The sequence below is a fragment of the Arvicanthis niloticus genome, chromosome 23 (genome assembly GCF_011762505.2).
Source record: "Arvicanthis niloticus isolate mArvNil1 chromosome 23, mArvNil1.pat.X, whole genome shotgun sequence".
In the NCBI taxonomy this organism is placed as follows: Eukaryota; Metazoa; Chordata; class Mammalia; order Rodentia; family Muridae; genus Arvicanthis; species Arvicanthis niloticus.
The window spans coordinates 408,366-552,544 of NC_133430.1; the positions used below are offsets into that span (position 1 = coordinate 408,366).

At 36.7% G+C, this 144,179-nt stretch overlaps 1 protein-coding gene across 3 annotated transcripts; it reads right to left on the reverse strand.

The window, feature by feature from the left end:
- Positions 1-25,668: 25,668 nt before the first annotated feature.
- On the reverse strand, positions 25,669-103,986 carry Macc1 (MET transcriptional regulator MACC1). 3 transcript variants are annotated; one of them, XM_076920910.1, is made up of 5 exons: positions 103,901-103,986; positions 54,132-54,254; positions 50,571-52,612; positions 47,370-47,558; positions 25,669-28,455 (listed from the first exon to the last, which is right to left on the reverse strand). In XM_076920910.1, the coding sequence occupies exons 2-5, from the start codon at positions 54,244-54,246 to the stop codon at positions 28,243-28,245; spliced, it is 2,559 nt and encodes an 852-aa protein (XP_076777025.1). In that variant the 5' UTR covers positions 54,247-54,254; positions 103,901-103,986; the 3' UTR covers positions 25,669-28,242. The 3 variants fall into 3 exon arrangements, with proteins under 3 accessions (XP_076777025.1, XP_076777027.1, XP_076777026.1); XM_076920912.1 differs by lacking the exon at positions 103,901-103,986 and adding an exon at positions 92,852-93,042; XM_076920911.1 differs by lacking the exon at positions 103,901-103,986 and adding an exon at positions 60,124-60,421.
- Between the last annotated feature and the right edge of the window lie 40,193 nt (positions 103,987-144,179).

Here is a 144,179-nt window from a genome sequence, read left to right on the forward strand (position 1 = left end):
AAGTAGGTTTTGAAAAGTTAAGCCTACAGTTTGACTTTTTACTTTAATGAGGCTGAATTGTCTTTTAAGCCTGAGTTGTTCTTCCTAAAAAGCAGACCAGTCTCACTACTGCACTGAGCATTTTTAGAGGTTCCTAGCACAAGGAAATAAAAAATAAATAGCTTGTTTGGAAAGAATATTGAGCTTCAGAAATAAATGGAATAGATACTTTTAAATGGAGGAATGCAAATTTTAGCATCTAATTTTCTTGTCTTGGGTGGTAAATAAGCCAATTCCTCTCATATCCCAGAACCCACTTTTTTAGTAATGAAACTGCTCATGCCTTTGTTATTTCATCCCGTTAATTAATACTGACAATGTCTGAGAAGAGCCTAAGATAATAGTGGCCCCTGAGATTTATATAGATTACCACATAGTTCACAGAATCATTTTGATGCAACTGCAGGCCCAGCATGGTCATGCCTCACCTTTGAATAAAAAGAGCTAAGAATTCTCATGTTGTCTGATCATACAAACATCATATAAGATTATAACTACTACTTCTCTCATACCTTAGCCTAACTTTATAATCAAACTTTTTAATACTTTATTGTTTTTCATTGACAAAGTGGACTCATGTGTGAAGTCTTCCTTTGATATTAAAGAGTTACACACCCAAAAAGATAATCTGCTTCACCAATAGTTAGAGTGTTACAAGCCAGTTTTCCAATCCTTACTCCAGAATACTTTGGTTGAATGTACCTTCTTGTATGAGAGATAATTCCTCTTAAAAATTTAGTACAATTTTTAATATGTTACAGGAAAACTGTAAGTGATTTCAATTTTCATTGCATACTATACTCTTGGCATAAAGTTATCCTTTATAAAATATTTTACATGTAGCATTGTTTAAAATGTTGTATCTTTGTACCTTAATGTTACATAAAAAACATAGTTTCAACTACTAAATGGTGAGATTAGCTAGAAATTAGTGAATGATTTGACTTTTTCTTTTTGTTTTTCATGAGGGTGATCTTTCCTAGCAGGAACAGAGAGTTTAAACTCTATGATATAACATATTTACCCTTTTAAAACTAAAGCATACTAAATATACAGGATGTATTGTTCATCCTAAGACTCACTTGCAAAAATATCACTAACCAAATAATAATATCTGGTGCAAATGTCTCTATAGTCAGTTTAGAAAAGAAACATATAAATGTTATAAAGCTAGTAGTGCAGCACTACTTCCTCTCTGGATATGAAGTTACAGTGTATTTGTGGAACACATGTCTTTCGTTCCTTTACCACATATGTATGCTTTGATCATTGGTAATAGATAATTATTTTGAGTGCTTAAATGGATTCATGAAAGGCTATCACATGACCATGTCCACCTGACATTCTTACTCTACATTATGCTTTTGATGTAATTTTTAGTTATGTATTTCTGTCTTTGGGTACACTATTAGTTATATCTGTAGGCTGTTGGTGCCTGTGAAAGTATGAATATAACATACAATAACAAAGGAAAATACCTAGATAACAGACTTTTTAAGGCAGTTTTTTGTATATATTAAGACATCTATTTTATTATCTTTAATGTAGATAACATATTTCTTAAATATTGATGAAAAACTGACAAAATGAGCTACAAACAATGTCATGTATTAGAAACCGAGTACCAGGCTGTAAAATACTGGGAATCTGGGGCAAGAGACAAGACAAAGCTTTTTGCTCATGCCCTTACCAGAGAAATAAAAAACCCCAAAAATCCTTAGCTCTGTGTGGGACTGTGGTTTGCCTGTGGGCATGGGTCCTGTTGGGCTGAGTTGTGGGTCCCACATGTCTGCCATGGCTCAAGGAGGCAGAAGCATGGGAATTTGACTGAGTTTACTCCACATGGCACTGGGGCAGATGCTGGGCTATGAGAAGCCACCAAGCTCCATTCTGGGCATGAGGAGATCTCAGTCTGAGACCCTGTGGGGGCAGAGCTCTTGGGTCGGAGGTCTCCTGTGACTGGGAGACTGGTGGTCTCAGCCCTTGGACACCCAAATGCTGCTGGGAGACCACAGAAGGACTGAGACAAAGGGGGCATATAGGCTGGACTGGCCCATAGTCAAAAGGGAGGAGGGGGAGAAGCTCCGGTGACACCCTATGGGGTGGAGACTCTTGGATTGGGGGTCTCTGGACAGATTTGGCTGGCCAGAGACTGGCTGGTCTCAGCTCTTGGGCACCCAGGTACCACTGGGAGGCTGCAGAGGGATTGAGATGAGGGGCATATGGGCTGGGTCATGGCTGGCTTGGCTAGCTTGCTTAAGTTGGTGGCCTCTGTGGCTAGAATGCAGAGAGGTCCTCCACGGGAGATTAGGCAGCAGCTAGGTAGTTGAAGGTCCCCTCCATGGTTCTCCACAATGGGCCCCAAAGACAAGAGGAAGTCCATGGTTTTAAAAGATTTATTGTCATGGTGGAAAGTAGATGTAGCTGTACCCCGTGTCCTAAGGGTGGGCCTGAAGTTAAATATATTTTGAGTAGGAGGAGGGTCTGGGAAGGAATGCTTAATTGGCTACACCCTCTGGCCTTTAGGTATCTTATTAATATTTAGATTTTTTGAGGCTCTGTGGCCTGTCGTCATGCCCTCTACCTGTGCTAGCTATGCTACGTGACATAAGGCCACAAACCTTTCTTTCGGAGGGATTGTGGATAAGTGAAAAGAACCAGGGCCCAGAAGCAAGGCCAAACACCTACTGTCTCATTAGGGTATTATCTGAGGTTTGAGGTCTGTGCTTGATGAGGTACCCAGCTACCTCTCACAGCCCAACGCCTCACAGCTCTGATCTTTCTCAGCAAATGTAACTGCACATTCCCTGCTTCATGTTAATGCTTATAAAACCTCATCTAAGATTCATAGCTTAGTCTGGCAGAAGAGACTGCCATTGTTCCCCTTGAAATGTTGCAGCCCCAAAAGTTTCCTTGAAAGTCTGTACCTACTTCAGAAACTTTCTTGTGGAGCATCCTGCCTTTAAAGACAAATCCCTCTGCAATTGTGATTTGCTGAATTATACATGCTGTTAGTCTGAGAAACTAGCTCCCAAGGCATCCATGTTATTCTTTTTGACACAAAATTTCTTATTTCCTATACCTATTTTGTGGGTATGTGTGACTAGAACATAAGCAATCATAAGTAATTTCAATAGCTCCTTAGCTTCTCTTGTGTTGTTTCTTCAGGTCTCTACTGCCACTTCATATAAAAATGTCCCCTATTTGAATCTTTCAAATAGAAAGATTAAATCAAAGTCTAAGGTGGACCAGTAATGATCCTGATCCCTAATTAAATTTCAGATGTTCCAATGGCATCTCTAGAGCTAATAGCACTACAAAGAAATGGTTTGCTTGTGTGTGTCACATAATGGTTTTACAAATAACTTTTATTTACATTATGTTAACTCTTTTGATGTTCCTGGGAATGTTAAAATATCACCACATTTAAAATTGCAGACTACTGTTCCTAATTTTGCTTCCATATTAACTAGCAGTATCTATATAGAATACTGAGATAAAAACCTAAACAGAAGCTAGCCTTTCATAGTACCAAGTAAAAGAATAAAACATCTGAAACACTCTGAGAGACATAAGACCCATAAATATAACCTTCTCTCCAGGGAAATGTTCACCATGTAATGTGATCTACTATAAAGTGGCTACTGATATTTTTATGAAGTATTGAAATTAGGCTAAACCAATGCAGATATTTATAATATTATCTAGAAAACCTTATAATTTAGAAGCATGTGAAATAAAAGAGGAGGTAAGTTTGTCATAAGCCATGCTTGGGGTAGGTAGTGCTGTGTGTTCTTTTGTTTGGCATCACAGTCAGACTTTCAGAAACATCATTCTTTGTCAATCATGCTTTATACCATGGTAGATAAGAGTCTGGTAGCTTTAAATCCTAAACAGTGAAAAAAATATCTGCACAGTTGTGATAGTTAATATTGATGGTCAACTTGACAGGATCTAGAATCTTCTTAGAGACAAGCCTCCAGGAACACCTACAAGACATTATCTAAATTAGGTTAGCTTTGGGCACTCCAGTGGGTGATTAACAAGATTAGATTAATTGAGGTAGGAAGACCCACTTTAATGGTGGGCAGCAGCATATCATGGAAGTGAAGTCCTATTTTTGTGCTAACTCTATTCCTCTCTAACAATATTGACCAAAACCAGAGGCTATTATTTTGGAAGTAGGGGCACATGAAAGGGATTTAAGGCACACTATCTGGGAGGAGTGGGAGAGACAAAAAGGGAAAGGGAAAAGTGATATAATTCTTTTGCTTTGTTTTTCTTTAGGAAGGGGTTTGCAAGTCAGAAGGAGATCAGGAGATGGGATTAGGGTACATGATGAGAAATTCACAAACAATCAATAAAAATTAAGATATGCATATATTATATATACATACACACATATGTAGGAGGAGCTAAGGTGGGAGGAGTAAAAAGAAGAAGAGGAGGAGAAAGGAAAGGAAGAGGAAAAGGAAGAGGAGGAGCTAAAGGAGAGAGATGGAGAACGAAAGAGGGGAGATGGAGGCTGATGTTGGCTTGTTTGTAGCAGTCAAAGGTAGTTGGTATATCTAGGTTGGGTATTGGGTTACACCTCTGATTGTAAAGGTATATTGTTATTGATCATTACTAAATATATAAGCCTTTGGATAATCTAAGCATTAGAATCTCATCTGTATTGAGCCCATGTGGTTGGCAGGATGGTCCAAGCACTGCCCAGCCTTGCAGAGACAGCATGGAAGATTGGCAGAGCCATCTCCCACGCTGGTGTCTTGTGGGTGGCAAGGCTGGTGTCTATAGCTGGCCATTTCTAGCTGTGGCATGCACGTGGCCTCTGGCCACACAACATGGCAGCTGAGCTCAGCAGAGCTGCTGCAGCTTAGACAGTCGGCTCTACCAGCAGCCTTTTTAAAATAAGTACTACTACTGCTACTACTGCTACTACTACTACTACACACACACACACACACACACATATCCCATACATATATATATGATATATAGAGAGAAAGGAAGCTGACCATTAGTATTAGCATCTATCACTCTCTGCCTTCTGACTATGGAGTCAATGTCTATTCCTTGTCATCTGCCTACTCAAGCTCCTGCTACTGTGCCTTCCTCACATTGATGAACTATACCCTGGAACTGTGAGCCAAAATAAACCCTTCCTTACATTGCTTTTGTCAGAATATTTTATCCGAAGAACAGGAAAACAACTCATGAGCATAATATCTAAAGGGTATTCAGCCATTCAACATAAAAGTTTAGCTTCTCTCATAAGATCTTCAATGTTTCATTGTGTATTGTGCTTAGTATAAAGTACTGATTTATATGATAGAACAGCTTCATCCAGTTATTTGAACTTTGATCCACAAGACAGTTAAGTTGCAGTTTCTTCAAGAAAGTTGAAGCTCTTTTCTCTATCACTCTAACAGGACCATGAAATTCAATTTGTCCAAGAAATATATGCTTACATCAAGTTTCTGAAATGATTCTGCCTTCAGTTCCACCTCATCAAGATACAGTAGAGAAGCATTTGAGTCCTCTCTGTATTGTCTTCCTTTGGTTTCTGTTTTCCACATCACATTTCCTCTGGGGACTGGTCACTTTCCTATCTGGACCTTCTCAACTTTTACTTATGGAAGTCTCACAGTTCAAGAACACTTAGTAATAAATATCTATGCATACTTTTAATCTTACAAAGCAGGCAACCTACTTATTAATATCCTGGAAATGAGCCTCCCTATTTTATCAGCCTGACAACACTGTTCACAAACCTGCACACTTTTCCTCTATCATGTTAAGACTGCTGGATCTGAATAAACTTCTAGCAGGAAGAGACATTCTGAAATGATAGATGAGGTTAAGTAAGATCTCAGGGAAATAGGGTTTACATTTAAAATATTTGATAACAAATAAAATGTCATGGTAATGAAACACCCTCAAAATAACCATGAAGTAGAATCAAAAGAACACTGCCATTTACCAAATATCCTTCTGAGGCTCTGGCTTTCTTAGCATAACATCACGGACTTGCTAACCACTTTAGGCCAGAATCACAACAGGGACAGTGGACAGATAAAGTACTGAACATCAATCCTCTTACACTGTTGAAATTATCACTCCATTAGATACTAGTGTTTCATCTAGATACCATTACCCCAATCATCTTCCTGCCTATGAAGCAATGAATAATCTATTCATGGAGAAGTGAGATTAGTTGATTAGGCCCTGACCTATTTATTCATTCAACCTGCAAAAGTTAATTCCAAGGGCAATCTAAGCACTAAATTTATTTTTGAAGCTTAATGAGTAAATGAAATGAGTAGATATATGAGTAAGCAAATGACTGAAACTATTTTGATCATTAATTCCCTTTTGTATTAGTCACTGTTTTGTTGTTGTGATAACCTTGATCAAAAGCAGCTTCAGAAAGGAAGGGTTTACTTTGGCTTAAGGTTCCAGCAAGATAAAGTCCATTACCACAATGGAGAGATGCATGGTGGCAGAAACCAGAAGCCGGTGATAACATATTCATTCCAACACAGGAACCAGAGGGAGAGAAGACAGCAAGTTGGGGGCTAGGCTATAAACCCCTAAAACTCTCCTTCAGTAATGCACTTTCACCAGCAAATCTCTACCTCCTAAAGGCTCCATAAACATCCCAAGCAGTGTCACCAACTGGGGACAAAGTGTTGAAATACATGAGCATATGGGGGAACTTTTCCTATTTGAATTACACCTTTGTAGCAGAAATATGAGATATTCTCAGAATAAAATGCTATAGCACAGAGCACAGGAGGGGACAGAGACATTTCAGGTTGAGATTAAAATGACAGAGAAGTGATGTTTGTATTTAAGATGTTTTTCAGAAGACTGTCATAGTCACAGAAGCTGACATTTCTGGGAGGAGAAGGAGAAAACAAAACACTATTATTTCATAAAGCTAACAGCATGTAAATCACTTGCTTATACCACAAATATTTTCATCTTTTCAAACTGATACTTATTAGAAACATGACAGTGTGTTCTAGCTCACCTCTGCCCTATAAAGGTTTGTGTTGCAAGCATCCTATAGCTCCTGTTTGTTGCTTTTGTTGTTGTTTGTTTGGGTTTTGAGACAGACCCACTGCATAGATCTAGTTCTGGCTGTCCTGGAACTGCTATGTAGTCCAGGCTGGCCTCACATTTACAGAAATCAACCTGCCTTTGCTTCCCATATGCTGGATTTAAAGGTGTGTGCCACCATGCCCAGTGCCCAGTGTCCATTTCATATGTCTGAATACTGATCTTGCTGCCTCTTGTACTGCATCCATTACAGACTACTTGCTAACCTCAATAAACTTGCTATATTTGGCCTGTGTCTGGAGCTACAAAACTGCTAAAATACAAAGTCACAAACCTATGATGATCCATTTCCTTATTTGCAGAGCAAAGTCTAAAAATGGAAGTATTTTACCACAATTAGGGAAGCAATTGTCATTCTGAAACTTCTCATGGATCATGAGCATCTCCATTCAGGTATGATCATGTTTGGGTTTGTATCAGATGCCCCAAAGACTTGTGTATTAAAACTTTGGTTGCCAAGTGATAGGCTTTTTTGGAGTTGACTAGGTCATATGAATATGACTCCATCCAATAATTTGATGGGAAGGTGATAGTGAAGCACCATGACGTTTAGCCTTACCATAGGCAGAGAGACAGTAGACTCTGCTGACCATTGTCAATAAACTCTGACATTATGAAACACATCTTTCCTCTCTCTAAACTATTTTTCTCAAGTATTTGTCACAGAAAAAATTCTCTAAAACATGCCTGGATTAATGTAATAAAGTCTAAATAAGCTTTCTAAGTAAATGCCTGGATACCTGTGCTTCAGGTAATGTGTCATATACCCAAGTTCTGGGCATATACCCAAGGAATATGAACAAGCCACAGGAAAGTCATGTAGGCAGTGGAGAATCAGAGAACTATTTGAAATAAAGAGAAATTTAGAGCACAGCTTAATGAGGAGGAAATGTTTAAACATTTGAAAGAATAATTATCTCCAAATGTCTGAAGGAAGCACATGCAAAAGCAGCTTCTTTAGCTGCTTCAGTCCTTTCTCTTTGCAACTCCATAAGAAGAACAATAATATCAACCAACCAGACCCTCCAGTGCTCCCATGGATTAAACCATCAACCAAAGAGTACACATGGAGGGACCCATGGCTCCAGCTGCATATGTAGCAGAGGATGGCCTTGTTGGGCATCAATGGGAGGAGAGGCCCTTGGTCCTGTGAAGGTTTGCTGCCCCAGTGTAGGTGAATTCAAGGGTGGGGAGGCAGAAGTAGGTGGGTGGGGGAACACCCTTGTAGAAGCAGAAGAGGGGGTAAGGCAACAGGGTGTTTCAGGGAGGAATGGGAAAGGGGATAACATATGAAATATAAATAAAGAAATATCCAATAAAAAATTTAAAAAAATTTTAAAAGCATCTTTTTACCAACTAAAAAAAACCCCATGAAATTAGGGAAGCAATCTTACTATATCATTTCACCTTATGGCACAGATTATACATTTTATCAATATATATTAAATGATGAGTTCCTGAATGAATGGGTAAAAAAGGCAGATTAAAGGAGAAATGTTCAAAACCTGAGTGACCTGAATTTTTAAATAATGGGTTCTATGATAAGTAAATTGCTTTTGTTTGTCTGAATTCATGTTTGTTTATTGAGACAAGGCTTCTCTGTATAATTCTGTTTATCCTGGAATTTACTCTGTAGATCAGGCTGGCCTCAAACTCAGAGATCTGCCTGCCTCTGCCTACTCAGTGTTGGGATTAAAGGCATGGACTACCACCATTGTCTGTTAATATGTAAGTTATTGAAATAAGATCTAGGTAACTATCAAATGGGTTTATTTTGGGGGATGTTTTTTTTTTTTTGTTTTTTTGTTTGTTTTTAATTGGTTATTTTATTTATTTATATTTCAAATGTTATTCCCCTTCCTAGTCTCCCACCTGCAAGGCCCCCACCCCCTTCCCCTGCTTCTACGAGTGTGCTTTCTCATCCACCCACTCTCATCTCACCACGCTAGAATTCTATGCTGGGCATTGAGCCTCCACAGGAACAAGGGCCTCCCTCCCATTGATGCTATATATGCAGGTGGCGCCATGGGTCCACTCTTTGATTGGTAGTTTAGTCCCTGGGAGCTCTGGGGGTTGAGTTTGTTGTTCTTCCTATAGGCTTGCAAACCCCTTCAGCTCCTTCAGTCCTTGCCCTAACTCCTCCACTGGAGACCCCAGTGGAGCAGTCTCTGGATGGCCTTTCCTTTAGTCTCTGCTCTACTCTTTGTCCCTACATTTCCTTTAGACAGGAGTAATTCTGGGTTAATATTTTTGAGATGGGTGGGTGGCCCCATCCCTTAACTGGGGGCCATGCCTAACCACTGGATATGGTCTCTACAGGTTTTATCTCCCCTTTGTTTAGTATTTGGGCTAATGTCATAACCATTGGATCCTGGGAACCTCTTGCTTCCATGGCATCAGGAAGTTTCTAGTGGCTACCCCTAGTTCCCCATCCCCCACTGATACATGCCTTCATTCAATTTCCTGAATCTCTGTATTTCTCCCCCTAATCTCCTTCCACACCTGATTCTTCTCCTCTTTTCCTTTCCACTCCTCTCTCACTCAAAAGTCCCTCCCTTCCTCTACCTCCCATAACTATTTTGTTCCCCCTTCTAAGTAGGACTGAAGCATCCACACTTTGGTCTTCCTTCTTGTTGAGCTTCATATGGTCTGTGAGTTGCATCCTGGGTATTCTGAGCTTTTTGCCTAATATCCACTTATCAGTGAGTACATACCATATTTGTTCTTTTGTAACTGGGTTACCTCACTCAGGATGATATTTTCTATTCCATCCATTTGCCTGTGAGTTTCATAAAGTCATTGTTTTTAATAACTGTGTAGTACTCCATGGTATAAATGTACCACATTTTTTGTATCCATTCCTCTGTTGAAAGACATCTGGGTTCTTTCCAGCTTCTGGCTATTATAAATAATGCTGCTATGAATATAGTGGAGCATGTAGAATAGAATTGAAGATCCAGAATTAAACCCACATACCTATGGTCACCTGATTTTGACAAAGAAGACAAAACCATACAGTGGGAAAAAAAACCAGCATACTCAACAAATAGTGTTGTTTCGAGTGGTAGTCAACATGTAGAAGAATGCAAATTGATTCATTCGTATTTCCTTGTACAAAGCTTAAATCCAAGTGGATCAAGGAAGGACCTCCACATAAAACCAGATACACTGAATCTAACAGAAGAGAAAGTGAGAAGGAGCCTGAACACATCTGCACAGAGGAAAATTTTCTGAACAGAACACCAGTGGCTCATGCTCTAAGATCAACTACAGACAAATGGGACCTCATATAATTGAAAAGCTTCTGTAAGGCAAAGGACACTGTCAACAGGACAAAATGGCAACCAACAGATTGAGAAAAGATCTTTACCAACCCTACATCTGATAGAGGGCTAATATCCAATATATACAAAAAAAAAAAAAAAAAAAAAAAAAAAAACTCAAGAAGTTATACTCCAGAGAATCAAATAACCCTATTAAAAATGGGGTACAAAGCTAAACAAAGAATTTTCAACTGAGGAATCTCAAATGGTTGATAAGCACTTAAAGAAATGTTCAACATCCTTAAGTCATCAGGGAAATGCAAATCAAAACAACTGTAAGATTCCACCCCACACCAGTCAGAATGGCTAAGATCAAAAACCCAGGTATCAGCAGATGCTGGTGAGGATGTGGAGAAAGAGGAACACTTCTCCATTGCTGGTGGGATTGCAAGCTGGTACAACCACTCTGGAAATCAATCTTGTTGTTCCTCAGAAAATTGGAAATAGTTCTATTGAGAATTCAGCCATACCACTCCTGGGCATATACCCAATAGATGCTCCAACATATAACATATAACAGATGAGTTTATTAGTTGTAAGATATTATGGTTACAGAATAGAATTATGAGGATACATTCTAAAAATGTATCCAACATGAATGTGACAAATTTTTTTCACCAGAAAAATAATCTAACCATCTTGGTAATAGTTGTATTAATATAAAACCACCAGAAAAGAAACAAAAATAGGATATGTCTGTCATTACTATCAAAAAAAGTCACAATGATCACAACAAGACTCATAATAGGCATTCTATTACAAGTTAAATAAAGTGCCTTTAACAATATTTTCTTTGTTTCAAACAAGACCTTGCTGGGTAGTAGTGGTGCACACCTTTAATCCCAGCACTTGGGAGGCAGAGGCAGGTGGATTTCTGAGTTCGAGGCCAGCCTGGTCTACAGAGTGAGTTCCAGGACAGCCAGAGCTACACAGAGAAACCCTGTCTCGAAAAACCAAAAAAACAAACAAACAAAAACAAGACCTTTATAAAAAATAAACAAAAACATTAAAAGTTCTTATATTTTAAATTTCTCTTTAAAAATCTTTTAGTGGATTGATTAAAAATGGCTTTCTTGTGTAGAGTCCCTTAGAGATCTAATTTTAGGTAACATTTTTCATAGATTTGCCTTGATACTCTACAGATTTATGGGTTGGTATGTTTTGGGGAGCAAAATTCTGCTAAAATCTTTAGCGCTCCAATATTTTTCCCCATCATCTTATCTAATACCTAGATTTTTCTATCTCCGGTCATTGAAACATTTATTATTTTAATAACACAAAAGCAACCTTGTCAAAGTCATATCTGCACAATTAGTCCTAATTTGGCCTCTTTCAATACCATTTCTAGCTTCAAGTACTTAGTGGTAGAATTATTTCTTCTTAGTATTGTTTACTCAAGATTAGAGTATCCTAAGGACTCCCTCAAACACAGGAATGCTGTGGAAATGCAATCTCTTTTATTAATATAAAAGTCCTGCCTATAAACAAGCTAGTTCTGTTGAGTCAGGGCTTACTAATAGATTCTTGAATTCATACAGAGCTTAAATGCTGTGTTCCAAGTGCCCTTTGATCTCAGGAAAATCAAGGAGTGAGCTAATGTAGTTCTCACTGTAATATTTAATAAGGAAACTTGTATAGGATTTCAGAAACTTTCCATTTGAAGGTGTGTCCTGATCCTAAATAATACAGAAGATATCAATAAACAAATAGGGGTGAGAAGGCAGTAAAGCTTATAAATTGTGCTTATGCTGCATTCCCAAGACATAGGAAAATAGAATTTGAGACATCTAGAGAGGAGAAATATCAAGTTTACTCTGTACTGACTGCAACAGTTGAAACTGTGCTTTTAATCTACCTAAATGCAAATATATGGATATTTGTATACACACACACACACAGAGAGAGAGAGAGAGAGAGAGAGAGAGACAGAGACAGAGACAGAGACAGACAGAGACAGAGAGAGACAGAGAGAGACAGAGAGAGATACACCTCCTGATTGCCTTTGGAACAAGATGTAGAACTTATGGCTCCTTCAGCCCCACATCTACCTGGATGCTACCATACCATGCTTCTCACCTTGATGATAATGGACTGAACCTCTGAACCTGTAAACCAGCCCTTTTATAAAAGTTGCCTTGGTCATGGTAGCTTAACATTGGAAACCCTAACTAAGACATAACCCAACTTATCTGTAACCTGAACATATTCACTGTTTTACCACAAGACCACAGGACAGAAACAGAATTGATCCACAATTATGGTAACAGATCGCATTGTGCTTCAAATAGGTATAAAGAAAGTTTTCGCTCATGAAAAGTAACTTCAAATGATAATAACTTCTAATAGGTCTACCCTAGGTTTTCTCACTACCAAGAAACAAATAAAGGAAGGAGAAGAAATGGAAGGAGAAAGAGGAAGAAAACAAAAGGTGAGGTACACAGCACTCCGGAGACCAATATAGTCAAGAGGGTCAGGAGATCAGGGCCAGTATAAGCAATCTCACAAAGGCTATCCTGTGCCAAATGAAACTTTGTACCATCTACCTATCTCTTTGTCTCTCTGTCTCTCTGTCTCTCTGTCTCTCTGTCTCTCTGTCTCTCTCTGTATATATATATATATATATATATACACACACACATATATCATCTATATCTCATATATGCATATGCACATGTAATACCTTACAATACTTGACATTTCAGTTTATTAGCTTCACTACTTGCACATATGGTGTCTAACTTGGCACAATAATGTTCCATAAGTGGTAGCTAAAGTATTTGTCATCTTAGTTTACTTTTCTTGCCTCAGTGATAAAATTCTCTGACAGAAGCAACATATTTTAGCTCACAGCTCCAGGTACAGACCATGGTAGAGAAGCCAAGGCATCAGGAGGCTAAAGTAGCTGTTCACATCATATCCACAACCAGGAAACAAGAAAGGAATGAATGCAAGCTAAACTACCTTTATTTTATTTAGCCCAAGATCCCTACCAGGGAGTGTCACCACTTACATTGGGTGTATCTTCTCACCTCAATGAGGAGAATCAAGTTAATAACTCACAAGCTGTTCAGAGGCCCATCTCTCAGGTGATTCTAGATTCTGCCAATTGACCTAACTAACCACCAGTTAGTGAATGAAAAATGCCTGTTAAGACACTATCAAATTTGCATAATCCTGAAAATAATTTCTTAATACCATTTATAAATCTCTCTCTTTCTCTCCTCTCCCTCTCTCCCTCTTTTCCTCTCTCCTTCTCTTCCTCTCAGGTGCCACATCCCTTCATCACCTCTCTTCCCCCACCATGAGCTATATCAATTCAAGTGAGAAAAAAATAATACATACATTTTCTAATCTTTAAAATTTTCGTGTGCTAAAGAGTATTTCTAATACTGTTTTTACAAATCAAAATAACATACTAATAATGTCCTTCCTCACTAGTAACAATTCCTTACATTACTGTTAGGTGTATATGAAGTCATGAACTGTCTTCACAGCTATGTTTGCTTGTTATTTTACTTAGTTAATAATTCTGTGTTGTATAGTCAGATAAATGAGTAATTGAGCGACAGAGTTATGATCTTCTCCTAAGCCAGCCCCCAATTAAATGTTGTCCTTTATAAAAATTTCCTTGGTCATGGAATCTTTTCACAATAATGGAAACTAAAACATAACCCAACTTATCTATAACCTGAACATATCTACTGTTATACCACAAGACCACAGAGCAGAAACAGAACTGAGCCACAATTATGGTAACAGATCTCAGAGGCTCCCTCAGATCATAGCATCAGACAGAATTCCAGCATTCTTAGTTGTTTCCCTAGCAAATGTTGTACTTTGTGTTTGCTTTAAGTCTTTTCTATCTAGGGTTTTGTTAATTTTCTTTACCTACAAAGATATCTCAAGCTCTTTATTCTACCAGAGGTTACTATGGTGATTATTTAGAAGTGCTCTTTGATTTTTATAATTTTGTCAGTTTGTTTTTTTTTAATTTGGGACTTTGGTGGTTTTCCCACTGAAAACCCCATGTTTCAAGAAACATTCTGTCTTAATTAGAATTTTTTTGCTATTATAAAAACTCATGACTAAAAGCAACATGGGGAGGAAAGGGTTTTATTTGATTTACATACCTTGTACAACAGTCCATTGAGGAAAGTCAAGGCAGAAACTCCAAGAAGGAAATTGGAGAAAAAAACTGAAGCAGAGGCCATGGAGGAACACTCTTTGCTAGCTTGCTCCTAATGGTTTTCTTACCTTGATTTGTTACATATGTAGGAACATGTACCCAAGAGTGGCACTATCCCCAGTGAACTAGGTTCCTCCTATATCAAGAAAATGCCCAACAGTTTTGCCTATAGGTCAATTTTATGGAGGCAGTTTCTCAGTTACAATTCCCTCTTCCCGGATATGTCTAGCTTTGTGTCAAGTTGACAGGCAACACTCCTCAAACTTCTAGTTTTTTAACCCCAGTTCTATTATTAGGAGTCTACAGTAAAGGGATTCAATCTGTCTCTCATATCAAAGTCTTCATTTTGGACCTTTGTCACACCCTCTAACAAATACCTGTTCAGTATGATCTACTAACTTCTTCTATGACCAGGATGTCCTTTCATTGTTCATTGTGCTTTCTAAGAGATTTAAGCATCCTTCCCCTAGGGGTTCATTTTGCTCTAGAGACATTTTCCTCCAATCTCAGTGTTCACCAATTAAAATATATATTCAAAAGGGTCCATATTCAAGTCTTAGTTTCTACCCATGACACCCAGTCTCTTTTCTAACTGTCTTCTTTCTGTACTTGCCAAAACAACACTCTACATTGAAGTCTGGGGATTGAGTACAGCCTGGGCAGCATAGCAATACCATCTTAAAACAAAGCGAAAAATCCAATAAGCCAGTGATTACTATAGTACTTAGATTTTACTAGAACAATAAAGAAAGCCATTAGACATCGCCTACAAACATACATTGTCTACATACATGTCTGTGGCTTGCCATTAGCTCTAATAAGCAAAGTCTGACTTGACAGGATGCAAGGGGATTAAAAAGTGATGTAGAAACAGTTTTAGCTGTTAATATCAGCAAGCTCTGTCATTCTGGGGTTCTGAGTAACTCTTTATTCTTCAGCCATTGTTGACTTTCTGCTGATAAAAGCATCATCATCATCATGATGCTTACTTGCATTAAAATTCATTTGACCAAAGTAGTTAATTGCAGTAATTAAAACAAACAAATGAACAAAAGTGTTGCCAAGTCATTTTTGTTGTGGCCTAATTGTGCTCTGCATTACTCATGTGGTAATGTGACTTGATCCTAGGAATGTGATAGCCTTAGAGAGAGAGGGCAGACTTTGATTAGATAATCAAATCAGGATAAACACAGAGCCTACCCTAATCCAGCACAATGGTGTCCTTTTAAAAAGAGGTCATGGCACATGCAAGGAGCAAAGGTCAGAAAGGCTTCTGAAAAAGGCCCTGAGCAAATTTTTTTCTGGAACCATCACAAAGAACACATCTTTACAAAACCTTCAATTTTTTTTCTCACTTCTGGAATATGGAGGACATACATTTCTGTTGTTTGATGACCTAGTTTATGGTACTTTGATATGGTAGCCTTATCAAACTAACTCAATATTTTCATAAATAAACATAGAATTTACTAATTGGTGGAAAGAATAGATTTAAAACCTAGCTTGAGGCAGAAGAGTGAGAAGATTTGCTATTTTCAATGACACTTATATAGCACTGGGCTCAGAACTTGATTTTAGCTCACAGTAATTTCTCTGAAATCCAAATGAAAAGGAATACTAAGGTATCCTAGAGTGTAAGTTACTTGAAAATATCTTTCAAAATACCATAGGAGTGGCTACTTCTCTTCCTCTCTTGAATGACCTTGTTCACCTATTCTATTATTTCATAGCATTCTACTCAACTTTGGAAAGTATATTGTTTCCTTCCTGAACAGCACTGATCGATGCACATATTATTAAACATGCACTGTAATTAAACACTCAATGGGTACTAAATGCAAGGAAAAATGACCGTGGCCTTTAAAAAAATGAATAGATGGGTGGATTAAATGATACGTGAATTACATCTTAATAAAGCTGGCATGCATTTAAAAATAAACAGCACCTTTGCTTGTGATATTCCTTTCATTTTACTCTATTTTTCAATGATATCTTAAATCCATCTAATTCATTTCAGTCTTTATTCCTATTGCTACTTGGGTGGTATTTAAGGTTACTATGTATTCATAAGAGGTAACAAACTGTCCAGTTAAACCTCAGAGGGTTGAGAATGGTGGAAAAAACAATTGGCCTTGAACCTGCTTCCCAATTTCGTTCCGTGGGAATCTATGAGGTATCCTAACTGCTGTCAAGACACTCAATCCTAATTTGCACTTTTCTGAAATGATCTTCCAGAAGTACATCCCACCCCTGTGTGCTCAGCAGTTTCTTTTTAACAGCAGGTGAAGTGTATCTACATGGTTGGTGATACGAATTACGAAGTAATAGATCTACTTCTGGTCTCCTAACCCAAAGACACCTGTAGCCTCCAGGAGGTATCAGGTGACTCTGTCCTATAATGGGCAGTTTTTAAATTTGCATACAAAGGGCAGAAATAGTCTGTGGAATTCTTTTTAGTTATCATTGATTTAGTGCAGGAGTTGACAGACACAGGTCTATTGCCCAGTCTCAGGTACAGAACTCAGAGGATGAGCTTCAAATTTAAGAACTAAAGATTTGAAGGAGAAAGGTTGCCAAGGTTAATTTTAGATCACATTTTTAAAATAAGACATAGTAGAAAAACTGACTGCTTTACCGTCTACATCTTTGAGTTTCTATGAAATGATCCTGTTTCCATCTTGTGAGACCAATGATTTCGACTCTCTGAACTGGTGCTGTAAATAGGGTACCAATGAATTAGCAGGTGATTGAGGACAGGCCTATCATAAAACAAAACAAAAACCTCTACTAATTACAACCCCAGAGACTGGCTGAGGGATGGGTGCTAAGCCTTAAACATCCACTGGCTCTTTGTTTCAGCTTCAGCCATAGGACAGATTGAATAAAAGAATGTTCTGAAACTCCTTGGTCACTGGCGCCTAAGTTAGTCTCCCCTTAACAATAGCTTTGCTGTTGTGAAGAGTTCTCAGACAAACTCACTCCTGACTGGGGTTTGAGAAATGAGAATATGGAACCCTGGGAAACTGTTGCTGCAGGTCATTCAGCTGCCTCTAGTCAGGAAGCTAAAGCAAATACTGGATATGGCTTGACCTATTTCTACTCCCTAGGATAAAATCCTTGGGGCACTACTATTACCTATTAAATCTAAACCTGATTTCTTTTTTGGCCAGACCAATCAGAGTAAGTGATTCTGGTAAACACTTTACAGTGTAGCCAAACTGGCACACTTCAAGGACAGAGCACCTTGAAACTGAAATTTAAGTATGACAATTCTGTTCACACGGAAGCAATATAGAGTGAGTATAGCATTGGGCAGGTTTGGGGCGCCTAAGAGTGAAACCTGTATAATAAAAACAGAGAATGAGAAAAAAACTAACAAAGAAACAAAACAAAACAAAAAAAGACCAAACATTAGAAGACTGAAAGTTCCCCTAGGGATTTCAGTTGATAAAATACTTTATGCTTACACAAATTAGAATAGACATTTAAAGAACAGAATTTCAAAGTGCCAAAAGGTAACTTTAACCTGGGGCCACTGCTACTAGAGTAATTCAGTTACTATTTTGTTGCTGTAAAGAAATACCATGACCTAGGCAGCTTTTATAAGAGAAAGCATTTAGTTAGGGGCTGGCTTACAGTTTCTGAGGTTTGGTCCATTATAATCATGGTGGGGAGCATGGAGGCTTACAGGCAGGTGTTAGAGCAATAGCTGGTTGGCAGGCAAAGAGAGACTCTGGGCTTGACATGGGCTTTTAAAAACTTAAAACCCAACTTCAGTGACATACTTCATCCAACTAAGCCACATCACCTAATTCTAATTCTTTTAATGGTGTCACTCCCAGGTGACTGAGCATTTTTAATATATAAGTCTTTGGGGTCCATTTATATTCAAACCATCACATACAATTACTTTACAATTTAGAAAAGCAGTCTTATGTGGTATCAACTTCATCCTTGAGAAATCCAAACACTAAGTTTCTATCTTTCTAAAACTGAAATTTAAGTGTGAGGATGTATTGGGATTTATAGGAAATGACTTACATGTTGCAGTCTAGCTAATCCAACAATGGCTAGAGGTGAAAGGTAAGTCCAGAAATCCAGTAGTTGCTCAGTCCACTAAGCTGGATGTCACTGCTGGTCTTCAGTATATGCTGGAATCCCAAACAAGTAGGCTCTAATGCCAGTAAGGGATGGATGTGCTAGCAAGTTGAGGGCAAGCAGGCAAAGAGCAAGTTTCCTTCTTTCATACCTTTAAAAGGCTTCCAGCAGAAGGTGTGGCCCAGATTAAAGGTGTTTCTTCCCACCTCAAGATCCAGATAAAAAGTATGTATCCTTCTAACTCACCCACTTCAAACTGATCACAAATCATTTCCCACACATGTTCCATCCATTTTTGGATTGCAGGTCATTCCAGATGGTATCAAATTGACAACCAAGAATAGTCATCACACAAGTACAAAGACAACAGGCCAAATTTACCTACTATGCATTAGATGACACACAATTTTTAATTATATTAAATAGTTTAATAATTAAAATTGATTTTCATGTTTTTATTCATTCAAACTATAGTTCATTTTCTTTAAATACCTGGGACTACTCCATAAAATGATTTTTAGTTTTCTTCTAAAACTCTGCAAAAAATTGAGACCCCCACGTACATATACACCCAAACTCCAAATCCATCTGATTTTTGTCAAATAAGCTAACAATGTGTATTATAGAAAAGACAGCATCTTTAACAAATGGTTCTTGGTGATACATATAGAAGAGTTAACTAGATCTTTATCTCTTACTCTTCTCAAAATTCAACTCCAAATTGATTAATGACCTCAACATAAAACCTGATACCTTATGTCTTAGTTACTTGTCTATTACTATGAAGGGATACCATGACCAAAACAGCTTATAGGATAAATCATTAGATTTGGGACTTGCTTACAATTTCAGAGAGTAAGTCCATGACCATTGTGGTAAGAAGCATGGTATCAGATGGGCATGCTGTAGCATGGCACTAGAGCAGTAGCTGATAGCCACTGATCCTCAAGTCAGTGGGAGGGGGAGGGGGAGGGGGAGGGGGAGGGGGAGGGGGAGGGGGAGGGGGGAGGGGGAGGGGGAGGGGAGGGGGAGGGGGAGGGGGAGGGGGAGGGGGAGGGGAGGGGGAGGGGGAGGGGGAGGGAGAGGGAGAGGGAGAGGGAGAGGGAGAGGGAGAGGGAGAGGGAGAGGGAGAGGGAGAGGGAGAGGGAGAGGGAGAGGGAGAGGGAGAGGGAGAGGGAGAGGGAGAGGGAGAGGGAGAGGGAGAGGGAGAGGGAGAGGGAGAGGGAGAGGGAGAGGGAGAGGGAGAGGGAGAGGGAGACTGGGGCTGGTGAAGAATTTTGAAACCACAAAGCCCACCTGAAATGGTACACTTTCTCCAACATGGTCACTCCTTCTATTCCTTCTCAAACTGTCCCAACAACTAGGGTCTAGGCATTCAATTGTAGGAACCTCTGGAAGCCATTCTCATTCAAGCCAGCATACCCTGATTCTAATAGAGGAGAAGTTAGGAAACATTCTTAAATTTACTGACACAGAAAAGGACTTTGGAATAGGACCCTAATAATGCAAGCATTAAGACCAACAATTAGTAAATGAGACTTCATGAAACTAAAGTTTTTGTACAGAAAAGGACACCTTCATTTCCAGTGAAGAAGAATGGGGGAAAACAATCTTTATTAGCTATACATCTGATAAATAGAGAGAATGAGTATCTAGAATATACGAATAACTAAAACAACTAACCATAAAAATAATTGTAAAATATGCAGAAATAGAACTAAACAGAGTCCTCAAAAGATGAAATACAAATGACTGAAATAAATTTCAAAAGCATTCAACATCCTTAACCATTAGGGAAATGTAAAGACTTAATGCCTGAACTATCAGGGTTCTGTTTAGAAAAGCATTTCCCTTGCCGGTCAGTTCCAGTATAGTCCATTTTACCTTGACAGTCCATCTTACCTCAGTCAGAATAACAAAGATTAGGAAAAAATGCTGGCATAAATGTGGAGGAAAGAGGAACACTATTTGCTTGAGGGAGTACAAACTGGTATAGGCCACTATGGAAATCAGTCTGGAGGTTACTCATAAAGCTAGAAATATATCTACCAGCTGATCCAGCTACAACACTGTTTGGCACATAATCAAAGGGCTCTGTTTGCTACTACAGAAATATTGAAAAGTATAGAAAATTCTTTAAAATTCTTTAAAAGATAAAGAAAGTTTTCTCTATGCCCCCTAGAGCTAAGCCAAGAATGTAGGCTGGCTGGTTCCAGCTAACCACAAAGGAAAATGAAAGTCATCTGGGTGGTTCCAGGAACTAGCTGACTACAAGATAAATGGTTGAACAAGATTACATTCTTGAGAAAAATGTGTGTATAAGGTGTTTCCCTCATGACCGACTGAATAATGGGTTGAGACTTTCCACTATTTTTATGATGTTCTTCCTAGGTTTCCTCCTTTCCCCCAGTTTGTGGGTTTTTTTTGTTTGTTTGTTTTTTTTTTTTTTTTTTTTTTTTTTTTTTTTTTTTTTTTGCTTTAAATACCCCTCACATTCTACACTCGGGGGCGACACTCCTCTGCCCCTGTGTGGGTTACGAGTCTCGACCTCAGCCGACTGATCCTGAAATAAACCTCTTGCTGTTTGCATCAAGATCAGTGTCTTCTGAGTTATTGGGTGGCCATGATATCCCAAGACTTGAGTGAAGGTTTCCCCTCTCAGGGGGTCTTTCATTATCTACTCATTCATGTTCACTATTTTAGTCACAAGAGCTAAAATATGAAAACAATATAGTTATCTACCAGCTTCTGTATAAATAATGAAAATGTAGTAAATTTACACAATGAAATATTGCTCATCTGTTAAGAAAAATAAAATTTACAGGTAAGTGGATAGACTTGGAGAAAATCATTCTGAGTGAGGTAGCACAGATCCAGAAACACAAACACAGACATACTCACACACACAGACATACTCACACACGTGTGTGTGTGTGTGTGTGTGTGTGTGTGTGTGTGTGTATGGATGGATGTTAGCTTTAAATCTTCAAATTTGTGTATTTCACTTGAGATACAAAGGAGCTGTGCTGATTTAGATAAAAATGGCCCTCATAAACTCATATATTTGAATGTTTTGGTCCCACTTGGTGGAAACTATTAAGGATTGGAGAATGAGGCTTTGTTGGAGGAGGTGTGTCATTGAGAGATACAGGCTTTGAAGTTTCAAAAGCCCAAAACAGGTCCATTCTTGCTCTAACTTTGCTTGCTTCCTATTCTTCAGTTTGGGGAGAAGCTGAGAAAATTCACTTCTACGACAGAAGCTTAAAATGAAAGCTTTATTTTCTGCATGGGCAGGGAGGTGGTCATTTTGGGATCTGAACTGAGTCCCAGAAGGTAGATTGAATAGCATTTTTAAAGGATGGGTCCACAAAGTAAGGAGGAGCAGGGCAGGCTGTAGTATTGTCCAATCATATTTTAACACAAAGATTTAAGCAAGGAAATAAACATTGGTGACTGTGCTTTCTCCAGGTTTCAGGATCCTTGTCTCAGCTTCTACAGTTAGGTCCCCTCCTGAACTTCTGGCCCAGAATTCAAAATGATACTGGAACAAAGGAATGAGTAAACCACATATACTTACCTGTGTGCGTAGTTTAGATAACACCAACTTCCCTTTTTATATTTTTTACTGGTTAACAGACAAACAAGAAACACAAGGAGAAACAGGATAGAGGTTGGTTCTTGGGTGTGGAGACAAGACCTCAGTTTTGACCCTGTCAGCAAGGTAGAGGTTATTTCTGAGATGACAGATCTCAAGCAACTGTCTCTTAACTCAAGAAAGATCAGAATGTGAGCTCTTAGCTAGCTACTGTTTTGGTGCCATGCCTGCCTGACAGCCTCCACACGCCACACCATGAAAATCAGACTAACACTCTGAAACTATAAGCAAGTCCCCCAATTAAGTGCTTTCTTTTATAAATTCCTTTAGTCGTGGTGTCTCTTCACAGCATCAGAACATTAACTAAGACACAGGTTGGTACCAGGTACTGGAGTATTGTTGTGACAGGCCTAACCATGCTGTTGTTTGGAGAAGCATGAAAGTCTTTGGGACTTTTGATTAGAAAACTGGTTGAATGCTGTAAGCAGGGCTTAATGGCCATCAATAGGAACATAGAAGACAGTGGTGCTAAGAGCAATGTGACTATGAAGGTCCAGCTCAAGTGGTTTCCTAGAGGGAAAAATATTAGAGACCAGTCTTATGATATTTTGGCAAAGAATATGGTTGCTTTCTGTCTTTGACTTTTGTACTAATATCATTGGCAGTGGAAATTCCAAGACAGCCTAGTATTGACTATGTCATGCAGTTGTTAGTGATCACTCACATGCAGATCCACAGTGAAAAGAAAAAGTAGGGCAAAAACAAATGGGAAATGTACAGCAAAATGGATAACCAGTAATGTTGGAGCCAAGTTCTGTGCACAAGGAGAGGGGAAGCTTAAAGAAAAGTCAGATGCTAGATGGAATAAAGGGAGTGGTATCCTCAGGGCAAGACCCTACCCATCAACAAAAGGAACCATTAATAAGTCAAAACTCATGCAAATGTAAATCATGCAGGGGGGCAACAAGCAGCATAATTTGGCAGTTTTAGCCACAGGGGTTCTGGTTTTATCAAGAAAGGTGTAAAGGTGCTGTGAAATCTTCCTCCAGGATTAAGAAAAGCTGGTAAAGCCAAGTGTGTGGCAGAGTCATCCCTCATGGCCACTGAGTGAAGCTGTGACAGTGAGAGTTCTACATCTCTATCCCCAGGCAGCAAACGGACAGACTAAATTCAACACTAGGTGGAGCTTGAGCATAAGAAACCTTGAGGCTCAGCCCTACAGTGATACATTTCCTCCAACAAGGCCACACCTCCTAATAGTCCTGTTCCCTGTTGACCAAGCATCCAAAGATTGCTTCAATAGGTATGGGGGCCAAACCTATTGAAACCACAAGAGCCAATGAGGTCCCATAGACCACAAATGTTACAAGCTATTTTGCCAATGTTCTAGGTTACTCTCTAGAGCTTGAGGTTAAGATCCTATTACTGAAGACACCACATACTGCTGTAATAGAGTCATAGATTTCAAGACTCATATTGACCTGGAGGTTTCATCCCTACTAGGTAGCTATCATAATGCTGATAGGTACCCATGCACACTAACAGGGGAGAAAATTAATCATGAATCTTAACCAGATGTTAACCCTGAAAATCCATGTCAAACTAGTATAATAGTGGCATAAGCATCATGCAAGTAAACAATCACTTTCTGGTTGTATTTAAGTCCCATTTCATAAGAGAATACCCATATGTAGAGCACTATTGGGCCAGGAACCTGTGGATAAACAAATCCTGAGTGTAAAACTTTTATTATTACTGTACTAAATGAACCTAATATTAGATTGACTTCTACTGGCTTATTATTATTCTCATAGATCAGTATATCTCTTAAACCCCATGAGAGAAGCTTCTTTTTAAAGAAAATGGTAATTTACACAGAAACCTAAACTCAGCCAAGGTGCAGAGAATAAGAGACTGTAGAATATTCAGCTCAAAAAAACCCCAACAAAACAAAAAACTAATAAGACAGGGTGGATATACAAAATAAGTAATTCTGAGAAATTCATTTTTGTGGTTCTGGGGATTAATCCCAGAAACTTATTTGTAGAGAAAGTGAGCTACTGGCAGTGTATCTTTGAAGGCTACCTGGTCTCCAGCCTCTGCTTCTCTCTCATCTATCATTTAGTGAAGGGCTTTCCTATGCCACATTGAGCCACCATGATGCTCTGCCTCAACACAGGCGTAATAACACAAAGCCATGAAATGCTGGTTTGAAACTTATGACCTGTGAATCAAAACATAATTTTCCTTTCTCAGGGTTTCCTTATTAATTATTTACTTCAGTGATATAAAGTTCAATACAGCATGTTATATATGTGCTATACATCATCCATACTGGCTTTCATTTTGATATGGATATTTTATATTCAAATTATTATTTTTAACATTCTCTTTACTAACAAAACAAATAAAACCACAATGTGTTCAGCCTATTATATACTTTTAAAAACTTAACTGTAAGGAGAGCTTTCACAGTTACCTGGTTTTAGGTTCTTTTACTACTGAGAAACCTAAGTCCAGAAGGCTGACTGCTCTAAAGGCTTGTTTAGATTATTAGGTAAAGATTAGAAGCCACAACCCTCTACTTCTGGAGTGTCGACTTGAAGAGGAAGCTTTCCATGCCAAAGTTTTCTCTTTGATTTTACTAATTATTATTCAGTTCTGATCTTTTCACCCTATTCCCCTCTCTATTAAACTGACACTAGTATTAATAGTTGAAAAACTACTCATTAAATGTAAAATTTATGCATACATATAAAAATCAATGTAAAATGTATTGTGTGTTCTGCAGCAATATCCAGTGAATGAAATTGATATTAACATACATTGGATGTCAGATGTGTATAACCTGTGCAAACCTGTGCTAAACCTGTGCAAACTCAAGGTTTTATGTATAAATAGTCACTTCATATTCTGTAAAGCAGTTAAGCATGCATGCAAGAAACCAGACTTTGGGGTTATTTTATTCTAAACACTGTCTATGTATTTTTCCTACTCAGCATGATAGTGTTGTGCAGACTTTGTCTTATGGCTATATATCCCTTCCCAATGTTCTATACAGAACCACATGGGTACATGGTTCATATAGGAAGAGGTTCTAATTGTGTTTGTATAAACAGTAGGAAATCCATTTTAATTTCAAAAACCTACACTGATGTAAGTTTTGACTTTTATATTACCTCAAATATTCCTTAGGCATTAAAAAATACTGATATATATATATATATATATATATATATATATATATATATATCCTAAAATTCAAATTTAGAAACTCATGTCACATATATAAAGCTGTTTACATCAGTCCTTTTTCAGTTCAACAGCATGTATTTATTCATTATTCTGCAAACTTAGCTATATACAAGTTCACAACTTATGCAGTGTTATCTATATCACATATGTGCTGTGTCTGTGATTGCTATAAACAGTTAGTGATACACTTGAAGGAATTCTCTGGTGGACTCATGTGAAGCCCTCTGAAGAAAGAAGGCAAGAATTTGGGAATTTCAATGAACAATTGCCACATTCCAAGCTAAGGACTAAATTAATTTGTGCATCATCAAATGAAAAGCCTGAGGAACTAAAAGGATCATCTAATCTCTTTCCATTTTTGTAATGCTTGGAGAAGTTTTAGATTAATAGTTTTTGATGCTTTAATGATGTCAAAGAGAGACTGTAAGTGCCTTATTAATTCCATTGACTTCCTGCCAAGTAGGAGAGTCAGTTTGTGATTACTGAATTAATCTATTTTGATTAGGAAAATGCATCACAGCAAGGATATTATAAAATGCAGAAAAGAGGGAACAATTTATAAAAATTCATAAAAACAAATTTGAAAGGACAGAGTGAAAGTGTTTTTAAAATTCCCCTTAAAAAATAGAATAAGAGATCATGAGATTTTCCTTTTTCCCACTTATTTTTGTATTCACCTAACATCCTGATCATAGCCCTCCCCACCCCATGTGAGAGGTAGGGAGGGGAGATCATGAGGTTTACCTGTGTGCTGATATTTAAACCACTGTTCCATCCTTGAATTACCCAAGTGGTTTTTATTTTTTAAAACTGCTTAAAATTCCCAACCACAACCTTCAGATGTCACAATGTACACATCTAAATTGTTTTGTTGGTGGTGGGTTTTTTGTTTGTTTGTTTGTTTGTTTGATCTTACTACACTGATCAGCTAACAAGGTCTCTGTGTTCTTAGATCTTGCAGCCTGGAAAAATCCAGATACTAAATCCTTGCTATCCCTTCGTAAACTTCTCAAGTTTGCAGATACATTAATAAGATTCCAACAATATTCTAAAGGAAGCAAAGTCACCATTTCAAGTCACTGTGCCCTACGCTAACAAATTGGCTGATTTTTTTTTCTTTTCTCTCTGAATTTATTTTCAACTAAAATAAATTTTGTCCTTGAACTACAAGCCCTTGGTCAAACTGTGTCATCATCAAATAGATAGTGAATGTCATTAAGATTGTTCTAAACACTAGCTCAAAATACTTTTCCAGCATACCAAATACCTTACAGTGTGAATATTAAAAGCTGTAAAAGGATTGTGCTTTTAGTTTTTACAAAAAAGAAACATGTTTTATTCAAAAAGCCACAAACAATACTTTATTCAGCCTATCAAGTTACCTTTAAGGCATATTATTCCTTTCTAAGTGCTAAAGGTCTTAGTGGCCTGAATATGGCCTCCTCTCCAACTACCTTTAGTCTTGTCCTTTTACATTTACCCCCGTCCCTCTATCCCCTTCAACCTTGAGCTCTCTGTCCACTGCCTGAAGGACCCAATGATTTCTAGCTTGCACCTCTCCTACTCTGCCATCAACAGGTGCAATGCTTAAGCCTCCACAGGGTTACTATTTGCTTCTCAGAAAACCCTGCTGAATCCACTCTCTTCCCCATTCATATGATATCTTCAGTCTCATAGTTTCTCCGTTGCAGCTGTCATTGTAGATGTCATTTTACATTTAATGTTATAATTTTTTAATTGCCCATCCCTATCATTAATAGCGCTGAAGCCAGAAATCATACATTCTTCCTCATTATATCTAATATCTCAAGTATCTGTATTCCTATCATTAATTATATTCATTCTCTTTTAAGAGAACTACAATAAGTAAAGGAAGGCCAAAATACAAAGACAGTGGCAGCCATGCAATGACTGGACAGAGATGATTTTGTGTCAATTCTGCCAATCATTAATATCTATACTGACTCCAGGTCTCACGTTAGCCTTGTTTTCCACAAGTTTTGTAATGCACTTTGGGATAAGTTCACACACACACACACACACACACACACACACACACACACACACACAGAGAGAGAGAGAGCATGTCTTCATGTGAGTACACACAGAAAGATGTCAGTATCTTAGGATTGAAAGTGTTTTGGTGATAGTAATTGTTTGTAATAATAGTATTAAATATCCTGATGGCTAAAGGATTATTTTGCATTCTGATGATGGGAGAAAACTTCAAATTAGATATAGTCCCAAGATGCAGAAAATAGCTGACAAGAATTCTTAATGCATGTTTGAAGGCAATTTTTATAATGGTGTCATAGTTCCTTCTGGTAATTACTTAAAAGATGTTCAAAAAGAGGAACATATTTTTTAGTATGCATTTTTATTATTTGTCCTTTTCACTATTCTGCTATGTGGTATGGTTTTTCAAAAATTTGAACCATTTTTTTAAAGACAGAAAATCTACTTTATGCTAGCCTCATGGGTAGTCTTCCACCTTTGATTTGTGCACTTAATTTTCCAAATATAAGACATTTTTATGAGTTCATTCTCCTCTGTCACCCCCCCCCACACACACACACACACGTCCCCTTACCATTCTCCTTGCTCCCCAAGTTTGCTTCATTCTATATTTCCTGCGATGTAGAGAAAGCAGTTACTCTCAAAATCTCTAAAGAATTTACAAGTATTAAAGTTCCAGTTAAATCTCTCCACCGTTTAGTGACTGGATTTTTCATTCTGTCTAAAGCTGATTGAAGGTCTTGCAACACATCTCTGTAGCTATTTCCATAGTGAGAACTCCATGCATAGAGAAAATCATAGGCAGGTTTCCACATCGTCTATAAAGAAAAGAAAATAGATATAAGTGAATAACAGACAAGTAGCAGAGAGAGAGAGAAAGAGCACAGAGACAGATATTTTTAAGACTTAAAATGAAATGCCTTCTATGTGAAATTTTGATATTGTAAAAAATAACCATTTTCTATGTCCTGTGGGGTTTTTTTTTTTAATATAATGGCAGCTTAAGTGTGAATTTTTCTCTTGATCTATTATCTAGTGTACATGTCAATATAAAATTCTTTGCATGATTAAAATTTTATTATGTATGTATTCATTGTCTGTGGCGGTGGTGGTGGTGGTGAATACATGCCACAGATGCATATGGAAGTCAGAAGATAATTTTCTGGAGTCAGTTCCCTCCCACCATGTGAGTCCCAGGGATCAAACTCAGTTGTCAAGCTTCATGGCAAACCTTTATCTACCAAGCCATCATATCAACACCATATTTTTTTTATAATAAATACAATTGAAATAAACCTTTAACTCTCTGACTTTTAAGGTTAAAGTTTGTTACAAATATGTATTTGTGTTGAGTTTAATGGTATTACATAACATGACAATGTGCTATCAAATATGCTTTGCATTTTTAATTCATTCTATTTCAGCAAATCTATATACAAGCAAAACTGTAGCTTGATGATCAATTCAAAATAAAGGCAAAATTACAGTTCATTACCTTGAAAACTTACTTTTATGGTACATTTATGACCCAAAGAAAGGCCAACATTCTATGTTTCTTTACTTTGCTTCCCCTGAGCACCTGCCGACACCAATGACATCACTGTTTCCATAGAAATAAATGTACGTCAAAGGAAAGCTTCACATACAAGCGCACAGTGATGGTTACCAAGGCAACAGGCTCAGAGAGAATGAAGACAAAGGCAAACCAAATAAGACAAATGGAAGAATACAGACACATACACAGGTCAACATGAATTTAAGAATATAACAAACCATACACATATAATTAGAATATTTGGAATGTAAACTTTAGTACTCACTACTTATTGGGGCTCATCAAATTGACTTATTTGTAATTCTACCACTTGTAAAATGTTAAGAGTACCAACTTTGAGCTAAATATTGCATAGGATTGCTTTCCTAAACTATTACCTCCATTAACATTAATATTCCATGTAATTGAATATAATTTTTCACTTGTCTTCACTATCATTTATATAGTCTATAATTAAAGTGGAAAGAATTAAATCTCTACAAGATACCATTATATTTTGTTCCAGTCTATATAAAAAAAGCTCAAGGGGAAAATATGTTATTTGTTCAAGTTGGCATTTCTGAGGAGACATGAACACCCATTCTCTTACTTCTCTTGCAAAGGACAATTCTGAAAAATAGAGAATGAAGTGCAATTATCAAAGACATGATATGGTAAGGTATAAGATAAACAAACAGAAGTCATCTTAGAGCAGTGGTTCTCAACATGTGGGTCACTACCTCCCAAAAGACCACCAGAAAACACTAATATTTACATTATAATTCTTAGTAGAAACAAAATTACAGTTATGAAGTAGTGATGAAATAATTTTATGCCTTAATGTCACCACAACATGAGGAACTGTATTAAAGGGCTACAGCCTTAGAAAAGTTGAGAACCACTTCCTCAGAGCTTTGTATAAAAGCTTTACCCTCACCAATCCTGCTTATGAATATTTATATCTTTTGCCACTTAAATAAGGACAATGCAGTATCTTCTTTTCTGAAAGTTTTTGTTGAACACAAACTACCTACACTTACTGTTACTAGTATTAGTTCATCAAGAAAGACAAATTAAGCCATATTAATAAAAGCTTATGTCAGGCTCTATCTCAATTGTCACTGCTTAGATGAGAGATGTGCTAAACGGGAGACTAATCTCTATGGATTTATCTGGTCTATACATGCTCTGAACTTATATTCTACATTAAATCCACTCAGTCACTAATACTCAACTAGCTGAGATAATACTTTTCAATTTTTCATGTGCTGTTTAACATTATGGTATGCATATTTAATGGCCCCTCAGACTGTTCTAAGTTCCTTTATGACTGAGTTAAAGAAATATATTTGGAAATATTTTCAACAGGCAGTAGTTGGCAGTGGTAACATGTGATATAGCACAGAGTAACATAGAACACTATAGAAAGCAGGTATCTGTTGGGGATTTCAAATGTGTAATTTTGACATTCCTTACTAAGATGCACAAACCAGTGACTTCATGCTAATGGGCAGTTAAACTGTCTGCCACTGACTTTCTGAGGCAGACAAGCTCTGCATGCCTCGTCTTTCTCTAACACAGTATATTAGTATATACAGAAAAGCCCTGAGGTACATATGACTTGACACATAAATTAGATGACATATAAATTAGAACCTACATCTCTCCATATATTTGTACAGAGTACTACATAACCCACTCACATTTGCCAGTTTGTACAGAGCACAAAACATGGCAGCCAGCCCTAGAAATTCAGAGAAACATGGATTGATTATTAAGGTCTGATCTTTATGTAAGTCTTTTGAAAATACAAAGAAAGCTCCCAAGAGTACCGAAATTAATCAGAAATGTAAGGGAGGATATTGCCTTAAACTCATCCGAGAGCCCCTGAAGTGTAAATCATACTCAGACAGAAATGGGCATAATAGTCTTAGGATGGAAACAACAGGACATAGATAACCTTCCTGATTTGAACTAAAATATGAATGGGATTTTCCATGCAGGAAACTAAGCCTGCATCTGTCTTCAGTATAAAATCCAATTTGCTACACACAAAATCACTAGTGGCTTTCAACCCAGATGGTAAAAAAAATACAATCATACACAGTGTAAATATGGTAAATACATCTTTGTCCCTTAATTGTTTACTTACTAAGTCAAGATTCACCAAGTATATATCCCTTCAAGAATTTTGTTATAACAAGGCATAAAATGAAGAATAAGCATGTTTCTTGCTTTTTTTTTTTTAGAAGCTTACAGATAGGAACAAGGCTGCCAGTTGGACAACATCAGCACAAAATAGGCGAACAGACATGACTTGGTAATTAATAATTTAAAAAAGTGTCTATCAATTGACTTGCAATAATCAATGTGAGAAAGACATGACTTTCTATTCAAAAGGTTTTATTTTGCTTTTTTGTATATGAGAGTTCTTCCTGTATGTATGTATATGGACTATGTGTGACTGGTACCCTCAGAGGACATTAAAGGAGTTTGAATCTTCTGGAACTGGAGTTGCAAATTGTTGGGAGCCACAATGTAGGTTCTGGGAAACAAATACAGTACTCTGCAAGAACAGCCAACACTTTTATCTGATGAGCCACCTCTTCTGTCTTGAGGCCTTGCCATTAGATAGGGAGTGACACACTATAAGGAAAGTGAGCTTGGCTGCCAGAATCTTATGCTCGCATAAAAGTTCCATTGCTTATTTTATAGTTACAGTTTGAGCTTTAAATTTTTAAAGCTAAAAAATATGTACAATAATTTCCAAGTCTTGTTTCTTCACTAAGCATCTCAAAAAGTACCCATATTATAATTTACATTTAATGCTTTTTATTATATATGGAGGAGAATAGGTAAACTTTTAATAGGGACAAGATAAAGAACCTCCTTTTAGCCCTATGTAATGTGAGCTAACAGACAGGGGCTATATGATAAGAACTTAGAATGGACAGATGACCAGAAAGAAGTCAATGGTTGGACATCATCTACTTCATGGTGATAAAAAAAGCAAAACAACAACAAAAAAAAAAACAAGTGAGTAGAAGAAAATGTCAAAGAAGAGAAGGCAGTGTGTGGAAATTTATACTTTAAAGTATACTAAAGTAGATACCAGTAAAATAAAAAAGCAAAGGATAGACAGAGTAGAGTCAGAGTGCAGAACAGTAATAATGTTTCAAAAACAGGTTCACAGCTGACTCAAAAGTATATCTAGTAGCTTGTCTGGAGTCAGTTCCACAGCCCCACATAGCAGGCTGTGTGTGTACACATGTGTGTGTGTGTGTGTGTGTGTGTGTTTGTACTTAGTATTAAATTGGTAAATTAAAATTATCCAATCTTGGAGTATTTATATTATGGAAACTAGCAAAAGCAGTGATTGACAGGTTTCCCCTCTTACAAAGCTGGCTGTTAAATTTCACCACCATGACACAGAGGGCAAACTTGTCTGTCTCCTCCCTCACATCTTATAACATCAAGTAATGTAATGAAACATGTAGCACAGGCAAGCAGGGATTTGTATATTTGGCCTATCTGTGGTAACCCTGAGATATCAGTGTGAGGTGCATAAAGGGGAATATGCTTTGGCTATAACAAAGTACAAAGAAACAGAGACTACCAAGCAAATGGATCACATGTGGAATATGAGTGTGGGAAGAAGAGAAATGTAACCAGAGCAATAGTCAGCAGAAAGTGAGTGAAATTTTTTGAAGAAAAAAATTAAAATAAGCATTCTATAAAGAAAAAGAATTTGTAGTTTAAATCCTACCTTTTCCAGATAATTTAAGATTATTGAGGACTGAGGAGATAGCATATAAAAAAAATTAAGAAGAAAGGTTAACATTCATTAGCCAGAAACATAAAGCAAAAGGATGCTTGAATCATTTTGAAAAGAAGATTAGTAATTGTACTAGTTACTTTTTTTGTTCATGTGATAAAATGCATGGCCAAAAACATTTAAGAAAATTTAAGAAAAAATAGTTTATTTTACATAAGATTCCAGAGGGCTAGATATCCATAATAGTTGTGGAGGTATGACAGCAGGCAGCTGGAACAAGAAGCTAAGAGATCACAGCTCAATTTTACATGGGAAGAAGAGAAAAGCAAACTTGGAATGCAACAAGGCTATACATTCTCAAACCCTGCCCTGGATGATGAAGTTCTTCCAGCAAAGCTCCATGTCCTAAAAGTTCTATACCCCTCTCCCTGCTCCACAGACACGATAGCACCAGCAACTGGGAACCATAGTGAATGAATATATGAGCCTATGGGGGAAAGTCCCCATCTAAACCACTACCATAATTAAAGGGACAATTAATCATGAAGGTGAGAAAGCACAGTTCTGCCAACAGCTATAAACTGTATATAGTGAGAGAAATACTGGAATTTAAGAAATATGTTATTCTTTAGTAAATGAATAACAGCAGCGTCTAACTTTTCGGTATTAAGCTTTTCTTCCACAAAGCCACCTCAGAATGGTGCATTCAGATTTGTCTCTTATGGAAAAGATGTATGAGACTTGGATCCAAATCTTTGATATTAATTTAAATGTCCACATTTAAATTTCAGAATTTATACTTTATTTATGCTTGCCTCCAGAAAATGAAGAAATATAAAGTCAAAAATACAGATGATGCCGGGCAGTGGTGGTGCATGCCTTTAATCCCAGCACTTGGGAGGCAGAGGCAGGTGGATTTCTGAGTTCGAGCCCAGCCTGGACTACAGAGTGAGTTCCAGGACAGCCAGGTCTACACAGAGAAACCCTGTCTCAAAAAACAAAAATGCAGATGACTTACATGCATCAATTGTGTGAAATTCTATATTAAAATATAGTACAGCCCCAGGAAGTTCATAAAAGGTTCACATTTTCTGAGAAATTACAGGGAAAATAAGGTTTCATCCCAGGAAGTGATAGAAGAAATGACATGTGTTGAATCAATAATTTTTGTTTTATATCAACCTAAGTTAAACACCAAAGATGGGTTGTAGATTAACATGACCTCAACATTTCTCTTGCCATATATCTTATCCAAATTTTAAAAATAATTTTCCAAATTTAATGTTATGACTAAGTGAAGATATCAAACACTGTTCTTGTGCTCTAGAAATCAAAAGGAAGACTGAGGCTTTGGTTTTGCTGAGTCAGTCTTAACCACAGAGCAAATTCCGTCTGCCTTTTCATCTCTGTCACAAACATTGGATACACAGCTCCACCCATGCTCCTCTGCTCTCAGATTTCCTTTTTTGTGTGCATGTATATATGGTGTGCATTTGTATATATGTGTCCATATGTGTGTGAGTATGCAATACAGGTATAGTTGTGTGTGAAACCCAGAAGTTGAGATCAATAGACAATATTCAACATTGTATATTAAGACAGAGTTCTCTCATACACTCCCCTAGTTTAGTTAATCAGCTTGCTTCAGTGATTCTCTTTTTCTACATTGTAGCTGCTAAAGTTGTAGGCAGCTGCCATGCCCACCTGGCATTTGTATGGAAGCTGGGGTTCAGTTAAGAATTCTGGTTCTCAGGCTTATTATCAAAGTCTTTACCCACTGAGTCATCTCCCCAGCCCTTTAGATTTCTTAATGTTAATTTCCTGCAGTATGGGCTCATCCTGGAGTAGGAAACATGAGGTTAATAGAAGTATAACATTCTTCATTTTTCATCCATGTTCTCCCTTCTCTTTACACACAGAGCAGCATCAAAGGATTTAGTTTATTAAATTAAGTGGTTTTCCAAAGCAGTAGTATATGTATGGGAGAAATGATGTCTTTCCCTTGGTTTATCTTCTCAGTATTAGTGGATACAGTAAAAGTAAGGGACCAATGATTACATAATATGTGGGATGCCAGATGAAATGAAACAAAAATAGAGATGAGAACAATAAAGTTACTTATTCCTTGAACCCAATACGACTCATTAGATAATGTATCAGATGACAAAATACAGCAAGAATAGGAGCAATTCAGAACTGAGCATTCCAGTCTGTCTTTTTAGCTCATAAAATAGAAATAACATAAAGAATGTAATGGATTTTAATTACATTTGGATAATTGCATTTTGCCACACTAGAGGATTAATAATCCACCTACTCATACCTCATAAAATTATAGGAGCAGCATTTCATTTTAAGTACCATTAGCTGCTAGAGCATTGAGGTGTTTGCCTTCCTAATAATTATTATATGTCTTCTCTGTTCAGAACATTATTTTCAATATCCAGGTAGGCCTTATGCCATCTCTGATTATTATTATTATTATTATTATTATTATTATTATTATTATTAATTATTATTATTGAGACAGGGTTTCTCTGTGTAGCCCTGGCTAACCTGGAACTCACTCTGTAGACCAGGCTGGCCTCCAACTCAGAAATCTACCTGCCTCTGCCTTTTGCCTCCCAAGTGCTGGGATTAAAGGCGTGCGCCACCACTGCCCGGCACCATCTCTGATTATTAAATACGTAAATACTGTTAAAAAGAGGTGACTGTTTTCTTTGAAAGAGAAAGAAAGCTAGATTCCTGCCTGAAATTACTTCTTTGTTCTAGTCTAATGTCAGATTCCTGCCTGAAACCCACTTCCTTGTCCTTGGCCAATGTCATATTTCTGCCAAGAGCCCCAAAAGCTCTGTGCCTCATCCCCCTTTTTATTTCATAAACAAGACTGAGCCTGTCTTAGGTCATTCTAATAAGAATGCCTTCCTTACCCATCAAGGAATATGCATTATCCAAAGCAATGCACTTATGTCTTAGGTTGGTAAGGCTCTGTGCAGAATCTTACCCTTCCTTGGCTTGCCAGCCTGTTCATTTAATAACTCTGTCTGGGGATCCATTTTCAGTTTCAAGCCATGTACTTTGGCTGCCAACATGTTGATGTTGTTAAAGACAAGCTTTAACATGATGGTCAGGAATAAGAGTATTTCCAGGACAAAAAGAACTAGCATGATCAAGATATATATTCCATTCTTGAAGTTTGACCAAAATAGAAATACTGACCACAGGCCATGGGTAATTTTATAAGAAGTATCTACCACATCAATGCTCAGCAGAGTAGCATTCTTTAAATTCATAAGTTCACTATGCAAAGTTAAAACATCCAAAGAGGAGTTAGAATTATGGCAAATACACTGCAAGTGTCTTTAAACTTTTTCCTAATTATAATGACTACCACTGTAAATTTTAGAACTAACATGAATCCAATAGTATTTGGCATGACACACGAGATGGCTCCTTACTCCTAAACTCTGAACCTCCCTCCACCCTCCAATAATTTGAATAGGATAAAGAGCATCAATCTGTTGTTCCCAATGCCTATCTAAATCCTCTTGTATATTCAACACATTAGTAACATTTTTTTTTTTTTTTTGGCTAAATGATTAACTAAAGTAGCTGTCTTAACTTCTTGTGTCAAAGTGATTGTAGAAGCAGTGGTGCCAGCAATTACTGTAATTAAAGCTGTTATACCAGCAATAAGCAAACCCACTACCCTCTTGCTTCTGATTAAAGCCTGACTCACTTCTTCCAGTACTTGCAAGCTTTTTTTTTTTTTTTTTTTTTTTTTTTTTTTTTTTTTTCAGAAGACCATAGTTCTGTGATACTCAGGGCAATAAAACAAAATCTGGTTGATAGACCTCTGTAACTTACATGCCAGATTTCAACACATTAACACAATTAGAAACTGCACAATCAATGCAACTTACATTAAATATTGTAGAAGAAACAGAAGTAATTTTAACTTGACAATTAAAAGAGCCTTAACACATGTACTAACACTTGTTTGAAATCCAGATCCTGCCCCCAACTTTATCTTTTGCTAACATAACATCATCTTAGGCTAGAACAAAGAAGTAATCTCAGGCAGGAATCTAAATATTAGGCTAGAACAAAAAAATAATCTATATTTTAGGCTAAAACAATGAAGTAGGCTTCAGACATGAAAACGACTTTGGGCTAGGACAGGGAAGTTGGCTCAGATATTTTGGTCATTCTGTAAGCCCTTAGAAACAGTGATCATGGGAGTGATCACGGAACTTGGTTCATTGCCTTGCTTGTTCTTTGACTATTTGTGTTTATTGTCTTGCTTGTTCCTTGACTATTTGCATCTATTGTATTGCTAGTTCCTCAACCTAGAACTGACCTTAATACTTGCGTTTAATTAAAATGGAATAAAGGAAAAAAGAAGGGGGGATGGGGTTCTCTAAGGAGAGGAAATGGGGAAAGGGGATGATATCTGAAATGTAAATGAATATCCAATAAAATATAAAAAAGAAAGAAAGAGAAAGAGAGGAAGGAAGGGAGGAAGGAAGGAAGGAAGGAAGGAAGGAAGGAAGGAAGGAAGGAAGGAAGGAAGGAAAAAGAAAGAAAGAAAGAAAGAAAGAAAGAAAGAAAGAAAGAAAGAAAGAAAGGAAGGAAGGAAGGAAGGAAGAAAGAACGAGAGAGAAAGAAAGAAAGCAAGCTAACTCCTCTGGGGCATCTTACTTTTTCCAGACAGATAATGATGTTTGGTTAAAATCTGAACTAAGATTCTCTTGGAAAGCAGAAAAATATTGGTCTGGGGGTAGCCAGCTATGTTTGCAATAAAGAATACCCTTTGGGGACTTGTTGGATTAATAGTGAGCTAGATAATGATGGAGGACCCATTTCTTGCAAGTCATTTGCTCAAATTAGTCTATCATAAGATAGAAATCTGCTAGGTAAACCATTCTCATGAAATTCCTAGTTAGGGGAACTCTTTACTGCCTTTTTAAAAGTAAAGTACCCTCACTCCTTGAAGACATATCTGAGTGTCAAAATTTAGAAAAATTAAGTTTCTCTAATCCACTCTTTCCTATGTAAATAGTAAAGCAGGTCCTGGGAAATAAGATACCAAGGGTTTAAAAGTGCACATGCTGTGTTGGAAGTTAGCCTCTTGGCTGTGTAGCTGTAGTATATTTGATAAGCTATAAATTTTTTTCTGGATAAAATTTTTACTTTTTCCTGCTGTCAAAGAAACTGTACCTTAAAAGATGCCATGAGAGCATCATTAGGCACATAAAGCAAAAGAAGTAAAAATTTCTCACATACATTAGGTACTTGATCACAGGAAATTACTGTTGAGTTTGAGGCTTAGTAACAAAATTACAGTCGCATATCCAGGCAAGAATCCAGGTCCCTGAGTTATAAATCATAAATCCACCTTCATTTCACTAAAGGATCACTACAAATTTATTTTATTATCGAGTGGCTTTTAAAAACATTTCTGTTGAATCTTACACTTAGCTGGATTTGGTTTTTAAAACCACAGAACCCTTTCACTCTAATAACATATTTGATAAAGAAAACTTGACATCAGGTCTGGGAAATGTATCTTAATTGAGAGAAGCTTGGCTATCGACCTTTGAGTTCAGGCTCTACTATCACATAAACATGTATAAGGCCCATGGCTACAGTGAAAAGCTGGGAAAAAATAAGTTCAAAGTCACTTTTAGCTGCATAGCAAGTTTATGACCAACTTCTATGTGACACCCTATCTCCAAAAATATTTATAAAATAAAAAATATGACTGTGCCAAGTTTCTAATTCAAATGCCCAAAGTCTGAGAGAATATTCTATATACTCTGTCACTAGTAGGTGACTTTCCGTAGAATACTTTCCTCTTTAAGAAAGAATAAATGTGTGTCTAATTGCACAACAACAAAGATTTACATAGCAAGGCCGCAACAGCTCTAGATTTAGATAAATAAAGAGACAACAGAGTACCCAAATAAACAATTTCAGAGTTATCTGTAAACCAGATAATTCCAATGATCCAAGGACAACCCTTGTATCTTTTGTTAGAGATATTTTCCAAGGAAATTAAATGTTAAGCCCATAAGGAAAAGCAGATCTGCTAAAACTTTTCCTCACTTTTTCCCATATGTTAACAGCCTGCCAATTTCTTAGTACCAAGACCCTGAAATCACTCTGACATTTTCCTTACCTACATTCTTTCTCAGTCATGTCACTAAAAGTGGCTGCATTTGATTCCTTTTTCTAGAAAAATCACTCAAGGTCATAGCTTTGTCAAATCCACTCTTTCTCTTCAACAAAACAATAGATACTATATGTTTCATGATGACAATTTTCATCAAATATCACAAATATTTTATATTTATCATCTGACCATCTAAGCACCTGAAAAGATAGTGCTATATGACTCAGTTAAAAAAAATTCTTAGAAAAATTCAGTAATTTTTCCAAAGTCAGGGGCTAACGAACAGACTAATGGACCAGGAATCCAGGATAGGTAGCTTTTTACCAGAAGAGTCTTGCCTATGGGTCTCTGCAGGAAAAACACCACATCTCTCTCCTCTACACATGACTTCTTTTCGTCAGTGAACTCCTAGATCTTACTGCTAATAGGAGTCCAGGTCCTCTCAATAACTGAAAGGCTAGTGATTCTTTGGTATCAGGAGGTGCCTCCCAACTTCTTCTGATCAGTTTGAGCTTTGCTTAATCAGTCAACTCTGTAAAAATTTGTCTTCTGTCTAGATTAGTGGATGGGACCATGAGTGACAGAGACTGGGTTCAAGCCTCTGTCACCATGTCACTCTGAATGTTACATAAATTCACTAATATTCAGAGTACATGTGTGTAAGAAAAAGGTTGATTCTAATGTCTTACTTATGTGCAAGAGATTAATGAAATATGTGAAGAAGATTCTCACATGACTGACACAGTTATTTTCATTTTTATGGTATCATGTACTTCCCAGTGGAGATGTAGCTCAATAGTAGAGCTTCTTAGATTTTTTTTCTATTTAAAACTTAAGTTTATCCTAAAAAGAAAAAATAAAAGTCTAGTTTTACTTCAGTCTTTGTGCTTTGCAGTTTCTGAGCCAATGCTAAGAACTGACTGATTCACAATGTCTATTAAGAGTATAGGAATATAGATGAAGAAAACGCTAAAGAAAAAATAAATGGGAAAACTACAAAACTGGAGTGAATTCTACATAAAACCTTCATTTACATATAAAAACTGACTTTTTTTCATATACACAAACAATTTGTCTGTCTGTCTGACTATAGTTTATAACACTTGCATGGAGAGGCTGTATGTTGCAGGAGATATTTAAAACAGTGGCACCCGTTCTGGCTTGTAGTTTGGGAACTGCCATGTTCCCTACTAGCCTAGGCCTGAGAAGTGGTGCAGGTGGGCCAGAAGCACCGGCCCTGCCACCCACAAGACACCAGCGTGGGAAATGGCTCTGCCAATCTTCTATGCTGTCTTCACAAGGTTGGGCTAAACCCAGACCATCTCGCCATCCATGTGGTACCCAGTAGGAATTAGACTCTAATGTTTAATGATTAACCAAAGACTTTATATATTTGGTAAGGCTCAATGACAAGATGCCCACACAATTAAAGGTGTAACCCAATACCCAACCTAGATATATCAACTACCTTTAACTGCTAGAGACACTCGAACGTCCACTGCCATTTTCCCTCTCTCTCTCTCCTCTCTCCCCTCACTCCTCCATGTCCTTCTCCTCCTCATCTCCTTCTTCTTCCTCTCCTTACTCCTCCCACTTTAGCTCCTCCCAACTTTCGGGGAAATTTTCCCTCTACAACTGTATGCTCATACACACTCTTCTACTTATTCCCTTAAGAGAAAGTCTTTCACTAAACCTGGAGCTTGACTGACAGTCAGCCAGTACCAATGATTCTCCTGTCTCTGCACCTCACTGCTCTGGGATTACAGGCAGATGAAGCTGCCTGTCCATATTTGGTTTTTTATATGAGTGCTGAGATTTAAACTTACAGTCTCATACTTATACAGTAATCACTCTTCACATATTGAGCCATTTCTCCAATCCCCTAATCTTGGTTTTTGAGAAAGGGTTATTGGTTGAGCACACCAACTAGGTTTGGGTGGGCTGTCCCAGAGGCTCTAAAGATCTACCTATCTCCATCTTCATGGTTGACTTTTTAAAATGGGTTACAAAAATCTAACTAGGGTCCTTATGTTGCATGATAAGTATTTAAACTAACGAGAAATCATAACAGTTTCTACATGCTCATTTTTAATCAACATATAAGATAAAATGTTTGAGCAGTCCAGATATACATCAGAAAAAGAGGGAAAACAAAGATTGCTTCCAGAAAATACAAGAGGGAATTAAACTTGCACTAAAAGGTGACTGCAAAAAGGATTATACCTGGCTGGCTATAGTGTTCTCCATGTGAATAGTTTCAGAGATGAAAAACAGATGGTGATTAAGCATCTTAGCTTTACTGAGTTTCCATGGAGACAGTGGCCCAGTGTGACATGCCAAAGGAACTACCCCTTCAAAGGCCTGCTGGTGCCTGTATAGAGAAGAGGTGAGTGGGCAGAGGCAATTTAAAGTGTAAAATGAACCTTCAGGGTGTTTAGTGAATAGTAAAGGAGGAACCTGGTGTTTATTGTTAGAGAGTCCATGGAAGAGAGTTACAGAGAATTTAATGTCACATTTGTTAATAAAATCCAGAAGGCTGGCTGAGGATCTGCCTCAGGGCTATGAATGTGTGAGCTCTGAAATCTGCTGATCTTCTTTCTGTAAAATCGGACTTTTAAATTGTGATATTTTTCTAGTATTTTAAAATTAAAAATTTAAATATCACAGAAAAACTACAAGGAAATTGTTTATTATATAATTTATTCTCTTATATATTATAACCTGACCCAGTTTCCCCTCCCTCGTCTCCTTGCAGACCCCTCTGTTCCCTCCACTTCTCTTCCATTTTCCTTCAGAAAAGGGCAGACCTCCCAGGAATGTCAACCAAATATGGCAAATCAAGTTATAATAAGATTAGGCACCTCCCCTCATATTAAAGCTGGATGAGGAAACCCAGTAAGAGAATAAGGGTACCAGAAGCAGACAATACTAACTAGTTAATACTAACTTTTACAAAAAAAAAGTTGGCATTACTTACATCTTTGTACAGTATATATTTTCTGAAAGAAACATGTTCTTTAAAATGTGTTTCCCATAGGCTAAAGAGAAGGCTCAGCAGTTAAGATGACTGATTTCTCTTACAGAGGATGCAAGTTCAATTCCCAGCACCCACATGGAGATTGACAACAATCTATAAGGTCAGTTCCAAGAAATCTGATGTCAAATATGGCTTAGAGAGGCACCAGACAAACATGCAGGCAAAACATCCATCCATATGCATAATATAAAACTAAGTCTTTTAAAAACCTACAAAATAATTTTAAAATGTGTTTTGATCATATACATTTGATTGGTTCTAAACATTATGGTTTTGCTTTAATAAAATAGGTGTAGTAACTTAGAAGATAATTTGAGTTGTTGCTGATTTGAAAAAGTGACATTCTTGAGTTCTTTGTATATATTAAATATTAGTCATCTATTGCATGTGGAATTGGTAAAGATCTTTTCTCAATCTGTTGGTTGCCATTTGGTCCTATTGACAGTGTCCTTTTTCTTACAGAAGCTTTGCAATTTTATGAGGTCTCATTTGTCAATTCTTAATCTTAATGCATAAACCATTGATGTTCTGTATAGGAACTTTTCCCCTGTGCCCAGGTATTCGGGGTTCTTCCCCACCTTCTTTTCTATTAGTTTCAGTGTATCTGGTTTTATGTGAAGGTCCTTTATCCACTCAGACTTCACCTTTGTACAAGGAGATAAGAATGGGTCAATTAGCATTCTTCCACATGCTGACCTCCAGTTGAACCAGCACCATTTGTTGAAAATGCTGTCCTTTTTCTACTGGACGGTTTTATCTCCTTTGTCAATGATCAAGTGACAAGAGGTGTGTGGGTTCATTTCTGGGTCTTCAATTCTATTCCATTGATCTACCTGCTTGTCTCTATACCAATACCATGCAGGTTTTGTTTGTTTCTTTGTTTGTTTGTTTGTTTGTTTGTTTGATTTTTATCACTATTGCTTTGTAGTACAGCATGACGTCAGCGATGGTGATTTCCCCCAGAAGTTTTTTTATTGTTGAGAATAGTTTTCACTATCCTGGGCTTTTTGTTATTCCAAATGAATTTGCAAATTGCTGTTTCTATCTCTATGAAGAATTGAATTGGAATTTTGATAGGGAGTGCATTGAATCTGTAGATTGCTTTTGGCAAGATGGCTGTTTTTACTATATTAATCCTGCCAATCCATGAGCATGGGAGATCTTTCCATCTTCTGTGATATTCAATTTCTTTCTTCAGAGAATTGAAATTCTTGTCATACAGACCTTTCACTTGCTTGGATAGATTCACACCAAGGTATTTTATATTATTTGTGACTATTGTAAATTGTGTCATTTCCCTAATTTCTTCTCCAGACAATCAAATAATCATATTAAAAATGGGGAACAGAGCTAAAAAAAAAGAATTCTCAACTGAGAAAACTTGAATGGCCAAGACGCACCTAAAGAAATGTTCAATATCCTTAGTCATCAGAGAAATGCAAATCAAAACAACCCTGAGATTCCACTGCACAGCAGTCAGAATGGCTAAGATCAAAAACTCAGGTGATAGCAGATGTTGGCAAGGATGTGGAGAAAGAGGAACACTCCTCCATTGTTGGTAGTATTGCAAGCTGGTACAACCACTCTGGAAATCAGTCTGGTGGTTCCTCAGAAAATTGGACACAGTATTACCTGAGGACCCCGCTATACCACTTCTGGACATATACCCAGAAGATGCCCTAACATATAAAAAGGACACATGCTCCACACATGCTTCTTTTCTAGAAGCTGGAAAGAACCCAGATGTCTGTCAACAGAGGAATGGATACAGAAATGTGGTGCATTTACACAATGGAGTATTACTCAGTTATTAAAAACAACAAATTCATGAAATTCTTAGGCAAATGGGTGGAACTAGAAAATATTATCCTGAGTGAGGTAACCCAATCACAAAACAACACACATAGTATGCACTCTCTGATAAGTGAATATTAGCCCTAAAGCTTGCAATATCCAAGATACAACTCACAGAGCACATGAAGCTCATGAAGAAGGAAGACCAAAGTGTGGGGTGCTTTAGTTCTTCTTAGAAGGAATAACAAAATACTCATGGGAAGAAATATGGAGACAAAGTGTAGGACAGAAACTGAAGGAGGGGTTGTCTGGAGACTGTTTAACCTGGGTATCTATCCCATGTGGAGTCACCAAAGGTATATGCTGATATGAATGCCAGGAAATGCATGCTGACAGGAGCCTAATATGGCTGCCTCCTTATAGGTCTGCCAGAGCATGACATATAAAGAGGCAGATGTTCACAGCTAACCATTGAACTGATCGTGGAGTTCCCATGTAGGAGTTAGAGAGAAGACTGAAGAAGCTGAAAAGGTTTGCCGCCCCATGGGGAGAGCAACAATACCAACCAACCAGAGCTTCAGGCTTGATTAAAAAGATCAGGTTAATTTTGGAAGCAACATAATGCCATTATTGCCCATCTGAGTCCTGGGAGAACAAGCTGAGGTTTCTAAGTTCCTGTATTGCAGAGAAAAAACTGTACCAGGGGAACAGGCATAGTGGAAGAAATAGAGATTACTGAGAAGTAGGCCAAACAACTGGGAAAAGCTATAGTCCTAGGTCATGAGAGTCAGTGAAGCAACATCTTCCTCCAACTTCTGAAGACTGTTTTTCCCCTCACACAAGTTCTGTGGCCAGGAGGAGGGTCTTCCAGTGCTTCTATAAACTGTTTTTTTCATATGCTAATTTTATGAGTTTCTTATCCCCTTTTCAGGTTAATCACTTGAAAAGAGGAAAATAAAAAATGAAAGAGGAAGTGAGTAGCTTTAATCTCCAGCCCTGGACACATCTTTTGGATTCCAAGTGGTGTGCAGAGTTGAATGCTCAGTCTTGAAGTAAAAAGGTCTTTGTTGTACAGTTAGCTTTAGGACTTGCTAATTTGCTAACATGCTAGGTGAAAATTTTGGCTCTCATATGATTTTTTTAGTTTTAATATCATACTTTTTATAGTATTCCTAAAGCAGTGCCCAGTCCAGGTAAGTGCCAAGTAATTGCTGAATATATTAAAAGTAAACAAAATGAAGAAAAACAAGTTGAAAAGGAGGGAAACAGGCAAGTGTGGGTGTTAACATCCCAGGAGATCTCATGCCAGAATGAATGACAGGAAAGAAACAAAGTAGCAAAAAACCACTAAACTGGTGTTTCCTCACCCACAGCACTTTCACTCAGAACTACTTATAAGTCAACTACCTGAATTGTCAAATTGATCGTGTTTAAAATCCATCTCTTTTCTTTTTTCTTTCTGTTTTCTTTCTTTCTTTTCTGTCTTTCTTTCTTTTTTTTTTTTTTTTTTTTTTTTTTTTTTTTTTTTGTTTTGTTGTTTGTTTGTTTTTCGAGACGGGGTTTCTCTGTGTAGCCCTGGCTGTCCTGGAACTCTGTAGACAAGGCTGGCCTCGAACTCAGAAATCCGCCTGCCTCTGCCTTTTGCCTCCCAAGTGCTAGGATTACAGGCGTACACCACCACTGCCCTGCTAAAATCCATCTCTTTTCAAGGAGAATAAAACTTTTCAGGGACATTTTAAGGATATGGAAATTAGCATACATTGTCCCTTTAAGTGGCCTAACAGGTAAAATTTGCTATAGGACATTTAGGATAGCTTCAGGCCAAAATGCCTTGGAGTTTACCTAGGTGATAACATGGGTCAGACACTAGTTGTTAGCATTAGCTGCAAGGAATTGAACTGTTGCCTCTAAAAAAACATCTAGGGGCTTTTTCTAATGCTTCTGAGATTTTATCAGTCTCAGACATAGACTTAGGCACTTAGGATTTGGGCTGTGTGAAAGTAAATAATGGAAAATAGGCCTGCATCAAGATTTTAGGAACACAAACAATAAACACAATTAGAGAGAATCCAGATGCTTAGGAGGACTGGTAGGGTAAACAATCCTCTGGTAAGTCTAAACAAAACTCTTAAAAAACAAGGCCCTATTGCAGACAAAAGAAGTGAAGCTTTCAATTAGCTTTGTAATTGGTTATCTGAAATGCCAGGACCAGAGCAGCACAATTCTCATAATACTCTTTTCTCATCCTGATTTTTCAACCCACTTATCAAACATTTGTGTTCATCTTGTGTGCTATGCTCATGCTAGAGTCTGCTCACTAATAGTCTGTAATTCCTTTCCAGGGTTACAGGCATACGTGCAGCTGATAAGTAGGACATATGTATCCAGTCTATAGATGCTCCTGGATAGAGTTTTGTTTACAAGTCCTTGCCTGTGGGCTGGGTTTCAGGGACTCAGTAGCTGTCCAGCTGATACCAGCTGGAAGGTATTAACTGACTGAACACCTCATGGAAAGTCTGCAACCTGGTCACCTAACAGAATTGTTGCTTCACAGAAAGAAGAAGAATCTCAAAAGTAAATGTTCACTTGTACTATTCAAAACGATTAAAGAACATATAGCTGGTGCTTCTAATATCACCATCTCAAAACAGAGAATATGGCCTTAGCTAAAATATCTTGAAGAAGTTTTAACATTTTAAAAATACATTTTAACCTTAAAAATATTTTATCACTGTAAATATTTTTATTTAATTCAATGAAAATCAGATCACATTGCTTTTATGGAAGTCTGAAGAAATATGTACATGCTATATGCATAGCAGAATCCATGTAATAATACTGCTGATACAAGCAAGTTTTCTGATGAATATCTTTGTATTAAATGCTTTTGTTCTGTGTATGGCATTTATAATTCTTATTGTGCATAGAATTCCAAGAGGTAACATGGCTCTTTGATATTGCTTATCCGTCATTTCCAGTGGCCCACATCATACACTCTCCTCATATTCATCATCAAACATTTATTATTTGTCATAAATGATTGTTTGTATATTGATATTGATTAGTATATCTTGTGTGGGTTGACTTGATTGTTATTATTGCTTGACTCCAAAATATACCTATTCTATGACTTCTATTCTTTTGGCCTTGTGTCCTCACTGTCCTGATGTAATAGATTAATTTAATCAAAATCCATGTTAATATGAACTTCAACAAGAGAAATATGAATGTGCTTTTTATGAATGAGGACCATATATTTCAGACACTTCCAACAGGATTACCTAGATGTAATCCTAGTAGTTAGTAGGTCCCCTGAATGTTATTTCAATTAATTCATGAATATGAAGAAGACTAACTCTCATTTTCTTTACTTGCCCATAGTCTGTCACCATTAAATGGAATATATGAAAATCTTACCTCTGGTGAAACATCTCCAGATTTTCCTCGGTGAGGATTTTCATATGCCTGCATCTGATGCTTAGTGAGTCCTGCAGACCTCTCAGCAAGTTCCCTCCAGCTTCTTCCAAGCTTTACAGCTGAAGTCAGAATAACAGCCTCTTGGATAAGACGCACCACTAACCCTTGGCAATCCATTTTTAGCAGAGCCTGGAACGGCAAGTATGTACCATATTTAGAAACAACTCATTGATTTTTCCCTCTAAACTATAATTTACACTATATATTCTAGAAATGTATTGGAATCCCTTTCCCAACTACATATATAGTTGAGGTTTTTAAACTCAGAATGCTGATTCATATTTAAGAAAATTCAACAAGCAACTACAGTGATCATGACTATACTAGAGTTAGGGGAATGTTTTTACAGCCTCAGTAGCAAACCATGGGATCATGGATAAATCATTTTACTTACATATGTCTTAATCTCTTAATGGAACAATATCCACCCTTTCATCAGTACCCATGACTCCAACAATTAATAATTTCTGAATCTGGAAGTAATTACTCATTTTCAAAAAAACTTATTCTTTCCCTTGCCAGAGGATTAATAGAGAATCTATTTCAATAAAATGCAATTTAAATTTTTCTAGAATCATGTTTATTGAATAGACATATAATACTCCTTTAATTTTGAACAAAGTTACAGAAGTTCTGAATTTAAATCACTACTAATGTGATTCTGTTAATATAAACCAAAAGCTAATAAAGGTGAACACTCCATACAACAAGAAAGTGAAATTCTATTAGACTATTTCTTCATTTATTGCTCACATCTCTACCTTGTTTCAGGCAAGTCTAAGAGTTTCTTTTATGCTTTGAGGAATATATCTGTAAACATGCTTGGCACTTCCTCATTATGTAAGGATACCCAGGGGTTTTATCTACCAATACAAAATAGTAAATAAAACTAAATTAATAAAAAATGCACCATATATATCCCCATGAGATCTATAGGTAGAAGTACAGTTCATGAACTGTAGACAGAAGTTCTATTGACCCCTCTATTTATACTGATAAGTGGTGGCCCCAGTGAGAAACAATGCCAGGTTAGCAGGCCTCCAAAGTACACTTAAGTTTCTGTGGGATGGCTTTACCATGGCAAAGAACAGTTTCATAAGAAATATTTTCTATATCTTTGCAATGCTTTTTATAATGGATGTGGTGACAATAGCATTCTACCTAATCTTCTAGAATTAAGATATAAATCACATGCTGAAGGACTTTCAGAAATATCATATATTAAGTAGACAAATCACTCTTAACTTCTCAATCTGGCCCATCAAGACACAGAGCAAGAAAAACGTACACTTACACAATAAATGTTTGAATATTCAACTCTATACCTTAGAAGGATCAATTGCTTTGCTAACAGATGGCCAAGCCTAAGCCTCTTCCAGAAAGGAGTCTTAATGGCACCACTGAGGCTTAGCATTAGTAGAATGGGTCTCTACCAGATTGTTTAATCAGGTTATTCTGATTTATTATTCCATTCCCAACCTTCTGGTATGATCAGACATAAATGTTCAGGTCATTAGGCCAAGATAACTTACTTTCAACTTTTTGTTTGTAGTTCTGTGAGTCTATGCTGAACATCCAAGTTACAAAAAGAAGCTATTATAAAATGAATATGTGGCTTATACTGGGCAGGGTAGTTTTTACTATTCAGTCACTTGGCCCATAGTCACTGAGAACACAGCATTGTTGGGAGCCGACTTTTAGCAGAAAGCAGCTATCAGCTTTGCAGCGATCTTGAGCCATATACCCTGACATGAGACTTGTTTTTCAACAGCCTACAACAGCTGAAGCACACTCTGATATCCCACATATTTTGTTTTGCTGTTTACTGCCCCCAGCTGCAAGGCGCACGTGGTAGCCATGCCTGCAAGGCATTTGCAGTTCACATGCTGTCCACGTGCTATCCATGCCATACATGCCTGTAAGGTGCACGTGGTATCCATGCCTGTAAGGCTTATATCATATCAACACCTGCAAGGCATGTGGTATCCCAGATTTCCCTTCAATAAACGAGACTTGATCAGAACTTCTGTCTTGTCTCCATTCTTCGCATCTCTTCCCCTTTATCCCCACCCTCTCTCTTGCTAGACCCTGACCCGCAGACCTAGCGGCAGCTTGGGCCGGGAAACAATGGCTGCCAAACATGGAGTGGAGAGGGCCGCAACACAGCATAACATAATAAAATGTCCACTAGCAATCTAGACACTATAATTCTAAAGTTTTTTTAAATTATTTTTATTAGATATTTTATTTACATTTTAGATGTTATCCCTTTTCCCCATTACCCCTCCACCCAGAAACACCCATCGCATCCCCTCTTCTCCTGCTTCTATGAGGATGTGCCCCCACCTACCCACACACTCCAACCTCCCCACCCTCGAATTCCCCCACAATGGGGCATCCAACCTTCAGGAGACCAAGGGCCTCCTCTCCCATCTATGCCCGACAAGGCCATCTTCCCCTACATATACAGCTGAAGCCATGGGTACCTCTCTATGTGCTCCCAGACTGGTGGTGTAGACCCTGGGAGCTCTGGTTGTTTTAACTGCTCCTAATTGTTAATATATTTCTTTAACATGAAAATTATTATTAATGTCACAGATTGAATTCACTCACCAATTTTTCCTCTGCTGTTTTCAGATTTATTAAAATTTACTTTTTTTACATGTCTCTGCTCATGGCCTGATTCATCATTTTAGGATTTAGGAGCACTGTTTTCACAGTTATTCAGTACATTTACTAACATGTACTTACAAAGCATTTTAAGCCCCACCCCATCACATATATACACACTATTTGAAGAATGCATTAGCATTTAGCACTTAGAAATGACTGTCTTTATGCATACAAGCATATTTTAATGTTCTTTGGAAATATCATTTTGATATTTTATTACTATAACATTGAATTTCTGTTTTAAAGCCAGTTGTTTATAACTCTCCACAAGGCTCTTAAGTTGGGTCAATATATGCTGTAAGGAGTTGACCCTTGAGAATTCTATTAAATACTAAATACAGTACTAGCAGAATCATTACTGGAGTCATGAAGTACTATTACATACAAAAGAATATTAAGCTGATGAAGTAATAGATAATACTTAAATGTTTGAAGAAAACAAACACTCAAAAATCAATCAATACTCACCACAATCAGTTCATAAAGAAACTTCCTGGTATTTCTGTCTTCATGGCAATCTTCCTTTAACTTCTTGACAATGTAAGAGACCCTTTCTGGTTCCTTATCAGCTTGAATTGTATCAAAATCTTCCTGTGCCAGATGTGAGTAACCCAGGACATTAGCTAAAACTTTCCAGTCATGAACTTTTTCTGACACCAAGGTCAATACAACAGAGTATATATAAGTCAGATTTTTAAATGGCAAGGCAATTTGTTCCAGAAGATTCTTGGTTGTTAAAATGCCATCAGACATTGTTAGCACTTGTTCTTTGGAAATCATCTTGACATTTTTGCAATGCACAAGTCCGATCTTACCTCGAAGGACTCCTACATACCACTCTTTCACTTTGGACTGTCCAATGGCTGTTACTGTACCTTCTCCAAGAAGGGCAATTGTGTCCCCTTTTAAATACTCAAGCAAATAGTCAATCTTACTTTGCCTCAGTACTGTCTTCAGTGTGACGCCATAATTGGTAAAGTTCAATTTTTTGTCTTGGAAAGTGGGATACTTAACAAGTCCCGTCGACAATAAAGGCACTCTCCTGTTTTCTCTCTCCTTCTGGAAAAAGCCTGGCAGTTGTGAGAACCGTTTTAGATTTGGGGCTGGATCAGGTGAAGTGACAAAGAACTGTGTAACTGGTTTTCCATTGGGGGGCTTTACCTGAACCCGGAAAACAAACAAGTGCATCTCTCTGTGATCAACTGAAGAAAAGAAAACTTGTTGATGAATTACCACACCTGTTTCCAATTGCCTTTGTGCAATTACTTTTCTTTCTCCCTCTTCCTTTACTTCAAAATCAGGATCACATGAAAAAGCTGAAATAATTAAATCTTGTGGCTTGTCAAGTGAAAATGAATGTTTCCCCCAGAGGTGAAATACAACTGGAGTTGTGTTTTTTCCACCCTTTCTAATGTCAGAGACTGTAAATTTTTCTGGCACATAGTTGTGTCCACAAACAGTGAAAACAGCAGTAAAGCTTGGATGGAGATATTTGGGTCCATAAATTCCAATGGAGGTGGTTTTGTGGATATAATCCCAAATAGTAGCAGCTGGTGGCTGAATAATCGTAGCTTGTGCAGCTATGACTATATACATTACATGGCTCAGATCAAGAAGCTTAGCTTGGATGATATCTTTGTAGATATAGCAGTTGTTTAGCGCTTGGAAAGGGCCTTCTCTCTCCAGGCTGTGCAAACACACCATTTTTGTCATGACTTGGCTCAGAGGATCTGTTTTCACTTCTGCTCCAGTTTTCATCTCCAACAAAATAGCTTCCATGGTATTCAGGTTGCTTAACCTGATTTCCAAGAGAGGGCTTACAGTACAGGAGAGATCATGGTTCAGCTTTGGTGGAGGATCCAGAAATGCTCTCAGAGATACCTCCTGGAATTCTCCAACAGCTACGTGTCCTTGGGGTACGTGAATCGTGATGTCTGAGTCAGGTAATTGGATAGACCCTCCTTGGTGATTTAATTTACAAACTGCAATGGTCTCTGCAATTTGTGTTTGAGCCCACCCAGGACTCTTATTAATTGTATTCAGATCTAGGCAAGAGCGGGCCAGCTGACGTTGACTTAGCCAAGCCATTTTATATGCTTCTCGGTCATTTTGAAGCCATTCTAAGTCTTGTACTAGGATCTGGTCAGAGCTATGTATACTTTGATGAGTGTGTGTTGTATCACCTAAGACATCTAAGAGTTCTGAAACACTCTTAGATTTTCCTGACTTCCTTGAGGAAGATGACTTAAGCCCCTGATCCATGTCAAGTTCATCACCAGAGGAATCAAAAGAATTCTCCATTTCTATTTGTCTTAAAAAAAGAAAAGGATCTTCCTTCAAGATAGACATATTATCTCTCTTTTTGTTATCTCTTAGCCGTGTGATGTCATCCAGAAATGGGTTTGAGGCAGACAGTTCACTCCAGAATGGATTTGTAGCTTTGGCATCTCTATCACCATGGAGAGTAGAAGCATCTGGCCAGTTGTGAGGCAAGCCTCGTTTTTGCCATGCTTGTTATTTAGACAAAAATAAAGCAAAGATAAAATGAAGTAAGAGTCTAAGATACAAGCATGATTAATTTCTTCATACCTTAAAAACTCAAAACTTACTTTAGGTTTCCACTTTTGATCCCCTGGCTAATGTCTACTGCAAGCTCAGGAGTACATTGTATCAATTTGTTTATGATGAGGAAAGGGGCATTTTATACAAAGTTGTTTTTAGTAGAGGTATATTAATTTTATCTTAAGATATCATAAAATATAAAGTAAAGAATGTTGAGTACAGTATATAGTTACATATTATAATAAATTAATAATGTATTTAACACATTTATTTATGCTAGCATAAAGTTATACCTTATTATCTTATGTTTAATTTACCCAAAGTAAACTGAAAAAACAGTCAACATCAAGATTTTTTAAACATTGACCTGTTGATCTTTTTATATACAAAAGATTAATTTGAAGTGTTTCTTTTCATATGATATCTAAGAAATGTCAAACATATTCATACATAATTGAAAGAGTTTTCAAAATAGTCTTCTAAGTTAACATCATCATTATTTATTCATTTTCTGGTAACATTTTATTAATAGAGTTAACAATATATTTTGTATGTGTATAAAAGACACACTGAAAAAACAGATTTCCTGTGAATTTACTGGACTTTTGAAAGATTGTATTTGGTAAAGGATAGGATGTCACTAGACACAGAAACACGTTATTACATCCTTGGAAAGGGATAGAAGAACACAGAAAACATTCATAATACATCCCATAGCATAAGGATAATTTCATGTTTAGAGTAGCATTTGTTTGGCTCTTTCATAGAAATACTAATCCCAAACATGTGGACTTTGTGCATTTGATACTGCTTTAGGGACAATGAAAGCCATCATAGACAATAGAATTAATAAGATGGGTTTTGAAAAACAAAAATTTGTGCCTCTTTTGATACCTGTTTTTATCTGTGAATGAGCTTTCTCTCTCTCTGTCTCTCTCTGTCTCTCTCTCTCTCTCTCTCTCTCTCTCTCTCTCTCTCTCTCTCTCTCTCTCTCTCTCTCTCTCTCTCTGTGTGTGTGTGTGTGTGTGTGTGTGTGTTGCATATATCTACCTGTGAAGGCCAGAAGTCAACATCAGGTGTATTCCTTTATGATACTTCACCTTATCTTTGGGACAGCATTGAAGCTAGAATTCACTGATTAGTTACACTTGATTAGTTCGGGATCTCTGATTCCTAGTGCTGGGACTACAGATGCACATCCATGCATGGCTTTTAGTGTATACTGGAAAAACAAAGCCTTATCCTCATGGTTACATGGCAATCATTTTACCCACTGAGGCATCTGTCTAGCCCCTATTAGTGTACTTTCTTAAGAAAACATTTATTTTTAATGATATTCTATTCTGTGATAGCACTTGTACTTGATAATTTTGTAAATGTTCCATAGCACTTTTTAGAGGCAAACATTCCATATGTACTAGAAATTATTTATTTACACAGATACATCATATTATAAATCCCTGTTACCTGTAGTATTGTGATTTTTTGAGAGTTTTGAGGCTTCCATATCAACCAAATTTCCTTCAGATCTACTTCGACCAATTCCTCTTGGCCAACAATAGGCTCTTTCACTGATTAGCATTTTGTCACCTACAAAGCAAATAGAGGCATATTTATTGTAAGCACATATAAGTAAGTTGGCAGAGAAAAAAATCTAAAAAAATTCTCATTCATATTTTAACAGAAGACTTCATGTAGGAATATCTACATATGTCTATTGTTATGGTAGATATCCTGAAATGTATGTTAGTATTTTCTTTTATGATAATTCAGAAATAATCACAAATAATTTACCCTGGTAAAGCATTCATTAGTGAGTCAGTATAAAATAATCAGCAAACACCTCAAAAATAAGACAAAGAATAATAAATTGACACATTAATAAATAGAAAATACCTGACTACTAGAAAATTACATATAACAAGTCTGAAATTTTTCTTTGAAATTTTTCTACACACTAATGCAATCCCAATATACATGTATATATGTATGTATATATATATGTGTGTGTGTGTGTCTTTCCTCTTTTATTTTTAATTGAAAAATCAAAATTGTTATAAGCTAATGTTGGCAATCAGGCACATCCATGGACAGCTAGAAGTGACTTCATGACAATCAGGCATCTTTATAGCCAGCTCTTGAGGGACCCAGCGTCAAGACACATCATCTTTAGCAGCCCAACAGTGTTTCTTCTGAGTCTATGCACATGTACCATGGGCCCTGTCACATGTCACTTTGCTCATGTACCATAAGCTTAATAAAAGTCTTGTTCTCCCTGCTCCCCCTTCTCTCCTTCCTTTCCCAGAGGCTGCCTCTACTTCCCCTCCCAATAAACCTCCCATGTGAGACCTGATGCATAGTGTGATTTGTTTGGGACTCACCACTTAGTTCTAACAGCTATCATACACAGTATGCTGTTTTTGAAGCATGTCATTTTAAAACAAGTTTTTATCTTTGCAAATGCTTAAGACAAAAGTTAATAATAATCCAGAAGAGGAACACGATAATGCTCACTGCCTACCAGCTATCGGCATTTATTATAAATATGTGTCAAGTAATACAATGTGAAATCAGAACAGAAATATACCAAGGAAGCAGAATTGAGACCCCAAAAGGAATCTCACACTCATGAAATCTTAATATCCACTTGACTGAGGCAGTCATGAAGAGCAATGTAAAAGTCATGAATTATTGGTAGTTCATGTCAAAAAACAGTAATATCTACTCCATCTCTTCGATGTTTTCCAATGTAACCCTGTCTGGCCTAAAACTCACTACGCAAACAAGACTGGCCTTGTACTCAAAGAGATCCACCTGCCTCTACCTCCCAAGCACTGGGATTAAAGGCATGCACCACAGATGCTGTAGTGGGAAATGGGCAAAAGGCAGGGGTGGAGGGGGAGGATATCTGAGGGGTTAGGGAGGGAAGGCAATACAGAGAAAGAAGGAGGAATACAAAATACTAAAGTTGTTTGACAAGACCATAGGGAATCATATTATTTTATGTTTACTTAAAATTTTGCATATAAATTATATATGTAAGTAGTTTAAAGGAAGTAATGCCACTCAAAGCCATAAAATAGCTAGCAAAATCCCAGTGCTAAGCATGGAAAACCTCCTTTTGAGTTGTTGATCAGAGGAGACCAAAAATAGCCTAAAAATATAAACTACTGCTGTTGCCCTTGGTTGGCTCCTAGAAACAGAAGGTAAGATCTTATTGCTAAAAACATCAGACACTTCAGACAGAGGAAAAATTGAGCTGGATCTGACCTGGAAGCCTCCTCTCTGAGTATTTATAGTACTATAAGGAGCTGTGCAAGCTGCCAAGGGAAAAAAAGCAATCAATAGTCTTTCCCAGTTGAACATCTACACAGCACAACAATCACTAGAACCAGTACAGATATTCCAAAAGGTATAATAGTGGCACTGAAAGTAACCGACAGTCATCCAGCTGAACTTAAGATCTGCTTAATAGAAAGAAATTCATGCCAGACACTGTTAACCTAGCCAACTGAAGAGAACCTACTACTGCTACTCTTCTAAACAATCATAATTTCTAACTGCATTCTAAATACTCATTCTTTACTCACAGATAGGTGAGCTCTTACCCTTTATCCAAGATGCTTTTTTTTTCTGCAGCAGAAAGAGACAATTACAGAGAACAACTGACTATGGGTACCCACTCCCCAATAGATTTATCTACAACACAAACCCTACACCTAAGGCTCAGGAAACATTTCAGGGTGGAAGATTATAGAGCCAGAAGACCAGGAAATATGCTTTGAGATAGTGTCTTTTGTTTATGACAGGAAAGCTTTACCTGTGAAATCTCACCAATATGGTATCCTAAACAGAAAGCCTAATAAAAAGGAAAATTGTATATACTCTAGTAGAAGTTTTAATAGATACAACACAACCACTTGGAAATCCATCTGGCTAGATCTGTGAGGACATTCAAAACTTGTACCCAGGGATTCCAATTTTACTCAGTTGCTTTTCTAAAACTATGTAGGTAACTAAAGAATGCTGAGATCTGGAGAAGGTTCCTTCAACTGGTTATGCAGTATCAAATGTTCAGCCCTGAAAACATACAAGCAGTAGCATTATACAGACTTAGCAAGGTATATTGTTACATTTTGAATACCTATGTATATGCATATATATGTAAAAAACAATTAATGAAAAAAGAGGCCATGAATTTGAAAGGGAGCAAAGAGAGAAATATATGAGGGCTTGAAAGGAGGAAAAGGAAGAGAGAAATGTAATTATATAATAATCTCAAAAATACAAGAAATTATTTTAAAAGGACATTATATATAATGTTCATTAATTATGTAAATATGAACTTAATTTAAACAAAATATCTTTTACCATATAAATAGATAAATACATTGTGGTATTTTAATATAAATACCACATAGTTAATACAGATGAATTACACTTAAAAGTGTAAACATTATGTTTAGGATTCTCATTTTCTGAGTGAGATTCAGTTTGTGTTACATATAGATTTCTCTTGCTCCTTGACAGCACTGAAAATGTTTAAAAATCTGATTTTCAGTGGAAATAAGCTTCAAGAGGCTAGAGAAATGGCTATATTTAAAACACTTGCTGCTCTTCCAGAAGACATAGGTTCTATTCCCTTGTAGTAACTCCCCACTTTAGTACCAGTGCATCCAACACAGCCTTCTGGACTCTGAAGGTACAGCATGCACAAGGTTGGTACAAAGACACAAGCAGGCAAGACACCCATACATACAAAAGAAAATCTTTTCAAGCCCAAGTAATAGGGCATGACTAACTTGCAAAGTAAGTGACACTGACATAGAAAAACTTTCTTTCTAATGTTAGAGCCAGCACATATACCTGGTTACACAAAATTCCTTCTTCTCTGTCTTAAAGTTCCCAATGTTGCTTCCTAAGGCTGGCCAGCATTCCAACAACAGTCTTTCTTCTTCTGACTAATGTGTTGGCTATAATTCTTTCAAGTTAACCATCATTGCCTTCTTTTCAAAAGAAGTGTTTTTGGGTGTTGTTGTTTTCACAGAAATGGTAATTCATGCCTTTAATACCAGGTCTTGGAAAGTTGAGGCAGTGGGATTGCTATGAGATCAAGGCCAGCCTGAACTACACAGTGAGTTACAAGTCAGAGTGAGGTACCAAGAAAGATATCACTCACAGACAGAAAAAAAAAAAATCGACAGAAACTAAAAACCTTTTCTGGCTTTAGGAAGAGAAAATAGAAAAAGAAAGAAGAAAGAGAAGAAGAGCACAGAAAGAAGGAAAGGAAGGATTAGCATTTTCTAAGACACTGGTAAAAATATCTTAAAAGGTAGCATACTTAAAAACCTAAATGGTCCAATAACAAGTTTTTCTCTGATAGGGGAAATTACATTAAAAATTGAGTTAAAAAATTGAATTATGCAATATGCAAATTTCTTTGGGTCCTCAAGTTTCCTGGCAGCTCTTTAAAAATTCCATGGTTAGATTTTACCAAGTATGATGTCCAAAGTTAAAAGTCCTTAGCACACCACACTCTGACTGAGCTCAAGTCCTCTAGCAAAATTTAGAAAACTCTAATTAACAACAACAACAACAACAAACAGGTCTTTCAGTGGGAAAGCATTTTCAGCGAGATAAAGTACGTTTTAAATGAAAAGCCAATTTAGCCATCTGCCTGAGCTTTTTAATTTCTTTTGGGGGGGAAAGAACAATTTACATTCCAAGATTCCTTTGAAATATATACCCTTTCAATTAAAAAAAAAAAAAAAACTAACCCATTGAAATAAAACAAGAACCCTTATTCACAGGGAGAGCACTCACTGGACCTGCTACAATTAATATATTAATATTACTATGGAAGGAACATGACACTTCAGGAAGGCACAAGCCCCTTGATGAAGGATTATAGCATCTTGGGAACACAGGCACCAGGTTATTTCTTGTAGTTCTCCATAGAGTCACCCTTCAATATAGTCATCCCAGTCATCACCTGTCCCTCAACCTGTTTGTTTTAAAGCCCTGTCCCAGATTCACCTGCTGGCCTAATCAAATAGAGCCTGCTGGGCTCACCTCAGTGCTTCTGCTGTAGAAAGTCTGGAGTTGTAGCCAAGAATCTGAAACAAAGTTGCCTAATGGTGATGTGTTTGTGGGAGGCTCATGCTGAGAGACACACCCGAAAATTCCAGTGCTTTCCCATCTGGGCTCCAAGCTGTTTCCAACAGCCTCCTGAAATTCTTCCTATCCCAATCCTTCAATACACAAAATTCACCACAGTACTAGATCCTAATCTGGATAAGAACTTGGACAAGAGGAGAGGTGGGATATGGCAGTCTGGACTGGAGTGGTGAAGGGAAGAGTGTGCCCATTGCAGAGAACAAGACTTGTTTATTCAGGGTAGCAAAGAGCACAGCCACACTAATCACTACCTTGAGTTTTCTTGCTGCTTTACTTAAGGCAGCTGCTATTCAAAGCATTTGTCATCAATCACTGTCTAGAGAAGCAAGAATCTGTGTTTTCTGGAATGAGCAGATGTTGCGGGAGATATTTAAAAACAGTGGCACCCGATCTGTCTTGTGAATCCGGGCCGCCATGTTTTCGACTAGGCAAGACCTGTGGCCATGAGATTCGGCAGCCTATTTTCTATTTTCATGAGATGTCAGCGTGGGAGATGGCTCTGCCAATCTCCCACAATGTCTCCAAAAGCCTGGGCCTTGCCCAGACCATCCCACCATCCACGTGGGCCTGATAGGAAATGAGACTCTAATGCTTAAATACTAATCAAAAGCTTTATATATTTGGTAATGCTCAATAACAATACGACCATATAATTATAGATATTTCCCAATTAACTAACCTAGATATAAGTTGTTACCCAGGACTGCTCCTGGTACATGGTACATGAGTGGTCATCCATGGCGACTCCTACATCTCTCTCTCTCCCTCACCTCATTCTTCCTCTTCCTTTTCCTCTTCCTCTTCTACTCCTCCCCCCTTAGGTCCTCCTACAAGCAGATATCAAAACTTTCATTCACTATCCCCTTCATTTGGAACACAGGTCTTCTGATGTGACTTTTCTTTATTCTGAATTTTTAAACCCCAGCCACCACGCTGTGGTTTTACTAATAGTACATCGGTCCTTAAGCAACTGGGGAAACTGACCAAATACACAACTTAAATGTTCCAAAAGCTTTTTGAGGGGGAAAAAGAAGTGGGGAGGGGCATATAGAATTTGGTAAAGAACAAACAAACAAAAAACAACAACAAACCTTAAAAACAATGCACTTTAAAAGATTTCTTGGTCTGCTCCCCTGAAGACACCATATCCTGACCCATCCTAGAGGAAACACTGTAATCAGAGCAGCAGGTAAGAACTCTCTGCAACAGAGCTGCACCCCAGAGCTTGGGGCACTCAGGACACATCACCCACCCAAACCCAGCCCTCTGGAATACCACTTACCTTCCTCCCCTCACTTGATCCTTTCTGCTGGGGCAGACTCCTAGATGTATCTGCTCCCCTGAAGACACCATATACTGACGAATCCCAGAGGAACCACTGCATTCAGAGCAGCAGAGGAACCACTGCACTCACAGCAGCAGAGAATCCACTGCACTCAGAGCAGTTGAGGAAGCTGGATTCTCAGGAGTTCTAACATGCCCAGGATCATAGAATTTCAGGATCCTCGAAGCAACCTGAGTCCCAGGAGCTCTTCCACCCAGGAGCTCAGGATCACAGGATCACAGAGACATCTGGACTCTGAGGAGTTCTGACAAAGCAAGATAACAGGAGAGAAAGGCTCCAGTCAGAGACAGTGAGTGCAGGTAGCACTAGAGATAACCAGATGGCCAAAGGCAAGGGCAAGAACATAAGCAACAAAAACCAAGGTTATCTGGCAGCATCAGAACCAAGTTCTCCCACCATAGCAAGTCCAGACAGATGCCACATCACACTGGAAAAGAAGGATTCAGACTTAAAATCACTTTTTATGATGATGTTAGAGGACTTTAAGAAGGACATAAATAAATTTAAATTCCCCTTAAAGAAATACAGGAGAACACAGATAAAAAAGATAGAAGCACTTAAAGAGGAAATACAAAAATCCCTTAAAGAATGGCAAGAGAACATAACCAAACAAGTGAAGGAATTAAACAAAACCATCTAGCATATAAAAATGGAAGTAGAAACAATAAAGAAACCCCAAAGGGAGACTACCCTGGAAATAGAAAAGAGATCAGAAGTCATGGATGCAAGCATCACCAACCAAATACAAGAGATAGAAGAGAGAATCTCGTGTGCAGAAGACACCACAGAAAACACTGACAAAACTGTCAAAGAAAAAAAAAATACAAAAAGCTCTTAACCCCAAACATCCAGGAAATCCAGGACACAATGAGAAAACCAAACCTAAGGATAATAGGTATAGATAAGAGTGAAGATTCTCAATTTAAAGGGCCAGTAAATATATTCAACAAAATTATAGAAGAAAACTTCCATAACTTAAAAGAAAAAGAGATACCCATGAACATAAAGAAGCCTACAGAACTCTAAATAGACTAGACCAGAAAAATTTCCTCGGTCATATAATAATCAAAACACCAAATGCACAAAACAAAGAAAAAACATTAAAAGCAGTAAGGGGAAAAGGTCAAGTAACATATAAAGGCAGACCTATAAGAATCCCAACAGACTTCTCACCAGAGACTATAAAAGCCAGAAGATCCTGGACTGATATCTTACAGACCCTAAGAGAATACAAATGCTGCCCCAGACTACTATAACCAGCAAAACTCTCAATCACTATAGATGGAGAAACCAAGATATTCCATGACAAAACCAAGTTTACACAATATCTTTCCACAAACCCAGCCCTATGAAGGATAATAGATGAAAAACTACAACACAAGGAAGGAAACTACAACCTAGAAAAATCAAGAAAGTAATCTTCCAACAAACCCAAAAGAAGATAGCTACACAAGCATAATTCAGCCTCTAATAACAAAAATAACGGAAAGCAGCTTGGAGCCCTGCCTGACTAATCCCATCCTCGTCAGATCAGTTCACCACCTCATCAGTCATTCATACAACTTGCAGAGGTATGCTGCTCACAGTACCTGAAATGTAGGGTCTGCCCAGGACACAGCCTGCAAAGTGGAGCCTGCCTGAGGCACAGCCAGCAGAGTCCAGTATCTTGACCTCTACTGTCTGGCCCATTGCTCTCCTCACCTTCCCAAGAAGTCCTGCTGCCATTAGGATCCAATCAACACCAGGGAAAAACAGATACCTAAATGACAGAGTAAGAACACAATCAACAAGACCTAGGGCAATATGGTGACACCAGAGCCCAACTATCCTGCTACAACAAACCCTGGATATCCTAATGATAAATGAAACTGAAGCACAAGAAGAGGATCTCAAATCTGATCTTATAAAGATTATAGAGGCCTTTAAAGAGGACATGAAAAAATCTCTTGAGGAAATACATTCAAACAGGTAGAGGGATTAAAAGAAGAATTAAGTAAATATAAAGACACACAAGAAAACACAATGAAACAGGTGAATGATATAAATGAAACTGTTCTAGACCTGAAAAGGGAAATAGAAGCAGTAAAGAAAACACAAACCAAGACAATTTTGGAGATGGAAAACTTAGGAAAGAGAACTGAAACTATAGACACAAACATCACCAACAGAATATAGGAGATGGAAGAAAGCATCTCAGCTGTAGAAGATACAATAGAATAAATCCGTATATCAGTCAAAGAAAATGCAAAATCTAAAAAGTTCATGGCACAAAACATCCAGGAAATCAGGAACACTATGAAAATACCACACTTAAGAATAACAGGAGTAGAAAAAGAAGATTTCCAGCTCAAAGGCCCAGAAAATCTCTTCAACAAAATCATAGAAGAAAATTTCTCTAACCTAAAAAAAGAGATGCCTAAAAGGTACAGGAAGCTTACAGAACATCAAACAGACTGGATCAGAAAAGAAAATCCTCTCACCATATAATAATCGAAACACTAAGTATATGGAACAGAGAAAGAATTTTAAAAGCAGCAAGAGGAAAGGCCAAGGAACATCTAAAGGCAGACCTATCAGAATTACACCCAATTTCTTATCTGAGATAAAGCTAGAAAGGCCTGGACAGAGGTCTTGCAGACCTTAAGAGACCACAGGTGTCAGCCCAGATTACTATACCCAGCAAAATGTTTAATCACAATAGATGGAAAAACTAAGATATTTCAAGACAAAACTAAACTAAAACAATACCTTTCCACTAATCCAGTCCTACAGAAGATACTGGAAAGATAATTTCAACCCAATGAGGCTAACTATAATCTAAAAAACACAAGAAATAAATACTTTCCTACCATTAAAACCAATGGAACACACACACACACACACACACACACACATTCAATCAACTACTACAACATAGAAATAAGAAGGGATTAATAATCATTGGTCATTAATATCTCTCAACATCAATGGACTCAATTTCTCAGTAAAAAGACACAGGCTAGCAGAATGGATGCATAAACAGAATCATAATTCTGCTGCATATAAGAAACATACCTCAGCAATAAAGATAGACATTATCTCAGTAGAAAGGCCGGGAAAAAGGTTTTCCAAACAGACCCAAGAAACAAGCTGGAGTAGCCATTCTAATATCTAATATAATAAACTCTCAAATAAAAGTAATCAAAAGAGACAGGGAAGGATACTTAATACTCATCAAAGTTAAAATTCACCAAGAGAGCATCTCAATTTTGAATAACTATGCCCCAAATGCAAGGATACCCACATTTCTAAAAGAAACATTATTGAAGATAAAGTCATACATTGAAACCCACACATTAATAGTGGGAAACGTCAATACTCCACTCCAATCACTAGACAGATCATCAGGACAGAAACTAAACAGAAAAACAATGAAACTAACAGAGGTTATAAACCAAATAGAACATTTCACCCAAACACAAAATAATATACCTTCTTCTCAGCACTTCATGGAACCTTCTCTAAAACTGACCATATAATTGGTCACAAACAAAGCCTTAAGATATACAATATTGAACCCCAATCAGACCACCATGGAACAAAGCTGGACTTCAACAACAACAGAAACAACACAAAGCCCACATGTTTATGGAAACTGAAAAACTCTCTATTGAGTTTTATTCCCTGGGTCAGGGAATAAAGAAATAAATAGAAAGAAATTAAAGACTTTCTAGAATTCAATGAAAACGAGGGCACAATATATCCAAACTTATGGGATACTATAAAAGCAGTGCTAAGAGGAAAGTTCATAGCACTAAGTGCTCTCATAAAGAAATTGGAGAGTTCTAATACTAACAAGTTAAAAGTATATCTGAATGATCTAGAAGAAAAAAAGATGCAAATACACCCTGGAAGGGGTAGATGGCAGGAAATAATCAAACTCAAGGCTGAAATCAATCAATTAGAAACAAAGAAAACAATACAAAGAGTCAATGAAACTGGTTTTTTTTCTTTTAAAGAAAATCAAAAAGATAGACAAAAACTTAGGAAAACTAACTAAAAGGCAGAGAGACAGTACCAATATTAACAAAGTCAGAAATGAAAAGAAAGAAATAACAAGAGACACTGAGAAAATTCAAAGAATCATTATTCTCATTTCAAAACTCTATAATCCACAAAATTGGAAAACCTAAATAAAATGAATGATTTTCTAGATAGATACCACTTACCAAAGCTAAATCAAGATCAGGTAAACTAACTGAATACTCCTATAACCCCTAAGGCAATAGAAGCAGTCATTAAAAGTTTTCCAACAAAAAAAAAAAAAAAAAGCCATGGGGCAGATGGTTTTAGTGCACAATTCTACCTGACTTTCAAAGAATAACTAACACTAATATTCCTCAAATTATTTCACAAAAAAGAAATAGAAGGAACACTGTTAAACTCATTTTATGAGGCCACAGTCACCCTGATATTTAAACCACACAAAGAATCAACAAAGAAAGAGAATTTTAGGCCAATTTCCTTATGAACATTGATACAAAATTATTCAATAAAATACAAACAGAATTCAAGAATACATTAAAAACATTATTCACCACCATCAAGTAGGCTTCATTGCCAGGATGCAAGGGTGGTTCAATATGTGAAAATCCATTAACATAATCTACTACACAAGCAAACTGAAAGAACAAAACCACATGATCATCTCTCACTAGAGGCTGAAAAAAAACAAAAAACATTTGATAAAATCTAACACCAGTCAAGAAAAACAAATGCAGAAAGAAAAGATGCAAGGTATCAAAAGTAGATGGAAGGAGAGAAATGGGTAGAAGAAGAGGGACCAGAAGGAGGAGGGGGTGGAAGTGGGGGGAGCAAGAGTATATGTAGGGAAAGCAGGAAAGAGAAGAGAGATTGATAGGTGGTGGAAGGTTGGGAATCTCTAGGACTTCCCAGAGACCTGGGATGCAGAAAGGCCTCAGAGGGTCTATGGGGATGACTCTAGCTGAGACTCCTAGCTATAGCCAGGCAGCACTCCCAGTGGAGGGTAAGCACAGCAACCCACCCACAAAACCTTCCACCTGTTCTGCCTATAAGATGTTCAGGGAAAAATATAGAGCAGAGACTGAGGGGATGGCAAAGCAATAACTGCCCCAAATTGAGACTCATCCCATGGGCAAGAACTGATCCCTGACACACTTAATGGTACTCTTTTACGATTGCAGACATGAACCTAGCATACCTGTCCTCTGAGAGGCTCCACCCAACAGCCAGTGGAAAGAGATGCAGAGACTCACACCCAAACATTAGATGGAGCTCAAGGAGTTTTATGAAAGAGTTGGGATTGAGAGACCCAAAGATGACAGGGACTCCACAGAGTCAAATAACCTGGACACTTGGGGGTACCCAGAGACTAAATCACCAGCCACAAAGTGAGCACAGGGTGGACCTAGGCCCCCTGCACATAGGTAGCAGATGAGCAGCTTGGTCTTCATGCAGATCCCCCAACAACTGGTGCAGGGGTTGTCTGAGCCTGTTACCTACCTGCCTGCCTACCTGCCTGCCTGTGGACCCCAACCCCATGAGTCTAAATGTACAGCCTTGTCAGGCCTAAGTGGGAGAGGATGTGCCTAGTTCCAGAGCAACTTGTGTGTGTGTGTGTGTGTGTGTGTGTGTGTGTGTGTGTGTGTGTGTGTGTGAGGAAGGTTGTTAGAGGGAGGCTGCTACCCAGGCTGGACCTTCCCCTTCTAAAACAAGATGCTGGAGATGAAACCAGAGGCCTTGCACATTCTAAAAGTGCTCTTACACTAAGCTAAGCCCTGCTCTTTAAAATGTTTACAGTGGCCTTTACATAGTGAAAATAATTATGTGGTCTTTATATAGTGAAAATTAGTAACGTAGGAACCAGAAGACTCCAGGTATCTTCAATAGTCTGAATATCTGGGGTCCCTTAGATTTCCAAAGACATGTATTATATTTAGTTTTTCCATGATGTGTTATGTCACATTAAAATATAAATATGTTCATGTCAGCTACCACTTTTATAAATGGCAATGAACACTAAAATGTCAGGAAAGAATCTGATGGACTAATAGATTTTTCTTTTACTTTTAAATGTCAAACCTGTCCAAATAATATTACATTACCATGCAAATGCAATTGGTATATAGGACCTGACTGGCACACAAAGGAATCAATGTCACTGAAGACACTCACCAGCATGTTAACGGTCTGTATGCTGATGAAAATGTGGCCTTCTAGGATGTCACCCTTAGGGAACATTCTAATGGAGATGTATACACCCCAACACTAGCTACGGAGTAGCTCCAACATTTGTTACCTCCAGTCATTCTAAGCAAATAATTAATAGGTTGACAACCTGACAGAAAATTCCAGCAGTCACTTTAGATGATTCTGTGGGAAGAGCAGCAGAAAGGCTGTCTTAGGTGGTTTAATAAAAGATAGTAATTTCTATGATGCCTCTAGCACTGGTAGCTCAAATCACTTCATCAATATGTTATCTTGTTAATATCACTAGGCAAGGTATGCCATTGACCACTTGTTCATATTTTATTAAACTTCCTTCATTGGCAGAACTTAAGTTCAGAAAAAATTATAAAAATTCTGCAACATGATATCATATTTGTATATGTCCTATACTGAGAACCAACAGTCTTAAGTTGGTTTAAGTCTAAGTGCCTCCAGCTTAATGATGTAGCCAAGAAACAGCTCCATAATCTTCACTTCTGAAGGTAGATTATCAAGGACTCTGAATAGATACACAAAAGAAATACCTAAAAAATTTTAAACAGTGCTCATAGGTATTGGACTTCTTGTCCAGTTACATCAGACTGTTCTCAGAAGGCTCTTTGCTTAATATAAGTATCTGCTGGGAGATTTATTATATTTTGGACGAGAGATCATCACAGTGACTAACCATATGAAAAACAACTTGAAATACTTATTTTGCCTCATGAATTTGGAGGTTTCAACCCATGATTAGCTGGTTTCATAGCTCTTAGGCCTGTGACAGGCAGAAGCATCATAGTGGGAAGACATGGTATAAACACCTTCTCACATCATGGCAGCCAGGAAGCAGACAAAGATAGAGAGGAAGGGTCCCAGACAAACATAGTCTTCAAAAATACTCTCTCGATGGCCTACTTCCTATTCCCATGCCCCAGTAGTCCAGCTTGGTTAAGACAGAACCCTCATGATCCAGTCACACGTTGAAAGTCAATCAGGTGGCAACCGGGCCTTTATTTAACACATGAGCCTTTGGGAAGGTAATGATATTCAGATCATAAGAAGGCTGTATATTGTCATAAAACATTGTCAACCACGTAATCATCCTGGTTCACAAGCCAGGCAGTGTTTATTCTTCAGAACCAAATATATAGCTGAACTTAAAAGTAGTCCCGAAAATGTGGGGAAAACATTGTTTTAAGTCAAAAAAAAAAAAAAAAAAAAAAAAAAAAAAAAAAAACGTGTTTTACTATCAGTGAAATCAGTTGCAGAGAAGTAAAGTGTGAGTATACTGCTAAAGTTTTAGTTTTTCATTGGTAGGTTTAGTAGTAAAGCAACTACTGACTGGCTGTGAATTGCACTACAAGGAAAGAGGTGTGGGAGCAGTGCTACTTATTTCCATTAACTCCACCAGTGTAGAAAATTATTGTTATATACCAGCAAACATCATGGCTTAGACTTTAAAATGAATAGCAAACATGGCCAAAAGATTTATTATGTAACTAGTCAGATATAAGCAGTTTTGGAAGCCACTGAGGTTGGACTCTTTTCTCATTATCAGCTTTACCACATCTTAAAAATTTAAAGTACCAAGGTGGAAATATCAAAGGTTACTGAAGCAAATAAATAAATGAATGAATAATAAGCAAATTAATTAATAAAATATGGCATATTTTGAAAGTTCAGAGCATGGAACATGAAGAAAGAAGTAGTCAATGTAGTGTTGCAGACAACTGATAAAATATACATTGTAAAACAGTAATATTCTAAGATTACGTTAATAATTTAATTGTTTAAAGATATTTGTTATTGTAATTTTATTTAAATTCAAGTAGGTTCATTTTATATGGCTATGGATAGGCACATATACCCATACACCATTCTTTGGTTCAAAAATATTTGAGAATACTTACAAATATTCAAATAACACATTTAAACATAAAAGTGTATATCATTCTTGGGCAAACATATTAAAATAAAAAATTCAAGAATAAATTAGGGGTAACATTTGCAGGAAGTTGGTCAAAAGATCAAAATACAAACATTTCAAACTCTCCAGTTTACATAGTAGCGATGATCTAGAAATGGGACTTTCCTTGTAAAAGTGACTACATTAGAAAAACATTATTATGTCCAAGCCTTTCAGTGAGCATGTGTTACAAATCAAAGACTTAGCAGAGGCACAGCATTACTGGGAAGGAAGAGGAGTGAGAAGCATCGTTAATCTACTGACAGTAACTTCTCAGAGCCATGTCAACAACAAATCCACTTCCCTAAACTCTCTTGATACATGTCAATGCTGTCATCTTACCCAGGGAGAAGTCTGTCAAGTCAGAAAGAAACTGTGTATCTAGCCAACCAGCTCTCTGCCTCTGATTGCAATGCACCTACCCAGTGAGACCTAGGGGACACAGCATTTCTCACCTGAATTTCTGTTGACAGGTTTCAGGTTAAACAGACAATTTCTGATTCCTATATCCTGAGCAGCTTTCTTCTGAGACTGTAAAAGTTAGATTCTCATCAAGGAACTACAGACTTGAGCAGAAGGTGTCTCTCTATTTGAATACTGTCTTAGAAAATAGGCTGCAGTTTTTCTAGGCTACACAATGAGCAATTGTGAAAAGTTGTTAATGAGTTTGCTACCATTAATATAGGACATTTCCACCACCCTATTGCTCAACACTATTATATTAGTATTAGATATTCCAAATAAGCTCTAGGGAATGAATTAGTCCAGAACTGGGATAATTGAGATGTTTGAGTTGTCAGCTGTGACTTCTATGACATAATTGTTGATCTTAAGACACAACTCTTCTGTGCTGCACCCCACCCTCACACCTACCATTCAAGATAAATGTTCTGGGTTGTATTTTTCTAAAGGCACACAGATAAACTCCTGACTCAAAAGGGCTGAAACCAAAGGGAGATTTACAATGTTACTAATGAAGCTGAAGCTGCAGGCCCTCAAATTCCAAGGAACTGAACCTGCGTCAGAGTATGTTTTCTTATTTGCTTCAAAACATTCTTGCCAGTAAATCACAAGCACTTCCTGGTTACTCATGAGCCACATTTTTTGGTATTCTGTTTTTACACCCAAATTCATTTAGAAAAAAAAATCACAAAGTTTTTGGAGTCAGAATTCTCTAGTTTCAGATGTTTACATATACATTTGTAAAACAATAAACATTGATTGGTTCTGTGTATTGTTTGTAAAAAGATAAACTACTACTTTTATTAAATTTTAATCATTTCATAGTTTTTGTAAGGTTACCTCGGGGATTAAATGAAATGTTACATTAAAATAGCTGGGCTAGAGGATTCATCTTCTTTTCCTCTGCTTCTCTGAATTATTAAGAGGGAAAAGTTAGAACTTGCAGAAGTTGTCAGCTCTAACAGTGGCTTCTGACAGAGGTGGCTTAAGAATCTATCTTCCCTCCCTCCCTCTCTCTATCCTTCACTAAGAAATAGAAACACTTGCCAACTAGTAGTGTCTTAGGACCCTGTATTATCTCTTCTCCATACTCACATACAGTTTTATCATCTATTGTCATTATTTCTGCCAAAAAGAAGGCCTGGACTCGTGACAGTAGAAGTATATATAGTGGGCTGAAGTAGAATGGAAATTGCCATTGTAATTAAAGGTATAATTTTGAGTCAAAACCTAGAAATGAATTTACTAGCCTCAGCACCAATTTTTTCATGTACAAAAGGAAGATAAAATAATACTTTAAATTGCAACTTAAGATTTTAAATAAAAATTAAATATTATGAACTTTCAATTAAAAAAAGCAGGCACTACTTTAAATGATTAGCATATCTGTGTCAATTCTAATTGTGTGTCTTGTGTTTGGATTCTTACAGTCCAGGCAGGCCTGAAATTTGCTATGTAGAAAAGTATGACCTTTAACTCTTGGTTCTCCTGCCTCTGCCTCCTAAGTCTTAGAATTTCAGCTATGCACCACGGTACCTGGTTTTAATTGTGATGGTTTTAAACAAGAATGATAAGAGGCTACAAACAATGTACTAAAAGAACATTGGAAAGGAGACACCTGAACATGTACCTAAGAGGTAAAGTGCTTACCAACATGATAAAGGCTCAGAGTCCAATCCCTAGTAGCATGAAAAAATATTTGAAAGTGAAAAAAAGAAGAAACTTAAATGTAGATTTAAGTGTCATTCTAGTTAAATCTATTGTTCAATCTGACTGTAGCCCTTGCATCTCATTGAAAAAGATAACTGAAAAATATTGTTATAATTAGATTTTATCAGTATTTTTGCAATAAAATTTAATGGCTTTCAGCCTATTCTTGCTCCATTGTTAATCTATGGAATTAATCATGAGTCTCAATAACCACAGAAACATACTCTCAGATCAACATTTTGCATATACCCACTGTTAAACATAAAGTATTTTTGAATATACAAGTATATGAATTGTAAGTAAATTAAATATATTTATAAGAGAAATGGAAAAACAAATGCAAAGGAAATTCTCAGAACTCAGTCATCAGAATCACCCTTCAATATTTTTCTTTCATAAAATCAACTTAAAACTTGAAGTTACTAAGCAGCCCAAAACCATTATGAATCTTTGTAAGTGGACTTTTCTCTCTGCTGAGCTCCTTTTCTATTCTAAGGAGTTGGTAGTCAGGCACCGATCAGGGGCTACTGAAGGAATGCCTAGAGTTTTTAGCATAGCACCACCTGATGCCATCTCAAGGTCTTTCTAGAAAGCAGTGCTAAGGTTCTATACCATTCTTGCTTGATCCCTGGCCTCTCTGGACACCATAGTATAAAACAGTGATTCTCAACCATTCCTCTGCATAAAAATCAAATTTGGAGCTTAAAAAATTACAGAAGGCAAAAAAACAGCCCGAGAGTCTGAGACAGAGTTCATAATTACATACATACATATATGCACACACGTGCGCACACACGTGCGCGCACACACACACACACACACACACACACACATCTATGGAGGATCTGTTACACAAAGATACTAAGAGGCACTAAATCACAATATGAGGTGTTGAGAATATGGATGTTTCATTTGTTTTGTCTTATGTAAGTGAATTGCTGGATATATAAAATAAATGGCAGTTCAAATGAATAATATTCTTTCAAGACAATAGTCCACTGGACAAAATACCTATTAGGACCATGTTATAGACATAGCAATTAAATATTGTAAAGGAAAATCCTAACTCCTGTATGACCTGAACATTTTGGCAGATGCTCATGATTTCTGCTCTAAGCTTTAAGGACAATTATTTTGTCCTTAAGAATGGTATTTTGAGATCTGATGTCACCTTGTTTTTTTTTTTTTTTTTTTTCAGGCTTAGAACTGTACAATCTAGAGAGAAATATAAAGTGTGTTTTTTCACAAAGCATTTATTTACAAAAATAATTTAGGTAACATTATTTCTTGTGGTTCATGTAGAATTGTATAGCTCAGCACCAAAGTAAATAGATGATGAAGACTGAGATTAGCTACTCATATGAATGTGTATTTACCCACCATTACTCATTTCAAAATCCTCTGAGACACAGATAATCTGATTCCTCCTGGCTACAAGCCATCTTAGCCCATGCCACCACTCAGGTGATACCAGAGTTAGCCTGCTGTTAGCCTGCTTTAGGGCTGACAAGGACAGGTGAGATTAGTACTTTTGGTTTTGTTGAAGAAATTATCTCTGAATGCGGGGTTAAATAAACTTGATTATCTTTTAAAGAGTAATTGTGTCACCTGAAAATGTATAAAATGGACAATTACCTCTCCTTTAATACACAGGTACCAATGTGACTTTTAGAAACTAACAGACTCAAGGAACTGGGTGAGTGGACAGATGATCACATAAATGAAAGTGTGGCATAACAGAACCTTACCAACCTAAGACAGAAGTGTGTTGATTTTGATAATGCATATTCCATGATGGGTAAAGAAAGCACTCTTGTCAGAATGACCTAAGACAGGCTCAGTCTTGTTAGTGAAATAAAAAAAGGGGAGAGGTGGAGAGCCTTTGAGGCTGCTTGGCAAGAATCTGACATGGGTCAAGGACAATGAAATGGGCTGCTTGGCAGAAATATGACAATGGCCAAGGACAAGGAAGTAGGCCTCAGGCAGGAATCTGACATTAGGCTAGAACGAAGAAGTAATCTCAGGCAGGAATCTAAATATTAGGCTAGAACAAAGAAGTAGGCTTCAGACATGAAAATAACTTTGGCCTGGTACAGAGAAGTTGGCTCAGATATTTTGGTCATCCTGATAAGCCCTTAGAAACAGTGATCATGGGAGTGTTCATGAAATTTTGTTTATGGCCTTGCTTGTTCTTTGACTATTTGTGTTTATTGTCTTGCTTGTTCCTTGACTATTTGCATCTATTGTATTGCTAGTCCCTCAACCTAGAACTGACCTAAAAACTTGCATGTAATTAAAATGGTATAAAAGCAAAAAGGAGGAGGGGGGATAAGATGGGGGTTCTAGGGAGGGGAAATGGGGAAAGAGGATGACATCTGAAATGTAAATAAGTAAAATATTCAATAAAAAAGGGAAAAAACCCAACCCCCTTCCCCCCAAAAAAGAAAGTGTAGCATAGACTGAGCACTGCACTGTGACTTCTTTGGATCCAAACACTTGCCAGGACTCATGAATTAAGTAAGCTCTTAGCAGTATTGACAGAATGGTTCAAAGTAAATAATGTACATTTACAATATACATCAAAAGATAGAAGACTATTAAACAGGACTTGCCAGAGAGCTAGATGGCTGCTCATCTATAATTATCATGGTGAAGCTTTCCCTATCTAAAATGCACAGAGCTCATTGAAGTTCAAGGAAGAAATGTGAGAAAATCATTCCAAACCTTTAGGTTAAAAGACAGTCAAACTACCTGCTAGAATTCATGTGGGAGAAAGACATTTTAGAATGGTTATGTAATTTTTATATCACCAAAAAAAATCCAAGGTTAACAAATACATAGTGATACAGAAAATTACTAAAATATGTAATAATGTTTTCATTCAAAAGCAAGATCTATGGTTTGGAGAGATGTAAAGCTCTTCCAGAGGACCTGAGTTCAATTCTCAATACCTGAGTTAGAAAGTTCACAACTACCTGTAACTTTAGCTCCAGAAAGATTAAACACCTCTACAGTTTTGTGGAGATAAGTATACATACATACATACATACATACATACATACATACATACATAATTAAAAATAATAAAATGAAATAAAAGCAAAATATGTATTATAATCTGATGTCCCATGTGCATGCAAATACATTTAATACAGAAAAGTACAATAAAATTCTCATCCTCCCAAAATAAACTTCTGACATTTAATTTATAGAATTCTAAATGCCATTTTCTCATTTATTCATATAAAATATTTTCATAAAAATGTAAATCATCCATTAAAGGAATGTATATGGCCCAACACACTAGTAGATGCTTGGAATACCAGCACTGAGGAGGCTAAAACAAGAACATTTGAGTCCAAATAAAGTTAAAATTAATTACTGTGTATCTTCATATGTGAATTAATATCCACATTCCTTTAAGAATAATCAATCATAACTTATTTATTAATTGTTTTTCTGTTGCTGCAATAAAACACCTTGACCAAAGCATCTTATAGTAGAGTTTATTTGGGCTTATGGTTCCAAGGCAGTAAGAGTCTGTCATGGCAGGGAGGCATGGCAGCAAACAAAATGCATGGCATCTGGAACAGAATGCTGAGAGCTCACATCTTGAGGCATAAGCACAAAGCAAAGAGAATAAATTAGCACAGGCATGAAGTCTTTTAGTCTTAAGGATCACCCCCAGTGATATGCTTCCTCTGGCAAGGCTACACCTTCTAAATCTCAGACAGCACTGCCCCAGACTATGGGGAACAGTTCATTCAAACAACCATGGCTCTAATATCCATCCATTTGGTCTTTTTACTTGGTATATCAAGAACAATTTATTACACCACTGATTATTTTAAGAAAAAATATTATATTTATTCATTTAGGGCAAAGAGTCATGAATGCCATGGCTCACAAGGCAGGTTTAGAAATAAAATCAGATGTCAAACATGGTAAACCATAAACTATAAATAAAATTATAAAGGTCTGGTGTTTTTTTAAACAAAGATTTCTGTTTTTCATTCCTAATTCTATGGGGAGTATTATCTTACTGTATAAAAGATCATGACTTCATTTCATCATGTACTCATATGTGAAAATAGATTATACAGATTAAGTGTGAAGAATCTTTGACAATTACACCTTAATAGAACTGTGGAAATAAAAGTTAAATTTAAAAAGGAAAGTTAGAAAATCCATATGAAATAAAACAGCATAGAACTATATAGTGGGATTAAACCAATTTGCCTGATCACACAATTAAGAATGGTAGTGCAGATTTAACACAATGTCCACTTATTTCCAAATCCCAGACTGGAGTCACTATGATTTTTATTTATTACTTTACAAATTAGGACAAAATAATTCTCACCTTAAAAGATTAATTTCATTAAATTTCCTTTACAACACCAACTATATACCTGCTATGTAGCCCAATGCCAATGTTCCTAGACATTTATCCAAGAAGACAAATGAAAACTTCATGCAAAAACCTTGACACAATTGTTGTAACAGGTTTTTTTTCTTATTTTATTTTATTTACATTTAAGATGCCATCCCCTTTCCCCTTTTCCCCTCCCTAGAAAACCCCTGTCCCATGCCCCCCCTTTCCTTTTTGCTTTTATACATTTTTTTTAATGTTAATCAAAGGATTTATAAGTTTGGTAATGCTCAATCAGAAGCGTAACCCAATACCCAACCTAGATATAAAAACTATCTTTGACTGGTGGAGACCTGTGAACATCTGCCTCCATGCCCCCTCTCTCTTTCTCTCTCTCATCACCTAGCTTCTCCTCTCCTTCATCTTCTCTCCTTACTCCATCTCTTCCTCTCAATACTCCTTCCCACTTAGCTAACAGGTTTGTTTTTAATAGCTAACTCAAACCTAGAAATAACCCAAATTCCCTTTGATGAGTACATGACTAATCTACAATGGAATATTACTAAGCAGTAAAGTACAACTTGTATATATCTCGAGTTATACTATATGAGGCAAGCTATGTGTTCAAAGGTACACACTATGATTTATTCCATAGGGCATACTTTAAATGACAAATTAGTGATTGTAATGGTGTAAGGGAGGTAGAAGGAAGAGAAGCAGATGGAGCTATAATAGGCTAGCTTTAAAAAGAGTTCTGTGATGAAGCTTTGGGTCTTAGTACTTATATAAAGCTGTGTTTAAGCTACAGTGACCTTAGGGCCATGTGCCCCTATTACACTAATACTAGCTTCCTGGTTTGGATATTATGTAGTCATTCTTACATTGTACCATAAAAGGCTGGATGAGACATTATCTTTCTAACTCACTGTGAATACCTCATTGTTTTAATATAAAATACTTCAAATATTAGAAAAATACAAACAGAATATCCAAAATTGAACAATAAATTATTATTATATGGTGGAACATATTAGTCCATTTGTAGCTCTGATATCTAAGAGGTTTATAAACTATACTATTCACAAGCTCTCACTAGTTATTTTATGCATGTGTGATTTCTGTTTCTGTTAGAGGTGGAATAAATTTGTGTCATGATTTTGAAATTACCATCTAATTTTTGGCAGTATCATAACTGTATACAATGCACTGTGATCATTTCCATCGACTGCCCTCTCTCCTCCCTCCCACTCACACTGACTCCTATCCTCCAAACACTATTCTCATGTTCCTCACTTTTTTTTTTTTTTTCAGGCACCAATCAGCCAGTCAGAGAGGCTGTGTGATCATGACTGAACACATTATGGGAGAAAAGCCATCAGTAATCACATCCAACTGTGAGCCTTTAATGCTGCTGTACTGAACTGCATAGAAATATGTGCCCTTTATGCAATAATGATGAAAAGGGTTTTTATTTCTTTCTAGTGCTCTTTTTCTCTGACACGAATCTAAAGTAATTTATATTTCTTGTGATATTAACACTAACATACCAATCTTGTTTGGATTGTCAAACTTCATAATTTTATGAACTTTCATTCTCATGGTTCAACAACTCTGAAAAAAAAAATATAGAAAAGAAAAAGAAACCCAGGCAATCGATGTCAGGGTTTGGTATTGTCACAGTGCTGATTTTTTTTTTCTTTCTTTCTTTCTTTCTTTCTTTCTTTCTTTCTTTCTTTCTTTCTTTTCTTTCTTTCTTTCTTTGTGTGTTATGTGAAAAATGGTATCTTAAAAGGACTGTATCTTAAAGTAAGTAAGGTATTTATTGAGCACTATCTTATTCTATGTCCTTATTTTAATTACATGACTGGATGTTATCTCCCCTACTTAGCAGATAATGTTCAGATCCCTAATAAGTCACAGTGGCTAAGAGAGGCTGTATGTAAATAACTGAGATCTACTATTCTTGTCATCTTTAAAACCACAGACTTTATTTTTACCACGAGTTTTTGCTTGCCTATTTGCTTTTATTTATCTCTTTCTTTTACTTCATTAGGAAAAGTTTCAATATCCTATTTTGTTCTCTAGTTCAGATTTCTAAGTACTTCTTACTTTTATTCTTTGTTGCATTTTAATTCCTCAGATTATAACAAATATTAATGCCTAAATATTTCTTACTACTCTAAAACAAGAACTGAACATACAAATATGTTCCTATTGAAAAGGTATATTGTTATTGGCCTATATGCTAATTTTATTTTAGAAATACATAGTCAATAATTGATTAAAATTATGTCAATATTTTATAAACTCTGCACTCAGCCTTATTCTGATGTAAACTTTTCTATAATTCACTAGATTTATAGTTGAATAAACTATGGCTACAGCAAATATTAGTTATAAAACCTCATATAAATACCCCAAATCATAAATAATTATTGTTCTTTTTAATAACTATTAAATGCATAATTACAATGAAAGTATAAAGAAATGAGATCCATAAAAAGTATTGAGTGAGTGTTGCAGGTAGTATTTATCTAATTCTTTCCTGCTGCTGCTAAAGACTGAGTGATACATGCTGATTCAGCCAGCTTGCATTTTTATATCATATTAACAGCAATACAATTAATTTAATAGGTGAAAATTTCCCTTTCACTGCCTTGTGAAAATCATTTTCTAAAAGTCTATTATTTACATGATACAAAATATGTCAACAACCTAAGAACATGATGGGATATTTTCTCTAATATTCACTACCTGCCTCAAGCCTGTTCTGCACTCATAGTTATGAAAATGTAAAACAGCACTGAGTCTAGAGGCATGAGGCAAGGAAACCACATTACTGCTACTCTCTAACACACTAGATTTTATAACCAAGGCAGTGAAAAGGAAAAGGAAATTAAAATATGAACATTTGAAAAGAGAAAAATTATTATCTATAAAACTATGATGATGCTTCCAACAAAGGCAAGAGAGTAGATGGCATTATTAGAATTAATGAGAAGTCTAGGCAGCCAAATATAAAATAAATATATACTCATGAATCAAATAACAATGAATTCCAGTGGGAAATTCCATTAACAACTAAAAATACCCATAAAATAGAGCAACTGTAAAAGCAAATGATATGAATCTAGGAAACAAATTGCACAGAACCATTATAAAGCTTGTATTTAGTGAAGTTGTCAGCTCCTCTATACTAAAAAAAATACATAGCTAAGTGTGATGCGACTTGTGTAGGAGGCTGAGTTCTAAGATGGTCTTATCCAGTCTATGTTGTATTATGTGGCAAATGCAAATCGTTATGGGGCATACGTAACTCAAGTGAGCCACTGAAAAGCAGAAGTTCTCCAGCTGGCAGCAGAACTGAGGAGGAACTGTTTGTGGCCCCTTCCTATAACTGGCTGATATTCTTCCTTTTGTTTCTGAGTGTTTCACTTGTATACCCTGACCATGTGCACAGTCACTCACTACTCTCCCACATCCATGCTGAACCCACAGTTCTTCCCAACTAGTTCCCCATTTTCCTCATGTCCTTGTTTTCCTTTTGTCCTCCCCCCCCCACAAGGCCCCATTCTGAGAGGTATAACCACTGTGTGTTCATGATTGCAACCATTATGTCATCCAACTCAATCAAGTAAAGAGGCAGCTTACAGAATGGGGAAAACCTTGCCAATACTATTTAACAGAGAACTAATATCTAGAACATACAAATAACTCAAAAAACTAAACATCAAAAAATATTCCAATCATCTTTCTATTTCTTCAAACTAACTCTGTGCAGTAGAGATTTTTCACCAAAACTCTCAGGAGAATTTAGTCCAAGTGAAAATTTATGTAAGTTTGAAGATATCTTTGAGAGAGATGACCCACCTGATTGTGCTAGACTTACTATATAGAACAGTGACCTGATAGGCGGTTGTTCATTTTAAGCACCTAAGTTGATAATTTGTCTTAGAGTAATAAATGACTGTAGAATTCAGGCAAAGGAGACATTCTTTATGGTTTCTTTTTAGACTTCCTTCAGCCTCATACCAACCCATGTAATATTCCACTGGTGCCAACAATTACTCAAGTCTGAGGCTTTCAATACTTGGTTCCAACTTCCAGCACCACTTTTTATCCCCTAAATGTCCTCATTTGCACCCTTCCCAGCTTTGAACATAGTTTTTCCCAGCTTTATTACCCAGCATTGTACATAGTTGCTCTCAAATCACAAGCTCACTTTAGCTCTAGTATACCAACCTAGTGTTTTTTTTTTTAAAAAAAAGAATTTGACAGCATCTAACCCTTTGCCTAATGCTAAAATTGACTACATCTTTGAGGCCATAACCTTCCATTATGCTCTAGGAAGAGCATACCAAACCCCAGATCTTTCCACATAGACATGTCCTCATTCTTTACTCACTTGAGTTACATATACCCCATAACAATTTGTATTTGCCACATAATATAACATACTCACGCATTTGTATCTTATCAGAACAGTAAAAGCACATTTACCTTTATCACACATCTTTCTTTTACTTTTTCTTTTTCTTTTTTTTACATTTATTTGCATTTTATATACACTGGTGTTCTGCCTGCTTATGTCTATATGTGTGAGGGTGTCAGATCCCCTGGAACTGGAGTTACAGAAAGTTGTGAGCTCTCATATGGATGCTAGAAATTGATCCTGGGTCCTGTAGAAGAGCTCTTACCCATGGAGCCATCTCTGCAGCTACCATCTTTCTCTTTCTACTCTTAGATAATACCCTTGACACTTGTTTTGCTTTGAAAGATAGGATAGGAACAAGCAGAGAGTGCTTGTAAGCTTCTAACTCAATCTGCCTAGCTTATGGCAATCTGTCTGTACAATTATGCCCATGCTTTTTCTTGAATATCTGTTTACAAGAATAATTAGTACAGAGGGTAAAATAGACCTTTTCCTCACACATTAGAGATGTTTGAGGCATAGAAGACATCTGTGGCTTACAGCACAATATTTTTGCAGGTTCATCAACATGCTTTCTCTCTACAAAACTTTTCTTTCCATATGGAATGTAGTTCCAGAAATATTGATTACATTTTGAGAAAATGACATTATTATTTTCTAAAGCAACAAATTACTTTGTGAATGACTACCAAGGTCAATCAAAGAAAAGCAGTCAAACAAGGAAAATTAAATATCTTAACTAATATTTCACCTTCTTTCTTCTTCTCTTCACTTGACAATCAGCATTAATAATGATGTCCAATATTTAGTTACATAGTCTTAGGACCAGAATGCCATCAATTTAAAATGTGAAGCTCAACAGGGGAAGGCCTTTCAAATATGATCAGTAAACATTGTGCTCCCTACTCTGAAGGATACAACATACATCATTCTTCAACCTTCTATTAAGATTATAAATGATTATTAATTAGTATTGGTATTAAGAAATAGAAAAAAACTAAATCTGAATTATGAAGAATTGATTTTTGAGCAAAGGCCTACCACTTGCTATTGTAAGAACAGAAGGAAGTCACTCATTGCATTTCTATAAATATCCTGGGGAAATATCCATTAGATGGTTTAAAGGCCCATATTACAAGTGTTCTTCTCAAATATATAGCTTCTGACATTTGAACCATATCCAAAAGAAACACTTCAAATTAAATTCAATGAGGGAAACATAAAGCTGAGTGAAAGTGTCATAAACCGTGAAAAGGGAGACAGAACTAAGAAAGGCCCCTCAACTGGGCTGGATTATCCTACCAGGAACAAATGGTGCTTACAAAATTCTCAGAAGAAAGCAGAAGTGTTTTTCCACACAGACATTATGAAAAAAAAATGAAAGGGGTCTATCTTTCTGTAAATGATGTAGGATGAAAGTAGACAATGAAGTAAAAACTAAAAGCTTCAGCATTTTAAAGCATGTTTAGTAAAATAAGATAATGGAGATTAGACTATAAATAAAAGAAAATCCAGCAGAAGTAAGGAAAAAAAACTGTCTAATCATGTTACTTCCAGTCTGCAGTAGCTCATAGCAGCTCTGCTGGAAAAGGTTAGATGCAGCTGCCTAACATTTGCATTAATTCTTACTCTCACCATAACAGTGTGGGACTAAGCAGAGACATTGTTGCAAATATTCTCTAGTTGGGGAAAGTGTAGCCAAAAAGGACCAGTTCTTACCCAGCATCACACTGCTGAGAAAGAATAGCAGTGGAGCCAAACCCTAAAGCTCTTGTCCTCAGTCCACATACAGAGGACATACTGAGTCTGTGAGTCTTTGAAACCTTCTGCAAACAGTCCTGAATCTTCTGGGGGAAGGGACCTCTGAGTTTCCTCCAAGTTGATTCAGGCACTGCTAAACCTAGGACACTCACTAAAACCTTTGACCTCTCACATCATTTATTTTCCTTGTGTGGCCTTTCCATAAACTCTTATAAGCTGAGAACATTTTTGATTGGTATGAGATAGAAAAGAATGTTTCATATGTTTTGTGAGATTTTCAATAAAGTATATGATTTTACTACCAGTGACATCATAAAGGGTCCAGGGAACTTTCAACAGAAAAAAAAAATGGTCCAGAAGAACAAGATGTTTAGTAAACTATACAAAGTAATTTAAAATTAAAATAAATTATTATTTAACCAACACAACAATAGTCAGATTATGAAGTTATGGCTATGGTCAGGAGAGGGCACATATATAAAAACTGCAACATCATATTGAAAAAACTGGTAAAGTAATAAATAATAAAAGTCAAACATACTGAAAATTGAAGACGAGTCTATTATTCTTAATTCCACTGGGAATATTATTTAAATACTATGTGGAAACTTTGGGAGAATTCATATGACAAAAACAAAAATGTCAAATAAATGGTTTGAGGAACTTGAATAGTTATGTTTGAAGAAAAAAAAAGGAAGAATGAATTTAGTGAGGATTCCTTAGGGAAGATTTTTAAAGAATTTTTAAAAATTACATAAAGATGTACACCTCCACATAATTTGTGTGTGATAGTCACCCATGCCTTTCAGCAAACATTTCCACCTCTATGCTCTTTTGGACACAGATAGAAGTTCTCTTTCTGCCCACTGTAGCAGCCAAGTAGGACCTTGTCACTATTTCTAGCCACAGACATGTTAGTAGATGTGAGGTGTGTTATTCTGTTATATATTGAACCTAGAAACAGGCTGGCTGGCTGACATTTTGTCCTGGAATTAGTAACATAAAAATTTGTGTTATTTGATCATTCTAGGCTCTTATAGGTGACAAACACAAGTTGCAGCACCATACTTTCAATAAAAACTAATTTTAAAGATGGAACTAAGTATCAATAAACTAAGTCACAGGTTTACAGGGAACTCATTTTTACTATAGTATAAAAGGCTTAATGACTTCACATCTACTCCATGGCATACACTGGTTTGCAAATTTCTCAATTTGAAATAATATATAAATTTTAAAAGTATAGGAAGAGGCTACAGCGGCAGATGTAGCAGAGGATGCTTGTCAGGCATCAATGAGAAGAGAGGCCCTTAGTTCTGTGAAGGCTCAGTGCCCCAGTGTAGGCGAATGCCAGGGTGGGGAAGCAGAGGCAGGAGTGCATGGGTGGGTGGAGGAACATCCTCATAGAAGCAGGGGGAGGGGGAATAGAATAGAGGTTTAAGGGGGAGTTGGGTAGGGGAGCCGGAAAAGGGGATAGCATTTGAAATGTAAATTTTAAAATATACAATTAAAAATTACTTTCTGCAAAAAAGAAAGTATAAATGATAATGAGATTAAGTGTATACACTTTAATACAGCTGCATTGCAATTTCTTAAATTCAATACACTTATGTCAACTTTTCAACAGGCAAAAGAGCAAAATTCCTAATTTATAAGCTACAAATTAACTTTCAAAATAAGAATATTAATTTAATGTCATGGTGAATATTGATTGCTGGAACTAAACTACCACCAGGTCATAAATAGCATATCAACATAACTCAGTGTCCTTTGGCCCCAATGTATTAATAACTAACAAATGCCACATGAGTCATTTTCACATACAATCCTACAATAAATCCCCTACAAATAATGTTCCTTTTGTAATACACTGTGACATTATATAACATTTAAATGACTCAAATGCATGAGTTTGTGACAGTGTTTCCCTGTCTTATTAGTTCACTCTGAGACAGAGTGCTGTTTGTGAATATCCACTAAGCTAAGAATCTGCAAATTCTTAAAAGGTGGTCACCAAGGATGACACAGGTAACATCATACATGCAAATAAATTAACACATGCAAAGTTCACTTACAATGTATCCAGTGTCTAAAGCTTGTGCTACTTAACTCTGGGTTGAATGTGATGTTTGTGTTAAAAGTGCTCAGGGAAATGCTCAGGCACTTTCTTGGTTTAATGATTTTGAGACTCGGTATTTGGTAACTTATGATTTTCTAGTCCGTTTGCTTTCAAAAGGCTCACTCTAAAGATTATAATAGTAATTCTTGACCTAGCTTACAAATCAAATCCCAGCCCTTGACCTCAGCTAACAAAGGCAGTCACATGAAATAGCAGGTTAAATCAGTCACAACTGACTTCAATGAACAAAGTTCTACTTTCATTAAGTCCTGTCTTTCAAATTAAGTAAAACAAGATTTACTTAATAATAAACACACTTAAGATATGAATGATTACTTATAAGTAGTCCTGCAAAGACAAAAAGATAATGTTCAAATCTAACATGAAAATGTATCTATTAGGACCACAGGATTAGGCATAAAAATTTTTTTAAAAAAACCTAATTTTATGTGTTTATTCAAACACATTATACCATTTTTATCTGCTCAATATAAAAATAATTATTCTTATCCTTCATAAATAAATATCTAATTTTGAACAGTCTCTTCTTTAGCTTAAACATTTTTATTTTAAATGACTCAGCATATTCATAATATTTGATGGCCAGATATTATTTAATAAACTATCATCTGATGACATTGAATAATTTTTCTCAATATAAATTGTATTGAACTGGAAATTAATATAAAACCCAAGGTATAACTAAAAAAAGATCCCTCTTTGTTAATTCGTTTGTTCAAAGGAATAAGCCAGTACCTTTTGCCATTCTCAACAGCTGCACAGCTAATAATAAAGACTGAAAATTCTGGAGCAGTCCATGGCTTCAAAGGGGCAACTCATGGAATTTTACTTCTATTTTTCAAATCAAGAAAAATGGAAGTCTTTTCACTGAAATGACTTTTCCTAATAATAATCCACTTTTTGATGTAAGAGTATGCACATAACTGTTAATGACAGAATAGTCAGAAGACATATTTCTGTGACTTGAACTTCTACAAAATTGAATCTGGCATTGACAAGAAAAAAATAAATGGTGCACCTGAGAATGTTTGCTTCCCTGAGAAGAACAATTGGTTCTCTGTACACAGAGCCCATAAATAAGAAATGACCAAAAAGCATGGAAAAGTAATGCAAGTGTATTTGATAAATGTCTTGCTCATATAATCATCTTTTGCCATTCCAGCTATACAAAAATGTGTATTCTTCTTTAATGGATATGCCACTCCTGTCTACAAATCACTGGCAGTAACACCGGACCTACCATATTGTCAAGAGTTTGGTAAAGAAAACAGAAATGGTGTGAGATATTTCAAGCAGAAAGAATTAGTTTAAAATGTATTTAAAAGTCTTTAAAAAAAAAACAGCATGTGAGCTGACCAAGATATATAATAACAACAGAAAGCAGCTACTATCCTTAAGAAACAAAAGGAAGAGGTGATGAGAGACACCTAGGTCTACTTATTGAGCCATTAACTCCAGACATCTTAGGAATACATAAAAGCATTGGAAGCATGAATGAGGTGCCTGGAAGAGGTTTTGAGACAGCCAAGGGTGGGGTGTGTTTCCCAATATGAAACATAACCTGGCTGAGCTGATATACAGGCTCCGCTTACAGGTACCAGGTTAAGTCAGGGAAGTACCACAGAGCAGAGAAGCATTGATGGCTATACACCAGTTCTAGAACCAAAGAGAACTTCAGAGCTATGGACACTAGGGTCCATAGCTTCCTGCAGACACTCAAGAATGCCAGAAGCTGGGAACAGCGGGTGATTCATTTTTATTTTCTCAGTCTTTTTCCAAGACTGTTCTGGGCAAAATCCAACTGAAATCCTGCAATAGAAACTTAGAAGGGGAAACTGGAGGATCTCGGAAATTTATAATACACAGAAAAATGCAAAGGAAGGAAGTGAATGCCTGAGGCAAGAAATAACATTGTAATGGTAACTTTTATACAGGTTTTGTTTGTTTGTTTTTCCTATAATGGCCATTTTAAAATGTTGATATATTATTTTTATTTACTTTGAAAACAAGATGGGTTAGCACAAAAAATGTTTGCTTCCAAGACTGACAATATGTTTCTATCCCAGAAATTCACATAATGAAATGAGAACTGACTCTCAATAGTCTATATGTGTACTGTGCATGTGCACACACCCCCAACACATACAAAATAAATTTAATTAAAATTTTAATAGAGAAGACAAATAAGCTACATAAATGCACAATAAAGACAAAGCAATGTAAAATATAACAACAAACTAGTGACATTATTTAAGTTTATTGTTGAAAAATCATTTTTATACTTTTTAAAAAGCATATAATAGACTTATAAAAGTTACACATTGGTGTCAAATCTATTTTCGTTATTCTTATAAAAACGCATAAATATTCTGCTTGCGTATTATTCTCTATCAAATCTAGTACATGATGTTATGAAAATTATACAAATTGCAAGCATCCAGGGAAACATCATCCTGTGCTATGTTACAGATGACCTTTGATTCTTTCCTCTTTTCATTGAAATTTTCTTTGTGTCTGGATTGGCCATAGAAACTTAATAAAAAATATATTGGTTACAAGGAAAGGATTCAGTGGTTTCTAAATCTAGAGAATTAAAAATTCCTGTATCTTTTGCTCAAAGATTCTTGTAACTTTGGTGTACTCAGAAACAGCTGCCCAAGAGCTGTCAAGTAAGAAGCTAAATTGTCTGAAGACCACCATGTAGAAGAAACCTTATAAAAATGATTTTATGGCCAGTCTCAACTGAATATTGTCTTCTACTCATTCCCTTTCAAATATTAGACATGACTATGAAGACATCTTGTATCCTGAAGAAGATGAAGATGGTAGCTTCTTCAGTCAGAGGTAAGCAGAAGAAAAATGCAGCCAACCCACTTCTGATCTTGATCACCAAATTGCAAAAACACATTAAGGATGTTGTTTTAAGCTGTGAGCTTTGGGGCATTTGCTATTGAGTAACAACAGATAATGAAATATGTCATCTCAACAATATAGAAAAGTGCATACTAAAATAGACGTTATGTTGAATGTGATTAAATTAACTTGCATATTTAAGTTACAACACAGAATACTCACAAAACTTCAAAGGTAAGAAATTCTCACTTCCTGCTGGTGAAGTAGAAGTATTATGGTACCCAGAAGCCTCTGTGACAATACAAATGCATAGGGCTGAGCTTGTGGCTTTTCTCTGTGGAGTCACCTCAAGGTGTGAGGTTACCTAGAATTCTATGTTTATAATTTCTTTTTCTTTTTCCAAGAAGACACATTTACCAAAAGCTGTATAAATTTCAGACCTTATATAAAATTTATTCCTTAAGACTATACATCAGTAATCATAAAATTCTTTTGGACATTCTCAGTAATCAGTCTTTTCTCCAAAAACACAATTTATAAGAGGGACAGCTATGTTTTTATAAACCTCTTTTGTCAGAACATTTTACATATGATTAAAAAGTAAACTGAAAATCCCAAATGTTCAACAGAGGAATAATTAAATACATTGTTAAGTTAATAATTTAGGGCATAATGTCATCTTTTAAAAAGAAGCCACAAAGTCCTTAACTACACAAGAGACTGTATAATGTCTAATAGAAAAGATTATGCTGAAAAGCTATATAATACATACTTGCAAGTATGCAATGCATTTATTAAAGATAAGAACTGAAAGGGGATTTTGGAGAAGGGAAATGGTTCGGCTGAGGTAATGGTCATGAGATGCAACTTTGATTTTTACTTCTTTCTAATTCTCATTTCTGATCTAGTTACAGCCTGTTATAGCCCATAGAAAGTGATACGAACACTCTCAGAAACCAATTTCTGATGTTTGTAAGATACATCCTGCAAAAGTTGCAACTAGACCAAGGGAACTATTTAATAACCAAGCTAACAAGGCATGTCTGGCTGTAAAGTATCACTTCCTGCTTTCTTGTATGCAATGTTGTGTCTAATGTGGAAAACCCAAACTATCATTAGGAAGATAAACTCAGAATCTGAGAGAAGTTTGGCGCCTTTCTGTTCTCCTTTTGCCTCCAGGGGCAAAGTAAAACCTTTAGGAGTCAGGGAATAAAAAGCCAACATGTGTGTTTTTTCTCTCTCCCTCCCTCTCTTACTCCCTCCCCTTCCCAACCTTCCTCCAATAAGTATTTTTTTTTTTAAAGAAAAAAATACACTATTTAAGACAAAATTTTGGATACTTGAGAAATGATAGGACAGCAGGATCAGAGTCAAGTTAGGTTTATGAAAAGTGGTTTCCAATACCTACAGCCATTCCTTGACTTCTAGGAGCCTTCTTGTTACCATCTGTGAAGTAAGAAGTTCTCACTTACACGTTCTATGCATAAACTATGGTTCTATTTTAAAACAAGAGAATATAGTAACCAGGCATGGTAGCATACACTTGTACTCTTAATACATAGGAGGCTGAGGCACTTGAGAGCTCCAGGCCAGCCTGAGCTACAGCGTGATAGAGACCCTGTCAAAAAAAAATTAAATGTGAAATAACATTTTCCTGAGTATTTTTAAACCTCTTTACTCATGTTTATATTTCAATTATAAATCACTCCTAAAGGCTTAAAAGATAACATTTTAAGTGGTAGAAATAAATTCAGACAAGAGAAAATAGCTGCTGGGTAAGTCGGATTCTGATATATAGCTCAGCGATGCCAGAGGGAGAAAGTTGCGCTTTTATTCTTTTTCCTAATGTTGAGCACAGCAGAGAAAAGTGGCAGTTATTGTTAATATTCCAGAGGATGGAGCTACAGGAGGCACAGCTAACAGTAAGATGTTTGAAAATGCCATGTGAAAACATACTATTTTACAAGCTTCATATAATATATTCATATAATATATGTGTATATATTATAAGCTTCATATAATATATTCATATAATATAGTCATAAAATATTATATATAAACACAAACATATACAAATCATATAAATGGCTTTGATTGGAATTCCCCTATAAAAGATATAATGCTCGTCTCAGAAGACATAAGTTGCCAAATGAAAAGCCTAGTGTCAAACATAAGCTACCTGTTGTTCATCAGGGCTATCCCAAAGACCAGTAACACAATACAGGCTATTGTCATTGTTCTTAGTTGCCCACCAGAACTCAGTAAAACAAACTCCTGGAGACACCATACACTTTGCCATAGGGCATAAAGAAATCAAGTTGATGCTGACCAGAAAGTTCTTCCCTGCTGGCTATCTTCCATGATACTAAAAGGCATTATATGGGTTGCTATGGGGAAAGTCATCAGAAGCTAGGAACCCTGTGATGTATAATAATAAACCAGCATAGCAAGTTATGCCATGGGTACAATAGAGGCACAAATATTATGTGGTTAACCATTGCTTTATGAATGTATTTACGATTTTTTCTGTAAGAGGAAGCATGCCTAGTGCCATAAATCCAGTCAATAATTCATGTTTGGGAAGCTCATGGACTCTGGAGAGGAACCTACTACTATTATTTTGCTGAGTGAATATAGTATCAAACTTTCCTCTATACTAAATATCTCTATTTCTATAGGTTAATATATCAGATAGTCCTCATCTGAAAAATTTCTTTGTGCAGTAAAAGTGATGAATGCACAAACTCATAATTGATCAAACTGCAGAAAATAACAATGGAATTTTCAACTACAAACAGAGCATCTGCATCATCATCTTCTGGCATAGTTTGAATATGCTTAGCTCAGGGAGTGGCACTATTTGGAAGTATAGCTCTGTTGAAATAGGTGTGTCACTTTGGGCGTGGGTTTTAAGACCCTAATTCTAGCTGCCTGAAAGTCAGTAATCTGCTAGCATCCTTCAGATGAAGATGTAGAACTCTCAGCTCCTCTTGTACCATGTTTGCCAGGATGTTGCCTTGTTCCTGCCTTGATGATGATGGACTGAACCTCTGAACAAGTAATTCAGCCCCAATTAAATGTTGTCTTTATAAGAGTTGCCTTGGTCATGGTGTCTGTTCACAGCAGTATGACCCTAAGTAAGACATCTTTCAAAGCTCAAATACCATCTAAGATGAGGAAATGGTAAGATTATAAGAGTGAGAGATCAGGGAGGACCAGAAAGAAATAGTAGTACCTTATGGATATGATACTACTGCTGTAAAAGTAACCTTTATATGCCTGATGTAACTGTCATTTCTGAGCTTACTGACTCTGTCTGCTAAGCTAGGTCTAGTCCTGGAAGCTTCTAGCAATCTCATGAAGACCACAGCATCTGGATTTCCTGAAAAGACCCAATCCTCCAGGGAAGAATAAGACTAAGAACAGAAGGTATAAGACTGCTTTAGAGATACCTATCAAAGCAATGTCTGAGTCCTTTTCTCTGAAGCTGGAGAAACTCTGCACTAATTAAACTAGTGTTTGAGTAAAGTCCCATGAGCTTTCTGAACAGCACTAGGCATCAAATGCAAAGGCAGCATGAGATCTTCAGAAGGATAAAGGGCCAAGCCTATTATGCTTGCTCATAATGTAAACAATGAAGAGAGCAGCAGAGCCCAGGAAGACAGCTTAAAGGCAGTCAGTCACCTAGTGGGTGAAAGGGAAGAAAGGTGACACATAGGCCAACTTAGACATTTCAGGTTTATCACTAAATATCCTGTACTAAATATCCTGTACAAACTCTACCCTTTGATTGCCCAGTTGTGTCTTGATAAGCTTCTAAAGCTGGCTTGCAGGTTAGATTTCACAGATCCTCCCCTACATAGTCCCCAGTCCTAACTTTCTTTTAGGATATCAATATACATAGGCAAATTACATACATTCTACTCAATTAATTCAGTCAAAATAACAAATCCCAAGAATCCTGTTACACTGGTCACAGGATGAACTCTAAGTTGAAGACTCAACAAGAATAAAATAATAATGTTTGGACAGGAAAAACAATGAAGAGTCAATGGAAAAGAGAATACTACTGAGAGCATTTAACAAGTCTTTTCTTCACATAAATGTGATATTGAGACTGTGCAGAAAAAGAGGCTGTCTAAATGAGCAGGCACTGTAGAACACTTCGTCATTGCAAATGCCAAATTCTCTGTCAGGGCTACTACTTGGATGACAGTAGAAAGGAAGGGTGGCTAATCATAGTAATTTGAATTTGAGTAGGGTCTGTTATCTTATGTGGTTATTAATCCTCCAGAGTATCTTAAAGAGAAGCAGCCAGTGTTATTTGCACTATGTGCACCTAAAACATTAAGATGTTGAAATATTATACAGCTTGTATAAGGCTAGTACAAAAAAGCTGTGAGTAGAAGGGAAAATTATTAATTACTAAAGGAGAAAATAGGTTTACATATAAGCAACTGGCAAAAAGTGACCTTCTCCTGGCTACTTCTCATGGAGAAAGTAGGTACCATCAAAATGGTTACCTGAAATAAAAGACAGTGCACTGGGAGAGTGAGGGCAGTGTGCGAGGCAGAAGCTCAGCTTAGATGATGCCAGGGAGATCCCAGAAGGCCACCCTTGGCCTTGTTGGCAAAATGGACACTTTGGTCTGATGTCAGCCCTCCATTCCTGAACCACCTTGTTCTAACTATACATGTGACAACACCAGAGAGATCATTCCCATAATTATCAAGAAATAATTTCTTCATAGCTATGATCTGAAAATAACAGGGTAAGTAAAATTTCTAAAATTAAGTAAGGGAGAAAACAGACCTCTTAGTACTATGAGAACTAACCCCCAGCACTGGTTAAAATGTGTTCATTCACACAGATGAGACATAGCACAAAGATTCGCTCAGCAATAATACCAGGGGATCTGCTTTCAATCTGGCTTCTTGCTTTGTTTTAAAAAAATTAAAATAGACATTTTTAAGCTTTATCAGACAAATGCAACTCAAACTAAATGTTCTAGGAGATGGAAGTAATGAGTTGTATACATTTTCATAAAAGAAAGAGACCCATGCAAACTTAGCTTTAAAAATCCAATGAGTTTGCCTGTTCAACAAAAGGGATAAAGAAAACCCAGTGCCCACATCCTACATATGCAAACACACATGCAGCTACACACGTTACACTCTCATTTAATAGTTTATAAGAAGTAGCTACAGAGGAAATGCCTCTCCCATTAGCAAACAGTGTGAAGTTACAGTTCAAAATAATAAACACTGAAGAAAACACCCCAAGACATCCAAAGAACTGAGAGGTTACCAAAAGACCTTTTATATTGGTCGTCTCACCAACTTACAGCTCACAACAAATCCTGGAAGAGAAAGGAAATTGTTGTCAAATTGCAACAGGCAAGAGTGCATAGGTTAATTACAGGGAATTTTGAGTTTAGCAAAAACCCAGATTTAGCCCAAGATGTAAGAAATCAAGCAGTGCTGTTGCATAAGAGGGGAGCTGAAGCAATGCATCAACACTCAGAAGTGAATTTTCTTTTTATCTGATCCAGGGAAAACATTTCCATGAGCACAACATCAGACTCTTAAGCCGTGTCTAGCCAATCCAACCTAGGAAACATGGGTATAATACACTAATGGAATTTCACAAGGTCCAGGAAATAATTTCCTGTCTATCTTTTGTTTCCAGGCAAGACCAATGTTCAGTAGGAATAACCACGTGCCATATTCTACCCAGCATCCATTCTGATCAGTCCAGCGGCCATTCCACATCACTGTATTTTCACTAACATTGTGCATTAAAAAAAAGCTAACTTAATGCCTACCTACCTAAGGGCGAAAGGAAGCTTCCAAACATTCAAGTAGAATACAAGTGTTCTATTTTCCTCCACCTTCTTTATCCTCAGACTGTGAAGCAGCTGAGGATACTCCAGCAGCTAGAGGCTGGGTGATAGGAGAGGTGTGTAGGCAAGAAGAAACAGGAGGTACCCTCAACTCCAAAAAGGCTGTAGACTCATATGGTGAGGGAAATTGATAAGGAAGACTCAACTTGTCTTCTTAAACAGCAAGCAGGTTTTACATCTCAAGTACAGTAAATTAACCACCTTTACCAGTGAAAGAATTTCACCAAACAAGGAGAGCCTTGAATACAACATGTAGCCATGACTGGCACTCATTTTTTTTTCTTACCTCGCCCTAGTGCTAGGATTTTAGTACTGTAACCCCATGTCTGGCTTTTACTTTCTTCCCAATGACTCCTGTACTACTTTCTTTTCCCTTTAAATGAAGAAATTTACTTCATAGTGTGGGATACTTAATATGAAGGAACTTTTTTTCATGATGAATTTTATTTGTAAAGGATAACTGTCTTGTTTCTTTTTCTGTTTCTGTATTAAAGTACACTCAAAAAAACAACTTGAGAGGGAAAGGGTTTAGCTTTCTCTGAAAAAACAAACAAACAAACAACAAACAACACCTTTACAGACAACAGCAGAGGTTAACCTCACCAGCTCCCATGGGATTCCAAAGCCTCGACAAAGAAGATAGCCATGCCTACCTGCTTAGACATTGAGCTTATAGCATGTTTTTGAAATTAGAATTATTGAATAATGGACAGGATGAAGTTCTATCTGATAAATATTTATCATCTGATATAAATATAAACAAGTTAGGAACTTCTAGACAAAAAAGTATGTTCCTTTCCAATTTGCAAGAAGACTAATGTGGATTTTTTTTTTTTTACCTTTATGTGTCTGTCATTCATAGAAGTTTCCATCAGTGTAGAAACCAGTACAGGTTCCTGGTGTAGATCAGCCTCCCCATCATATGGGTCTATAGCCTTTGGGGAGCTGAGAAGAGGGTACATCCTGCTTCTTCTCTTGCCCTCCACACCTTTACTCTCACTCAGCCTCTAGCTGCTGGAGTATTGATGGCTCCAGTCTGGGGGTAAGAAAGGTGGAGAAGAAGCATAACAGAACATTTGTATGATTTTAAGTTGTCTTTGAGGCAAAACATAGTGGCAAATACCTTTAATTGCAGCACAAGGCAGAGGTAGATGCACTCTAAAAGTTCAAGGCCATCCTGGTCTCCATAGTGAGTTTCAGGACAGCCAGGACTAATCAAGAGACCCTGTCCCAACCAAAAAATCGAAGTTGCCTTTGGTTATCTATTATGGACTTGGTTGATGTTTATCACTGCTAATGCTGTTGCTAATGTGAGGTGGTGATGGTGGTGGTGGTGTGTCCTATATGTCCCCATACCCACATTTTGGGAGATCCACAGAAACTTTTCAACCATGTTTGTGAATTAGCTGAGGCATTTAGTTCTTAAATGAGCCATACCTCCTGACTGGCAGCAGAGAAACACAGGAAGCCTCATTCTCTAGGTTGACATGAGAGAACAGATTTTTTTTTTTTTTTTTTAACCTCTGTCAGGACTGGTATAACCTTCTAAAATCACTATCATAAATTCCTCATGTCTGTTCACACTTTTGGGTTAGTTGCAAGTAGAATTCAGTTTAAAGGCTATGAAAATGTTCACAGCTGGGATTTTTTGCCAGATCCCTTTAAGGTATCTGAAATTAATTTTCCTGGACCCTGAGATAATCCACCTCCCCCCTTTTTCATTGTGTTACTGTGCAAAACTGATCACTGTGGATCAAAACTGGCTCTCTGGTAATTATCATCAGATACTGGAAAATTCATGATCACCATGGTTTAAAAAGGATATATCTCATAAGCAATAAAATTTTATCATTAAATATAAGGAGTAAAATATTGGAAGCTAGGTATGCTGCATCTGTATATTAAAACATAGAATATGAGCATGTAAGCACTTTTATACTCTATGGAACTGCTTTGTTTGTAAGAATTACTTTATACTCAGGGATGATTGTTAAGAGGTCCTGCCTAGTATGTTCAGGGGCTTGGGTTCAACACCTAAGAATACAAAACAACATTGAACTTTTTTCACATTTTATTAATTGACTTCGTGTCTGTGTCTGTGTGTTTATGTGGTATGTATATACACGTGTGAATGCATACATGCCACCACGCACATTCAGAAGACAAATTACTGCAACTGGTTCTCTTTCTACCATGTAGGCCTTGACAATTGAACTCAGATTGTAAGGCTTGACAAAAACAAGCACCCTTACCTCTTGAGCCATTTCACTGGCCCAACAACATACTTTTATTGTCCTTACATAGATACTGGGAAATATATTGAAGCCTACATTTGCTTGCTGTGATTTTTTTAAAAGTCCTTATCTTTGCACAGTACTACCAACATTTGTTTTTCAGTTTTGGCAGCCTAAGACATTGGAACTTCAACCCAAGTCTAAGTAGAAAACACATAATCAGCCAATTAGTTAATTACACCAACCTCTAAAACCCAAAGTGAACAAGGGAGTTGGTGTTTTCCAGTAAACAGATGATCTGTAACTCTTTTTTTATACACAAGATAAAGAAAATAGGTTGAAACATGAGCAGTATTCTAACACAAACTGTGTATCATATAACTTCATAAGTACTGTAACAATAGGAAAGTTTAACCATTTTACTTAAAATTAGATTGCATTATTTATATTAACAGCAAATAATAGCTGCTACTTTCTCCTGCTTATTAAAATTACCTGAAAAGAGAATGATCGACTTAGTAAGAGTGCAAGCACTGATGAAAACTCCCTATTTCTAATCAGAGAAGGGTTAAGAGGTTTTCCCCATCATTCTAATATGTAGATCTAGAATTCAATTTATGCTAGGCTTATTAAGGGGCAATTTTCATCAAATACATTTTTAATATATGCATAAATACTACTTCTGACAACAATGAAGTTTATTTTCTTGAAAATTGTAAAAAACATATATGAATAAAATTACATAAACTTTACCTGTCATAAATCTTCATGGTGTCAAAGCAGGTCATTTTTAGGCAATGTTGCCAATTCATAAAATATTTCCTATGGATTCATTTAATAAAAAATTTAAAGCCATTTTACAAAACCTACAGTAGATATTTAATAGCATGTACAAAAAAGGAGAAATTGAAAAAATTTACTTGGAGAAGATGTAAATCAGAATATCACATAGCTTTCCCAAGAAGATGGAAGAATTGGAAGAAGCCCAGATTATCTGCTTGGTTCTCTTCCTGCTTCTTTGAGATTGTTGTTTGATTTGGCCTTAACCTTGGTTTTCTAATTCTCTCTCATCTTCTTTTTCTTGATCTAAAGTTATCATGATTTGTCTGTTGTTACTTGATCATTCCTTCTGTTTCCTCCAGTAGGTTCTTCTCTATTACATATTTATTTAGCTATTTCTAAAGGTTGTCTTATTCCTTCTCGTCTCATGTCCATCAATATCCTTGAAGTATTCCAGACTGTTTCCTCCTTCCAAATATCAGCTTTTACAGGAAAAGTTTATTAATATTTGAGTCTCACCTAAATACCTTCCCTGAGCTGCAGAACCTTGACATTCACCTGCAAGGTGTCTCTCTGAGATTGGTGCTCTCACCTCCAAATAAACTCCAAACCACAGCTCTCCCTATTACATTTCCACCATCACACTGCTTTTGTTGACTATTTTACAACCTTCACATTTATTTCCAAATAAAATCTTAGAGCTCCCTTAACCTGAGCCTTCTTCTTCATATATCAAAGACATCAAGTCATCATATCCAACTGCCTTAGTCTTTTTTTATTAATGCCCAAACCTCTGTTCTGGGTTAGTTTTTATTGTTGCCTTCTAGAATCCTCTTCCAGTTAAATTAGTTTGTCATTTTATTGTTTTTTTTTTTTCTTTTGTAAGGCATTCTGCCCACTGCCTGACTGTAATTTTCCTGAAACATAAGTCTGGTGTCATCTGATGCCTGTTCCTGAAACACTGGAGAAATGACCCTGGATAAGATTGACAATGACACTTAATAGGGCATCATTCATTTTCCATTGACCTCTCTGTGACACACACTTCCAACTTCTACATTCTTGAAAAGTTCCCCTGTTCTGTTCACTGACTCTCTTCTAAGTGGGATTTCCCCCTATTTCTTTGGCCTTTCTTATTCATTCTTAACTTTGGCTGTTGCTTTGCCAGAGGCACCAACTAGAAAAGACAATCATATCAATGATGGCAGTTATACTTAGGATTTGCTGATTCTATATCCATCTCTAACCCATTTACACTGCTGACTCAAAGATCTGCCCAGTTACTTCCTTGTGTGGAAAACCACAGAATGTCAAACTACCATCCTCAACTCAATTCACTTATAGTCCTTCTTCAAAAACCTGTTGCTCCTGTCTTCCTATCTAAAGAAACAAACACACTATTACCCACTCAGTAAGATACCAATATGAGAGAGCATGAGGTCATTCAGAATCAATCTGACCCCTCCCTGTCCTCCAGGCATTGTTCTCAATCTACTAATTTCTAAGTAGTTAGTATCACTCCCATCATACACCTCACTAGTTTTACATCTTTTGAGAAGGTTCTACATAGTTCTTAAGAAATCATTGCAATAAATCCTCCACTGCCTGTAATCTAAATTTTGTTCTAGAATAATATGTAATGGTGATATGACAGTAATGTGTAGTAAAGTGTGATGGAAACACCATACAACCTTTTTGTCAATTATCCTTCTGAATATCTATTTTAGATACAAACAGACTAAGACACAGACATACAAACTTAAAGGTAATATGAATATGATTCTTAAATTTATTACAGTAAGCAGAAAATACCTTTAAGTCAGAAAGAAAAACTCACATATTTTTATAAAATGCTAAATCTATCTTCTTTAAAATTATCCAATATCCTGGTCAGGGGAGTTTATCAGACTTCTAAAACACTATAGGCAATACTTGGTTGCTTCCCAGATGTTGAAGATAAGTCCATATTGATGAAGATACTATGTCCTTTAGACAAAAAACTTGGAGAATCTGAGATAGATCTGAACTGGAAAACTCTCTGAGGACTAGCTTTCATAGCACCTGAAGTGGTTTCAAGGAAGGAAAACAACCAATAGTTCCACCCAGACCTGATGCCTGTGAACCACAACAAAGACCTTTTATAGTGGTGATCTTACCTTGAGAGTAACCAACAGCTCTCTAATTGGAATTAAGACTCTCTTAACAAGAGGGAAATCATATCTGGTACTCTAGCCTACTATCTAGAGATACTGAAAAAATTGTTCTTATGGAGAACCTGTTATCACCACTTTACTTATCCAGTATAATTCCTAATTGCATTCTAAATACTTATCCATATATCCACAAATAAATATAATCACTTTTTGCTATAAATAGAGACTATTGCAAAATAACCCACTACTGTCCAAAATGAAGAACACAACTGATCAAGAAGTTCCTTACCCCATTTGGCACCTCTATAACAAAACTCTAAGGTTCAGAGAACATCTCAGAAGAGGAGGTAAAAAGATTATAAAAGTCAGGGGCCAGGGAATCTGCTGTGAAATTGTGGCCTAAAAATGTCAGGGAAGCTTCATCCACAATACTTCAAAAATATGACTGACTAAACTGTCCTGAACAAGCAAAATACCTATTAACATAGAAGCATAGAAAACCTCACAAGGTCTCACTGATAAACAAAGAACTACCAGACAACTAAGAAATGCTGAGGGCTGAAGAAAGTTTTCCCTAGGGATGAATGACTTGATTGGTTAACCAATACCAAGTGGTCACCCTGCAATCATATTCATGCAAGGATCCAAATGGAACACTTATATATTAAAATTTTAAAATCTTAAAAAGATATCTAACCACCCCCCAAACACCTTGGTATATTTCCTACCTGCTCTTCCCTCTACTGTCCACAGCCAGAGCTAGACATTCCTCTGATGCAAACCCATGAATTCATTTTCATATTTCATTATATATTGTATACTTTCTTTGTCTCTTCTACTTCATGATAAGTGCCTTACTTCCTCCACCCTCAGTACTAAGCAGACTACAGGTAGAATAAATATTGAATGAATAAATAATGGTTGCCGCCATTTGCCTCAGTGACTTACAGGGATTTTTCCAGGCTTCAGTGAAAGGTGCACATTAAGACTCTGAAAAATCTTCACATTTACAGGCCACCCTCCTTTTCCATCATTCTCCTTTGTTCTTTTGGTTTTTTCTTCCCAAATATTCCATCCCAAGCTTGTTTATCAGTGAGGAATGGTGCCATATTTCTTAATAACTGCTATATTTCAAAACAGCTCAGCTATCATATAGTATATGTTAAAAAATTATTTGTTGAATTAATGTTTGAATAAATTACTTATGTTTGAATAAATTCCAGCTAGAGATCCATTGTCCATATTGTCTAAAAGCTATTCTCTCCAAGTTTTACCCCTTTAATCTCCTCTCTCAAGTATACAAAGTTTTGTAAAGTTTGGTCAAACTGTAAACATGAGATCTGGTATTTACTAGACAAATTTTTTTAAATTAATGAATGTATTTATTTACTTAACATCCATGCTGACCCCCTTAACAAGCCTCCCTTTCACACATCCTCCCCTTCTCCTCTGAGAGGGTGGAGACCCCTTTAGGTATCCCCAAACCCTGGCACATCTTTTTCCACTTAGACCTGACAAGGCAGCCCAGTTAGGGGAGCATATTTCACAGACAGGCAACAGCTTTAGCATAGCACCTGTTCTTGTTGTTGGGGGATCCACATGAAAGCAAACTTAAACTCTATTCAGTTAAAAAAACAAACAAACAAAAAAACCGAAACAGTTTCACTTATTTTGAAAGGTCCTTGGTCCTGTGAAAGCTTGATGTCCCAACAGAGAGAAATGCTAGGGTGGTGAGGTAAGAGTGGGTGGATGGGTGGGGGAACACCCTAATAGAAGCAGGAGTTAGGGTGGGATAGGGGGTTTTTGGAGGGGAAACCAGAAGGGGGATAACATTTGAAATGTAAATAAATAAAATAGCCAATTAAAAAATTTTTAAAGAAAATATATGCATAAAAAATGCTCTCTTGATTTTATCTAAACAAAACCTGTCATCTAATCCTCCAAAATTCATGTAAGTGAAGTAAAGCATTTAATACATTATTTGACATGTGAAAATATTTTAGTACTCTTAGGCCTTATTATCAATATCACAATTACTATTAATTGAATTATAACAAAACTAAATGTTATTTAAAGGAAAAGTCAAACAATGTCTTGCACCATCAGCTAAGAAAGGAGCTGATTTAAAATAAAATTGTTCACCATGTTTTAGAGATTGGAATGTTCCAAAATTTTCAGAATCTCCAATATAACAGGAGTGCTTCACTTTTCTTTATATCCAGAAAGATAATTAAGACAAATGTCCCAATTTTATCAACAAACTTATCCATAATGGGCATAAACAGAAAGTCTGATTTTGGCTGGGGAAACAGTTTGGTAGAAACATGTTGGGACAGTTTTTCAGTATCTCAGAAAAGGAGACAAATATACCTCTAGTGCAACAACTCCATTCCTAGAAACTATCTAGGCAAATTCTGAAGTTTGTAAGAGAATGTGGTAGAGAATGTGGGCTGCCGTGTCTGCCTCAAAAAAAGAAGATGAAACTTGATACGCCAGAGTGGGTTGATATCCTTTCCTTCTATAAGGAAAGGGGAAGGGGAAATAGGAGAAGAGGGAGGGACTGGACGGAAAGGAGTGAGGAGAAGTTGCAATCTGAATATAAAGTAAATTAATTAACTAGTGAAAAACTATATATACATATATACTCTGGGGGGTCTACACACAGTATAGTAGGATCTTTGAGTTTGGAGGAGAACCAGGCTTAAGAAATATTTTCTTTTATCTTTAATGTTATACTTTTCTGAATCTGTTACTTAAATATGTAAGTCTTTGTGATGGCTGTCTTCAAATAGCCTGTATTTTAGATAAACATTTGAATTAATTTCTTTCTCTATTTGAAAAAAAAAGAAATATACAAAATTCCACTATTGGTCCTAAAAAAAAAACAAAAACCAAACCAAATCAAACCAAAAAACCAAAAACCTACCACCACCACCAACAACAAAACCCACCCTATCTCTTGATTAGAGATGAAAACACTCCTATTTGTTCTGAGAAATAAATCTTTATTTTTATCCTGAATATTGAAGCATCATATACCTCTGAGTAAGGTGGTCAGAGTAATCAAGAGAAACCCAAGAGAAAGTCAGTCATTAGATAAAGTCGTTGTGTCTTTCAACAGGCTTCCTATATCACTGTACACCTGAAGGCTTTGTTTTTCTTCAGTTTTCCTCCCCAAAAGCCTGAGGGCAACTGGATGAAGAGAAGGCTAGGTCTTGTTCTTGTGGATGGCACTCACTGTTACTCCTATGCTCTGGCTACCCTATAACTACCTTTTCTCTTGATGAATATTGTAGTTTCCCTTTCAGCTTACAGATTTACTTCTCTTAATTTCCAGTGGCCTACAGTGTTCCTGTCATTCTTTTTTTTTTTTTTTTTTTTTTGGCTGTCAAGCTTGAAAACTTTGTCATTATTGTTCAACATTCTTATGGAATGATTATATCCTCATTACTCCGTGAATGTGTGTTGGGGGGAGATGATGTGCACAGGTACATGTGTGTACTGATTTGTATAGATTATTTGCTAATGAGCTCTGGGGATATGCATGTCTCTGAATCCCAAACAGGTCCTTACTGTGAAACAGGTTTTGTGCTTGTACATTAAACACTTTACCTATTAGGCCCAAATCAGTGAACACCAGGTTCAATAAGAAACTTAGTGTCGAAAAATAATGCAGAAAGTGTGATAAAGGCAGAAAACTACTATCAATGCTTGACCTTTACATGTGTGTACATTCCAACATACATGTAATATACACACAACTGTGCCACTCTCCTTTGTTGTTGGACTCCTCTTTATCCATGCTTAAAGTATCAGTCTGTTTCCATGAGTTCCCTTATATCTCTGCTGTCTATTCCCCAGATCACCTGCATGCTATCTCCTGGATACATCTGCTGAGGAATGCAAGGCTCCTAAGATACTCCTAAGACAAGACTCCTGAGTCACTGAGTCAGAACACTTTTGAATACTGTTATCTGGAAGTCCAAATCTCTTTGAAGTTTCCATAGTCAATCCAATTTCAGAGCAAATCTCCCACTGGTCTCTCCATAGAATACTCAACATCCCTTCTTCCTCAAAATATATAGAAACTACCATATTTTTAGGTTTAACATTTTTCCTATTTCAAAATTCAATGTACTTTAGTATTCATTGTTCATGACTTGTTGCCAATTACCATACAAACAATATTTTCACTTAATATGCCTGTAAGTCCGCTATTATTTTTAACTCAGATAAATGTTTTAAAGGTTAACTTATAACATTGAAGTAATGTTATATTTTTAATATATATGTGCAATAAATAATCAATACCTATAAACTGATATTATTTAAAAAGAGTAATTGAACTACCTTTCACCTGATAAAATCTAATTGCTTATTCTGGTGGTGTTATGAAGAAAGATCAAACAAGTATTAGAAGAATTTTCAAATCAAAAATTTATCCTGGGATAATATGTTAGAAAATAGCATATTATAATAATTATAATATTATAGTAGCGGTTTTCTAAGTCTGATACCTCAATGGTGACAATTCTCTTGCCTATGTTGCCTAAAATAATTTTATGTATACACAGTCTGGAAACTGCTACTGTGCATGCAATAATCTCACCATCTTTCTCTGGAGAGGTAAATTTTGTCCATTCTTCTAGGACAGCTAAAGGTCCACCACTTCCCTCAATGCACTCTGAAAATTTATTACACTGTTACTGCCACTTCTAAAGGCATCCTGGATAAGCATCTTCTCATTCTGCTTTTGAAAGACTCCTACACATATTCACTTTTCTAGCCTCCAGTACCTTCAATTCAAAATAAAGACTTAGAGAGGCTGCTTCATAATCCCATGATTCTCACCATCACACTTTCTATGGTGTGGGATTAGCAGCAGTGGCTCCCTGAGTATCCCCAGGTAACTAATAGGTGAACCCCTTTCCAGCTAACTATTTGAGTAGTGTCCCTTGGAATAGATGAAGCTTACCTAAGACATTCTTATGGCCTCCATGCCTAGCCAAGCTGGAAAGCACTGAAATAGTTCTAGATACATTTATTAAACAAGTAAATGAGACTTTTTCCAGAAACCAAACCATAGGTCACTTCTATTAGTAACTGTGTACCATATATTCAGTACTTCACACCAGCTATATTTTAATTCTGTACTGTCATGGTTCCTAAAAAGTTCACATCTGTATGACATACCTTACACAAAATACTAGTTGTTACCTTCAGTGGTCACCAAATACCCTAGGGAAATCTGTTCACATATAAGATGGCATACCTAGGTCTTTTGAGAAAGGACTTCCTAAAAATTAAATAATCACATATTCAATTTCAATATAATTTCAAACTATATTTTATCTTTTAACTTACTAGTACATGTCAGACAATATGACTTTTAACAAGCTTTGACTTAATAGTCTTAGTTATTTCTAGGGCACAAACAGGTAAAAATATTATGCTTAAAAATTAGCTACAGGGAGGGTGAGAAACAGAAATAAACAATGCATTTGATTTAAGTGTTATGAATGAATTGTAACTATAGCTTCCAAGTCCATTGTATTAATTAACAGAACTTTATAATTTGTGTGTTCTATACACTACCTAGGAAATTCTGAAAAAATTATCATTATGAGTTAAAGGAAATAATGTAGTTATGTAAAGGAAGGCATAAAAAGATTATCACTGAGATCCAAATAACATTAAATCATGACTAAAGTACACGGCCATCAGCTCTTAACTATTCTGATGGAGACACAATACCCTAGCATGAGCAACTCAATATTAGCCTGAAATTGGGCACAATGAATACAGATTCAGATGTACTTTATTAAGGAATCAATAAACCTTAGTAAATGGATAGCATCATGATTTTTACTACATTCCTTTTGGTCATTTCATTGTGGAAAATCATGACATAACAACACCATTCTAACTATTTATATACAAAGTACAATAACATCAAGTAAATGCCACAGTTATAGAAACCATCTTCAGAATGGTTCCATTGTGCAAAACTAATACTTTACACCCATAAAAGAATGCCTGCTTCCTCTTTCTCCCAGACACTAGCAACCACCATTCTACTTTCTATGTTTCTGAAACTAACTGATCTAGATATCTTATGTGAGTGAAAAAAAAAAAAAACATATCTATTTGCCTCTTTGATCAGTTCCTGAAACTTAACACTTAAGTTTGATGAGGTTAAGTCACCTCTGTCAGGTGCTGCCTAGCGTGTGTTAAGAACAATATGATGCTATGTGATAGACTAAGTGCATTTTACAGATGAGGAAACTAAGGCTTCTTAGGGTGAAATGCCCTGTTATATCAGGTCAATCCAACTCCACCCGATTCCAAAGCTCAATCTTTTCAACATGTCCAAATCAGATGCACCTTGAAACAGTATTTTCGGAGGCTTTTAACCAAGTTTTGATCCAGGTTAATAAGGTTTTGTTGTTTGTTTGTTTTTGTTTTACAACTTGCTTTTCATGTTACACGTGTTCCTTCTTTTAAAAACAAGCCATTTTAAATCATCCCTCAAAGTGTTGTTCTAACTCTGTTCCACAAGTTTTTTGAATAAGTTACCTCCCATTGTTTTTCAAGCATGGTTTAGAAAAAAAAAAAAAAAAAAAACAGTCCATTAGTTAATGTTTCTGAAAATAATGAACTTCCCAGTGTATAGCACACATCTACAATGAAAGGAATATTACGTTTTTAAAATAACACTTACATCTGTGGAAATGAGTCCAGGTTTCTTCAGTTTAGGCACATGCCTGTCTCGGTGACCCAGGAGCACCAGCACTCCTGACAGAGCTACCTGGGATTCAAATACCTACCAACGTGACACAGATGCTGCCCAACCAGAAACCCTGGAAGGCAAGAGAACTACAATACCCACAATTCAGGCTCCATACCCGAAACTATCAAATCAGGGAGTTGGCTACCATTTCACTCTAAGAAAATGGAAACTGTTTAGAATGTCATGTGGAGTTGGATGAGGATGGGGGTTGGGGTTGGAAAGAAGAAGGTACATCTAAGACCAGACTAGACCTAAGGCCCTTTTTCCATAAACGGAAATTAAAGTGGTGTGATGTTTGCCAAAAACCTCAAGAACTCCTTTGGCAGGAAATGAAAATTCTTTGTGCAAACAAATGTTCTTGCAGCTGTGGAACCTGCCTGGCCAGATTCTCTTTCGGTGATTCAGGGTGTGGGCACCTCTGTGCCTGGGGAGGTAGGTAGATTGAAAAGCAGAGGTTAGGCCAGACAGCTTCAGTTCCTCCTGTATCAGCACTTTCCTTATCACTTGGAGATGCTGCAGACGTGTGTGGGTGTTTTCTTCCTTTATTTTCCAAAACTTTCTTACAAATAAATAAATAAATAAATAAAACCGAACAAACGAAAAACCCCACTACACTTATAATAGGCTTTAAAAACTATGAGCGAAATGAACCCTCCCCCTTTCTATTCTGGATCTACTTTTTTTCCTTCTGTAAATTCCAGCATTATTCCCAGTTGTTTAGAAATCAAGAGAAAGAAAATGAACAGAAAAAGTGTAAGTTAATAAAACAGTGTATTAACTGTTTTACTATGCAGTATTAGTAACAGGAAAGTTTTTAAGAATCTAAAACTAAGAAATGTGTTTTACCCTTTTTTTTTTTTTTCATACAGCCTCTCTATCTAAACCCTGTATTTCCTGTGAGATACAACCCAGAAAGTAATGAACCTTATCTTGGTCTGGGTTTAAAAGCATAGCAAGGGGTTCATCAAACCAAGGAGACAGCAGAGGGATGACCAAAACGAGAACCTTCCATTTCCTGCTCTCTCTCTCTGTCTCAGAATTCTTCAGTCCTCTGCCTCTGTAACTGTACTGTCAAAGTAACCTAGTCCAGCCAGAGTCCTGCTGAAGCTCCTCTGTGAATCATCTCATAGCAACCCAACCATCCCTGAACTCCTGAATAGAACCGAACTTTCTTATGTTTCATTTATGTTGCTTCCCTAAATAATGGCTATTTTCCCAACCCTATCGGTTTTGTTCTACAAGCTATTCCTTTACCTCAAGTAGGTAAGATTCTTCCTTTCACTGAATAAGAAAAAATGCTTTCTTGCATCATCTGGCTTCATCAGAATTAGTCCCTCCCACTTAATAAATTTCCTGGTATACTCTCATACCATGTGTTCTTATTTTATATGACTTTGTATATATAAAACACCCTTATCATTATTTAAAGGCAGAATTTTATTGCATCCCCACCTCATTGACTCAGTAATATATATGATATTCCTGATAAGCAAATACTCAATGCAGGAAATAATATCAATATTAACCTAAGTTGGATTTTAATGTTTACTGTTATCTCTATTCCACCCAGTGGAGTTCTACAACAAATACTGCTATCAGAACCCTGTGCTGGCCAATATGTACTGAGGCTCCCACACCTTTTACTTATATTTTTCTTTTTCATAATGCTGGAGATCAAACCAACAGACTTTCTCATAGGAAGCAAGAAAATCTACCATTGGGCGACATCCCCATCTCTCTCTCTCTCTCTCTCTCTCTCTCTCTCTCTCTCTCTCTCTCTCTCTGTGTGTGTGTGTGTGTGTGTGTGTGTGTGTGTGTGTGTGTGTACACTCATACACAGAGACCAGAAATCAATGTTAGTGTCTTCTTCTTGTTGTTTTACTTACTCCCCACCTTATTTTTTAGGCTGGTCAGCAGCTCCAGGAATCTTTTTGTCTTGTCTCTTGTGTTAGGATTACAGATACACAACACCACAATAGGATTTTTACATCCGAGTTTGATATTTAATTCAGGTCCTCAAGCTTCTGTAGCAAAGACTTTTCCTACAAAATTATTTCCCCAGACTCTAGCCTTGTTGTTTAAGGTAAGAGTCTTACTATGTAAAACAGTTTTACTTGACAACATAATTCTTTTTGGTCTTTGGGGGCAATAGGAGTGCACCATCATACCAGCCTGCACAGCACTTATTTACAGAAAGTCACAGTATTAAATAAAGAAATACTGCCCCTGACAGTACCTGAATTGAAAGCTCTTGTGGATCACCACTCTTTCTTCATCTCCAGTTCCTGCAGTGTACTTACTTGACTCTAAATCCTAAAGACTAGTTTTCTACCCCATGACTGCTTTCTTGACCTCTGTTCTTGCCTTCAACTTTGATCTATGATTCTTGGCTCCCACATTCCTGGCTCCCCCCCCCCCCCCAAAAAAAAAAAAAAAAAAAAAAAACCTAATCTCCTGGGTCTGAACCTAAAACATTATAGGCTCTTTAAAACAGTCCTTAATCACTGATTTCCCTCACCCAGAGAAAGGCATTCTCAGCACTTGTTAGTTGTGCACATCAGTCTCAGAGTTATTCTCTGAGTCTTCACATGCTCAGCTGTCTTCTAGCTGTCAACAGTGGTGGAGGAAGTGAGTCAGATCCTGCTGCTGACTCACTCAGTGACATTTCTGTGGGCCATCAGACACAAAGGCAATCTGATAAAGGTGAGTGCTGTCTGGCAGTAATGAAAGCATTCTCCTCCCTGTTTCTAATAGCATTGTACAGTTGTCTCTGTAGGCCGCCTGTGTGACAATAATTAAAACTGTTTAAGTTAGGTCCACCACTAGTCCTCCACACAGGGATTAGGGTTGCTTCTTGAAGGAAATCTCTTTTGATATTTTGTTCTTTCCATGCTTCCTTCCTAACTCCTTGTACTGATGTGGACTGTGAGTGAGCTGATGCCTTATGCATGCTTTTCCAAGCTGCTTTCAGTTTTCTACTAAAATCATGACCATGTTCATTCAACCTTGAAATGTATTGTCCTTAAAAGAAATTTAAAATATCCACAAATATTACTTCCTTATATATTCACAGGTTTGTTGAAAAATAGGAAAGTCAGCCCCTTTCCATACCAGTGGGTTGGAGGAGGAAGCCAGAGATTGGAAAAACTTTAACTGGTTCATGATTCTTGGAAATACACTAGGATACACAGGAGATTAGCTTGTGTCAAGTGTAGGCCTTCTGTGGTTATCTACAGAGTGCATACCTATTCTTTGCAGGGACATTTGGAAGGGCCAATAAAGGACTAATATCTCATATTCTTCATATGATGTAAACCCACAACATGGACTTCAGGCCTCTTTCTCTTACCATAATGTGATGTTCATTCGTGTGTGTGTGTGTGTGTGTGTGTGTGTGTGTGTGTGTGTGTACACTTTTAAAGAGTAAGAATAAAACAAAAATCCCTCAAAAGAACACCTTAGCCTAAAGACACTGATGTACTTTATTAAAGTTTAAATTCTACTCTTTCCCTTTATCTATACACTCCAGTAAATTTCTGGTTACTTGCTATCTTGTTTAGTCTTGTAGATAAGACAGAGACAAAGCTCTTAATATAGTGGATCAGATACAGCTATCTGAGATAAAATTAGCAACTGGCAATACAAAGAAACAGGCACAGAAGACAATCTACTCTCAGTGAACAAAGGCAGCTGTGCAAACAGCATCTCACTTTGGATGTGATTGTGATTATGGCCACCAAGGAGGGCAGAGCTGAGATTCATGATGTTGGTGATTCATGAAAACTGTGGTTTCTAGGGCTTAGCAAAAATAATAAACCTATCAAGACACATTGTTTGAGTTGCTTCTGTAGCTTCTTAAGCTATGCTCATGATTTCCCAGCCCTTTCAGAAACCTGGGACTGGAGTTTTGTATGTTGGTTTTTAATTTAGATCACCTTCAATTATTTACTTTTATCAGTCACATTGTGTGCCACATTGTCATAGGTATCAGCTCTGCTCTGTGGATCCCACCATATTTAGATACTAAATCAAAAAACTAGATATTACTTAATGCTAAATAGTTAAAACTGTAAAGGTTCCAAAGTGCTTGGTCATAGTTCATATTTGTTGATATAAAATGAACCACGAAGTAAGTAAGGAAGTCTTACTTTAAGGTCCTTCTAACTTAAAAATTGCCTAAATACATGGAGTTTGACAGTTGCTTTTTAATGCAGAGGTAATTTTTTCCAGCCAATGATTAAAATGGCTATGAATTTGAATAAATTTCCCTCTCTGTGTCTAGAAAGTAGTAGAGCTCATAATTTTCTATACCCAGAGAAAAATCAACGACATGGAAAGCTTGAATATGCTCAAAATATTACATATTGCTACTTAAAAATAAAACTTTTTTCCAATAAAAATGCCCCTTAATAACATGTTAAGTGCACATATGTTTGGTACCTGTACTGCATCTGCACCAGAGTGTAAAAAAAACAGTATATTCCCCAATGTCTATTTTTACTAATAGGTTGTCATGGAAAGAGGAAGGCAGATTTGCGAGCTTAGAAAAATATTACCCTTGGAGTTTTCCTTCATCCTGTTTCAGTATGTATGGACTCTCAGACTCTGGTTTGCTATAACTTTCATTTCTGGGTTACTTTGTCCCTGAGTCATGATCACACTGCAAATTTCCAAAAACAGTTCACAATATGGCCAACTACTACTTAATTGTGGGGAATAGTTCAATTACCATAAAAATGTTAGGACTAGAGTTAATTTAGGAATAATTGGTCTTAATTTCCTAGAATAAGAAAGTGAGCCAAGTTCTCACAATTTCACATTTTTCTTCATTACATATTTCTGGGTCTGGGCTCAATTATGAGATGAATCAATTATAAACTGACCCCCAGCAAGTAACAGGTTAGAAGTCATTACTGCTGCCTTTCATTTGCTTCCAGTATTACCCTCAAGGAAAGGGGTCAGCTCTTGACAACACTATAGGATATCTCAGGCTAGCTTTTGGCTTCTAAGCTTCAGGGGAAAAAGTGCTCTGTGCAATTTTTACCAGAAGGCCCATATATTGCTTTTCTCATGTGTTAGATATAAAATTTATCCATGTGCTGATTCTTCTCTATTTTATTGATATAATTGCCACTCTCGAATACACATCACCATTTGGACAAAGTCCCTTGTGTGTTTTTACATCAATTTGAAGTTGATGATTTTCATAGGACTTCCAAAGCATGTTTGTATCAATAAGTTCTAGGAAGACACAAACTTGCACATTCCATTAATAAAAGCATGCACATATGCATGTGTTTCTCTCTGTGTGTCTCTCTCTGTCTCTGTCTCTCTTTGTGTGTGTGTATATATATATATGTGTGTATGCACATGTATATATTTGTGTGTGTTTGTACACAGAATATCAACTATATCAGCCATTTGGGGGAAAAATTTTAATCTCTTGTATATCAATGGTAGGGTTTTGGATTATTTTTGAAAAAAATGTCATCTTAGAGTTGCATTCTACAAAAATCACAATCTAGAAGTTGGGGGGAAGGGATTAATACAGGCCTAATTTATATCTCTAAGTAGTTTAGGTGATACATGCCTTTGTTTGGAGTGTAAATATTTCCCAAAGGCTGTTTTCCAATGTGGTAATGTTTGAACAAGATATAATCTATAAGAAGTGAAATCTAGCGTGAGGTCCTCAGTCCATTGAAATATTCCCTTGAAGGGAACCCTTCTTTCTCTTCACTTTTGGTCCTTGAGGTGAGCATTATGCTTCACTGGGTACCTGTCATGACATGCTGCCCCTTTATAGATACAAAAGTAGCAAGAACAACCTAGCATTGATTGATATATAAAAAGCTGTGAGCCACCATAAAACCTTTGTCTTTATAAGCTGACTACCTCTGATGTTTGTCAGACTAATGGAAAGCAATACATCTGTTTCTTGAAGATTTTTTAATCTTTCACAAGACACAGAACATTTTTTTTAAGAAATGAAGGAGGAACTTCTCATTCCCTGAAAATGCTATCTTATATATTTAATGTTTCTAATTAGTATGATGCCACAATGAACTCTACAATATCATTTAAAGATGCAAGATAGAATTCTACAGATACATATCTTAGTATACCTATCTATATAAATCAAAACCTCAGAGCTCGGTGGAAGAGAAGACAATTGGTGCATATACCACCCATCTAATACTCTATAATGAGGATTTCTTTCCAGAATGCTTAACCTATCAAAGTACCTTCTCCTAGTGCTAACATATTCATTGATAGAATATTCATTTTCAACTATTATAATATAAAATTACTATAAAATTAATGGCTTAAACTAAAATATTAATTTCTGAACCAGTGAGAGTGAACCTGAGTTCAATCAATAGGACCATACTGTACAAGAGGAACATCTCTTGCAATTTGTCCCCAAACTTCCACACGCATGTGCCCCCAACCATACTAAATGTAATTTAAAAAATCTTTGAGTTCTGGACTTAAAGAGACTGGCACAAGTTTCACTGAGTCAAAGCCAAGGTGTCTACATGATCACATCCATTTATGGTTATTGCAAGGGTCCTTCTTTTCTTTCTCTCTTCTAGAGGCCACTCACGAATTCACATTCCTTAACTCAAATGTCTTCTCTTGTCTTCAAGTCCAGAAAAAGCAGGTAGAAGCCTTTTATGGAGTCTCTCTGCCTTATCTTCTGTCATCTAGTCTCTGTGACAACAGAGGAAAAGCTGCCTAACTTCAATGCTCTGTAATTACATTCAAATCTGACTAATCCTATCACCCCCATCTAAAAGCACAGACCCACAAAGTCCTTTTTTCAATGTCAGAAACATATTTGTACATCTAAGGCATCAGGACCAAGACTTCTAGGGGAGTCTTGTAGTAGTCTTAACATTTCAATGGAAATAAGGTTATAAAAAGAAGAAAGCTGGAGGTGGCAGTGAGTGGGGCTAAATGGAGAAACAGAAGTTTGCCTGTACTTGAAAGTCTATAAGGATTGTCTGTCACACCACAATTTCCTTATTGAAAAAACCCTATCCACAGGCAAAAAATTTCAGGACATGCAAAACATGACATTACTCCTCCTCACATGACTGGTCAGAGGTAACTAGATTGAAATTACTTTTAAACTGCATGGAATGTAAATGAATTTATCAACATTTTAATGAATTAAAATGAAGCTGAAAGGACATGGTAGAAGAAATATCACAGGATCAGAATTCATTGAAATAATAAAGAACAGTCTTGGTCCATGGACTCTTCATTTCAGAGTACATACAGAAATGTTGGCATGTGTATGTGTTACCCACTATTTATGCTGTGAAAGAATCTTAGATCATTGTCCAATTATACAAGTAATGGCTTTTCATGGACAAACTGAAAAACTACATAGCTAGATAGTAATAGCATATAGTCTAACATGTGGACTCTGCCTTGTTAGCATGTTACTATTAAGTGATAATCCACTATAATTTCTCTTTGGCACATAAATAAAAGTTTTCCATTAGAAGTATATATGAACACTGAAAAACCCTGAAAACGTTTTGACAAGATGAAAGAAACTACAAACTCATTAAAAGCTTTAGTAACATTCAAAGACTATGAAGTAAAATGCAAGAGAGTGGGAATAAGTGATTGGCAGTTCTACAAAAAAAGCAATGAAACAGAATGAGAGATAGGCTGGTCACAAGAATGACAAAACCATAGAAAGGATTGCTCCACACTCATTTACAAGGGCAAAAATGTATTGAATGTAAGTGTTGAACACTTTTGTGTTCAGCAAATACTTCTTGGCTATTGACAGCATACAAGTGATTGTTCTAAGAGCAAAGCATACTACAGTGGAGAAAACACATTTTAAAAAGTGGCATTAAGGGTCTTTCATTTTATAAGAATGTGCTCTTTCCCTAACCACAGGAAGTTCTTCCTGGATGACTACACAAATATGGTGGGTAACATTTTATGCTTATACACATTGACTTCTATCTTCCTGGTACATCTTCAACACTATTCCTGTACCATGAAAGAATTAACTGATGTCATCAAAAATAAAAGTTGGTCTCATAGAGTTTTGACTAGTCTTGGTTCTCAGTAGACAAAAGTCTCATCCTGATGGAAAAGAAGTAAGACCTTGTCTTTGCTTTGAAGTACCACTGAGGCCAGCAAAGAAGGATCATACTGTAATTAAATACCACAAAAGCTTTGTAAATCTATCTTCATTATTTCCTGTAAGGTTCATTTAAGTATCATTTATTCTCCAAATAAATTATCTTTAGGGAGAACCAAGGATCACATGTAAGTCAAAATTCCCCAGCAAATTTGTTAGCAGTTCTCAGCTGTGTTCTTCCTGACTTGTAAGAAATGTTCAGTGTTCCTTGTACATCTTTTCATCTGAGGCCTTCTCAGCCACATATCTCTGCATCCTCCACTGTACAGAAGTCGACTTTTATATTCCTCTAAGCAAACTTTATTATCTATGTGCCTTATTCTTGGCCTCTTTTTTTTTTTTTTTTTTTTTTGTAAAAAAAAAAAAAATGGTTCTTTTCTTTCTTTAAAAAATTCAATCTATTAGTCCAGAGTCTCTAAATGATAAGAACTGATAGGAGTAATCTACATATAATAAAGGGGGGTTTATTACAGTGACTTACAGCCTATGGTCTGGTTAGTCCCAACAATGGCTGTCTCCTGGTAGTTGTTCAGTGCACATGTCTCATCTTGTCTTCAGTCTATGTTGGGATCCCAAAGAAGTCATTTCTATTACCAGCAAAGGAATGCCTCAGCAGAGCAATATATGAAGTTGCTAGTGAGAGTGAGGACAAGAAAGCAAAACCAAATGCAAAAGCAAAAGATTCCTTCTTCCACATCTTTTTTTTTTTTTTTTTTTTTTTTTTTTTTTTTGGAGATGACACCAGAAGATGTGGCCCAGATTTAGCATGGGTCTCCCACCTCAAATGATCCAACCATTAAAAATTCTTCACAGATGTGCCAGCTGCTTAAGGTTTAGGTAATTCCAGATGTAACCAAATTCACAATCAGACTAGTCATCACAATTACCATGAAATGGTTTTATTAAATAGTTTTATTATGACTTTTTATTTATGCATATAAAATATACTTTGATATTATTAACATATAATATTACATTAAAGAAAACTGTCACATATTTTCTCTCATATACAGGATCTAAAAAGTGAAGTGGCATTAGCAAAAGAGAAATAGAGATGAGTGAAAACATCTTGATTAGCTTTTTAAAGAAACAGGTATGAAGTGGAAACTTCTGGGTTCTTTGGAAAGTCAGTAGTGTGGGATGGTGTTTTGCTAGGGCAAACACGGAAAGGAATGTTTTGCTGATGCAGACACACACACAAAAAAAAAAAAAAAAGCTTGAGAAAGGACACATGATGAAGGATTCTTCACTAACAACAGGAATGAATTAGTCAGCCTTACTTTCTGTATTTGAGCTCCATTTGTTGTGACTCCATAGAGAGAAATGCACCAAAAAATCTTCTGGTGGTGTGCTTACCACTTCCTCAGTTTAGGCTGAGTGGCATAGTTATGTCAGCTGATATAGACTCAGATGGAGTTTTGCTAAGTCAGACTCATATAGGCAAGACCCATGGAGAATACATGATGATTGGAGGGAGTATACATAGGACTCAATGAACTGAGAGAGGGGCTTGTGATAGAGTTAGCTCTGCAATGCTTCTTGGTCTCATGTCTTTGCAGATCTCAGACCTTTGCTTTGGTGAGAGATGCTTTGGTGGTAGAGAACTTCTCCTGGCTTCACAGCTGGTCCGAATCCCTCCTGCTGAATCATGCCGATTCCTGGCTCTTCCTTGTTAGGCTGTGCCATCACTGCTGCTATCATACTACTGAACTGGACTGCTGGTATATACTGAAGTATCTGCAAGTAGATTGAGCTGCTGCTGTTGACCTGTGACCTAAACTGCTAATTTCCTGACAATACAGATGGGAATTGCTCCAAAGAGAATGTTCTAAACAGGTTCACTTCCCCTGTATCCTTTCTTTTCTCTTACCTCTGGTGGGTGATGGCCTAGAGGGGAGGTTAAAGAGTTTAAGAACCAACATTAAAATTAGGTTTGAAAACTTAAAGTTACATAGGTGTGTTTTATTTTTAATTAAAATATAATTACATTACTTCTTCCCTTTATACTCCTCCTTCAACCTTTCCCATGTCCCAAACCTCTCTCCCTTTCAAATTCAAAGCTTCTTTTTAAAATAATTATTATTGTTACACACATATACACACACATACACACAATGGCTGAGTCCATTTAGTGATATATAGATAGACATTAGATATAGATGATAGATAGGTACATAGATACATAGATATCATAGATCCTGAAATCATATATATGATTAAAATCAAGGCTGGCCACTTGGTGTTAGATAACCAATTAAGGGGTTCATCCCTGGGGAAGACTAATTCTCCCTTTCTTGGCTATTGCTTGTGATTATTTGGAGGTTGTGTCCCACAAGATTACCACCATCTGAGTTAATATGTCTATTGGTATGGTCATTATTCAGGTCTTGTTTAGGCAGTCATATAGTTGAGATAATCACAGTAGCTTCCCTGTCATTTCTAAGAGATGTAATTTCACAACAGACTTCCAGATTCTCCAGCTCTTACTGTCTTTCTATACCACTTCTGGGATGTTTCCTGAGCTGTGGAGGCAGGAGTTGTTTTAGATTTATCCATTGATGCTGAGTATCACACCTAATCAGTGTATTAGCAGCCTTAAAAAATGTGTGTGTGTGTGTGTGTGTGTGTGTGTGTGTGTGTGTGTGTGTGTGAGAGAGAGAGAGAGAGAGAGAGAGAGAGAGAGAGAGAGAGAGAGAGATTACTTCTGCCATATGAATTCCAGATATTGAATACAGGTCACTGGGGTTAAGGGTAAATGCCCTTAACTGTTGAACAATTTCCCAGGCCCATCATCAACTTATTATAAAATCTCTCTCCTCAGCCATCTCACTTTCCTCATCTTAGTCTTCATGGCTTTTGACCTTTCTTATGGGCTATCAAGCTTTCTTAGGCCATATTTTAAAGACTAACTCTAAAGTATTATTTATTATTACCTCTATTGTTTTGATCATTATTTTCCAAATTAGATTATATAGGCAATCTTAGTAAGAATGGTACAGACTGATTTACAGGTTTTTTTTTTTTTTTTGCTTTTGTTTATTAATAGACTCAAAGTGACCCCATTTGCATTCTGGCTTTTACTCTCTCTGTCTCCAGCCCCATGGTCTACAATTGATTCACAAAATCCTTCAGGCTCAGGCCTAGGATAGACAATAATCTTCATTCCCACTCACTTCAGACCCAAAGTGAATGTTACCTTGTGTCCTATATACATATACTATATGTCGTTGCATATAGTCCTGCTAGTGAGCTGAGGTGGTTTCATGGAGGCACCTCTATAATATCTCCTGATGACTTGCAAGTGACTCCCACCACCTCCCTGGCCCTTAGCCTGCTCCCCTTCTGTCTTCCAACACAACTATATCACTTGATTGCTCTGGCCACTACTGGGCTCAATTCAAGACCCTGCCTCCTCCCTCGTCTTTGTTTCCTTCAGCTTCACCTGTTTGGCCCATTAAGGGTCCCCTAAACCACCTAACTTATAATCTGAGAAATTATAGGTTGAAATTCTAGACTAGTGAGCTAAAATTTTATCCCAATAGAATAAACTTCCTAAATCCGATGGTCTCAGTCCTCTCACAAAACACTAATAAGATAAACCAGACAACATGCACACCCCCTACACACAATAAACTACATCAACCCCATACTAGTATTCCCTAAGGAGTATAACAGGCTAAATTATGAATAAATTTAAAAAATTGTACATTGTAAGCAAGTTCAATGAATTTTTTAATTCATTGAATTCAAAAGGTGTTGACGCCAACACCTGGATATAAAGGAAAGAAATAAAATAATTGAAGTCCAAGAAAAATCTAAACACATGGCTGGACAAATAAAGAGGATGATTTAGGATATGAAGATAGAATTAAATAAAAGAACGACTAAAGGAAACTAAAACTGAAAGAAAGCAGAAAATAAAAACTCAATAATCCCAATATAAAGCTCAGTATACAACTTCACTAATAGAAATGAGTCACATAAGAGACCAAAACTGGGCTTAAAACTAAGGTAGAAAAATTTTATCACTTATTTAAAAAAGATAAGGTTATAAACAACTCTCTTCTTCTTCTTCTTCTTCTTCTTCTTCTTCTTCTTCTTCTTCTTCTTCTTCTTCTTCTTCTTCCTCTTCCTCTTCCTCCTCCTCCTCCTCTTCTTCTCTTCTTCTTCTTCTTCTTCTTTTCTCCTCCTCCTCCTCCTCCTCCTCCTCCTCCTCCTCCTCCTCCTCCTCCTCCTCCTCCTCCTCCTCCTCCTCCTCTTCCTCCTCCTCCTTCTCCTTCTCTCTCTCTCTCTCTCTGTTTCTTTCTGTCTGTCTTTTTCTGTCTCTCTGTGTGTGTGTCTCTTTCTCTCTCCTGAATTATAGACATAGAAGGAAAAGAATTCCAGGCCAAAGGCATAAAAGAAAATTTTCTAAGTCTAGCGAAAGATATTCCTATCCTGACACAAGAAGCCCACAGAGCACCAACCAGATAGAACCAGAAAGAAAACTCTACCCTGCACTGTTTGTCCTGGTTCCCCATGTCCTTTTTTGGGAGACTTCATCCTTGGCATTGCTTCTGCTGTCTTGCATACACTCAGGATTTTACATTCATATCCAACCTGTTTTCTGGACCCTAAACCCTTTCTCATTTCTACCTGTGTACCTCAGTATGAAACTGCATCATAAATGTGACTGGATACTTGCTATGTCTGTTTTATATCTTAAAGGATAGCTCCACGAGCCGTTAATTTTTGAAAATCAAACTCTCAGAGAACTCCTGGTGCCTATTTCAGCTCCTGTTATATATCTCCTAAACAGATTTTACTCCATACTCTTCATTCCATTTCCATAGCTACCAGCCTGTTCTGCACTGTCTAGCTAGGCTCCCTTAACTCATTTGTGCTGGTCTTCAGTCCATTTTTATGTTTCCCAAAATGTAAATGCTTAAAAAGCATTGTTTACTCCTTTCCTTTCAGGAAAGACTGTGATTCTTATTTGGCTAATGAGGCCTTCCAAGATCTTTCGAGTTACTCTCTATCTCTCCACTCTTCACATATCAACCTTGATGATTTGTTCTGCCCCATAGGACACTTATTTCAGTTCCAGAAATTTCTTTCTCTCACTGAAATATCTTTCTTATTCTTTGGATTATGTCTATCCCTCGAGAAATTTTATGAAGTTTAAAATTCTATGACAAATTTAGTGAAAAACTCATTTGTACTTTTGATTGGTTCCCTGAAACCAGGATGTAAACATGTTTCTTAATCATTATCTTTCCTGTTGTTAAGACAGAATCAGGATAAAATGAACCTCCACTAAATATAGTCTAAGTATATTATTGAATGACAGATACCACATTCTCTTTATTATATTTTATGGGAATAAAATTGATATGTTTGTTGAAACTGCTCTAAAAATTAAAAAGTAGTACATATATTTGGTATTGCCAGAGAAAATTATATATATGATTTTCATGACAGATAGGGGTTTTTCAATATTCACTTATTAATGACAGGTTAGCTATGGTCCAGGTGACAAAAGAAGCAACACAGCCATCTCGTGTCTTCCCACCATATCTCTTGAGCATTCTTCATGCATGACATTTAATTTAGGGATTGAACATGCCTCCCAGTGTGTGTAGCCATTGATAAAAAAAGAAAAGATAACTGGTATCTTGCTGCAAAATTTTCTCCCTCGATAGTTCAGAAGAAATATATGCATTGCCTAAGTCAGAGTATAAAGTCATCTTAAATAAATACAATCTTTCAAATTTTACTGAACTGGGAAATAAAATAAACGAATCCTACTCTCAGTCAATTGAGGTAATACATCATTGTAAGTTCCAAACTGGGAATTTTAGTTAGTTACACCCCAGACTAATATTGCCAGTAAGAAGGAAATGACCCATTCAAATTTGGAATTATATCAAGTTTAAGTTACTCTGATTCTTTTGAATGCATTTAAAATGTTGATCAACAAATATATTTTTCTTAATAAATGGTACACTTCACATTCTAAAACTTAGCAATGAATTTCCCAATGCTGATATAAGCATTGCACATTTTAAATTTTAAAGTGTGTGTGTGTGTGTGTTTCTGTTTGTCTCTTGTGTAAGTGAATGCCACTTGTGCATGGGTGTATGCAGAGACCAAAAGAAGACATTGATTTTCTCAGTCCTGGACTTACAGATGGCTGTAAGCCAAAACTGGTGCTAACAACCAGACTCTGATTCTCAGCATGTTCTTTTAACAACAAATTCATTTCACCAGCCTCCATTTAAAAATTTAAAGACCAAAATCAATGTTTGAAGCACATATATGATTAGTCAGGACTTTTATAACATGACTAAAAGTTTTGTTATAGTAAAGATCCAATAGCAAATGTCTAAGACTAAAACTAAGAATATTACTTATGCTAACTTCTCTGAGTAGTTAAATTCTTTCAATACTCCTTAGCTTCTTAAGGTGTTACCTTTTTGAAGACACCTAATGAATGAATTTTGTTGCTGCTACATGAAAGTCATGTGCTCCCATTGTCTGTACCTATAAATTAACAGTATCTGAATCTAGAAAGTAGACTTGCTCTTATCATATGCACCCTTACAAAAATGTACTAAAACTACATTAATTTCTTAGAAATTGGTCTGGTCACTAATTTTTAATGGTGTCAGAGCCATTCATAGATATCTATGTATTATGAAGATAATTAGAAATACTGACAGAGACTTCAATGGAAGATTTTTTTCATTCACTTCTTTTAATTACTAATTGTTAAACTCATAATTTAGAATGATGTCACAGCAACATTCCAAAAATCTGTAATTCATTTTTTCTTTTTCAGATTATGGTTTAATTATAACATTTTTTCTTTTTAAAATGAAGAGTCTTATGATTGAATGGTTATCTAGACATTCTTTGTGCTGAAGACTACCTTTAAAATATGGACAGCATATATTTGTCAGTTTATAGGGGTTAAAAGTCTCACAAGAGTCATGACTGGCACAGGCCATTGAGTAAAACAAGAGACAACAAAAGCTCATGTCTGATACAGAATTCTTCCAAACTATAGACCCAAAGCTCAGGGAACATTGCTTGAAAGCCATGAAGAATACCCAGTCATGCAGAAGTGTAAGTAGACACAATGGAATCATGACCTCATGGTAATCACCTAGGGGAACTCTGCAGTTTCTGTCTGCTTAGATTCTTTCTGGCCATTCTGTGTAGCTTCCCCCCGCCCCCGGCCCCCCGCAGCTGGGTCTAGTACAGGACTCTACAGGAATGGGGCTGTGCTTTCAGGCAGAGTAGGTAAGTGAATTCTCTAATAACCATGTCTCATACTTAAAGGCAGAGAAGATCAGAACATGAACTGTATAGCTTTTATACATTGTACTTCAGAAAGGAATTTCAGGTTTCATGATTCATTTTAGGGGACTGAACTTCTAGTTTCCCTGGTCTGCTTGAAAGAGAACTGAAAGAGAGAAAATAGGGGCGAGAGAAGGCCAAAGAGAGCTGCCTTCTATTACATCCTGGAAATCAGCAAGACAAGGGCCCATGCTTTGAGTTGTAGTATTCTGAGATCTGAAACAATCAAGGTGCAAAGTTATTGTGTTACTACTCAAAGAACCCAACACCTTTTCAGTAGGTGCAATTAACTAGATACATGTTATCATGATCCTAAATTTGTCAATTTTACTATGGTGATATTTGATACCACCTTCTTTCTGGAATCCCTAATGTTTCAACACTCCAGGAATTATTCTGTATATTTTAAAATAAATATTTTGTATAAATGGCTTAAAGGCACCACTTAGTGTGAGGGTGATTACAAAAAATATTTACAATATTTTAGGGAAAAATTTCAGGATTCCAAAGAAGAAATTAAACTGAGAAAAGTCCCTTTCATTTTTACTAGTTAGCTGATGAAAGTAAGAGTTCTGAAATGTGACAGCGCCCCGGAATTCATTTGCATGTATTGCTTTGCCTAAAGGTAAGCCACACAATAAAAAGAAAAAAAAATTCTCTACAAATTTAAGGTTCTTACAGAGGCAGTTGTAGTATCACCACACAATTTCATTTCATATTTATACTGTTGATATTGATTTGCCTTTTGGTCATTTTCCTGACAGACTTACCCAACATCATTGTATCTGTCGAGGCTGCAATTAACTGTTATATTTTAAAAGGTAGAAAAGTAAATTCCAAGAAAATCACTATCTAAAGTGTTTAGAATTTAGAATCAGACTGGTACCTCAATAACCTAACATTAGATTATACAGCTACTGTTCTCACATAAAAGTCAGAAACTTGTATGCTTATATTGCTGTGAAATTATTGTAGGAGGATGAAAAAATCAGCTTCATAGACTAATGAATGACCCATTGTGTAACAGGGTGGTCCACAAAACCAAGCAGTCATTATAATCTAGTGATTTGTATGAGCATTGAATTTCTATGTCCTGAGGGTTGAGATTTTGTTAGCTATCCTATGAATCCAATCTCTAGTTCAGCTACTCTTTCTTTGGGAAGTAGCATTTAACTTCCAAAAGAACTGACCAGCACACAGAGATGATACAGATGATTAAAAGCATATGTAACTTGGTCATAGAGTAATAAGGTAAAGTTTAAATAGTTTTTTAACTTTATTTTATTATTAAATTATTTTATTAATTTACATTCCAAATGTTGTCCCCTTCCTTGTCCCCACTCCCAGAGTTCTTCATCCTATTCCACATCCCCTTTGACTCTGACAGGGTGCTCCCCCACCCCCTATCCCCCTCATCCATCTACCCCACCTCACCCAGTACCCCAGCATCCTCCTTCCCTGAGGCATCAAGTCTCTACAGGATTTGGTACATCCTTTCCCACTGAGGCCAGACAAGGCAGTAAGTTTAAATAGTTTAAGCAATTAGTCAATATTTCCAACCATTCTTCAGGTGTTTGAGAATGTTTTCAATACTGCATAGTCAAAAAAGCAAATGAAGCAAGAATTCAAAGACCTGACTGGTAGTGGGTATGATCTCTGCTTTGTCATATTTCATGGTTGTGAGGTTGTACAGAGTAGTTAAGGTACTTGAACTTCAAAGTGAAACAAGAATAGCCTTGAATTTTACCTCCTCTATTCAGCACATTACTGAATCTTTATGTCTCCGTTTCTTACATTTTAGGATTTAAAAGAATATTTGAAGTAATAGATACTTTTATTCGTTGCTTGGTTTATAATCACCTCACAACCAAAAAAGAGAATAGGCAGAATGTGAACCCTGTCTAAGCTACAGAACCCATTGTATTAAGTATAACACTTTAGTAATGATAAAGATTTAGTGAATAAATGAACGAGATTTTTGTCTCCCACAATCATTTAGTATCATTAAAGATATAATGTTAGTTAAGCATATTTTATGGAAAAGATGGCTATTTTTCTTCTGCCTCTATAAAAAATGACCAAGAAAGTCTTCTTGGAATAATAGTAGGAAAGTGATCCTATTTTTTTGAATATTCTGAAAAATAGATTACATAGGACAGTGGGTTGTAAGAGGTTTGCTTGTTAAGTCTTAATAGGCATCAAATAAATTGATATGCAGCCTTTTCTCACCAAACTCAATTGAGTTTGTAAATTCATTATCCTAGTGAACCAGGGAAGAAATTAAATAGGAAATTTTGGCCCTTGAGGAACTACAACCAATTACCATACATCTTAGGAAGCTGCCATCACTTTAACACTGAAAACATTTCTGAAATTATGTTCTGGCTTCACTGTCTTGAGGTCTTGCTTGACTTTGAGCTGTTAACTTTGCTTTTCAGAAGTAAGCACTCACTAACCTCTTCCTCTGGAAGTCAGTTATGCAAGAGAACATGTGAATTAGCTATGTAGCTTCTATTGGTAACCACAAGTGCCCAGACCCTACCTTATCTTAGGAACAATAGATATCTGGTTTCAAAAATGTGAGAATTATTATGATGGCCTTTATGGCCATCAGAAAAAAAAAAAGGTTAAGTTAGAAAGATGATGCAGAGCAAAATTATGTGATGGGAGCTGAGTCCAAGTTACTTTCTCTTTGTACTCTAGTCCATTGCAAGGTTAACATTTCATACAGTCAAAACATATTATCAAATGTGACTCAAGGCAAAGCTCCAGATCCCTTATATTTTCCTAGACAGTGTAATCTCAGGGGCACAACTTGCTCAGTACTACCAAATGACACTCTTGCATTGGAGAGACCCCTTCATCCACTTTTCATGAATATTTTTATTTAATCCTCATAATATCCTACCAAAAGGGTACTTCTCATACCTTCCACTCATTTATGAACAAAGTAAATTTGTCCAAGATTGCACATCTAGTCAAGGAGCCAAAATTATTCTTCTGATATCTTAATTTCCAGAACTTTCCAAAATATACATAAATATTCACATATAACTCTTTGTAAGAAGAAAACCAGCTCTAAAGTTGGCAGTGAGCAAAGCTTGTATCTTTATTTAGTAAAACACAATCAATATAGCAGCTTCCTTTGCTAAACCTATGGCAAAGGCACCCTCAAATCCATTGTTGTGCAAACACACCCTGGCATTTCCAGTCATAACCCATTACAAAATTCAGTTGGTTTTTCTTTAATAGATTAAAAGAAAATGGATGATCAAAACTATTAATTTAGAGGTCAAAACCTTTGAAATGTCTATGGAATGATTTACTTTAAGTCACAGTTCTGTCTTTTTTCTGAGGAGTATAGTTTACAGTCAGTTCATAGGTTTCTCTTCTGTAAGAATTATTAACATGATGAGGTAATCTCTGGCTCACCTTCTCTTCAAGGCAAGGCTGCTATAGAATGTAATACCCAAAATTAACCTGTAAGCCCTAGTTGCCCAAGGACAGGTAACCTCCTGGTAGTTGTAGTTCTTGGAACAAAAGCCTTATGGGAAAGTACAATGACCTGTGGTTTGTTTTTGTAAAACACTGCAACACATGTCTAAGGGCCACTCAGCTAGAAAATTCCAGGAAATGGTCCTAACCAACGCTTATCTCTTGGTCAGATTCAATATTTAATAAGGCTTGCTTCAAATTTGGCCCAAAATAGTGGAATTGGCTTCTCTCCTGTGAATCCTGTGAATCCTAGCATTAACAAGAGCCCAGTATAGACTTCTGTCCTGCTTGGAATCACATAACAAAATTTTATCTATGGCATTTACAAAGTTGTTTTTCTACAGATCTTTATACTTAGAAAATGCTTTGGTGTGTATATATAAGAAAGACAAAAGTGTTGTTAAATTTAGAGTTAAGGTTTCCTTATGAGTGTCAGCTTATTGAAGAGGCAATGAGAGTTCCTAGATGGCCCAAGTTACTGGATGACCATAGGAAGGTAAAGCCTACTGCAGCCCCAACTTGCTCTGAATAAAAAATAGAATTGTCACAAAGTGCTTATCGCTAAAGCCACACACTATATATCCTTCTAGCTTATTCATGTTGAAGGAGATGGACACATGATAGAATTCAGGTTCTGGTTTTAGTAGCTGTGAGAAAATTCTCTCTCCAACCTCATGAGACCAATCTGCAAAGTGCAATAATAAATCTACTGTGCCTTGAAAGACACCTACTAAGTGCTAAGCATGTCTGACTCACAGCTATTTGAAAATTACGCTATAATTAAGTACCAGGCTTTACTTGAAAATGTACACAGTCTTTGATCCTCTTTTCCTCCTCTCTCGATGTTGTGTAAGGTTCTCACAAAGCCAATAAACAAGGAACTTGAAACAACTAACTAACCTTGAGTGAACCCTTTCGAGAAAAGCACTAAGTTATTCCTGAAAATAAATATTTTTTAAATCATTAATGGAGAAATGGATTAAGTTCTAGAAACTCAAGTGTTCTCTGAAATAGGAAGATAAAAGTATTATTCTGTGGTAAATACAAAACAGTAGATAAGAAAAAGAGAAAAAACAGTTCACTGAGAAGGAGAAAGAAATAGAGAAGAACATAGAAAGAACAAAGCCACGAGAGAGATTAAATGAAAAGATTTTCAAGTGTTTACTTCATCTATGTATTAAATATTTATCAATAAAGTAATAGCCTTACTTGCTTACGGGTTCCTCAGTTATGGATTCAACTAGGCAAAGATAGGTCACATTTTAAAACTGTATCTTAATTGAACATGTACAGATTTTTATTTTTACTATCATTCCATAAATAATATAACTGCTATTTATATATATACCAGTGACATTGTTCGAGGTATTTTAAATAACCTTGAAATGTTTAAAATATAAAGGAGAACATCTTCAGGGCTTCCACAAATATTCTGGCATATTATACAAGAAAAGGGCTCATTCAGATTTTGTTATCTATAAGAATTACAGAATCGGCCGGGCGGTGGTGGCGCACGCCTTTAATCCCAGCACTTGGGAGGCAGAGGCAGGCGGATTTCTGAGCTCGAGGCCAGCCTGGTCTCCAGAGTGAGTTCCAGGACAGCCAGGGCTACACAGAGAAACCCTTTCTCAAAAAAAAAAAAAAAAAAAAAATAGAATTAAAGAATCGATCCTCTGAAGACTCTATTAATTGACAGATAAATAATGTGAATGGATCTCTGGAAAAATAAAGTGATAAATATGTTCTTTAAGGAATCATGATTAAGTATAGACAAATTATTTTTTTTTTTTAAAAAAAAGGAAGCACAGAAAAGGAAATAACTCAGTCTATGTGGGTAGAGCATAGCTAACAGCAAACTTTTAACTGACTTAGAGGCTACATTTCCTGAGCTATGAACAATAAATGAAAAATGGTGGGTAGGGGCTACTTCTCTTTCATCCCAGTTACATCCTGATAATGACAGAGTCTTGAATACTCTACAGATCTGAGCTTAGACCACAACAGTTATAGAAATTTCCCCTGTCAGTGAGGAAACCTAGATGTCCACATACTTCACTTTCCCTATGATCTTGGGGGTTCTTCATCAAGGAGAAATAGAATAGCTGGAGGAAATGACAGAACAGCAGGCCACTCCTGCCTGGGTCTAAAGTTAGAAATGAGTGCAAGAAGTTCTCCAAAACCCAACAACCTATCATCTTGAAACCCCTCAAAAATAAACTTAAGAAGTCTTTCTCCCCAGAAATCCCAGACCAATCTATTTATTTCTCATTTAATCAACGTGGTCACAAGCCCATTCCTTTGTGGTCTCTAGTCATCATGGCCAGGAGTAATGTGAATAGGCCATTTGCATTATTGTGATCATGTGCTTTTTCAACAGCCATGGCTAAGAAAGGAAAGGAGGCAATCCATCAGGTATGATGGGAGTGAAAGAATGCACTCTAGAAGTGAACCCAAAATTCGGCATATATTTCAGGGTAACAAAAAATGAATTGGGATATACTAATTGTTGCGGCCTGTACTCTTTGGGCGCCACAATGTTGCGGCCTTTACTCTGCCTCAAGGCTTTTGGGCTAAGTACTCTGGTCAAGAGAGAGAGTGGGGCTGCAGGGGCAGGAGATGCAAAGAATGGAGACAAGACAGGGTGTGATCAAGTCTCTTTCCAAGTCTCTATTGACTCTTTTCTCAAGTCTCCTTTCTCAAGTCTCAAGTCTCAAGTCTCATACCAAGTCTCCTTTATTGAAGGGAATTCTGAGGTATTTACACACTTTTGCCACGTGCCTTGTAGGCACGTGGATACCATGTGCCTTGCAGGTGTTGATATGACATAAGCCTTACAGGCATGGCTATCGTAGATAGCACTTGCACTGTGCGCCTTGCAGGCTTGGATACCATGTGCTCCTTACAGGCATATATGGCCTGGATAGCACGTGGACAGCACGTGAACTGCATGCCTTGCAGGCGTAGCTACCACGTGTGCCTTGCAGCTGGGGGCAGTAAACAGCAACACAAAATATGTGGGATATCAGAGTGTGCTTCAGCTGTTGTAGGCCATTGAAAACCAAATCTCTTATCAGGGTATATGGTTCCAGATGGCTGCAAAGTTGATCTAGCCGCTTTCTGCTAAAGTCGGCTCCCAACAACTAATCATGTAAAAGCCCATCTCTAAAAATTATAAACCTACAATTATAGCAAATAAACAAATATGCCATATGGTCATAGCTTTGATAAGGAGTGGAGACCAGACCATGAATGTACGTGAAAGATTCCAACACAAGTTAAGCTTCTGGTAAAAAGCACGGATAATAATTCACCTAGAGATGAGTGTTTATATCTACATTTCTAACAAGTTACTGCTGATTTAGGATCTCATCTTAAGAACAAAGACTATGGGAATATCAAATTTTAAAACTGTGATGGACAATACGGCACATAGAGTTGAGGTACAAGTGAACAAGACCTGCCTAGATGGCTATCCACTTTGGATTCATGGAACTAGCTATTTCAGAGCACAGATACAGAAGGCAACCCTGAAGAGTGATAAAACATGTTCTTTGAAGTCAATGAGAAGAATGTTCTGACCTGGGGTTTATTTAGAATAATCATGATCTGAGCATGCTAAGTCTGGCATTCTTCCTTTGTCCTCTGCTAGAGTCTTCAAGTATAACAGTTGTGTTCATTCTTAGAATAAGTGACATAAAGCATGGTTGAATAGCTGGAGAATGCTCTGCCAAAGAGACCTTAATGACAGCATGGTTGGGGATGGATGGGGAGGAAGAGACACTAGATTCTTCTAACCACCTTTGACCACCTAGCTGCCAATCACAGACTTTCAGTCACATGGAAACCATTCCTTCACAACTTAATTTTTAAGCAGTCCTAGAAGAAATGACAATGAATGTATTAGAGATTTGAAAACCATACAAATTTGCCAAGTAATGAAGTGTCAGCACTCTAGAGTGACAATGGGTTTAAAAAGTACCTTATTAAAACAAGGAAGTAAATTTTCATTAGTAAAATACTTATTTCTGCATTTTTTGACACAACATCATATCATTTTCCCTAGATGTTGACCTCAGCAATAACTTTTATGAAACTATAAATGGGAGTATTGTCATACTACATACTTTCAATAAAGTCTTTTAATTAACGATTCAGAATAAATCAAATAAAAAATGTGCCCACTTTTCAATTTACTGTTGAAAACCAGCCTCTTATTTTCTGTTGCATTTTGTGGCCTAAGATGTTTATCTTGCTACATTATTCTATGAAGAGTCAATAATTCTCTAGAACTAAAATTTATTCTCTGCAATCTTAAAAAGCTGGTCAATTTGAGCAGTTTTGAGGAGGAAGACTGATGGCAGGACATATGTGTATATAAACACGTGTACATGTACAAACTTCCATTCCTTGCTACATTGTGCCCTATGTTACTTTAGAGCTTGATCAGTAAGGTAAATGCCAAATACAGCACCTCATCCTAGGACCTCTAAAGCTAAGAGCTAAACAAATTTCTGAAATAGAAATTTAAGGGTTCTTTGGAAAGCTGTTTTAGATGGTGTTTCACTGGGGCAAACACATGAAGGAATGTTCCTCCTGGTCCCTTCTACTGACTAGAGCCAAGGCTGAGGCCTGACTGTCTTTTAGGTAGTGCCACTGATCCTGATTTCTGCTATCCCTGACTTTATGGAACTTGATTTCTGGTCTATCTGTGAAGTGTTTGCCAGTGGATCGAGCTGCTGCTGCTGACCTGTGAACTGAACTGCTAATTTCCAGACAACACAGATGGGAATTGCTCCCCAAAACCTTTCTAAACAGATTCACTTCCCTGATGTCCTTTCTTTCTGGAAGGTGGTGGGCTAAAAGAGATGTTAAAGCATTTAAGAACCATCATTAAAAATAAGATTTGAAAAAAATTAAAGTTACAAATTTTCTTACAAATGTACACAGCCTTTGGTTACACTGTAGTAAAGCCTACAATAATAGAGCACATTGTAGTGAGGTAAGTAGACCAATATACCAACTCTCTAACTAGGACTTGACAAAAAAGGCATTCTCAATCAATATTGGTTAGATGAATAAATGATTGATCAGAGAGGTAACTGCAAACATTAATAATTTTACTTTTTGCCTGTTTAAAAAAGTGTTTTCATTAGTGTATTTATTCACTTTATCGAAATCTCAGCTCTGCTTCCTCATCTCTTCCATTCTACCCTTACAAATTCTTCCTCCATTATCCTTTCCAATTCTCCTCAGAGAAAGGGAAGCCCCTCTTGGAAATATCCCACCTTGGAATATCCAGTGCCAGCAAGACTAAGGGTATCCTCTCCCACTGAGGCCCAGCCAGTCAGTCCAGGTATGGGAAGGGGACCCAATGGCAGGCAATAGAGTCAGAGACTCCAGTTCAATTGTTAGGGGTCACCCAAGCTGCATATCTGTTCCAAATGTTCAGAGGCCCTAGCTCCAGCCTCTGAGTGCTTTATGGTTAATGGTAAAGTCTCTGTGAGTCCCCATGGACCCAGGCTAGTTGACTCTGTAGGGCTTTTTGTGGTGTCCTTGACCCCACCAGCTTACTCAATTCTGTCCCACACTCTTCCACAAGACTCTCCTAGTTCTGCCTGATATATGGCTGTTGGTCACTGCATCTGTTTCCATCAAGGGCTAGATGAAACCTTTCATTTAACAGTTATGCTAGATTCCTGTCTGCAAGCATAGCAGGGATTGGCTCTCTCACATGGGATGGGTCTCAAGTTGGGCCAGTCATTGGTTGGCCATAATTTCACTTTTAACACACACAAAGAGACAGAAAGTCATAAAACAAATAAGCACCAAGTTCCCGAAAGTCAAAAGCAGTAAAATCCAGGTATCCACCAACCGAAAGTATCTTTTTGAGTCCATGATATTTGAAAGGCTTTTCTCTGCTCTTCCCAGAAACAACTTACAGATACTTCAATGAGAGTCTTACTGAAATACTCTGGCAGAGAAAAGTTATTTCATTTTTCTCAAGTTTTGCTTTGTATCAGCCTACACTGTATGTTCAATAGATTCTCTGTTGTGGCCTTTACCATCACTCTCAGGAAAAGTAGTCAGACATGAGAACTGTGTTTTTCAGCAACTGGACTTCTTTCTAACTAATTAAGGCCAATGACCACACTCAGAAAGATAGTCCATGACTTCTAGCTTAAAATTTACTACTTTCCACTTAAAAGTGATTTTAAAAAGTATACTTTATTCATAGATGCATAGATGGATGTGTTCAAGAGATGAGACCTGAGTTTTTGACCTTAGTCATTCTGACTGATGTGAGTTAGAATCTCAGGGTCATTTTGATTTGCATTTTCCTGATGACTAAGGATGTTGAACATTTCTTTAGGTGCTTCTCAGCCATTCGAGATTCCTCAAGAATGTGAAGAAAGAGGAATAATCCTCCATCGCTGGTGGGATTGCAAATTGGTACAACCACTCTGGAAATCAGTCTAACAATTCCTCAGAAAACTGGACCTTAGGACCCAGCTATACCACTCCTGGGCATATACTCAAAAGATGCTCCAACATATAACAAGGACACGTGCTCTACTATGTTCATAACAGCCTTATTTGTAATAGCCAGAAGCTAGAAACAAGCCAGATGTCCCCCAATAGAGGAATGGATACAGAAAATGTGGTACATTTATACAATGGAGTACTACTCAGCTATTAAAAACAATGACTTCATGAAATTCTCAGGCAAATGGATGGAACTAGAAAATATCATCCTGAGTATGGTAATCCAATCACAAAAGAACACACATGGTATATACTCACTGATAAGTTGATATTAGGCAAAAAGCTCAGAATACCCAGGATACAACTCACAGACCAAATGAAGCTTAAGAAGAAGGTAGACCAAAGTGTGGATGCTTCAGTCCTACTTAGAAGGGGGAATCAAAATAATCACAGGTGGTAGAAGGAGGGAGGGATTTGGAAGGGAAAGAGGAGGGGGAGAGCAAAAGGAGGGGGGAGGATTAGGTGTGGGAGGAGACCAGGAACATGTATAGAGGGTCAGGAAATTGAATAGAGGTGTTTAGCAGTGGGGAATGGGGAACTGGGGGTGGCCACCAGAAAGTGCCAGATGCCAGGAAAGCAAGAGGCTCTCAGGACCCAATGGGGATGACATTAGCTGAAATACCCAACACATGAGAGAGAGAACCTATAGAGACCATACCCAGAGGTTAGGCACTGGCCCATAGTTGAGGGATGGAGCCACCCACCCATCTCAAAAATATTAACTCAGAATTGCTCCTGTCTACAGGAAATATAGGGACAAAGAGTGGAACATAGACTGAAGGAAAGGCCATCCAGAGACTGCCCCACCTGGGGATCCATTCCAATTGCAGACACCAAACCCAGACACTATTGCTGATGCCAGAAAGTACTTGCTTGCTAACAGGAACCTGATATAGCTGTCTCTTAAGAAGCTCTGCCAGAGTCTGACCAATACAGAGGCAATACAGATGTGAGATGCAGATGCTCACAGCTAACCATCAGACTGAGCATGGTGACCCCAATGGAGGAGTTAGGGGAAGAACTGAAAGAGCCGAAGGAGTTTGCAACCCCATAGGATGAATGACAATTATCAACCAACCAGACACCCCCCCCCAGAGCTCCCAAGGACTAAACTACCAACCAGAGGACCCATGGAGGGACCCATGGCTCTAGCTGCATATGTAGCAGAGAATTTTCTTATCTGGTGTCAATGGCGGGGAGGCACTGGGTCCTGTGGAGGCTAGATGATCCAGCATAGGGGAATGCTAGGGCAGTGAGGCCTGAGTGGGTGGGTAGGGGTGCATCCTCATAGAAGCAGGAGAAGGGGAGGGGATAGGGAGATTGCTGAAGGGAAACCAGAAAGAGGATAACATTTGAAATGTAAATAAATAAAATCACCAATAAAAAATGTTGGAAAAAAAAAAAAAAAAAAAAGAGGCGACCTGAGCCCATTCCTAACTTCCTTGATACATTTGTAAACATAGGTAACACATTTAACATCTTTGGAGTTTCTGTCCATAATACAAACATTATATTTAGTTCATAATATTTACATTTTTAGTAAATAAAATTCAATGAATATTTAATAATTTTATGCAAAACACTTAGCCAAGGTGCCTAGATTAGAGTATATTTGATATTCATTGGCTCTTATCTATTATCATCAATATCATCTTTTTTCAACTCTAGAGGAAAACCCTGAATTATTTGATGCAAGCTTGTGGCAGAGGTAGAGGGGATATTGATATTGTGACTTGAAGCCATTCAGAAGCTCTAAATAGCACATTATTAGGTTGAACTAAAAATTTTATAGTGTAAAATTCTTGTTTGCAATACATCATTATGGGATACACAGAAATAATAACGTGATCTCTATAGCAAGGTAAATTAACTTATTTATCATTTCACCACAAGAACTGCTAAAAGCTACCCATGTAATGAAATCCTAGAGGCATCATAATTTCATTAAGTTTTCATGTGTAATTACAACTCCTGAGCTATACATCTTACAGACGTACTGTTTTGTTTCCTCTGAGCAGCAACTCCCAACCATCTCTTCTCTGCCTGACTTGCCAAGTGAAGGCAAGAATTGTCTGAATTTGTGTTGTTTTTAAAAATTAATTTTATGAGTGATAAAAAAATGTTATGTGTATAATATATATAAACATATAAATATACACACACAGTTACAATAGAATGTTATTCATTCTTTAAAACACACAAACACATACACACACACATGTACACACAAGATCATCCTTTTTGGCATAACATGGATGTGCTGAAAGACACTATAACAAGTGAAATCAGACAGACACCATGATTCCTTCCAGAAATAATGAAAGATAGAAATCAATATTCAATATCAATATTCTTTCTAATATATCAATCCAGTCTTCATGTGAAAGCTTAACACAGATGATCCATATAGTTACTATCCAAAATATTTTAGCTCATGAAACTACTTTGAATATCAACTACCATATTATAGATCCATCAGCTTAATTGTTGTTTGGCCCTCCTATTAGAACTTAAGTCCCATGAAAGCAAAGAAGTTGTAAATTTCATTTACAACTACATCTTCAGGACATATTAGCTTCTTAATACGTATTCATGGAATGAAACAATATCCCTTGATATCTATAGAAATACTTAAGTAGCCTACATTTGTATGCACAGCACAGACTCCAGAGAAATCACTGGTGGAATTCAGTATAAGCAACAAAGTCATGTGGTACAAAGCTTAGCCTAGATATCTAAGTTTCAGACTTGGTTTTGCAATAAAATATGAAATTTTAGCTGGAAAGAGCATGGCATTCACACAATCAACAACACTATGATAAGGTTAGGTTTTCCTGCCAGTCTTGATTTAGTACACTAAAATTAACACTAGCAGACTTGTTTTGTGGGAAGGACTCTGAGGGACTGGGAATGGCATGAGTAATGGGACTTTTCATAATGATGACCCAATACCTAAGTGAAACATTTTGCAGAGTGGAAAGGTTTCTTTTAGCCCACGGTTTCTAAGTTCTCAGTCCTTTGTTTGCTTGCTTTGTTGCTAAGGATTTGTGAGTCAGGATGTCTGGGGTGGAAATCATGTGGTGGGAGAGGCTATTTAACCCATGGTGGCCAGGAAGCAAAAGGGTGAGAGTTAATAGGCAACTGGATATATCTTTCCAGGGCATGTCCTTAGTAGTTATGTCTTCCATTAAGTCCACTCCTCCCACATTTCACCAAATTCCAATGATGCCAGTGTATTATGAACCCACCAAGAGCTCAAGGGTTCATTAATAAAATCAGAACCCTTCATATCCAATTCCTTCACAAAAGCCCTTGAGCCAGAGATACATCCTCTAAACATGAGACTGTGGGCAATAATATTAATTATAAAGAAACAACAATAAAAATAATTTTTCTTTTTATCTCTGTTCTACAAAATAAAACTGGTAATAATAGCTCAGGGCATAATGTAAATAAAATTGTAGGAAATAATAAATTTGCTTACAATTCAGGTCTTTCAAAACGGTTGCCAAGTTTCTAATTTGAACTTCTGTGAGTTTAGGCTTTTTTTTTATTTTATTTTTTTAATTTTATTGGATATTATATTTACATTTCAGATTTTATCCCCTTACCCCATTTCCCCCCACCCAGGAACCCCTTATTCCATCCCCCCTCCTCCTGCTTCTATAAGGATGTGCCCCCACCTACCCCCCACTCCTACCTCCCCACCCTCGAATTTCCCCCCACTCAGTGTCCAGCCTTCATGGGACCAAGAACCTCCTTTCCCACCTATGCCCGACAAGGCCATCCTCCCCTACATATACAACTGGAGTCATGGGTTTCTCCCTATGTGCTCCCAGGCTGATGGTTTAGACCCTGGGGAGCTCTGGTTGGTTGGTATTGTTGCTCTTCTCATGGGGCCACAAACCAAACCTTACTGAAACATAAATTTAACCATAGGCAAGGACAAACTCAATTTCTTCCATACTTTATTGATTTAGATTATAATAGGTTTTAATAAAGGACTTTCTTCGCTCAAAGGATCAATGAAAAGAATAAATTGTGTGTGTGTGTGAGAGAGAATATTCTCTCTCTCTCTCTCTCTCTCTCTCTCTCTCTCTCTCTCTCTCTCTCTCTCATACACACACACACACATCCTAAGTACTGATTACAGCCATTTCTCTCTCACAATTGAAGTGTGTCATTAATGTCACTTGTGATTAATTGCTAATGATGAATATTCAGTTGTTGCTTAAATATTTGGAGATCCAACATTAATTAATATTATAAAGAGAAAAACTGGAAATCTGATGTTAGTTGCATACTTTAAAACTCTACACAGAATATTGATGATATAACTTCAATACTTTGAAATAAAGTTAAAATATTATATCCCAGTCTCAATCAGAAAGGACCTCACTTTGTCTTGGTTCCTGGTGTGAGTGTTTTCCACACTAGAATCCTAATTTCTCATATTTAGCCACAGATCTACGCCTATGGTGAACCAAAATTGGATCACAGTATACTTGGTCAGCAGAAAAGAAAATGACAGTTCTGAAATGCTTAATAACCAAGAACATAAAATAATTAAGAAAAACCCTAAAGATTAAATTCACTTGGGAAAAACAAAGTAGAAATGGAGATTGTAGTGTAGATTTCATGCTTCATTTTAAACAATAAATGCTTATTTGTTATAACACTGGTCAAAATAACTTTAATTGTAACTTATGATACTAGTGCTGTGTTATAAACTGCATCATCAAAATTCATGCATGACAAGTTTGCAGCCTTAAGAAGGAACTGGAAATGACTTTTCCATAGAGATTCATACTTATCAATAATGGTGAGACAAATAACAAGAGGGAATCCTGTATAAGTGAGCATCATTGAAAAGAAATTTAGACTCTTTCCTTGGATAACATTATTTCTTTCTGGTCTTGACCACTTGAATGAGAGACACTGTCACATTAGGAAGATTCTAGACAAACACTGTAGCCATGAGTTCTAAGTCAGACTCTGCCAATTTTTTGTCAGAAATCTAGAATAAAAGCTATAATTGATTGTGAAATTGTAAAATCCAAAGTGAAGTTTCATGCCTTCAGAATAGCCAGTCTATATAGTTAATGTCTATATAGTTAATATAGACACTCATTGAGATGTGTGGACTTTTGGTTTGCAAAAGAACTTGAGTGGCTATTTTAATCCAGTGCTGTGGCTTATTTTATATTTGCAAGATCTTTAAAATAAAATAAATGAATAAAAGGACTGTGGTTTTCAAAATTAGGAGCAACAAATGTTTTTATGGTATAGAGAACCTTGAGCTATATTTCTGAGCGATGAGTTAAATTATGTGTACATGTGACCAGTCACTATTTAGGCAACAAAAGGATGGAATTGTAGCTAGGGCCATTTTGAGAGAAACCAGTTTAGAGAAAGACAGGAATATTGGTGGTGGGGAATAGGTTATAACAGGGAGGGGTTTATTAAGATAGCCTTGAACTTGTTGGGTAACTGGAAGGATTAGATTCCATAACACAAGCCAGTGTTCTTCAGATTACAAAAGATGCTTCAGAGAATGCCGAGAAATGAAAGCTTCCTAGCCTTTATATACATAGACTTTTATGTAATACTTTATCTATCTTATTTTATTTTTAATTATTTTATTTTTTATATTAAATTATTTTATTTTTGAAATTAATATAACTATACAACTTCCCCTCTTTTTTTCTTCAAACCCTCTCATATGCCCCTCTTTGCCTTCATATTCATGGCTTCCTTTTTCATTTTTTCATTTCATATGTCTGAATGTAGCCCTCTTAGTTGGTATAATGTTACTTGTGTACATATTTTCAGAGGGAACCATTTGGTATTAGATAAGTCCCTCCTCATGGATATATCTACAAAACAACTACCCCACCTAAAACTCAAGGAACATTGCTGAAGAGGGAGAAGAAAGATTGTAGGATCCAGAGAATTAAGGAGTTTGCTGTGAGACTGTGTCTCCTCGTAATATCAGAAGTGACACCCATAAAGTTTTACTAACATAAGTATCCATACATGAGCTGAACAAGGACAACAACAAAAGACATGCCAAAGAGCCCAAGAGGCCTCAACCCTGTATATGATATATTTTCTCTATGAAAAGATTTTTTTCTAAACTTTGATATAGATACAGAGCCATAGCTAGAACTAATAAGAACAGATTGACATTTAATGAAGTTATTGGCTAGCTCTTCAAGAGTGGAGGAACCTGAGATCATGCCCTCACATTACTTTCCCTAAGGAAAAACATCCAAAGGGTTACACCATGATGCAGTAAAGAGATAGACAACTGTTACGGAAACAAAAGCAGTGATGGTCTTTGAAATTCGTCTTTGCTTTTCTGTAATGAATCATTAGACTCAAGATAATGAAAGCCAAAATTAGTAGTGCAGTCTTTACCGTTTGAATGTCTGCTCTCATCCATGTTGTGTTTACTAATGGAGATGAGATACGTAGCATTGTTGACATGACAGACTCTACAATCTGTGCAATGGCTTCTGAACATGGCTGCAAGGACTGCTTTGATGACATTAACTGATATGGAAACACTCACACTGAATATGGATAGGAATGTTCCCTGTAAAAGTGTTGGGGAAAGTAAGCTGAGCAATAGCACAAACTAATTTTACTCTGTTCTCCTCTGATTACAGACACATTTGATCAGCTGCTTTAAGCTCCTCCACTTTGACTCTCCTCCATGATGACTTTACCTTGAGTTGTGAGCTGGAGTAAACCTCTTCTCAGTTGCTTCTTTCCTATGTGTGCTAAGAAGATGAGATTTAGAGTGAAGATAGTGCCTTGAGAGCTTGGCACACAGGAATGTGTCTTCATCAGGAAGTGAGGAGCAGATCACTCAAGGAATGGATTAACACACTGTAATTGATTTGTTTTATTTTTAAAACAATGCAAGGAAAGAGAATGCTGTGAAAGAAACTGGGTATGCTGGGTAGGAAGGAGGTGAAACTATGAGAGTTTCATTCAGGATGACAGAACTTTCCATAAGAGGGTCACATAGTACAGAAAGATCAAGCAGGACAAAGACTGAGGAATAACTTGTGGTTCCAGCAATATTGTTCCTCTTTGGAGACCTCAGTCAAAGTTGGTGCCTTAACAGAGTGGTGGAACAAAAGATGTAGTTTAAGAAAGATATAATTGATTTATAACTTTATCTATTCACTTGTCTGGATTTATTTCCTATGGTGGCACCCTCATAGCAACTGAGATCAGATGAATGAGAAATTTCGAAGTCCCAATACCACATGCATATCTTAGCCAGGATGGGCCAATCTCCTCACTGACTTGAAAGCAGAAGTCCTGTATCATTTTTAAAACAACAAAATGGACAAATAACCATAGAAACAGCCATTTTCCAACTAGAAATAGAATACTATGGACACTCTAGCATTCAAATGTTATTAACTAATGTTCAAGGGCCAACACATTTAGTTAATTTGCTGAAGGAAAACAATGACCTATTTTCTATAGCTATGCTTAGATGTAAACAAGTAAGCATTTCTTTTCTTTATAATTTTAGATGTATTTATTTTATGTGTATGAGTGTACTGCGGGCACACATGCCTGCGTACCTTTTGCATGCCTGTTTCCCAAGGAGGTTAGAAGAGGGTTTAGGATCCTCTGGGATTGGAGTTATAAATGGTTGCAAGCCACGATGTGGATGCTGGGATTAGAATTAGAATTCTCTGCAACAAAGACTATTAACTGCTGGGGAAACTCTCCAGCATGTGCTTCATAGACTCTTTGTTCCTAGGAAGAAAGTGTTTACCCACAGAACACATTTCTTAAAACTAGCATCTTTTAATTTTGGTGAAAAGCGTATTTACTTACAAACTAACACAATTCTAACTAGGTACTTAATTTTATTTTTAAAGATCTTTTTTATTTTTATTTTATGTGTATGTGTGAATGCCTATGTGTATATATGCATGCTTTGTCCCCATGATCTCCAGAAGATGGCATTGGATCCCCTGAAACAATAATTCTAGGCATTTGTGAGCTGTCATGTGGGTGTTGGGAATTGAACCCAGGATCTCTGCAAGAAGCGGGTATTCCATTGATTGCTGAGCCATTTCTCCAACTCCAAGCTTCTTTGTATAAAGATTAGATTCTCTCCTCTTCCAAACCACAGTGCTATCCATGGATGGTCAGAGTTGGTGACTAACAGCAAAAGAAAGTTCCTAGGTTATTCGAAAACAGATACTGTGCACAGGGCTTCATAAATTTTTACTGCTTTGAGTCAATTACCATACAAATAGCACTGTTCATGTGTTCACTTATATATCCCTACTTTGGAATAAAACATAACACTCTCCAACACTTAAAAAGTTGTACTAAAACCCCCAATAGCTCATTGATCTTGAAAACTGACTCTGCTGGGTGTGATGGCACCTACTCATGGCCAGTCTTAAACACATGAAACCCTGTTTTCAATACAAAACACAATGGACTTTCTTTAGAGGTTTCTGACTTGTAGACAAATTCACCACTGTGTATACAGATTGAGTAAAGACTCAAGATGTCAAAAGCTCAGAGGGAAAAGAACCAGAAAGAGAATCTATTAGGAGGAATCTGTAGTGTGGGACTCAGTGATCCTTGTAAGCCATAGGGCAGGCAGGCAGCAGCATACCGTAGGCAACTCATAAAGAGTACCTAATTTTTAAAAATCAAATGTATGGATTTTTAATCTAAAACTTTCACTTAAAAATGTCAACTCAATTATTTTATAAATATCATTTGATTGACAGCCTAGAAACAGCAAGGTTTACAGACAGGAAATCCTTTACAAGGAGTAAGCAATTAAAATAAATGGACTGTGTGTTGTGTGCAGCCTATGTCATCAGAATTACAAACACATGGCACAGCATAGAGACTAAGTCTGTGCAGCTGTGAAAATCCACAAGATTGTCAAACCTTCTGCACAGCTGTGAGAGCTATTGTCATATTCTTTGTGTCTCCCCTCAGCTGTATCTCTCTACTGAACATCAAAATGATTAAGAAATTTAAAAAATAATTCTTAGACACTCTTGAATAATTCATCGATGCAGCTGAGCCTGAAAGGCCCCTTGTCCTGTAACATAAATACATTACACACTACATCTCAGAATGAAAATTCAGTTAAAATATACTGAAGTGAAGTGATCTAACACACTACTCTTTCCATTATCAGAAACAGCACATGACAGTTCATTTATGCTAACACAGTTGCACAGGCTGCCAAGTTTCAGATGCAGTTTGTGGGGAGTACATAGTTAGATTGGGGGCAGAGAAGGCTATGCAGCTCACTCATGATTTGATGGCTTCACCTGTCTGGATCTGAAGCACTCTTGCCGTTCTGTCAAGTGAGAAATGCAACAAGGCCAATTCCTGGGCCAAACCACGCTGCAGAAATACCTAATGCCGTGCTCTTATGACACCCTTTGATGACAGGATTTCTCATTATTTCCTTTGCATTATGGGTACCATGCAATACACTCAAGGCAAGGTTTTAATAACTGTGTTTAGATGTGTGTATGTTACTCAACATAATAGGATCAGATCTTTAGCAGAGAAGTCAAAGGTCAATCTGTCACCCATTAACTATAATTCTAGAAAAAATATTATTAAAACTTTACTGAGCCATGTCCATGTGCTAGGCACTATTATAAATACTATGTACATGGCAGAAAATTAAGACCATTGTTCAAGGAGCTTAAAATACCTTCAGCATAGAATCTGAAGGGCACATGTCACTAAATCGTGATAAAATGGCATATATCCTTAAAATTTAACAAAAATTTTGACCCAGAACTGTTCCTATCTAAAGGAAATACAAGGACAAAAATGAAGCAGAGAAAGAAGGAAAGGCCATCCAGTGACTGGCCCAACTTGGGATCCATCCCATGTGCAGGCACCAAACCCTGACCCTATTAGTGTTTGTTCAGCTTAATAAACAGTTATTTCAAAGGAGGGAGAAAGAATGGGATGAGGAATTATGGGAGGGGAACTGGGGGTGGCAACAGATGGATTGCAAATAAAAAAATAAACAGTTATTTCAGTCTACCTTGCACAAGAAACTGTGGTTGCTTCTTTTATAGAGATTTTACGCATTCCAAATAAATCATTGTAGTACTCATAATGCTATTGTTTGCTATGGAAATTGTTGACTTATTTCAGCAAATATAATGCTCATTCAATTAATGTCACAGTAACTGGATACGAAATGTTGATTTTAAGACATTCCTTGGAAGTAATCAATTAGTGATCAAATAAGCTTGGAAAAGCTGTTCCTGTTGTATATTGGTGGTTTATAGTCACATGATTAATGTGGTAAGAAGTCCTGATGTAAACAAGGCTATTAACAAATGCTCTTTTACTCAGGATTAGGTGAGGGTTAGTTGGTATAGTTTTGGCCCAGGGATAGAATTTCTGTTCAGTGTATATAAAATCAGTTCCTAAAAGATTGTCATTTCCACAGGAAATCTTTGAGAGCCTGATTTATAAGAAACTTAATACCTGCACACCATCAGAGAGAGACTACTTATTCTATTAAAGAAACTAATGAGAATTCTAACATAACCTCTCTGTGTGATTCTTAAACAGCATGATAACTACTGTGAGTCTTTCTAGAAATAGGATATATTATTAATTTAAAAAATCACAACATAATAACTATTTCTTTTTGTTTGACAGTTCATATCTCTTTGTTTCCATTTTGAGTTTCCTTAAAATAGCCAGGGGGAATTTTGTTTTTCAGTATCTGATACTTATGTAAAGTAGGTAGTGGTATGCTATCATAAAGAAAAAAATCTACCTAATGAAGAATGGGAAGAGAGATCAGAACAGCACTCATCTTTGAGGAAGTTTGCACATGTGTTTTTTTTGGGGGGGGGGCATTGATTTTCACTCTCACATGTGCCCCAATATATTCTAGGGTCTAGAACTGTTCATGTAGGAGGAGAAGTTTATGAAGCAGAGATCAGGACCAGAGCCTGGTGTTTGAAGTGATACTTGGTGCCAAAGAAAGTAGAAGATAATACAAATTCCCATCTCATTGCAAAATGATTCCCTAAGGATCCACTTATTAACCTGACAATGATTAATGTGCAAGTTTTCATTGTCTACTTCATGATCTAGAAAAAATAATTACAAAATGGTCTTTCCTGAAGAAAAGAACTATTCATAACTTTAGAAGAGGCCGTGTATCAGTGACTTTTCTTTCTCTGTGAATACTCTGACAAAAAACAACTTGGGAAGAAAGAATTTCCTTTCAAGAAGATGGAGTCTATAATGATAGAGAAAGGCGTGGCAGCAGGAACAAGAAGTTGGCCAATGGCATTTTCATCTATACCTCAAAAAACAGAGAGAGAGAGAGAGAGAGAGAGAGAGAGAGAGAGAGAGAGAGAGAGACAGAGAGACAGAGAGAGAGAGACAGAGACAGAGAGAGACAGAGACAGATAAGAGAGAGCTATAAATCCTCAAAGTCTAACCTAGTAACATACTTCCTCTGGCAAGATGCTACCTTTTAAAGGTTCCATAACTTTCCAAAATAGCACCAACAAGTGTTCAAATCTATGAGCTTATAGGGACATTTCTTATCCAGTCACCAAACCCTGAAATACCTGTCTAGTTTTTTCATAACTGTTTTATAATAAAACTTAGCATTATCTCTAAACCCACATGATACTTGTTTACTCCCAACCTTCGGACATTTGGCCTGGTATCTAGCACAAAATGGGCCATAAAGAAGGTTCATGGAGAGAAAGTGGGCAGTGGACTAGAAGAAAGAAGAGGCTATGAGGCAGAACATGAAGGCTGCCGGTTTGAGGGGAGTAAGTCTATAACTCTAATTGCTTACAATGAAATTCATAAAGTCTTATACAAATCTGGACCTCTTTGTGGAAATATATTTCTTTTGTATTGGTTTGTTCAAAGCAGGACCTTAAGCTTAATATTATTGAGAATGTAGTCTTATTTTTCTTTTTGTGACACTAAATAGAACACAACATAAGTCTCCATATATTTAGTTAAATAGGCTTGAATGTGGAGTCATTATAATGTCACAACTATTAAACCCTTTGTCCATACTTGAGGTTCAATATAATTTCAAAAGATTTTCCAAGGTTGCTGACTTTGAGTGCAGTGATACTGAAAAAGTGAAAATTTCATCATCCACCTGCTTGTTTTGTTAATATTTTTATGGTGACAAAATCCAGAAACCTAATTTAGACCTATGCATAAAAAACTGTGATGCATAGGCTCATATTATTAAAGTCCGAAGAAAATCAGGCACAATTGGTATCAAGCACTCCTACTGAGAATATGCATAATCCTATCTTTAGCCTTCCCTATTCTGTGTTGAATTTATTCCAAAGAATGCTTATTACATAAGTATTAATAGGACCTCAGCACTTTCAAGCATGGCTTATTCTACCTTAGCCAAGCCAAAATAAGAGTTCTTTCTTAACAGCATCTTAACCAATTGTGGGGCACACACTTCTAGAAATTATACAGGGAAGGTGGCTGTCCATAAGCAAGTGAAGATGCTGGTTTTTTTAAAGAGAAAAAGGAACATGGACACTGGGCTAGACAAAGCACATTACAGTGTCTGACTATGCCCATATTTTATTGTTGTGAAATGAGTCAGAATCATTAAAGTTTATTCAGATGATTTACAATAAATTCATTAACTTTAGGTTTTAAATACGATAAATGTGATTTTTAAGAACTTGAGATTAAATTGGTTCACAAAAATTGGTCATTGAAACAAATCAAACAAAGAAAAGCTAAACTTTTCATATGTTTGTGTAATGCTTCATTATACTAACTGAATTCAGTAATAAGATTCCACTTTTTAAAATATTAGCATGACAAAGATAATTCTCTTCATAAAATCAAATAGAACAGATTGGCATGTGAATGTATGAATGTTCATATGCAAATCATAAGTTTCTAACAAATCTGTACCTAAAGAAGACTTGAGTATAGATTTTCTGCCTTAAAATGGACAAAGTCTGTCATATTATGGCCATACAATCCCACACTAGCAACAGTTCTGAAAATATTACCTAATCATCAAAATAGGTTTTCTGTAGAAAGCAATTATAAAACTTAGGAACTATACATATGATTCAAAGGTTTCTACTACATAACAGTTGGGTTTTTTTTTTCCTTTTTTATTGAATATTTTGTTTACTTACATTTCAAACGTTATTCCCTTTCCCCACCCCCACGCCCAAACTCCCTATCCCATCCTTCCTCCTCCTTTTTGCTTTTATACCATTTTAATTACATGCAAATATTAAGGTCAGTTCTAGGTTGAGGAACTAGCAATACAATAGATGCAAATAGTCAAGGAAGAAGCAAGACAATAAACACAAATAGTCAAAGAACAAACAAGGCAATAAACAAAGTTCTGTGATCACTATTTCTAAGGGTTTATCAGGATGACCAAAATATCTGAGCCTACTTCCCTGTCCTAGCCGAAAGTCATTTTCATGCCTGAAGCCTACTTTTTTTGTTCTAGCCTAAAATTTACATTCCTGTCTGAAATTACTTCTTTGTTCTAGCCTAATGTCAGATTCCTGCCTGCAGCCCATTTCCTTGTCTTTGGCCAATGTCAGATTCTTGCAAAGCAGCCCCAAAAGCTCTCCACATCTTCCCCTTTTTCATAAACAAGACTGAGCCTGTCTTAGGTTGTTCTGCCAAGAATGCCTTCTTTACACGTATTAGAATATACATTATCAAAAGTAATGTACTTCTGTCTTAGGTTGATAAGGCTCTGTGCAGAATCCTACCCACCCTTGGCTTGCCAGCCTGTGAAGTTAATAACTCTGTCTGGGAGTCCATTTTCAGTTTCAAGTCATGTACTTTGGCTGCCAACATGTTGATGCATAACACAGTTATAATTCCACTATTCACCTGATAATTCTTATCTAACTAATGCTCTTTTGTATTAAACAAATGTGATTTTCCAGACAAGAAGGGGAAAATAATACAAAAACACTTCCTAAATTAAATGTAATAAAATAAAACCTCACAAATAAAAATGTCTCACTTCCAACATGGTTCAACACATTTTGGCCAACACATTTGACATCTAACCACAGAACCTCTAATCGGAATAATTACATTTGCAGGTAGAAAGAATCCTATGTAGAAATGTAAGCTCTCAGCTGATACTGCCTGTGCTATTTTGTCTCAGCCACAAATGAATAAACCATGTGACATATTATTTTCTGATTCAAATGTTTAGAACATTTGTATCTATAAGCATTGTCATAGACAAAGTGTTAATATATTCATGTGCACTACTTTGAAATATGTGGCTTTATTATTATGCATTATTTTCAATAGTTTACTTCCTAGTTTCCAAACAATATTTTATTTATTGTGAATTTGTTTTGTTATTTATTTTACTTCTTTATTATGTGTGACTATAAATATATCTTTATTGCCTTTGATAATAAATGTAAATTGGAAAAATATTCCCAGTGAAGGAGTTATTCACATCATTGTTTCCATTATGTATAATGTCATTTTAATTTGCATTTTGAATGCTTTTACAGAGCTAGAGTTCCTCAAGCTTTAAGTTTATTTTGACATCTGCTTAATTCAGCTGCTTAATAACAAAGTTACAAAGAAAGA

Coding starts and splice junctions, on each gene's coding strand:
- Macc1 (XM_076920910.1), bottom strand. CDS start 54,246: ATGCTAATCAGTGAAAGAGCCTATTGTTGGCCAAGAGGAATTGGTCGA. Junction 47,559..50,570: donor TTCTTTATGAACTGATTGTG/GTGAGTATTGAT, acceptor TTGCCGTTCCAG/GCTCTGCTAAAAATGGATTG. Junction 28,456..47,369: donor CTGGAGATGTTTCACCAGAG/GTAAGATTTTCA, acceptor TTTTCTTTATAG/ACGATGTGGAAACCTGCCTA.